This window comes from Amblyomma americanum, chromosome 1 (genome assembly GCF_052857255.1).
Source record: "Amblyomma americanum isolate KBUSLIRL-KWMA chromosome 1, ASM5285725v1, whole genome shotgun sequence".
Taxonomy (NCBI): domain Eukaryota; kingdom Metazoa; phylum Arthropoda; class Arachnida; order Ixodida; family Ixodidae; genus Amblyomma; species Amblyomma americanum.
The window spans coordinates 192704687-192848865 of record NC_135497.1 but is presented as its reverse complement, the minus strand read 5'-3'; the positions used below and the strand labels follow the sequence as shown (position 1 = coordinate 192848865).

Below are 144179 nucleotides of genomic sequence, written 5' to 3'. Positions count from 1 at the left end.
GCACTTGTTTGGGTGTTAACAAAATTCCGCCCGTATTTGTTTGGGCGGCCCTTCTGTGTCGTTACGGACCACCATGCCTTGCGTTGGCTCTCCTCTCTTAGCGGTGGGGGGGGGGGGGTAGTGTTACGGTGCGCAGTCACCAAGCGAAGACGTTGTGTCGCTTAGTAGCCGACGAAGACGCTGCCGCTAGTGCTTGTGTGTTTACTAAGGAGAAGAGGAAGAAGTGCTTGTGTGACCCGTTTCGTGGTGTCTTCTGTGTACGGCGTACTGTTTCTGCTGCTGAACTAACCTCGTAATATTATGAAGTCAATTATTCACAATATTTCTGAAAAAAGAACCTGTTTAAAGCAGGAGTAAAATTAGGGGCTTGTTTTATGTTTAGTGGCAAAGTATTCCAAATAAGAGTGCCGTTAAATTCTAAGAGCCTTTTGCCGTACAGGTTCTGACATGGAGGTAGATTAAAGTTTTGGTTTGTGGCAGCTCTTGTGTTTAGTAACGGAATTTTGAACAGTGATGGGAAGTGGATCATTAGTTGCTATAATTCTATGAATGATCTGAGCAATTTTGAATTCATACAGTGCATTTAGTGGCAGAACATGGAGAATTGTACAAGTACGTGCTACTTTGAGAGGTCCTTGAAAAGGATATAATTCTTAATGCGCGCTTTTGTAGAGAGAATACAGGTTCCAGGTAAGTAGTAAAGGTGTTTCCCCATGACTCAATGCAGTAACTGAGGTGACTTTGAATAAAGGAAAAGTAAAGAATGCATAGGATGGGGTACTGGAAACATTCACAAGCCTTAAGTAAAATAAAACATCCGTATGCCAGCTTCGAACAAAGATGTGTAATATGTGTTTTCCAATGCATAATGTAGTTTCTAAGGTTTTACGACAGTCTACGAACATGCCAGAGCACTTGAGTACGAATACCGAGATATTTTTTGCAAGCTATATAGTACTTTCAGAATCCAGATGAAGCGGCAATTTACGAACTTTTCGTGGGCACTAAATTTAGCAAGGTGGCAAGCCACTCCAAGCTCTCATCTTCCATGGGACAGTAGCACGTTTTTGCATGCATAGCACAAAAATACACATTACTGCAAAGCTGAAGTGCAGTGAATGCAAAGCTATACTTAGGAGCAAGCGTGATGAAGCCATGAGTTACATGTCTTACTGAAGCGTACCTGCAAACTGAGGCGTGAAATGATGCTTCATGGACTAGATACACTTTGGCAAGCATTGTGAAAGTAATGCCACTGTTTAAGCATGAATTCCAGTCTACAGTGCTCACTAGTGTCAAACACATAATCAAAACACGGAGAAGAAAGTGCTCTTCTTAGAAATTTTGTGTACAAAACAGTGTAAGCAGTTTGCCCAAATAATTTGCAAAAACAATTTTTAGAAATTTCGACGCGATTTGTGAAAATGAGATAATTGCAAAAATTAAGTTGTTTATATTACATTTAGGCAAGCTGCATTACTATAAAAGAATAAAATAAGCAACAATGATCGATACACATCTTATCCATAAATAGGTGCAGTACCAGCATGCAATTTTTGCTAAGGCTATTATGATCATAATGTATAAATGTGTCAGAAAAATTGCACTTTATTTTGAACAGGAGTGAACAAGAAGCAAAGAATAATGAACAGTGAGGTACGCTACTTTTGTGTTGCAAAGCAGGAAGAATGCCATTAAGAATGGTCTTTTAAAGATATCGTACTTTGTCACAATGTATAAAAACATTTCATCAATCAAAATAAAGCACCATGTTAGGACAGAAGCTACCTTATGCACTTGCAAAAGGAAAATAAATTTAGAAATCTATATTTGCAAAACCATGTTCATACAAAAAAGCAAATAAAAATACTTCTGGCACCTCATATAGAAAAAAAACGTGAAAATGAACTTTTGATATATATACGATCGCCTGTACACAGTTGTCCAAGTGAACATCAAGCACTGCACGAATATTCAAGTGAAATAAAATTTCACAATTCAGTGAACACAACTATCCATGACCGCAGTCCTTTTCTTAAATGACTTAGTTCCCAAGCAAAAAAATTCCAATTGTCTGCAAATGTGGGCCCCAAAATTTTACACTTCTTGAAAACATGGCAAAATGGAGCATGGAAAAGGCCTTGCTGAAATGACATCTACAAAAAAACAAGCCCAATGGAATATGAACAGGTAGCAAAGCTTGTCAATCTGTACAATGCATGATGACAGTCTACATATTGTGATCCCTGGACGCTTAAACAGAGGAGAGTTCAAAGGAAGAGGGCAATGCTTTACAGGACCTTCAATCAATCAATCAATCAATCAATTTATTTAGCATTTCTTTCAATACAGAAATAAATGCAAGGATAAGAACAAAAAGCTGCTTCTCGAGCAGCTTGACAACGGTTCTTACCCCTTGTTTTCTCTTGACAATGGATAACAGCAGAAATAATAAAGCTGCGATTAAAAATTGTACGAAGATAAGAGCATGCAGTATACATAGAAATTGTAAACACAAAATATATAGAAACACAAAATACATAATATACATAGTAATTCCAAACACAAAATGCCGCATATTAGTAAAAAGTAATAATACCGGTTCAATGTAACTGATAGACATGGATTCAATAAGACGAATGCTAATACTTAATCACCAATATTTTGCACACTGAAGAACATCTAACGGCGAAATTGACATATGGCTATACAGGACTACAAACATTTCCTGCTACATTTGCAGGCATAGAAGCGCAGACCACAGTTTTACGACACACAGCTGTAATGCAGCCACCATTGAAAATACGTGTACAGTTCTTGTTTACAAAGTACCCTAAAGTAAATGTTAAAGAAGGGAATTCTTTTTGTGGGTTTTCAGATGACTCTGTAGACTCTTCTTGCGTGCAAAGTCCAGCGGACATAGGTGGCAGTGGTATGGCCTCTCGCCCGTGTGGATGCAAAGGTGGCTTGACAGTAAATCCTTTCTTGTGAAGGCCTTGCTGCAGTGAGCACACTTGAATGGCCTGTTGCCTGTGTGGGTGCGAATGTGTCTCACTACAGAGGAACGCTGGGTGAAGGTCTTGAAGCAATGAGGGCACTTGTACGGCTTTTCGCCTGCATGTACATGAGGGTGGTCGTTCACGATTAACTCCACAGAAAAGGACTTGCTGCAAAGTGTGGACTGAAAAGGGCGCTCACCACTGTGTGTCCTGAAGTGGGCCTTGAAGTTGGTGCGAACCGCTGTAGAATAGTCGCACTCAGGGCATGCAAACCATTGCCTGCCCGCTTGAGATTTCTTTGGGCTGCATCCACTCCCAGTGCTGACTGAGCCTGCACAATGCATAAAACCATGTTTTCTAAACAGCGATATACTTTACTGATTTTGTTGGGAGCACTTTTGTTGGAGCTAGACACATGAATGATGCATGTCTTTAAGCAGGTGTTCTAATATTCGACAAAAATTATCCCACAGTCAGTGTATCAAAGCCAAACTATAAACAAAGCTTCTGATTTCAAGTCAGCATGCAGCTCACAGGAGCACTAATTGTAACAAACTATCATTGCAAAAATATAGTTGATTACATTGCAATATTCTGAATTTTTGATTACTGTTCACACACACTTATGCACACAAAACATGTATCGGGCAGAATAGTCCACACTGCCTCTAACATCCTTGTCTAGAAGTAACAATATGCATTAATAATCACATGAACCAGAAGGCAAAAAAATTGAAAGGTGGGGCTAAAAAAACAGGAAGCAAAACAGCAAGCACTGAAAGATAAAGAATAAAACAGTAAGCAAATAACACAGGGAAATGTTTCGATGAATGACCAGATTACAGATCATGTCTAGAAGACTAATTTGCCCATAATTCAAAAGCTGAACACTGCACAAAAGCACATATGTAATATCAAGAAACTCCAAAATTCACAGTTATAGACATGTCAAGTAAACATTGCATACATGTTGTAATCAACCTTCCAAAATGCTTTTTCAGGTACCGTCCCTGTAAAGTTACTAAAGAAGTGTGAGCACACAAAAAGAAATACTATACAAATCAATATGCTGTGCGGCACAGGTATTGAAATATGCGCTGAAAATCTGTCACGCTGTCTATCACTATGTTATGCACAAGCACTGAGGTTGCATGAAAATGATCTACGAAGAAAAATGCATCCCAAAATATAAGAGTAGCGCTGCAACTTCTGGAAACATAAAATGTGCATTTTCAATTTTTTTGTTTTTGAGCAAAAAAACTGAGAAAGGATGGGCCAGAAACAACAAGCTTCCTTTACCTCCCTGCAGCACCACAGTGAAAGAAAATGCCGCAATTAAATTTGCTGCCATCATGAAAGTATCGAATTGTGCTCATTTTTTGACCACTTGGCATGTCTACATCGCAGGGTTTACTAATTTAGCATTTATATTCAGCGCTGGTATTGTTGCAACTCAAAGAAAAAGGCTTGCATATAAAAAAAACGGGCAAAAACCAAAAAACTATTTTGCAACAAAAATTGTCGATTTTTTCACCCACATGTCCCCTTAACTACAACAGTTAATAGAGCAAGCTACTGAAACTTTGGAGGTCACTGGGGACAGATTTCATGCCCCTTAGTTGTCGTTGCTCTACCGCCACTACTAAGCTCCAGCCTCGCAACACCATCATTACATCTCAAAAGTACGATTGGAACCTCATGGTTGCGCTGCTCTGGTAACCGTGTGCGCACATGGTTCTAATAAACAGTGATAGAACCAATACACATCCAAAATAATCATCTGTTTTATCTGTAGACTTCAATGGAATTCAGTCACACAGTTCGAATTAACAAAGTCCTGAGCTTTTCCTGTATGAGGTTCCATAGATCAAAACACAGAAGGGACAAGTCACAATTTATAAGACCTTCTATTTGGGCTAGATGGTTCATTGTACTCGAGGAAGGAAAACTGTAGCACCGAAAAACATACACACAGCAGAACGACGTAGGACAAGCGCTTGTCCTAGGACAAGTCACGAGCACTACAAGACGTAACCATACATAAAATCGGAATGTTTGCAAATCGTCATGTAAAACCCCCAAGTCCAAAACAAGACGCTTAATTTTTTTACAGTGGTAAGCAAACATGCAAATACACATGACAACAAATAGACACACTCTCGAACACACTGCACTGCAGTGAAAAATCAGGCAAAGTAATAATTGCTTGGGCAAAGGTAATCCAAAGACTGGTAGTGACCTCCATTTCACCGTTTGTCACAAAGGCTTATAATGTGAAAAAAAAGAAAAAAGAATTTTTTTCACAGCCAAAATGTTCCGTGCATGACTATTTGTGCACTTTTCAGTTTTAGACTTTACCCACAAACACAGAGAGTAATGACAAGGTCATGATACAGACCTGTGCAAATGAAAAATGCATCAGCAAGGAACAAAGGAATTAATTCTGACATTTTCATGGGAATTAGGACACCAGTTATAAATTAGGATCATGAAAAAAACTGGATCATTGCAGTGCTTGTACAGTTCAGACGCCTGTGCTGTGTAGACCAACATGAAGGCACTGGATCTATCTGAAAACTGCCCTTACAAGCAAATATTCTTATGCTTGCAACTACATGCAAGTTGCATACAAACAAGTGCAAACTCAACACTCCTTTGACTCTTGTGACCATTAAGGTAAAGTTTGATCTGCCGCTCCCAAATTAAGGAGTGCAACAGCTGAAGTAGTAATTGGAGCAATTTTCAGAGCAGGAAAATTAAATTCCGGAGCAGGTCACTTGGAAAAGAAACCCCATTTTGGAGCACCAGTCCAAATTTGGAGCAGATGACGAGGAAAAAATCTTGAGCTTGGAGAGCACCAGCACTGTAACAGGTAAGGAAGCTTACTTTTAGAACAAAAAATGAATAGATGTGAATATTACAACAGTTATTTAAAATGAACTCCAGCAATGCAACGAAGCTGCAAACCATAACAAAAAGGAGGTTCAATTTTTTTTTTTTCAGGTTCATTGCATAAAACTAACTTCAGTGCAAATGTTTTAGCTTCAGTGGGCAAGGTCCTGCAAATCTGTGACCAGTGAATTCTGCAGAAACCCACACGGCATAGGTCAATTTGTGCAAACCTGCAAAACAGGTTGATCCAAAGCTTAGAATATTATAGAACCAGGCAAGAGAACACAAAAATATAAGGTTGGTATAAATGCTGCAAATTTATTTGTACCTGAATTCAAGTATGACCTGAAGGACCTGACTAGGCTAGACTAGAAGTGCATACACTGCGGCAGACTAGATTTGACCATGACAAGATATTTGACAAAGACCAAGCCACTTTTGCACAACTAAAACCTTACCAGCAGCGTGCATATATCTAGTACTTATGTCTAGTACTCATGTCATTAACGTGACATCAATGCTCTGCTTTCTTGGATATTAGCTTCTCCAGTTCCTTCAGTTCATTAAGTGCCTGCTCAAAGTTTGCATTCCCTGTTGTTAAAAGCATGCGGCCAATTTATGCCTTATTCATCTTTTTGCTTGAAGCCTGAGTTGATCATTTCCTCGGCATTAGTGAGCAATGCCTTGCTGCTTCAAAGTAGCATCTCCCGTTGCCTTCCGTTTGCCTCACCATCATAACACTAAAGAAAACTTTTAACATGGTGCATTCCATTAATGCTCAATGCTCGGAGTGCTCCGTCCATCTAGGATGTACTTGTTTTCGCTGAAGCCTCGTTCTAGGCCGGCACTGTCGTGGAGTGAAGAAAGAAGTGCTTTTATGGGTTTTGAAAGCAGAGGATATCTTTGTTCATCTGTTACTGTCTTCACCATTACACTTCAGCATGTGCCATTCATCGATGACAGACGATACCTCATCATCAGCTAAAACCCGAAGCAGCTGCCCCGCAACACAGTGGGAGAATCGCATCTCGTGCTCAGTATCTCATACTGCAAGAACCCTTGCATGCATGATCACTTTGTTAGTCAGAGGGAGCCTCTGAAGCACTGCCTTTGAACAAGCAAGGTAAATTGCTGGGCACCAAAGCAGAACATTTTTTTCTCTGCGGGGTCTCAGCCTTCCATTGATTTCTCTGCAAAAGCCAATTCCGGACCGTGCCTTCCACAGGGATGCATTGTCCAGGTTGAGTTTGGTCAGGTCTTCCGCACTCTTGTTAGTAAAACACAGCTCAAAACTCTGGGCATAATGCCAGGCTCTCATCATGAAGGACATGTAGGAGTGCCTGCTGCCCCTGAAAAAAGTTCAGGAACCCGCTAAGGAGCTCTGCAGCATCTTTTAGAAACAGCAGCAGGCTAGAGAGTCTTGTAATGTCAGCCAGTCTGAGAAAGACATGAAGCGCTATTCCCAGTATTTCTAGGAGAATGAGAACAGAAAACTGGGCGAGTTGGAATGTATTCATCTTTAAGCAGCGCGAAACACAGGACAAGAGGAAGAAACATGAGACGACACGAGCGCTTTTCTAACTGAACTTTTATTTTAGAAAGGTTAGATATATAGACACCAAAACAATAACTGAAAAACACAAAAAACCCAGAACATAAAATCACGATAGTCCGTAAACCGTACGTGCAGGCAGTGGGAGCTTTATCGGCTCATTTTAACAAAGCGCAACAGCAATCTTAACACATGACATGCACCCAGCTATCACCCTGTCGCCACACATTCCCCAAGAGCGTGAATCTCTTATTCCACCAGATTGATAGAAGGCGAAGCGAAACAAGATTCAGACTCCTGCCTTATCAGAAATGCTTCAACTAACTCCCTGCAGGTCCGGTCTGGGTGACTAAACAAGATATTTGTCCTGTCCAAATGGGGGAAACAGTCTTTACATTTTCGGCAGTGCACAGCAAGGTTCGACGAAACTGCCCCTTTTACTGACCTTCGATGTTCAAACAGCTGCTCGTTTATACAACGGCCTGTCTGGCCGATGTACATCTTGCCACAGGAAAGCGGGATAGAATAAACCACTCCAGTGTCGCAGTCGACGAGCGGTTTTTATGTGTAACTGTACATCTGATCCTCTGGCTCTGACTCAAATATCGGAAAGAATGTTGACTAGGGGCGATAGCCTCGCAAAAAAAAAAAGGAAAAGACGGCGCGCTAACAAGAATAGTCGGGATTCCGTACCTACATGGATTGTCACACCAGTTGAAGAAGGTAGGGGCAAGATACGGTGTAAAAGTAGTTTTCACAGCTAAGAATAAGCTGAGCAGAGTCTGCAGTGCAGTAAGAAAGAAGCTTGAGGGCTGGGATGACCGAGGGAGGATCAGATGCACAGTTACACATAAAAAACCGCTCGTTGACTGCGACACTAGAGTGGTTTATTCTATCCCGCTTTCCTGTGGCAAGATGTACATCGGCCAGACAGGCTGCTGTATAAACGAGCGGCTGTTTGAACATCGAAGGTCAGTAAAAGGGGCAGTTTCGTCGAACCTTGCTGTGCACTGCCGAAAATGTAGACCATTTCTCCCATTTGGACAGGACAAATATCTTGTTTAGTCACCCAGACCAGACCTGCAGGGAGTTTGTTGAAGCATTTCTGATAAGGCAGGAGTCTGAATCTTGTGTCGCTTCGCCTTCTATCAATCTGGTGGAAAAAGAGATTCACGCTCTTGAGGAATGTGTGGCGACAGGTTGATAGCTGGGGCATGTCATGTGTTAAGATGAGGCGATAAACCTCCCACTGCCTGCACGTACGGTTTACGGACTATCGCGATTTTATGTTCTGGGTTTTTTGTGTTTTTTCTGTTATTGTTTTGGTGTCTATATATCTAACCTTTCTAAAATAAAAGTTCAGTTGTTAGAAAAGCGCTCGTGTCGTCTCATGTTTCTTCCTCTTGTCCTGTGTTTCGTGCTGCTTAAAGATGAAAGATGATTTCTAGGAGTTCCTTCAGGCCCTCAGTACGCGCAGGATGATTAAAGTAATAGTAGACATCCCTCACAAGTTCCTCGACATCAGAGAGAAACGACATCAGAGAAAAGCCCTTTGAAAATGCATTGTGCACTTTGTGCAGACTGCATTCCTCAACATCGTCTAGATTTGGGTTAATCTTTTGTTTAAGTTTCGACTTCACACTCTTCATGGCGTTTTGGCCGTAGCCCTTCCTTTGGTAGCTCTGTTAGGGCATCCTATACGCAGTCTACAATTATATCTCCAATGTCACTGCCGAGGTTAAAAGAGTTCAAGTATTCAACTACAACCTGTTGCACACTCTCAGAGAAATATATGATCACCACATCTAAATGCTGCATACGCTCCTCTGGTTTTGGTGTTTTATTAATCAATAAAGAAAAAAACATTTGCACGACACAACTGTGTCATAATTTTCCGTCTGAAGTGAGGCCCCAGACCATCTGAGATGAGAGAGGAAAGCTTTTTCCCTTACACAGGTGAAATTCATTGCCACATTGCTGTCAGGAAACATCTTTCTATAAATGCATGCTGCTGTGTCGCCCCACGAGTAGGGAATGCCCTTTGAAACAACTGACATTGCAAATATGGCTTCAGCTTTGCACACTTGATCCTGCAATGAGGCACGTGGCTTTCCCTGTGCAAAAATCTATTGTAGTCTTGGGTGGTATAGGTACACCGTTTGAATCTCTCTCCTTTGCTGCTGCCTACAGATGTTTTTTTCATGTTTGCATGGCGCTTGACAGCAGCAGCACCATGCTGAGCACAGGAGATTGTAACGTTGCATAGGATGCAAAAAGCAAGTGCGTCCTTGGTGCCTGGCTTGCACCAAGGGCTGATCACATGCATCCCCGTTGCAGTCCACTTCATTCAGCACTGAGGTGCTGAATCTTGTGCACCGCCTTGCAAAGAATAAAATTACCAAGAAAAGGTCAAAAGCCAGTAATTTTGTTACTAATACAACCTAACTACAGTCAAGGATTGATTTTCTGGGGGCTCCAAAGGGACCACGAAAAGTGTGTTTGGCGGTCCTGGGCTCTGCTGCGGCAATATGAAATTGAAAATCCGAGACTGCTGCGCGTTTTCACACCGGTCGAGACCCGAAGCAAACTTTTAAGAAGTTCCCCCTCACGTTATATTGGCGCCAATGCGATAGCCATAACTGATGCACAATCTGACGATGCAAATGTGATTCTATCAATGAGACAACATAGGAACAACCTCTCGTAAAATGAATGGCGCAACAGAATACCGGCAACTCCGAGGAGCCACATTAAAAAGACATGCGACACGTGCATTAAAAGAACCATGTCTGGCACCTAAAACACAATTGTATCAGTAAAAAATATGACCCGCTAATTTATGCGAGTCTGTTCAGCCACTTCAACAAAAGCAGTGCAAACGACGACACCGTCGATTTTTCTAGCAGATATGCCCGCTCAGATGGACGGCGTCAGTGCTTGCAACACCTCTCAAATGCTCAACGTCTCCGTCCAACACACTGGTGGCACTGACGTTTTCTGAACAAAGCTTCTACTTTAAATGGACTCATCTTTGCTTATCTTGAATGCCTATGCACAGGAGGGGTTGCAACCTGCGGAGAAAATCTGACAAAAACAGCCTCTCGGCACGCACACCAACCACGCACGTTCCTCTTTTGTTGCTGCCTCCCTGCGACTGGATTGGATTAGACTGACATCCAATAAAAACTGCTGGTTGCCAATGCTGCTCTTATTTTTCACTAAATCTAGCCTGACTCCAATCTTTTACGGCTAGTCTGGGCATCTTGGCATAGGTTGGCGCAATTTTAGCAATTTTTGCCTTTTTGGCACACCTTGGCGCACAAACTCCCAGTTGTATCAAAATGGCCCAATTAGCACAGCTCTTGCACCCCTGCAAATCGTGAAATATACAAATTTCATTGATAAATGTTTGGTTCATATGCTCAAAATCATGGACAGTTCAATGGCCCCACTTTTTTTCTGCTGCTTAATACATTGCCAGATAAGAAACTTTTCGCTAATGCCATTCATAATTTTACCAAATTCTGATCACACGATATATGCTCACTGACCAAGCACAGGAGAACAGCAGCTTTTCTGCAGTGCACTGCTGCTAGGGCGGGGAGGCTGAGAAAACGATGGTGATTTCAGAGGCCTCGGCTACATTTGCACTTGCTGTTGTTGCACCGTATATGTTGCAAAGGCTTGCACTAAGGTTAATGCAAATGTGAATAAATCCACAAACAGTAATAAAAACTCTTCAGATGTTGCACTACCAAATGAAGGTTTGCCAAATGTGTCACCGAACTCCTCTAGATTCCTCGTCATTTTCCAAAATCTGCAGTTTTAGGCAATATTGTCCCAGATAATATATTTTTTGTTGAACTATTTAAAAACATATAATTGCAGTTGTACTGCTCTTGATGAATTTGTTTTGCATACATTTATCACCTAGAAAAAAATTTCAATACTGTGCAATGGTAAGAAACACAAATGTGGCACTGGAAGATAACAAGAAATTTGGAGAAGACCCAAATTAACTAGAATAATGCAGCTGCTTTGCATTTACTATACCCCCGACACAGTAGTAGTTTTCATGCCGCAATGCTTCAAGCAATTCAAACTATGTGGAAAAGAACACAGTTCACACCATGGGTGTAGCATTAGACAGGACATCAAAGAACCTTTCAAGAGCCATTAGCCTTTTAAAGCCAACATCAACCATGACAAAAATGTGCCTAAATCTTTGTTCTTTTCTCTTCTCAATGCCAACATGGAATATATACAGCTACTGTCACTGTCAAACAAAAGTTGCAGTGCGATTACAATTACACTCAGTAATGCGAAATTCAGTTCAGCTATGGAGAAATAGGCTCGCACTAGACATCAGACAAACAAATGCCATATATAGTTTACAGAACCGTTTTTTTTACACAGATCACTTATCTATACCCATCCTTGTGTATACCATTACTTTCTCGCCTCGCCCATAAGTGATAAATGACAGCTTGTGCTCCGCAAAGTGACACACTATTCTCATCAAATGATATGCCAAGAGTTCACATTGGCTGCTTCAAACTTCCAAATCCTCGCAGTGACAATGCATAGTAGCCTCCGCACTGGCCGTGTACACTTCTCGGTCGTCACAGCATCGATATCTAGCTTAGGCAGCACGCATCACTACCATTGAACACCAGCTCAGGTGGTGCGTTTAGCAGCTGCAGCCAGTTTACTGCAGAAACATGTACTGCCTCCCCTCTTCTCTCTCACTGCACCTTCTTCCAATCAGCACAATCAACACTGTTCCTGTCACTCTCACCTTACCCTTGTTTCACTTTCCCCCTCACACTTTAAAACTCCCACATCGCTACCAACTCCCAACCAAAGATTGGGTGCCTAAGAACTGCACTGTTAAAAAAACCACCACCTTCTCCATGTCAAGTCTTGAGATCCAACTAACACATATAGCTCTGCACACCGTGGCATTTACTGCTAAACCTTTACGAGGGAAACCACACTGCAGTGAGCAGGTAGCTGCTGATAACATTTAATCATATGACTACTTTTATTCCAGATAGGTCTGGTAGTCACAAAAGCTTTTCAGAGCGAATGAAGGCACGTTTGTGGCAATGCGTACAAACTGCACTTCACAAATACCTTGAAGTGTGTTGCAGCAACAAAAAAGTGTGAGATGCTGGCAGAGTAACTGTTGCTGTGAGCATAAAGTGAAAATACAGTACATGCTCAGCAATAAGCTTCAATAAAATACATTTGATATTCCAGTTGTCATTGAGTTCATTCCTTAATTCTTCATCCTTCATCTTTTTGACTGGTTTTCCTCTAATAAAAGCACATATCTAAGTCACAACATCTGCAATTTTACAATTTTAAACAACAGTGAAAGAAGTTCCGCCTATGACAGCTTTCTGTTTTATTTGAAGATGGCAGCTATAAAGGCTTTGGACAATGAAACTGAGACAAGAACCAATTATTAATATCAAAAAAATTGAAGGCGGTCTCTCGAGTTGCCATGTCATGCAGTTACACAGGGCACAGTAAATAAAAACTACCACATGCGTGTTAAAATTTTTGAACTAAAAGCACATATTTGGTGATAAATTTTTGTTTTCCAAATGATAGAGCAAAGATGCTCAATACAAGGGTACACGTTTGCACTTTTATGTCATGAGAAACTCTCCACTGTCTATGCAGTAAACCGTCAACTCGAACATCTGAACGAAGTGCTGAAAAAATCAGCACAAGACTGGCAGTCAAGTCAAATGTCATTTGGCAAGACGGCATTTAAAATTCTGGTGTAGGCTGGGTATAATATGCTGATTTTATGTGAGATTACAAGAAAGAGCTGCTCTAGGTATCAGAGCTTTTGCATTGCTGAGATAGTTTACTCATACCCCAATGTCTACACATTCACTTGCATCAACGTTCAGAGGACAGGTATAACGCCGAAAAAGAAACAAAGATTTCAATCAAGTTTAGAGTTCACTCAATACCAGGCTACACTGCAAAAAAGACTACTGGTGTTCCTTTAAAGTAATGCTTTCACGAGTATGTACGTGCTCAGCATAAATGTCATGTTAGGAAATATGTATGCATAAGAAATGAATACAGCGACAAAGGAATTGCAGGGTAGTACATTCACAGTGAACAAGCAAGGCAGAACACTTGAGAAAACAGAAGAAGTGCTAGAGCACAAGCTCTAGGAAGATCGAGGAAAACATACACAAAGCATACAATGAGGATTCATTCCTTCTCCAAGCACAGGTTGCAAGGAAGATGAGGGGAAAAGAAGTTCAAAGGGACCAGAAAGGGGCTCTCAATAAAGTTGCAATATGTCTGGGATGTTAAAAGACGCCCTGCTTGATAATTATCCTCTAGCAAGAATAATTTTATTGCGTTTTGTGAAAGCTGAGTTATATGCAGAGAAAATTTGATTTTCCGTGTCTTCGCGCCTTTCCCTCTCCTCTAGCACGCCAAAATGGTGGCACTCCTCTACCGGCTTACCCACTCGGCCCTTCCCCTTCCACCACTGGTTGCAAAGCACGGAGTAACCACGGCTGTGGTAGTGCGAGACGTCTGAAAGAATTTGGCGCTGTGGACATATGATAAACTCCGGCTGCTGACGTGACTTGCACGGTGTGACGTCGTGTGCCAGGTATTGCGCGAAAAAGCCCGGCACTGCGCGTCGTCGCGAGGTGCGAAAGTGGGATTTTTAGAAAATTTAAATTTCCCGCTTGCTTTTGAGGTCTCGTATGCGGCTTGGATGCTTGGTGGCCTGTACTCTACATAGTGAAAATATTTTAAAGCCAAGCTCAAACACAGCTTTGTGTGGTCCTTTAACTTGCACTGAGATTCAAAAAGTAACTGCAATGTTTTGAGTTTGCTATTTCCTGCAGGCTCACATGTACTGTGTGCACAGCAGTGGTGGAATCTGCCTCACATGCTGGGGGTGCAGGGTTTGGTCCCCAGTACTGCCAGGTACCAGCCGGTGATACAATGAATACAAGCTTCCCTCTTAGGAAATAGGTGTTTGACTCTCCCTCGCATAATCAATTATACCCTGTGTAATGGCACTCTTTGGCCTAAACTGCCCTTAGGCCATAAAAATTCATCATCATAAGCAGCAGCACATACTGAAATTTTCGAGGGGCAGCCCATGTACACAATGTGTGAAAATTATTTTTTTAAGTAAAAGCAACACTCTAATCCTTCCAGTTGAACTAGTTGCAGGATCACCAAACGCACTTCTCCTCCATGTCAAATTTCCTGCCTGTCGCATGCTTGTCATGTTCCAGAGCAAACTCTACGACTTTCAATTTGAAGACAGAAGTGTCGCTATTAGGATGCTTGCCGATTGTGCTAATTCCAATGCTTGGCAGCAGTTCATGCAAAAAAACACACAAAAGCCACAACATATGCGCACTTGACAGCCACAGAAAAAGCTGGTGCTGATAATACTGATGCTGACAAGAATAGCAGAAGTCTGCGAAGGACAAACAACTTGACAATGATGAAGACCCGCTGCCTAGCGTGCAATCTGTGTGTGGCATCTGGAAGTTTTTTTGCACGTGTGTTTTGAAGGCTATTCTTGCGTGGGTCATGATAAGGTTGGCTGCCGTCCTTACAAGAACCTTCTTTACTATTTTCTTTGGGACAACACGGTGCAGCCCTTGCATGCATTTATAACATATCTTTATCCAATCACCCATCACTGAAGGCCTCATGATGAGATGATACTCTTGACATGACAGGAAAGATTTTGATGAATCTGATTTCGCACAGACCTCAAACAATAAGATCACTGGATACACTGTTTTAAAGGATATGAGCATCAAGCTGTCCGTCTTCGTATGATGGCAACGGATGCATGAAAGGTTGTTCCTCCACGCATCTGCACCACTTGTCCTCTCAGTACTGGTCTTGATGCCTACAAAAGCAAACAAAGGAAAGCTACTTCTGTAGAATGAAAACTCCAAAGCCATAAATAGCACCGTTTACATGTTTTGCATATTCAACAGTAATAATATGGTGCCCGATTTAGCATGTGGAGCGAAGATTATTTAGTGCAACGGAAGGACATACTGAGGCTCTTTTTTGTGATACATGATGCTGCTGTAAACATGAAATAAATTTTGGCCCAGCCTGAAACCATGGCAGCAAAGTCTTCTTGCAAAAAAAACCAGGTAGTGTGCTGTTCTTGCAACTTTCCAGTGTGAGCCACCAGCTGGTGGTACCTCCTCCACAGACTTCTAAAAGCCACCAGAGCATATCATGCAGTTCCACATGTAACTCAGTCTCCTTGTTTATAGTTGCACATGGAATCAGAAGGTTTCCAAAGAAAACATAGCTCTAGTATAAGTGCACTCTGCAAAAATCAAGTGCTCCTTTTCTCTGCAATTGAGACAACAAGGAAACGTATATGCCTAGGAGAGAAGTAAAGGGTTCATTCTACGGTATCATGCTGACAGCATTCACGCCCGGTACAGCACAACATAGGTGTGGGTAAGTCTGTTTTGTTTATACCTGCCAGTGAGTGCACCCGTAGAACTACACTTTAGAACGAAGATGTGGACGCCTCTCACTGAAGGAGGCCTCCATACAAATGGCAAGTAGATGCAAGGCTATAATAGGGTAGAAGTTCGGTCTGTTGTAGGCCCGAGACATGTGACAGCTGCAGCGAGCCTCGCGCGAGCACGCAGCCAACCTAACCGGCCTAGCCACTGCATGTGACTACTGCCTACAACATGGTACAGATAATGGAGATACACTGCAAGGGTTACACAGCGCAGGAGGACCACAACACAAGACAGTCCGTGTCCGTCTTTTGTGTCCTGCTCCGCCTGCACAGAATAACCTGTACTACGTCAAGGTGACTCACCACAGCAGAACGACAATGGGCCTCATGCAATGGCCTTTTCAAGCCATACGTGCTATCCTATCTGGCAGATACCACAGCAAAAGGTGGCTGTAGTGATCTGACACCACATATACCACCAATGCATTCACTTTTGCACATAACACCGATTAAATATTTGTCCTGGTGCGGGGTTTGAACCCCGGACCATTATGAATTTTTCTTTAGCTGTGAAGTTAATGAGAAAACTGTATAGCTTTCGCAGCCATTGAATGCGCTGGGGTGGATGCCAATGAATTACTCCATAATTATAGTTCACGTGCTTCTGCTTTGATGTGCATTCTCTGGCCACCATTACTCATGCCAGTAGGCAGGAATTGACGATTTGGTAAAAGACATTATTGGAAACATTTGTGCATAATCATGGTAGTATACTGCATATGATTGTGCACAAATATGGGAAAAGAAAAAATGTATATATATCAGCAGACCAAAAAATACCCTCCTTATGATGGGGCTAGCAACAGGAAGATTCCACAGATCAGAAACCGTGGCCATACAGAGAAGCTCACTAACTTGCGAAGGAAGATCACGGCGAGATAAAATATTGTAAATTGCGAGGATTATAACTTCCCGAAGTGCCACATAGGCTATGCGGGAAGCCATAAAGGTGGGCGCCAATTAATTTAGACCACCTGGGGTTCCTTAACATACACTGACACTGCACACCATCATGACCGCCTTTTGAATTTCGCCTACACCGAAACGCGGCCGCTGTGACCACGAATGAACCCAGGGCCCTCGGCCTAGCCGACTGCCCTATCCACCGTGGTGGTTGCTTGATGAGATCATACAATTTTTAAACTACGGCCCCACAAGCGTCCTCAACAGCGATTTTGAATGCACTAATATGACATCAGCTCCCAAAAGCAAGAGCGCCAGCTTGATATCATTCATAAAACAGAGAAAATAGCTGACATGTATAGCTGACAGCACAATGGTCTTGAATGTTCCAACGCTGCCCTGTCACACTAAGGGATATTTTTAAGCAGGCATACGGTTCCAGAGACAATGCTAGTGCTGGAGCAAAGCAGCATACAATTTGCCATAGAAGTGCACTGGAGCTAATTAAGTGAATATTTCAGTTTGCTTGTTCCATAGCGCACCCCTCCAGTGCTCTATAGGCAGGCGTGCTGACGACTGTGCACATGCCTTATCAGCATGAAGACAAGCAAGTGCTATTACAGAATCATGAGGATAAAGCATGTGAAACGGCAATAGATGTCGTATACAGAAGCAGACAGTGCGTTGGCATACGCACACCAAAATGAGAGGATTAAGTGGGCACAATAATTAACAAACGCAACTGCATGCAAAATTGAAGGCGCATGTAAATAAAAAACTGCACTAGGACTTCAAGATTTCGTAACAGTCACGAGACGAGCCAATAAACGAACCACAGTGTAAAAATAGAGAGGTGTACCAACAGCGCCACTTGTCCTGTGCTCCGAACGTTGCGCGAAGTTTCGCAGTTTCACTGCCTGTTGACAGATCGTGGCACAACAGGGGGCCAACAGTTTTGGCTCATGACACCGTCGGAGGAGGATGCTTTTTTTCAAAGCTCCAGTGACTACGTCCAAAGCTAAGTGCTTTTTTGGTATTTGCGCTTGTACATGCTGTCGGGCGGTAGTTTTAAACCGAGTTAAGGGTAGGAAGGCTAGCTGAAGTCTGTGTGCCGAAGGTTTCTGTGTAGGAATTTTGGCAGGCTTTTACGTTGCATAGTCGGCCGGAAGATGGGTCGGCAAGCTAGGAAAGTCAAGGTGGATAGCGACGGGGAGTTAGTGCAGTGCCAGGAGTGCAACTGTTGGTGCTATTTAGACGAGATCAAATTCAGGAGCTTAGCCGAGGCAGATGGGGCTAGCTTCGCGTGCAAGATATGTAAGCGTTTTGAGAAGGCCGTTCAGACGTTGAAAGGGGAACGGGCAGCTAGGATTAAGGAACTCAAAGGGGACCTGAAGGTGGAATGAGGGGAGCGGATTAAGCTAGAAACTCAAGTCGCAGAGTCGCTTAAGAGGGAGGAGGCTAATGCTGACCTGTTGGAGCGAATTGTGGGTGAGTTGAAGGAGGAGCGGGAAAAGTGGGCCCAGCTACAAGAGCGGGTAGAAGCGCTCAGGTCGCGGCCGACAGGGCACCCCGGTTCGGAGCAGTGTCAAGTGGGGGACGAGGCTCGTCAATCCTACAGTGCTGTGGTGCAGCAGGCTCTGAGTGGGGAAGAGAGAGAGGTAAAAACTCGCAACAGTAGCACGGTGGTGGGAGAGGCAGGTAGTGCGATCCGGAGGGCAACAGTCGCAGTTAGGAAGCGAATGGTTAGAGCGCAGGAGGGTTCTGGTAGTCAGTGACTCGAACGTAGCGAGGGTTGAGGGAGGCGTTTTGACAGCAGTGAAGGCGGACAGGCAGGTGCAGGTGGAGGCCCAGTCAGGGAAGTGCATGGTAGATGCAATGGCCAAAGCCCAGGCCGTGGTGGGCGGCAGCATAGATGGCGAACACCTTTTCGTTATCAATGCTGGTCTCAACGATGTGCTGAAGGGGAGGAGCCAGAATCTCGAGAAACAGTTAGAAGTGAGGATGCATAGGCTTAGAGACCCCTCTGAGAGTGTGCATGTGACCATATGCACAATCCCAGAGGTCAGAGGCAGGCTAGTGAAACGGAAAGCAGGATCGTTGAGGCTAACCGTGTAATTAGGTTAATGAGTCGACGACTAAGATACAGGGTAATGGAAGTTAACAGGGAAGTGTACGAGGTCAGGCCCCACCCTTTTGCACAGGATGACATTCACTACGGTGGTGCCACTGGCAAGAGGGTGGGTAGTAGGATAGGTCGCCAGGCAACAGCTTTTTTGGGGGGACCCCAAGCTCTGAGGGAACCAGTGCAAAGAAGGAAGAACCAAGATCAAAGGGACGATGGAACCACAGGAGAAGAAATAGACACAAGCGCCAGGGCCAAGTTGATTCAGATATATGTTTCATTAACATGCAAGGTGGCAGGAATAGACTGAAATTGGAGGAAATAGAAGAACAGTTAAGGCAAGAGGAATTAATGGTATATGGTTTAGTGGAAACACATCTTAGAGACAGGGAGCAATCACCCTGTAGCCCAGACTACGCATGGGAATCGCAATAGAACAGAGGGCAGCAGAAAGGGGGGTGGAATTGGGGCATTCATTCATAAAAGTAAGAATTTTGAAAGGGTTAAACTGGGATGCAAGGAACATTTATGGCTAACAGGAAAAGTGGCAGGGGAGCAAACACTCCTTGGCTTTGTATACCTGTGGACAGGAGCTAATAATGCCAAAGAGGAAAACAGGAAAATGTTATAATGTATTGCAAGTGACATTGATGAGCTAGGAGGACAGGGCGAGACAATTATATTAGGTGACATGAACGCACATATAGAAGACCTGGATGGGTACACAGATTCGACAGGAAGCATGCTGCAGGACATGCGTGACAGGCATGATTTAGTTTTATGCAACAGTACCGAGAAGTGTGAAGGGCTCATAACATGAGAGGCAGGGAGTCTGCACTTGACAGATTATGCACTAATGTCACAGATGATGTATAATAGATTAGGGGTAATGAGCATAGATGAACATGGTTCCAGAAGTCTAGGTAGTGACCACAAGCGTATCAATTTGAGTTTCAGAAGAGAAACCAATGTAGGACTGAAGCGAGATGAACCATCAGAGGGGAATTTTTACTCAGAAAAGGAATTGGAGGCAGTAGCCAAACAAATTGAGAAAGTAATTTTTGAGGATAGTGAAACAGAATGGACTTATACCAAATTAACTCGATTACTGGAGCTAGAGCTAGCTCAGGTGCGAGGAAAGCTATAAGGGAAAAGACACAAACCCAAGAGTTGGTGGGATGAGGAGGTCAAGAGGGCGATAGAGGAACGTCAGGAAGCGTCCACGGAACACAGATATTCCAAGAAGAGGGGGGAACCAGAAGTTGAAGTAGACAGAAAATGGGATACCTTCATAAAGTGTAGAAGGGAAGCATCCTATTTGATTAATGAGAAAATTAGAAGAAAGGGTGCCCAATGGATGTCAAAAGTAAATAAAAAGGATAGAAAAGCAGCTCAAAAATTCTGGAAACATATAAATGCAATGAGTAATAAGACTAGGCTAGAACAAAGGTTTATCCTTACAGATCAGGATATTCGACTAGAAGGAGGTGAAGCGATAAAACACAGAGGAACAAGGATGACAGAAAAATTTAAAGAAAAAATTTGCACATAATTTATCGAAGGAGGATAGACCGGTCACTGCAACAGCTTCACTTGAGCAAAGAGAGTGGGAAATGGCAGAGAAGAAGGTTCCTAGTGGCACATCAACAGGACCAGATGGTATTCCGATTATGTTACTAAAGAAGCGAGGACCAAAATTCAAGCAAACATTAATACAGGTAGTGAATAAAATGATAGTGGATAGGAAAGTCCCCGATGAATGGCGATTAAGTAGAATGTACATGGTATATAAGGGAAAGGGGAACAAAGCTGACATAATTACTGTCCCATAACAGTGACATCTGTGGTTTACAGGGTGGTGATGCAGATTATAAAGGACAGATTGCAGTCTTGGGTGGAGAACGAGGGGGTGCTAGGGGAGCTACAAAGTGGGTTCCGGAAAAAAAGGAGGTTGGAGGACAATCTGTTTTCATTAACGCAGGGTATAGAGATTGCTCAGAAGGAACACAGGCCCCTACGGATAGCATTTCTGGGTTAAGGGAGCCTACGACGACGTTATTCAAGAGTATCTGTGGGACATACTGGGCACATTGGATGTGGAAGATGGAGTAATTAATCTTTTAAAAGATATATATATAAAGGTACCAGAGTGCTTATAAATTGGGAAAAAAATGTATCAGAGCCTGTAGAGATACAACAGGGGTTTAGGCAAGGATGTCCTCTGTCTCCTTTGTTGTTCATGTTGTACCTGCAAGGGTTGGAGATCAAGCTAGAGAGGAGCGGACTAGGCTTCAACCTTTCTTTTTTCAAGCTAGGAGAATGGATTAAACAGTCATTACTGGGGCTAATATACGCCGATGATATCGCGCGCAACCTGTGCACCTTTCGTATTGTGTAAATCGTTAATGTATATTACCTCTCCCTCTATCTCATCTTCCTGTCCCCTCACCTCTTTTATTTCATTTCTCCATTCTGCCTGCTATCCTTTATTTCCGCTTCCCAGCTCAGGTGCTTCTGTATCGGTGGCAGATGCCAGAGCTAGCAACAATCTTATCCTTCCTTTTTATTATTTTAATAAACCACTACAACAACATCTTTAACGGTGCTCTAGTTGACATCGCACAGCACACGGGCGCCTAAGTGTTTCGCCTCCGTCGAAACGCAGCCGCCGCGGTCGGGTTCGAACCCGGGTCCCGGACTCCGGATCAGTAGCCGAGCGCCCTAACCACTGATCTACCGCGGCGGGGTGGAAAGGAAATGGCGCAGTATCTGTCTCACATCTCGGCGGACACCTAGATATATGCGAGACAGACGTCATTTCCTTGTTTGACGTCTAGCTACATTTAAGACTAGCGGCCCCGCTTACTGCTCGAAAAGCTGGCGTAGCGAAGCTTTTCACTTCAAAAACACCAGTGGCAGCGCAATTTCAGTTAGGTCAAATGTTTATGGAAATACCTGAGAGATTCCTCTAAACGTTTCACCAACACGTGCACTGTTCCCTCTTCGAGGTGTTAATCAATTCGCTGCTTGCCGTCTCAGTTAGCTCAGCTGGTAGAGCGACTGCTCCGGTGAAGCGGTGGTACCGGGTTCGAACCCCGAAGCAGGACGCATTTTTCTTAAACTACGAAGTTTCTGAGGAAACCATATTGTTTTCCTTTGTAGCCGTATGGCTGCGCTTTGGTGGATGCCATAGCTATTACTCTCTTAGTGAATATTTCAGTTAAAACCCATACCCAACCAACTGAGCGCAAATTAGTACGGAAATTCACCACGCTACACCGCCGAACGGAACCTTTACAACACGAAACAAATGTCCTGCATGCATGAGCGTATGTACATACATCCCTATGCAAAATCAAACAAAAAAAGATGATCGCGGTGCATGGTATCAGAAACGCTAAAGAAAAATGACGCCGCGTCGAGAACCGAGTGTCCTTGATCTCGAACGAAGCTGGACGACGCAGAAATCTGGGGAAAAAAAGTGGCAAAGAAAATTAACCTCTTATGACGGTAAGCTAACCGCGGGACACCACGCGATACCACGCGCACCTGTGGATCTAACAAAATAAGTAAAGCCAAGGTATAAACTATAGCTTACAACACAACACGCAATTAAGAGGCCACAAATACGTTTTCAAAACAGAGGCGCATCGCAGCTAATTACGCTTTTAGTTAAGACCATGCACACTCAAGCCCCACACCATTTTTTTCTTTTTAATGGTGTTTCATAGATTCCGCCTAGCTACTCCGAATTCGCATCACACACAAAAAAAAGCAAAAACCAATTTAATTCAAGTGATGCCACAATGTCCTGCTTCAAGGCTGTTCGGCGTTAACATTCAAACCAAAGCAAGGGAGACCAACGCGGTGGTGCGGCTGAAAGCGCTTATAGCACCGTACGTGTTGAAAACCGAAACCATCGTTAACCGTCAGTCGAGTTGACGCCGGTATTATTTCCAGAAAATCGTAACAGATAGAGCCAAACCAACGAAGCAAGGAAACAACACAAAAAGAAACAAACAGTGCGAGCACACAGTTCGTTCCAAAGTGCACGCTCCTCCACCACAACGAAAACACACTGCCATCAAATCCACAAAAGCTGGTTGCGCTCAAACGGGTTTCAAAAACAAACGCTACATATTTAACGACAAAGACTTGTGCACTAGCAACATAAGAGCAATGTATGAAGTGTCAACCAGATTTTCCATTTTCCAGAACGCAGGGGTAGCGCCAGCCGTCACTACTTCCTATGCAGTGCCCCGGCTCCAATCGTAACAGCGGACTCTCGGAGCCAAACAATGGAGACAAAGCAACTCACCTTACACACCCAACGTCCAGCGCGGCCAGAGTAAAACAGAGTCCTAACAGTGCTACCTTGTCACGTCTCGAAAATTCCAAGTCTTCCTTGCGTTGTGAAGCGCGCCGTCCTCAACAGTTCCGACCGCTGTCATTGTTCTGCGCTCCACACCTCGCCATGGCAACGAACCCCGTTCGCTGCGCAGCCGACGCCATCTTTTCTTCCGAGCCCTCGCAGTACAATCCGCGTTCTGTTGCATTCGAACGCTGTACAGTGCTAACGGCAGCAACACGTCAGTAAATGGTTATAAGTCGTTATGTCGCCTTCTGCTCGTCGCGACGCATCAGAACTACGCAGTGATCTAACCAGACGCGTGTAACGCAGTAGCTGCTCGGTTCACGCCGTCGGTACAGTTCGTGCCGCCCGAACGCGGCGGCGCCATGCGCTCCAACAACCAGCCGGCGGCTACGAGCGCCATTAGTGGCCGTTTCGCACCAATGGTAGTGACTCCGTGTAGTGACGTCGCACATAGCAACGGTCCCTGGCAACGGTGCAGCGGAGAGAAAATAGTTGCGTCATCGTCCGACGGCTGTGTTCATGACCTTGGGAGTCCCGATAGCTCCAGCCAGCAACGTCGGCGAGTTCGCGGCGAGAAGCGCGAAGGGTCTTGCGCGTTGCGCAGGAGCGCGAAAATGAAAAAAAAAAATTGGCAGTGGCTTAGCTCCGCTATGCCAGGATATACGTAGCGGGAGGTATACGTTTCCCTGGCTGAGCTTGTTGTTCCGGTAATGCCAAACGCAAAGTGTCATACATTGGATTCCTCACTGGTGCCAACTTCGTCCTTTTGGTGCCAGAGTCTGTCGCACACACCAGACATGTGTCCAAACGGATTGTTCACAAAGTCTGCTTCAAATATGTCCGGGTCGCAGACGCACTTTCGGAAACTCGAATGGTGTGATCAGTCACACGACGTACGGGCCTTAACATCCGCTTCGGTTGGTTCCGGTTGACTGTCGCCTTCCATAGGCTCCATCTCAGTGGCTATGCGGCGTCTTTATGGCGCTCGGCTGCTCGCCCGAAAGACGCTGGTTCGATCCCGGGTTCGAATTTCGATGGAGGCGAAATTCTAAAGGGCCGTGTACTGTGCGACGTCAGTGCACGTTACTCTCGGCAGTCTGGCGTCTCCGTTTGGTAAGGCGTGCCTCTCTGTGTTCGGGCGTCTCCGCCGCTCTCTTCGCCTTCTGACGCTCATTCTCTGTTTGTAGAGAAATGTGTTTGTAGAGGAATGTGTCCAAACGGATTGCTCACAAAGTCTGCTTCAGATATGACCGGGTCGCTGATGCACTTTCGGAAACTCGAATGGTATGATCAGTCACACGACGTATAAGCCTTCACATCCTCTTCGGTTGGTTCCCGTTGACTGACGCCTTCCAAGGCTCCATCTCGGCGGCTATGCGGCGTCTATTACTCTCGGCAGTCTGGCGTCTCCGTTTGGCAAGGCGTTCCTCTCTCTGTTCGGGCGTCTCCGCTGCTCTCTTCGCCTTCTGACGCTCATTCTCTGTTTGTAGAGTAGCCAACTGCCATTCGACAACCTCGGGATCGGAAGAGTTTTATTGCTCTCTTGTCCATACCGCCGTTTAGCAGCGGCTGGACTCTCCTTCTGTGCATCCATATCAAGCGTTGCGATACAGCCGCCGATTACATCTCCGCCTTTTATACGCAATGCTGCGCATGCGACGCGACGACGCGCGGTTCGGGTGATAGAGCGCCGCACGAGGCGGTGGTGACGAACGCGGCGCAGCTGTGGGGTCTCTCTGGGTCCGGATTACATAACTGTCGCAAATTCTGTCAAAAGTTATTCACAGTGACGTCAACCTGTCGAAACAAAGAGACGTCACCGTTGACGCAAGGAGGAATCAGCCAATTACAGCAGGGCTGCGCCCCGAGAGCATTTATTTGCATGGCGAGGGCCCGTCTGCTAATTTTTGGTAAAAAGGAACAAGAAATAAGCAGCGATCAAAATAACTAATATTTTATTTTGCCAGAACATTGTGTTTTAAGTTCGAAAGTAGTGAGCAAAACAAAAAGCATTTGAAGTTGTGCTATTAAATTTGATGGTGGGTAACTTTAGATGCCGCGGGGATGCGCTGACGGCGGTAAAACGTCAAGCCGCTTTGCACAAAAGCAGGCGATTCCACGACGTGTTATTAATTGTTTGTTACGCGGCGTCTGAAATCACTTAGATGGTAGTCTGGGCACGTTGGTGATTCATGATGGAAATGTACAGCGCAAATAAAGACGAGGACACAAGGAAGACACATGGAACACACGAGCGCTGAACTCTCGTGTGTTCCATGTGTCTTCCCTGTGTCCTCATCTTTATTTGCGCTGTACATTTCCGTCTTAAATCAAGCTAAATATGCGGTTGACCTAAGTGCGCACAAAAATTTGAACGAATGCAGTGAAGGCTACGTGCCTGCCGAGCGAACTTGCAAGAAACACTTGCTACGAAATCGACGAAGACAACTTCTTGAAGTCTGTGTTGTTCGGCTCTTTCGATCGATGACAAAAATGCCAAAAGGTGAGGTGTTGCAGTGTGTGATGTGTGGTTGTCTGTTTCTTTTCCCTTGGGAAACAGGAGACGACCACGAAGTGCGATTTTCTTGGGAAAATAAAGTGCTTTGCCAGCATAAGCGTGTTTTATTTATATAGTTTAGTTTAGTTTATGGGCTTTTAACGTCCTAAAGCGATTCAGGCTACGGGAGACGCCGTAGTGAAGGGCTTCGGGAATTTCGACCACCTGGGGTTCTTTAACGTGCACTGACATCGCACAGTACACGGGCCTCTATAGAGTTTCGCCTCCACCGAAATTAGACCGCCGCGGCCGGGATCAAGCCCGCGTCTTTCGGGCCAGCAGCCGAGCGCCATAACCACTCAGCCACCACGGCGGCCCCTTTATTTATATAGAGCTGTGGCACAGAGGTGACAGGTGAGGTGACGGCGACGAAGCGCGCAGCGCACCCACTGCTCCTATGGTAACTGCGCCATGGTAACGGCGCATGCGCAAAACTGGCCTCTTCCATGTACCGGAATTCAGGATATTACTGCAAAACAGATATTCGAGTTTAACTGAGGAAGGCGATCTTGATGTTCATACAATGAAAGATAATCTGACAGCCATCATTACGGAGTGCGCAGTAGAAGTAGGTGGTAGGACAGTTCGACAGTATACCGGAAAGCTATCTCTGGTGAAGAAAGATCTGATTAAGAAACGCCAAAGCATAAGGGCGTCTAACCCTACCGACAGAATAGAACTAACAGAGCTATCGAAGTTAATAAATAAGCGCAAGGTAGCCGACATAAGGAAGTTTAATATGGAAAGAGTCGAGCATGCTCTAAAGAACGGATGTAGCCTAAAAGCGGTGAAGAGGCATAGGTAAAAACCAGATGTATGCGCTAGGAGACAAGCAGGGCAATGTCATTAGCAATATGGTTAAGGTAGCTAAAGTAGCCGAAGAGTTCTGCACAAATCTGTACAGTAGCCAATGTAACCATAGCGTTAATGAGAGAAACAGTAGCGCTGAGCAATGTTTCATCCCGCCAGTAACGAAAGATGAAGTAAAGAAAGCCTTAGGGGGGGGGGTAATGCAAAGGGGAAAAGCAGCTGGGGAGGATCAGGTAACAGCAGATATGTTGAAGGATGGAGGGGATCGAGATCATTCTAGAAAAACTAACCACCCTGTATACGCAACGCCTTCTGACCTCGACTGTACCAGAAGCTTGGAAGAATGCCAACATTATCTTAATTCATAAGAAGGGAGACGCCAAGGACTTGAAAAATGATAGACCGATGAGCTTTCTATCTGTTGCTTACAATGTATTTACTAATTAAGGTAATCGCTAATAGAGTTAGGGCAACCTTAGACTTTAATCAACCAAATGATCAGGCAGACTTTCGTAAAGGATATTCCATAATAGATCATATTCACACTATGAATCAGGTGATAGAAAAATGCGTAGAATATAACCAACCTCTATATATAGCCTTCATTGATTACGAGAAAGCATTCGACTCAGTGGAATCCTCAGCAGACATACAGACATTGCGTAAACAGGGTGTAGAAAAGTCTTATGTCAAAATACTAGAAAATATATATAGCAAGCTGCACAACTACCATAGTCCTCCAAAAAGTCAGCAATAAAATTCCAATAAGAAAGGGCATCAGGCAAGGAGACACGATCTCGCCAATGCTGTTCACCGCTTGTTTATAGGAGGTATTCCGAGGCCTGAATTGGGAACAGTTGGGAATAAGAGTAAATGGAGACTACCTAAATAATCTGCGATTCGCTGATGACATTGCCTTGATGAGTCACTCAGGAGGTGAACTGCAAATCATGATCAATGAGCTAGACAGGCAGAGAGAATGCTGGGTCTAAAAATTAGCATGCAGAAAATTAAAGTAATGTTCAACATTCTAGCAAGGGAACAGCAGTTAACAATTTGGCAGTGAGCGCCTGGAAGTGGTAAAGGAATACGTCTACTTAGGGCAGTTAGTGACAGCTGATCCGGATCATGAGAGGGAAATAACTAGAAGGATAAGAATGGGGTGGAGCGCATAAGGCAGGTTCTCTCAGATCATGAATGGCAGTTTACCAATTTCACTCAAGATAAAAGTGTACAACAGCTGCATCTTACCGGTACTCACCTACGGGGCAGAAACGTGGAGGCTAACGAAAAGAGTTCAGCTTAAATTAAGGACAACGCAGCAAGCCATGGAAAAAAAATATGCAACGTGTAACGTTAAGAGACCGGAAGCGGGCAGAGTGAGTGGGGGAACAAACGAGGGTTAATGACATCCTAGTCGAAGTCAAGAGGAAGAAATGGGCTTGGCCAGGGTGTGTAATGCGAAGGCAAGATAACCGCTGGTCCTTAAGGGTAGCAGAGTGGATTCCAAGCTAGAGAAAGAAAGCGTTGCAGGGGACGGCAGAAGGTTGGGTGGGCGGATGAGATTAAGAAGTTTACAGGGAAAGGGTGGATGACGCTGGCAAAAGACAGGGTTAATTGGAGAGACATGGGACAGGCCTTTGCCCTGCAGTGGGTGTAATAAGGCTGATGATGATGATATACCGGAAAGCAAGCGGCGCAGCCACTGCTCCTCTCCGGTTGCCATAGTAACAACGGCGCATGCGCACAACTTTCCTCTCGCAAGTACCGCGAAATGCTCGACTGGGAGCCTAGTATAGCTCCCGCTGCAAAATGGAAGTGAGGTCAACCTCCCATGGTGGCTCAGTGGGTTTCGATGGAGGCGAAACGCAAAAGACGTCCGTGTGCTGTGGAATATCAATGCACGCGTTCAAGATCCCCTGATAGTCGGCACTACGGCACCTCTTTATTCCTCTCTTCTTTCGCTCCCTCCTTTATGCATGCCTTACGGCGCGGTTCGGGTAAATGAAAATGAAAATTGGGTTTTGAGCAAAGGAATTGGCGGACACCTGAACCGCGCCGTAAGGGAAGGGATAAAGGAGGGACTGAAAGAAGAAAGGTGGCCGTAGTGGAGGGCTCCGGAATAATTTCGACCACCTGGGGACCCTTAACGCGCACTGACAGCACACGGGCGCCTTTGCGTTTCCCCTCCATCAAAACGCCGCGTTTTGATGGAGGGGAAACGCAAAGGCGCCATTAAAGATAACCCGCCGCGGGGGCTCAGTGGTTAAGGCGCTCGGCTACTGATCCGGAGTTCCCGGGTTCGAACCCGACCGTGGCGGCCGCGTTTAGATGGAGGCGAAGCGCAAAAGGCGCCCGTGTGCTGTGCGATATCATTGCACGTTAATCCCCAGGTGGTCGAAATTATTCCGGAGCCCTCCACTACGGCACCTCTTTCTTCTTTCACTCCCCCTTTATCCCTTCCCTTACGGCGTGGCTCAGGTGACCGCCGATAGGTGAGACAGATACTGCGCCATTTCCTTTCCCCAAAAACCAATTTTCAGTTTTCCGCTGAAGATCCTTAGGCGGTCGAAATTATTCTGGAGCCCTCCACTATGGCACCTCTTCCTCTCTTCTTTCGCTCCCTCTTTCATGCCTTACGGCGCGGTTCGGGTCCCCCCCCCCCCCACCACCACTCGATATATATGAGACAGTTACTGCGCCATTTCCTTTCCTCAGAACGAATTTTTCATGAACCTGATGAAGGCTGGCGAGAGGCGCATTTCCTTCGACTCTGTGCACGCGCACGTATCTGCCGTCGGGCTCATCATGCGCGTTTTCGAAACGGAGTCTGAATCATCATTGTCTCAATAATCCTGCCGGCTTTACCGTCTCGCCAGCCGCCAGGTGTCTCGTGTTACCGTTGAGCGAGACGCCGAAGCGACTGCTCGTCATGTACCCGGGTTCGAACCCGACCTCGGCGGCCGCGTTTCGGTGGAGGCGAATCGCAAAAAGCGCCCATGTGCTGTGCGATCTCAGTGCACAATAAAGATCCCCAGGTAGTCGAAATTACTCCGGAGACCTCCACTACAGCGCATCTTTCTTCCTTTCTCCTTCTACTGCTGTCTGATAGAAAGCAAAGTGAACGGGCCTGCCTACTGGCTCAAGCCGAGCCACGCTCGCTACCGCTGGCTGCAATAATAATAATAATAATAATAATTGGTTTTTGTGGGAAAGGAAATGGCGCAGTATCTAGCTGTATCATATGTCGTTGGACGCCTGAACCGCACCGTAAGGGAAAGGATAAAGGAGCGAGTGAAAGAAAGGAAGAAAGGGGTGCCATAGTGGAGGGCTCGGGAATAATTTCGACCACTTGGGGATCCTTAACGTGCACTGACATCGCACAGCACACGGGCGCCTTAGCGTTTTGAGGGAGCTGAAAGTAGGAGAGCTAATTAAAGGATAGGAGAGGAAAGATAAAGAAAAGGCGAGCGCTAATATGCCCCGGGCCGATCCCGTAGGCAGTGCAATACCGGGCTGACCCGTGCCAGAGTGCTTCAATCCAAACACTCCGATTTCATGTCTCCTTTCACTTCCTCCTTTATCCATTTCCTTACGGCCTAGCCAACCTCAACCCAGGCGAACGGGCGTACAATTATGTTAAAGCCTTCCTAGAAAATAGAACGGTGGAGATCACCGTTGGACCACTGAAATCCACCCCAATCAGGCTCGGAAACAGAGGGACACCACAAGGAGCAGTCTTGTCGCCCTTCCTCTTTATTCTGGCTTTAATCAAGCTTCCAGACAGGCTCAACGCAATTCCATACATCCATCACACTCTGTACGCAGACGACATAACTATCTGGACGAACCGCGGCTCCGATGGACAAATTGGAGAAGCTCTCCAAGCAGCGGCTGAAACGGTTGAGTTGGAGGCAAGGAGAGCCGGCCTCGAGTGTTCCCAACCAAAATCAGAACTCCTAATCGTACGGCGGAGCAAGAAACCTGAAGACCCCCATCAACATTACGATCCAAGGCAAAAACATAGATGAAGTGGAGAACATACGGGTCTTAGGACTCCACATCTCCAACACCTCCCGCAACACTGTAGCACTGGGGAGACTCGAAAGCTCAGTACACCGGGTGGCGCGCATGATCAGGCGCATCGCCAACAAGAGACGAGGCATGAAGGAGCACGACCTATACAAACTCCTTCAAGCATTCGTCATCAGCAAAATTACATATGCCTTCCCATATCTCCATCTCAAGAAAGGAGAAGAACAAAAGATCGATACCCTAATACGGCATGCATACAAAACGGCGCTGGGCCTTCCTAAATTCACAGCCAACGAGAAACTCCTCGCCGTGGGAGTACACAATACCTTTTCTGAACTTAAGGAAGCCCACCTAACAACACAGACGGCTCGACTCTCCAGCACTGCAGCGGGCAGAATCATCCTGGCCAGACTTGGAATCGAAGGGGAGCCTATGGCGGACCATCCAGGCCCCGTTCCTAGCTATATCCGAAAAAAGATAAAAATATTACCTCTACCCAAGAACATGAACCCGCAAACCCAACAGGGTCGGCGGGAAGCAAGAGCCAGAGCTCTGCATCGACGCCTGCAGAGTCTTCCAGACGTCATCTACGTCGATGCAGCCAACTACCAAGACAGCCCCCACAGATTCGCCATCTGTGGGGTATCTCATCCTCAGGACCCGGACCCGGCCACTCCACTCATGGCCGCTACAGTATTTACCAAGAACGCGGAAACCGCGGAAGAAGCTGCAATTGCAGCTGCTATCGCCTTTACGGACGCTACAACCATCGTTAGCGATTCCAAATATGCCATTGCGAACTTTGCCAAAGGCCGCATCTCACTCACGGCCAGAAATATCCTGGAAAATGTTAGACACATCCCCCCTCCGAGACATTGACCTGGTATGGCTCCCGGCGCACGCCGGAAACCCCGGAAACGAGGCCGCCAACGCACAAGCTCGAGTTAAAGCCGGCCGAGCAGTAGACGGTCCGAACCCGGAGGCAACCGGTGAAGCGCTAACCTCCTATCACGACCACACCACCCATTTTAGACTCGCACGTAGGCATTTCCCGCCGCCGCACCCCTCCCTGTCAAGGGAGCAGCAGGTGGCGTGGAGAAGACTACAAACCGACTCTTTCCCCAACCCAAATGTGTACTCGCACATATTTATTACAACCTCCAGCCCTAACTGCCGCTTCTGCGGTGCAAAAGCTACTTTAGACCACATAATCTGGGACTGTAAAGCACATCCCCCACCCCCAGATCTCATGGCTGCTCCCTCACCTGACACGTGGCTTTCAGTAAAGGTCAGCGACGACCGAGGCACTCAAGTCAAGGCGGTCGAATGGGCCTGTGCGGTACGAGACCTACATAGTCTGGACCTCACTTACTGACCACGAATATACACTTTCTTTCAATAAAGTTTTTACTCACTCACTCACTCCTTACGGCGCGGTTAGGGGGTCCACCTGAGATATGTGACACAGTTACTGCATCATTTCCTTTCCTCAAAAACTAATTTTCATGACAAGCTTGCGCGGGTAGGCTTTCTTTCCCGCGTGGCGCTCGAACGTTCAGTTCGTAAGTGGCAAATTTTCGTTTTTTGAGGAAAGTAAAATGACGAAGTAACTCTTTCACTTCTCCATGACCACCTCAACCGCGCCGTGTGGGAAGCGATGGAGGGAGCGAAAGAAGAACGAGAGGAATAGGTGCCATAGTGGGGGCGCTCCGGAATAATTTCGGCCGCCTGGGGATTATGAACCAGCACTGACAACGAACAACTTGCAACGCTGCAAGGAACAACGCTGCAACTTGCACCGTCGCGCTTGCTGACTGGCTCGCGCGGGCGCCGCAACCACCGTCGACATATCGAACTGCTGGAGCAATGGGGTTGTCGCGCCATACCAGCAGCTGATTTCATTCACTCAAGCCAGGATTGAGAGCAGCACAATAGTGGCGCGCGAATGCGCTAGTCACGCGATTTTTTTCGCGGTCTTTCTTTGGATCTCGGAAAAAAAGCGACACGCGAGGCTTTCTTATCGCAAATAAATGGAATGGGATTTATGAAGGTGCTCTCCAGCTTTGCTATTCATATTTGCTGTCTAAAGTCAATATTTATGCATTTAAGAAAAATTTCTTAATTGTTAAATAATTAATTGCAAAGCAAAAAATTGCCTATAATACGCAAGCCAGTTGATAGGTGTATGTAAGTGGATTCCCTAGCCTACCTCAAATATTTTATCTTTTAAGCCTTTGCTAAAGTTAGCCTGTACGCCCTGTATATACTTGGCCAGAAGCTCACACCGTACCCCCATAACTTTGTCAGCTTTCCGCCACCTGCTTCAGCCTTCTCGTAGATTTCAGCCTCCTGCTCACCGAGTGGCACGTCCATTTGGAACGGACCGCACATGCACCTAGTGTGGGCTTGGCATGTGTGGCTACAACGGGAATAACTCCTTGCCCACTCAGCAAATGTGTAATGCTAGGCTACAAGAATTAAGGAGGCCTAAAATACATATCTGCCATGCATACGTATCCTGGACAATCACTAAGGCCAAGTAAATCTGTCATTCTTCAGACATCTTGATGCAGTCAAAGAGAGATTTTATCTGTTCTGGTATGTCTCCCTCGAGATATATTACAACACAGTGTGCTACCTGGGTTACGGCTGTGGCCACGGCACTTGCTTTCTCCAGGTAGGCAAGTGCTGGCGCTGTCAGAGCTAGTTGTATGTCTCACTATTGATCTGGATCTTCCATGTTCATCTGCTGGTTCATAGAAGTCAGGGCCTATGTGAATATGTTATTCACGTGGGCCATGCGGTCAGCACTCTAACAGGATGGAAAGGGTGGCAGTACAGCTAAGATTTAAGCTTCTTCACTTTGAGAGGATGGTTCAGGAAAAATTAGGAGAACCGAAGACTGGTTGAGTTGTTATTGGTTAACCATAGTGAAACAACACAAAATAGATGACACAAGAACAGACAAGGCATATGATATAACAACTCGGCCCTTTCTCGGCTCCTTCTCGGCTTTTGGGTTGTGCTCCATTTCGCACTGTTTCTGTATATGTCCAGTGTGATATGTTATCAGTTCAAGCACGTGCCTATGACGTAGGACCGTCTCGGCACATGCTATAAAAGGAGAGGCGTCGTGGAATAAAACACATTCGTTCCTGCCCTCGCTCGTGCGTCGTGTCTTCTCTCGGCCACGACAGAACATCCAGGAAAAGTCTGGTGGCTCCACCTTTTGTACTAATTGATACCTTCTCTAAAAACACATCCACGAATTTGATTAACTGTTCTCAGTGCCTGCGCCCAGAATAAACTTACACACAATCAGTCACATCCTTTATTAAATAGTTTACTTCTGGCTGCTGGATGAAGTTTTGGATGATGAGGGATATCTGCATGAAAAATACAAGTGTTATTAGATTTTCACTGAAACCATGCAACATTTCATGCTTGCTGGCCAACACCCTACAGTGCAATAGTCTTCAGTACAGAAAAGGTGTCCAAAATATTCAGCTAAAAACCTAAACATAATCCCAAAAAATTATGCAGAAAGGATCAATTGCGGAACATATAGGTTCAATGATTTTTGTGGAAAGTAAGCATACAGGTGCATATCAGACCGAAGTTATCACTATTCTGTATAATCTGTGTTCTGTACACTTAGAAAGCTTCAAAGTTCGTTTATTGTGCTTCTGACATTGCATGAGCACTGCCTTGAAGCAAGGAAAAAGGTGATAACAAAGATCAAACTAGGTCTCTATAGTGGAGATCCAATTAACAAGGCTTTACTGTACTCGGACAAGAAACCTTTAAATATATTCTGCAACAATTTCCCCATGGAGGACTTGTTATATCAAATGTGTGGAGCCATTCTTGCTTCAGAAACCTTGCATTATTTTGGCAAGCAAGTGCGTACAGTTATTAAAGTTTCTAGGCCACTTGATGAATGGAATAGGCTTGGCCAGCTTGGCAATTCATTGTAACACAGTAAGCACAGCGTGGGAAGAACACAGAACGTCCTATCTCGTTTTCGTCTTGCATTCTTCCCGCACTATGCCTACTGTGTTACACTTGATGAATGACTGTACAGATCCTGAACCACACTATAATGCTCCTACAGAAAAGAGGCTTCAGCAAGGTCTTCTTTTTGTTGCCTAATTTCTTGATCCCCAAAAATCACTACGCGCTACATTATGGCTAAGATATTGCTCTGTGACAAATGCCAGAGGGCTCAAGAATTTGTGAAAAGTAGTCAGCATCTAGGAGCTAGCTAAAACTGCTCCTCGGTGTGGATCCTTCAATGAGAAAAATTCCCAACAGTTGGAACAGCTTACCAGACACAAATTTGAAGAGTAAGTGTTAAATAAATGCTGATAATGTGGGCCATCACATCTTGAAAGACTGCTCTTGCTATAGACCATTACCATGCAGATGTGGGCAGCATGCACAGGTGGGAGGTACATGACGCTAATTAAGCCAAAAGGCTAATGTAATACTATGCTCACTTCCAGTCATGTTAACTACATACTCAGCAGTTCACTTTCAATAATGTGCATTTAATGCAACATACACGCCCCCTCATGAACTCTTAACTGCATGTGATTTAAAGCAATCTCCTATCCACGTCCCTTTTGATTATCTTGCCAACATTTAGACCGCATTACTTTCTTTTTCACCCGAGAAATGCAACATGCAGGTGTATGAAGTATCATGACCGCCTATATGCCACGATGAGAATGAAGCACAACAGTGCACATGCTTCATAATCCCATATGTCCATGTCACCACGTGCTAATGGCTGACAACAAGGAAGATTTACAGAAGTTGATAGGCATAAGTGGTACAGAGGGAGATAGATTAGGTTTCAAGTTTAGTAAGGAAAAATCTGCAGTCATGATATTTAATGATGAGGTCGGTGAGCGTAGAATACAGGAGTTCACGCTAGAAGTAGTGGATGAGTACAAGTATCTTGGGGTGTGGATAAATAACTGTGCTGAGTATCTGACAGAGCATGACAAATATGTAATGAATAAAGCTAGTAGGAATGCAGCTGTCATGAAAAATAGGGCACTGTGGAATTACAATAGGTATGAATTAAGTGATAAGAGGGATCTGGAAAGGGGTGATGGTTCCTAGCCTGACTTTCGGTAATGCAGTCCTGTGCAAGAGACCAGATGTTCAAGCAAGGTTACAAATTAAACAATGTGGCGTAGGGAGGCTAGCGTTGGGAGCACATGGCAATACACAAAATCAGGGGGTACAGGGTGATATGGGATGGGCGTCGTTCGAGAGCAGAGAAGCTAGCAGTAAGATAGCACTTGAGGAGCGATTGAGAAAAATGGGGGAAAAGCAGTGGGCTAGGAAAGTTTTCAGATACCTGTTCATAAGGAATGTTGACACGAAATGGAGAAAGCGAAGTAGAAAATTGACAAGCAAATATCTGGACAGCAGTAGAGGGTCAAATCAGCAATTATCGGTTAAGAAAAGGCTAAAGAAACAGAGAGAGCTCTGTGGAAAACCGGGATGCTGACGAAATCAGCACCGGGAACATACAGGATTTTTAAGCAGGAAATTGCCAAATAAAATATCTATGATAATTGTAGGGGAAGCTCTTTGTTGTTTGAGGCCAGGACGGCAGTTTTGCGGACTTAACAGACATATAGAGTTGGGTACCATGAGCTAGACACGTTGTGCGTTGCGAGCGGAGAGGAGGAGGAAACGGCTGAACACTTGATGCTTTTTTGTAAAGGGCTTCCCCCTACAGTGGATCGAAAGCAGCGGGGCTGATTCATCTAAGGCATTGGGGATTAAGGACAGTGAAGGGAAAGTAGATTTTAAGCGGGTAGAAGTAACCAAGCGAAGGTTATCTGATTGGTGGCTAAAATCAAGACGACACTAAAATTTCACAAGTGTTGGCTAGGTGGCTTGAGCCACCGCCCGATTTAAAGGGTTCAGCCATATATCCATCCATCCATCCATCCACCCATCCTACCCGCCGTTCGTGTCGTAGTCGTCTGCTTGCAGTAAACGCGCCGTTGAACGTAAGGTTTCTTCGGCACGGACTTCCAATTCGGTCTGTATTGTTCTTTGACTGAAGCATGACAGTATTAATTGTGATTCTGGTGGTGTATGGTGCTGTCGCCGGTGCCTCGGTGCTTCGACAATGGGATGAAATTGTGCTTTACTTCGCGATGCACGACAGGCTACAAGTCCTGCAAAGGAAAGTTATGTCCCTAGCTGTTTTCGGCATCAAAGGAAGAAGAACGTTTGAAGGTGTGGAGAAATGCCATCCCACGTAAGGACAGTTTGCTGCAGTCTTCAGACTATTTATGTGAGAAGCATTTCGAGCATCGATCATATCTTGTCGAAAACGTGGGGCCGTATATATTGTACTCGTACGTACACCGCGGCGAGCGTGTCTTGCGAAAGACGCGGTGCCACCAAGGTTTCCTGACTGTCCTGCACACCTGTCGAAAGTCAGGAAGGAACGGAAAAGGCCTGCTCAGAGGCACGATATTCCGCTGCCAATTGTAATTAAGCGCTAGCTGTGTTCTTCACGAGCCGCTCGAGGGCCCTCAAGAGGATGCGGCGCAAGACACGTCTACAGAGGGGGGCCCGCAGGAATCATCCTCCTCGGACACCACATCGCGCGGCTTCAACTACTTAATTGTTTGAAGTGTCGCCGAACATTTTATTTTCTAGCTCTTGGGATTTGCCATCGACTCGAACTAGGTGCACGGTGTCAGAAGCGTATATATACTTTCCGAAAGCTGAGCGTATCAAAGTTGACCACTTGACAGCACCACCAATCCCGTCTCCTTCAGTCGTGTCGACAAGAATCGTGAACGTCACTCAGCAGAGCTATTTATTTTGTTTTGTGCGGGTGGGTTGCTACAGCGTATTCCGCAGGAGCGCTGCGCGGCGAAGCACAGTTGCCGTGCGGTCGGTGTCATTTTTTTATCCTTATTCTTTCTTTACGCATATTTTCTGCTTTCTCTTTTTTTTAAATCTCTTTTTGACGCCTGACTAGCGAGGTACATTCCTTCGGAGGAGATACATCGTCGTGCGCTGACGAAAGCTACAGTTTTTGCTTCCCTTAATTGCCATGATCGATCACAAGGAGGCAATTATATATGGCTCAGCTTTTAATGGGCAAGAGGACGCAAACACTGAGGGAACTGTGAAAGCTTTCCTAATATATATTCTTGATTGCAGTGGAAAGGCTGGGATTTTAGCGAGAAAACCGAGGTCTAATTTCCGTGCTCGCTAGTCGTGTAGGTCGTACATGTGCTCTTTCGCTCATGAGTGACACCGGTTTTAGACTGCCTTACTTTCTTTGACAATAAAGCTAGTCATCTAAATGCCGAATGAGCTCGGTTACGAGTGCAAATTATTATGCATATTATAATTAATAGTATAGCAATATATGCGGTATTATTCGTCACACCTGAGCTCTTTGGCATGCGTGTGATATTTTCACACTATGGCAAGAATTTCAAGTTTCATTTATTTAATGCCTGTAGTACAGAAAATAGCAGCTGTCAGGTTAATTTGCTCGGAGCACAGTCCGCATGCTAGCACCACTGCTCATTCTGCACGCCGTGTGTTGGACTAAATCCCCTGAATGTTTTTCGATTTGGCGGGTTGATGAATTACGGATTACCGATCAATACAGGCACCCACTTTTTATCGGACTGGTGGCAAGCAAACTGTTGGAAGTCCCAATGTTTCGCACACGATAAATAACCTGTAAGCCACGAGAACGACTAGTAAACACTGTGAATTATCGGAAAATATGCGTCTTATTTTCTGGTTATTTACTTATTTTGGTTAAGCTTTGTATTTAAACTAGTTGTGCTCATTGCCTCTCAATGTATATATTTCCACTATATTCCAATATTTCCTTGCTAACGTCTATTCCTGCCCCATTTACTTCGCTGTTTCTATAAGGGGCCGTAGTCGTGTGGCGCCATCTGGCCGAGAGCAGACAACTGCGAGGGGTTCTGCGCCACCTGCCGAGCGCTCGTTGAGATCTATTCTTACGCCGTGTAAACGAACACACATCACCCACCCAGCAAATATCCTTCACTGTTGACAGTCGCCGTAGTTTAGCGATTATCTGTAATGCTGCAGTAATGGTTAAGGTGACACACACACACACACACACACACACACACACACACACACACACACACACACACACACACACACACACACACTATATATATATATATATATATATATATATATATATATATATATATATTGGGCAGGATAAACCACAGTATACCTCTAACATCTTTATCTAGGGAAAATTTTAAAATGTTGCATGGGAAACGTACATTTAGTTATAAGTTTTTAAAACATTTGTGAATAAACCTCTTCTGTCAGTATGTTTACATTTGTGACGATATATACCATTTGTGTCAGTATGTCGTTAAAATGTTTGTGGATAAACCTCCATTGCTCAGATGTTTTTTAAATGTTTTAATCTAGAGTTAGATGTTGCTAGATGTTTAATTGGAGTTGTTTGAAGACGTTTTATAGAAGCTATGTGTATAGTAAATAACTTCAAAACATTAGGAATTAGTAACTATCACATGGACCAGAAAGAAAAAAAAATGAAAGGTGGGACCAACAAATGAGGAAGCAAAACAGATCGGGTAAAGGTGGGCCTAGAATTCGGCTTGCTCCGCGGTGCAACATGGTAACACACTTCAATTAGTAATTGCATGTATACAATGTTTACCTGTCATTTAATTGTGGTTTTATTTCTATACCAACACCCATAGGGTTTTATTTGCCTACCAAAGGGTGCCCCTTGTTGGAGTATATATAGCAGAACGAATTGTCCAGTGATAATTATCCAGTGACTCTGGATAATTATCACTGACTCTAAGGGTGATAGCAGACCCCACGAAATCTCGAAACGTGATAAGTAGTTACTGCCACAGATGGCGGTGTGATCTCATGGTGGTAGCAGACCCCACGAAATCTCGAAACGTGGTCAGAGCTCACGCTCTTAAAAGCATGAGCACTAAACCTAAACCTAATTGTTTTTAGAGGGTTCTAAATATATTGCATACTGATCTTGAGTCTGTAGGCTTAATATATAAGCAGCCATTTCCAAAAAATAAAAATGTCTAAATATGTTCTTAGTGAGTTCTTGCGAAGAAGTTTTCTATATCTTTTTGGCGGAGCATTAGCGGGCAATGATGACACCTCTTTTTGCCTCATTGTCTACAGAACACCTGAAAATAGATTTCTTCTAGACAATACCTTATACTTTTGTAGACGTTTGTTACACGTTGCGTAGCCCTTGTCGTGTTTCATGGGTACAGCATTGTTCTAATTGTGTCTTTTGATCGAAAAATTACAGCCTTTGTTTTCTTAGTATTAATATAGTTAATCTATTACTAAATGACCAATCAGTTACCTTAGATAAATCTTGACTGTCATGTGTTGGCCGACGTAGAAAACTCGTCTGGCAACTGATGTAGGGGCACAGGGGGGGGGAAGAAAACAACATGGCGTTCCAGTAAAACGTGTTCGTATCTTGCTCTCCGGAGTCGGACTTATTACTGCTTGTGGTGGCTCCGGCACGCCAGCAAGTGGACAACAAGTGGCGACGAGGATGGGATGAAGACGGAATGAACGTACGACACCCACCAAAACAAGCCGACGACTCTACGTGAGACGCAAGAACCGGCGCGAGATGTAGGTGGCATGGCGCAAGCACTTGGCGCTCAGCCATTGTTCGCGTCACCTCCGCAGTTCGATTCGAATGCGGAAACATGGACAAACTACTCCGAGCGGCTAGAGTCTTACTTCGATGCTAACGAAATCACCGACGACGCTCGGAAGCGCGCGATTCTCATAACATGTCTCAACCCGGAGGTATATGGTCGTCTCCGAAGCCTACTGGCGCCGAAAAAGCCGCGGGACGAACCTTATGAAGCCATCATTGCACTTCTCAAGCAGCACCTGAACCCGGCACCGTCGGAAATTTACGAAGCGTACCGGTTTCAAACCCGCGTACAGAAAACCGGCGAGAACTAAGGAAGATCGCGGACAACTGGCTTCGGGAGCGCGTTGGAACGAAACCTGCGTGACAGATTTGTCATCGGGTTGCGAGAAAAGATGGTCCAACGAGTACTTCTGGCTAAGCCAAAGTCTCTTACTCTCCAAGAAGCAGTAGATATCGCCACGTCGGCGGAATTGGCGATACAAAATGTTGAGCGCCTACCCCACGCGAGCACCGCGGAATCGGCGAACGAAGTCAACGCCACAGCGTTTAAGAAGAAAACGAATCCGCAATACCGACACACCAAGGCAAAGACGCCGCGCCCGTGCATTCGTTTTGGCGACTGCTCACACGATGCTCCCAACTGTCCGCATAAGACGTCGACTTGCTATAAGTGCCACAAGCAGGGGCACTTAGCTACAAGGTGTTTCGGTGGGGTAAAAGCGAAAAGGCCGACGAAATTTCAGGCCAACGCGGTAAGTGCCGAAGCTGGCGACAGTAGCTGCACTCCAGTCCTTGATATTTACACGGTTACCAGCGAAAGTACTGCGGTCGAGCCGGTCTACAAGACGGTGAAGTGGGGACCAGTGAATCTCGACATGCAGGTGGATACGGGTTCGCCAGTCTGCATAATTCCTGAAGAAATATACCATTGCCATGCCAAGCAGTGGCCAGCCCTGAAGCCCACAAACAAAGAGCTCCATTGTTACTTGGGGAAGCTACCTATCAGTGGGGTGCTTCATATGAAAGCGCAGCACCAGAACTGCAATGCAACTGCTGAACTGTATGTGGTGCAATGTCCAGGACCTTCACTGTGTGGTAGAGATGTGATCCAAAAACTTCATCTGCTGCCTGACCAAGAGGTAGGCACAATCCTGACTCCAGACTGTGAAATCTCAAGTGTCACAGAACAACTGAAAGAAAAGTTCAAAGAACTCTTCGAGCTGGGCACAGGACTGATGAAGGGACCTCCTGCCAGCATTGCCATGAAAAAAGATGCAACTCCAAGATTCCTGAAAGCCCGTTCACTACCTTATGCATTGCGCGAAAAAGTAGGAATGGAACTGGACAGAATGTGTCAGCAAGGGATTTTGTCTCCAGTCAGCCACAGCTGCTGGGCAACGCCAATCGTTCCAGTGGTAAAAGCAGATGGAACCTTGAGAATTTGTGGGGATTTCAAGGTCACTGTCAACCCAGAGTGTGATGTCGACCAGTACCCACTCCCAAAAATGGGAGACATTTTCGCCTCTCTCAAGGGTGGCTTTTGGTTTTCAAAATTGGACCTACGTGAAGCCTACTGCCACATACCACTGGACGATCAAGCAAAGCAAGTTGCTGTACTGAACACTCACAAAGGTCTATTTGCTTACAATAGGCTACCATATGGCATTGCATCAGCCCCTGCCATATTCCAAAGGAAGATGGAAGAACTTCTGAAAAATGTGCCGGGCACGCAAGTCTTTTTAGATGATGTTCTGATTGCAGAGGATAAGAATAGCTATGGGAAGACTGTGAACAAGGTACTGGAAATCTTTCGAGAAAATGGTATCCGTTTGCGGAAAGACAAGTGTGTGTTCGGAGCACAGGAAGTGACCTACCTGGGACACAAAATTGACCGACACGGCTTGCATTCAGCGGAAAAGATACTGGACACTATCGTGAGAGCACCAGCACCCAGAAATGTCCAAGAACTCAGATCCTTCCTGGGCCTGATCACCTATTACCGCAGTTTTCTGCCCAACATGTCAAGTCTCCTTGCACCTCTGTACCGGTTGCTACAGAAAGAGAGCAAATGGAAGTGGGCATCTGAAGAGAAGAGAGCATTTGAAGCTGTGAAGAACTCTCTGATTAACTCTAATATGCTCGTGCACTTTGACCCCACGAAGGAACTAGTGCTAGAATGTGATGCCTCACCAGAGGGAATTGGTGCAGTGCTATCTCATGTGATCGATGGCATTGAAAGGCCAATAGCGTTCAGGTCCCGCACCCTCACAAAGACAGAGAAGAACTATTCTCAGTTGGAAAGGGAAGCCCTGGCTCTGGTGTTTGCAGTGGTAAAGTTCCGTGACTACTTGTTGTGTAGGGAGTTCACGTTGAAGACTGATCACGAACCACTGGTTGGACTCTTCAAGGAAAATAGACCAATTCCTACTACTGCAGCATCACGCATTCAAAGGTGGGCAATTACCCTTGGTGCCTACAAATACGCCATAAAGTATAAGCCCGGATCCCGCAACCAAAATGCAGATGCACTGAGTCGACTACCTGTGCCAGCCAGTGAGACTGAACTGCAGATGCAAGACCCTGACCAACAAGACAGTGCACTAGTAGCCAGCATCTTGGACATGGAACCGGTCTCAAGGAAGCAACTCGAAGACGTTGCTGGGAAGGACCAACTCATGCAATGCCTTCATGAATACATACTGGGAGGATGGCCTAAGAAACTCCCACAGTCTAACCATGACCAAGTACTGCCATTCTGGAGACGTAGGAATTTCCTCCTCATCTTCATGGGAGACCGACTAGTGATCCCTGAGGCAGCTAGAAGAGCATTCCTGTTGGAACTGCACGAAGCACATTCCGGACTCAGTACCACAAAAGCTTTGGCAAGGAAACTTGTGTGGTGGCCAGGAATTGATCAAGACATAGAACAGCTCCTGCGGAATTGCCCTATCTGCCAACAGACGGCATCAATGCCACCCTCCGAGAAGGCAGCGGCATGGCCCGCAACAACCCAGCCGTGGACACGTGTTCACATAGACTATGCTGGTCCAATTGAAAACAAGATGGTGTTGGTTGTTGTGGACAGCTATTCAGGCTGGATCGAAGCAGTCGCAACAAATAGTGAAACGACTACAGCAACCATTGAGATCTTAAGGAGCATATTTGCACGATTTGGTCTGCCCAATTGTCTGGTGTCTGATAATGGCAGTGCCTTCGTCAGTGCCGAATTCCAAGAATTCATCACGAAGAATGCCATACGGCACATCCGTACAGCGCCCTTCCACCCTCAATCTAATGGGCTTGCAGAAAGAGCGGTGAGGGCAGTCAAAGACGGTCTCAAGAGACTCACACGTGGAACACTCTCAGCTCGCTTAAACCGGTGGCTGCATGACCACAGACGCACACCATCCGGAAGTAGGGACAAATCCCCAGCTGAAATGCTCCTGAGCTATCGACCCTAAGGACGCCTGGACCTGCTTCTGCAGAAACCACAAGAGCCGAACGTTGAAAGGCACACGCTAACAAAAGGGAAATGGGTCCGTGGCCAGACTGTCTTGTTCCTCAACTTCGGTCTTGGCCAGCGTTGGATGAAGGGTACGGTTCAACATGTCTTGGGAAACAGGATGCTCAAGCTCAACACAGCCGGAGGACCCGTTACCCGACATTTCGACCAGGTTCGTCGTTGTGATAACGGTAGCCCTACTGAGCAGAGTGAATGGTGGGACCTACATGAACAACAGTCAAGTTCAGCACCAACCCCTGCAGCCGAAGGTCAACCCGGACGACCCACTCGTATCCGGCGACCGCCAAACCGACTGAACTTGTAATGTGAGTGTCAGTGGTGTGATTCTCAAACCAAGTGTGGGGGAGTGTTGGCCGACGTAGAAAACTCGTCTGGCAACTGATGTAGGGGCACAGGGGGGGAAGAAAACAACATGGCGTTCCAGTAAAACATGTTCGTATCTTGCTCTCTGGAGTCGGACTTATTACTGCTTGTGGTGGCTCCGGCACGCCAACAAGTGGACAACACATGGCAAAAAAAGCTTTATTATCCCTACCTGCAATAAACAAGCTAGCGTCATCAGTGCAGATTATGTATCTTATGGCCTGATGATTTTGTTTTATATAAAATGTTAAAAGGCTCTAAAATGCCTTGTGGTACACCAAATGACATTGTTTTAGTCAATGAAGACCAACTGTTTAAAGATACATACTGTTCATGGTTGTCAAAGTGACTTCATCATATATATTAAGCGCAGGGCCCCATATATCATATAATTCTGACTTTTTCAGCAGTAAGTTGCGATTTAAGGAATCAAAGGCCTTACTAAAATCAACGAATATTCATAAGACTTATTTTGTTCAAAGTTCTGTAGAACATATTCTTTTTGGTTTAGCGGAACAAGTTCAGTGGAGTGATTTTTTCGAAATCCAAATTTTGAGTCATGTATTGTACTGTGCTGATCTGTAACTGACACCAAGCGAGAAAAAATAACACTGATAGGCAATATTGACATAAGCCAGTAATTTTCTAGGCTGTTCCTGTCTCCCTTCTTATAAATTATGTTCATTTTAGAAATCTGCAACTCAGAAGAAAAGATGCCAGCATTGAAACAAAGATTGAAGATGCAAGTTAAGGACTGGCAGTGATTACCGTTACAAATTTCACTGGGTGAAGCTTGAATATAAAAGAAGTAACAAGAAGTGCTGTTTATTTATTTCATAATTATTACATGAATTTACAGGGCTCAGGAAAACCAACTTTGCGCACATAATTTTTTATTGCAGAAATCGGAGTGAAAGCAAGCTCAGAAGAAACCGTGCCTGTATGCTTAATTTTCACTTGAGTTTGAAATCCAGGCTGTTCTGCATTTATTAAAGGGCAGAAAGGCATATGCACTGAATAATGTTCGGTAAGGTTTCGAGGTTCGATGTTGATAGAAAACCAGATGATTTTCTTTTTTTTAGTACCAAGTGTTCTTAAGGCATAAAATTGCAACTCTGAAATTTCATGTTCTCATTTCGTCAGCTTCAGAATAAGCGCACTTGGCATATCCTCCATTTGTAATTTTACAACTTTCATGCAATATCTCCAGTGATAAAAAAATTTAGGATGGAAACAAACCAACACACTGCATGTGAAGATGAAGGCACGCACAGAAGAAAGCACTGACAATTGCCACAGCTGAATTTAACGTGGGACAAGTGGATGGTTAAGCACTGAAGCTAAAACACAAATTCCTGTATTAAATTCAGTTGCAAATGTCAAAGCTGGTGTGTTTCTGTTACTTGCTCTAATTGTCTTCAGTGTACTCTTTTGTTTGTACTGAGTAACCACCAACAGCTCAATCAGCAATTTTTTAGCTTAAAAATTTTTGTTCATAATGCTGGTTGACAATAACAATATAAAAGCAGCAACAAAAGTTCTGCTTTCTTCTTGCTGGGCATGACCACACATGTACAAATCAATTTAACAAAAACAGGCTGGTAGAGCTGTGGCTAAAGATAGTATCAACAAAAGTGACCACCTCCTACTGTGTATACATAGCCCAGTAGGTGTATCCCAGAGGACAATATGTGGCACTACAAGTGATACGCAGGCTTTCAATTCACAGCATGTCATACTGCATAGAGCAAGCATACAGCATGGTGACTTCACATTATAATTTTTTCCTTTCACCAAAGTGACAGTTCATAGGCCAGCTGAGGAAGGCTTAACAGCAGCTGCTCAGTTATCAAGCATGCAGGCTTCCACTACAACTCATCTTTTGATGCCACACATCCTGCCACCTGGCAGCCAGAACTAAATTTCTAGGTTCTCACCTAAGGATCACACACTAACATAAAAAAATGAGTCATTTATCATTCTAGCCCACAAATGGCTTACTGCTTCAGGGGAGCCACTTGCAGCAAATTCAGTTCCACAGCAGCACACAATGTACACAGTCTATTGACTTATCACGGGCTACAATATATAGCTGCACTAGATATGCCCCTGTACATATCTCGACAGCCACCCAATGCAGTAATAAAAGATGACCATCTCCCACTGAGAAAGGCAAACCATTCTCGAATCTTTCCCTTGTGAGCCAAAGTAAAATTAATATTTTAGCTCGGAAGTAAGAAGCCACATATAAGCTATGAGGGGTGCTGTAGTGGAGGAGTCTGGGTTAATTTAGACCACCTGGGGTTCTTTAACATGCTCCAACATTGCACAGCACACAGTTGTTTCTGCATTTCTCCTCCATCGAAATGCAGCCGCCACAAACGGGATACATTATATCTGCGCAGTTAAGCTATATGATGGCATATATAAAATACAGTGACTAGAAGAAAATTGTTAACAATAAAATTTCAGAAAAACTAGAAAAAATATGAAGGACAGAAAAGTAGAGGCAAAGTAATCATCCCTTCAATAACTGCCACACTTATTTCAAAATATTTTACAGCTACAAAGAAAAACTTAAAATTGTCCCCATAATTCTAGTTGACTATGGCTGCACAGGACTTCTGTTACCATTGATGAGAAATGTGGCAAAAAAAAAGTTGACCAAGTTTATTCAAAAATTGGACTATAGTAGTTTTGCCCGATCACCAACAGCTAATCATTAGAGTAGTAATGGAGCATTGCAGAAAAGAGCCAGAATGCACGCAAAGTTCACTGGTACAAGAAACAAAAAAAAAATCAGTGGCACGGCTGTTCCGAGGCTTCATGCTTTGAGCAGCAACTTAATTGTACGTGTCATTCAACTGTGCCACTCAGCCCTCCACTGTCATAGAATGAGAAATATTAAATTGCCCTACCTCTTGCAAATTGGTCTCTTGACATTAAGAAGCAACACAAAGCTGCTGAATTTTGCTTGGCTGCACAGTTTTGGCTTAATTTTGCAGAAACAGATATTGTGTCAAACATGTAGAGTGAAGTTTCTTCCCTTTCTCATCATGGCTGTTGAGGGCACAAGAATACAGATTTAATAGAGAATATAAATTTGCCAACACTCAAAACTTAAAATTACTGTTCTCGTTAATAAAAGTGGGATGGACTTTTATTAAAACACTAATATTCAGAACTTGAAAATTAAAAACAGACACCTTAGAACTAACCTTTGCTTTGATATTACAATCACACTCCACGTACATAAAAATTCAAATGTAAATTTCTTGCAGAAATAACCAATATAGTGTTCACTGCCACATTCCCTTAAGTGCCATGAAACTCATTTCCTCATGTGCTATAAGTTCAGTGCTTTCCAATTGGAAAGCTTTTGAAGTTTAAAGTTATTTTTGCAAGGCGGCATCTCCCTCCATACTTCACAGTCACTGCCATCTGAGAAGAGCCTGCTTCAGGATAAAAGCACCATTCAAGTACCTCCAATTATACGCATCTTGCTTCAGCTGCAGTCGTGTTATTCCAGCAAACCTCCCAAGGTCAAAATTTGTTTTCCTTTCATTGGTGTCCACTTCATCACTCTGCTAAACTGCCGGCAGTCACTTAAAGTAAGCAACTGCACCCTTTCATGGCACAGTTTTTTTTTTCAGATTGCAACATGCATGAACTGCTAGGACATACAGCTTCGAGAAGACTTGCATATTCTTATAAGCTGGAAGCATTCGTATACTTTTGCAGCAGTGCAAATTGTTGGTTTTGCTTCTGTTATATGCTTGAGCTACAAGAAAGAGAAGGAACTCATGTAGATTATTTGAATCTACAGACGTATTTGCCACCAGCCATGCAAGACTTCAGATGGCACAATCTGTTCCATGGTATACTTGTTTGACAGCAATGTCCTTTTCGAAAAGGGGAATTTCTTGTGTTTGGGTTATCCGATGTATTTTGTTCGAATCCAGCTTCCAGCAGCAATAAGATCACAGCACACATGTATTGGTGGAAGACTTTATTAAAAAGCATGTAAAGAGATTCTCCACAGTTTCAATATAAATGACATGCCACACGTCCCCTTAATCACTGGCTAAAACAAATGCAGAACTTTTGAAATACGCATTTATACAAAAGCAAAAGAAGAGAGTCTAGGCTATATAAGCTCGCATGGGTGTAGATATACTAAAAATGAAAATTTTTATTGCCGCCGGAATAAAAATGGCAAGATAAAGCTACACAGAACTTGAAAGATGAACCAAGAGAAATTATTTCTTGACCAACATTCCTTTACACAAATGGTAAACTTGCAGAAACAAATTGCTCTTCACAGTATCGCTTCATGGAGTTTGATTTAAAAATATATATTTGCTGCTGCTACTTTCATGGCAATTAAATTCATATTAAGCACACAGCCTTGAAGATATCTGAACATAAAAGTATGTCATATCCTGTTGGCAGTAGATGTGTGCATGTAGCATATTATATATTCATAGATATAACTTTTTTTTTTTATCACCATAGATATAACTTTTTTTTGGGGGGGCAAGTATCAATTTTTGCATGAACCTATTCCACAGTGACTGACTTTGCCAGGTTTCGAGGGCAGTCCACCTGCAAGGCAGAAAGTTTCATAATTTATTCAATTGCATGGACATAGAAAGAGGCTAGCAAAAAGGCAACTGTGTGTACTACTAGTGACAACATCAAAACAAATCATGAAATTTACATCAGTAAAGCATGAAATCATGTCACTGAATGCTAGGGCAGTGGCCATATTTTGGAGGCTTGGTCATTTCCGTGACTGGATACACACTGCCTGTAGCACCAATAGGATGGCACAAATATGCATACTACGGGTGTGAATGCCATAAGCTAAACTTCAGGGATTCCCCTGCAAATAAGTGCTAAAACAACTTTATTTTTGTATTACCTGGTGCATGCTTTCAGGAGCACATAAGGCTGTTAGTAAACCAGGAAGCTTTGTTCGAAAGACACCAGTCGGAGTGTCTGATCATATAAGAATCATTTAGTGCTCTTAACTCTATGCATTAAATATGTACAATCACTGCACTTTATTCTGATGTTAAAATCATCAGTTCCATCTGAATTCCTGCCTCAGTGAAAAATTATGAAAGACAATGCCTGCTCCCGTGTCACAAGTACACTCTTAGCACATACAAAAATACCAATCATCGAATAGATACGTCCTTTACTGCGAAGCATCACTGACTGAAAAAGCTCACAAAGCCCCCAATAGTCAATAGCCAGTAGTCATAACCCTCGTTTTCTCATGCTCTATGCACACAGTGCAGAAACGTGCAGTTGCATACAGATGCAACAGAAGTACAAACTATGCGTTCTATCTCCATGCTGGTCTAGGCTGTGAGGAAATTAGATGACATTAGATTAGAGTGTTCATTAGAGAGTACACTTGGTGCCAAAAGTTTACAGGGCATGCCACTGTGAAAAACTTCAATTCTATGGAAGCTACTAGATATACCCTGAAATAAAAACCTGAAACTTGTGCATCAGGGTGAGAACTCTGCACAGCCCATGCCATTTTCAGGCAATCTGCACAGGTTACATGGAAATAGTGTTATTCTGAGACATGTGTGCCCCAAGAACTTCTGAGATTGGACGCACATGCAAGGAGATGAAGGGCAGTAACTATTTCTTATATTTGCTCTTTTTCTGTCTGTCAATAAAGAGTAACTTCTTGATTCTTCTAAATATGTTCCAATTACATACATTTCAACAAAATATTAACTCCCCAGGGATACTTTTGATATGCATGTCAAGTGGCTGATGACTAGGAACGCAGTTTTTTTACAATGCTAAGAAATATACATGAGGGCATCTCCATGATGTGGTGCAGCTGCCATCGGGTCGCCTAGTTTTACCACTGCTAGAACCACGAGTCTAATAGCGATAGCATTTCCTCACAATTAGTGCTTCATTTTTCAGCAAAGGTGCATTTTGAGGCTCAAAGTCATATTATGAAACTATGAAGATGTTTTCCATTTGTAAATGTGTGCAACCAACAAAAGTATACTAGAATGGCTGCAAATTAAAGACTGCAAGTAGAGTTAACAATCCAAATGATAATATGGCAAGTCCTGATGCAGCCAGAACACGTAAAATGTTACAGATGTGCTAAGATAAGGAACGTTCAGGTGCTGTAAGCCTGGAGGATGGAACACGTTTAGTATGTGCCAATGATTAATTAGGATACCCTCAAGGTGATGTCACCACACCCTCACCTTGAAAATATAATGCTGGCTAGCATTTAGGTTGCTCGTGTGCTAGTTTCATCACTGCATGAATATTCTGTTTGTTTCAGTGCAATGCTAGCACAAGCCAGCTGAATATATGTTTCATATATATTGAGCATTAAGAATGAAGACACACTGCCAGTCTCGCAGTGGCACATATTCAAACAAATTAAACAATCAATGCTCATTGAATTTGCATTAGTTGTATGTGGCAAATAAGCTGATTACAGTAGATTTAATGCACAGTAGGTGTCATGCACGGAACAGTACAGGAGGACGATGACAAAAATAAGAAATAAGCTAGATGCTATTGTAAGCATCAGACATCTCACAAAAAATAGAGAGATAGAACAAAGAGGCACATGATGATGTTAACCATGCAAGACAGGTAGTTGACCTCATGTGAATAATAACATTGTAACAACAAAGGAACAAGAGCAAAAAAAAAAACAGCTCTTGGGCCTGAATGTTTTAAGAGTAGGAGTGAATTAAAATGGCAAGCCAGTACTTATATGGCAGTTTTAATGCCTCATGTTGGGCAAAGTCAACTTGCACATCATATCTACAGTCCCACTGTTAGAACCAACACTTATACAGCATAATAAGATAAATTAAATTCTAAATTATTCCCTAGGCACAGCCAAACTCCAAGTCATGATCCATGAGTATTAATGTCTTATGCAATATTGCAATGACGAAACCATACAACCAAAAATTTGGTGTCTATATGAGACAGATACTGCGCCATTTCCTTTCCCCCCCAAAACCAATTATTATTATTATTATTCCTTTAACAGAAATGAAGGCTATGAAAGAAACAGTGGGAGTACCTCATCTGTTTACTGGAACTAGCAGCAAAGTATCAAAGTGGATGAAAAAAAACTCACATTGCAACCCTTAAGCACAGCAATGTGGTAAGACATGAGCTGAAGTGGAATAACAGTCAGCACGCCTTGCAGGCAGTCTACTGTATGTGGAACCTCGAGGTACTTGAAGGCCAGCTTCTTAGTCTCCTCGTCGCCCTTCTCACAGATAATGATGGGACGTCCATCGCGTGCAATGACCTGCAGCGAGAGCACAAGGGACAGTGCAAATAAAATGGTGAGACCAGGTGTAAGACGTGTTTGACCAACTTGCTTCATTAAACTTGTGAGAAGCACTTATTCTAGCACTTTTGCATGGCACTGCAGCCAGCAATGTTCACTGTTACTCCCAGCTGTCTTTTTCAGTGCTAAGAGCAATCACACCCACATCACACATGATCGCTTTCAGTTGCTCCATTTCAACACAATGCACAAATCAAACACCTTCAATTTTGCTGGTTACACGAGTTGATATTTGAAATCCACAGGCTACTTCATTACTAGCACGGGTCCGGCCAAAATAATATGAAGCAATGCTTGGTGTTTGAACTTTTCTCATGTATTCCACAGAAATAGTATCAAGGTTTGTTGGGGTTATATGTCAGCACACCAGTGACCTTTGCTAGCATTTTTATTAAGTACCTCCCAATTTTTCATAGTTAGCAGTAAAAGCAGTTTGATCAACAAAGCGCGCTTCGTATTATTATATATGACTGCAACTGCACATGGCAACGTACAATTATGGTTTATGGGGGTTTAACATCCCAAAGCGACTCAGGCTATGAGGGACGCCGTAGTGAAGGGCTCCGGAAATTTCGACCACCTGGGGTTCTTTCACGTGCACTGACATCGCACAGCACACGGGCCTCTAGAATTTCGCCTCCATCGAAATTCGACCGCCGCGGCCAGGATCGAACCCGCGTCTTTCGGGCTGGCAGCCGAGCGCCATAACAACACAGCCACCGCGGCGGCGCAACATACAATTAACCACAATGCTGAGAGCACCTATTTTTAACCTTTACTGTGGATGTGTGTAGTGATACCTAAATCCCTTAAAAAGCACCAAAACACCTGTTTGTAAATAACCAGAAAAGATTTGGAATTGGTAGCTTGTGCTAAATATAATGTAATCCCAAAAATATTTCTCTGGTGTCAATGACAATGAAATTGAAGGTGCAGAAGGTAATATTTATTCTGGTTTTGTGACTTCCCTTAGCATGAGTCCCCTGCCCCTTATTTTTCCCCGACGTTCTACTACCTTAATCAAGGGAGCAGAGATGAACCAGTGTATGTGTGTAGTACATGTCTGTTACACAGTATGCGTATATGATATGGTTCCTCGTGGACCCGTTGGAAACATGTGGCAGTTTGGGTTTCGTTATTGCGGCGTGGCTATGGCTTGGCTTCGCTACTCTCGACAAACGACGTCACGATGTCGTTTCTTTGTTGGTGATCCGTTGGGTGTGCCGGGGTGTCGTGGTGTGCCGTGTGCATGTTGACAACGCACGTGCTCGCATGTAAGCCACGCTTCGTGGAGTGGATGTTTTTTTGGGAGCAAGATGTCAGAGTCTTGAAAACAGTATATCGGCTGCTTTCAAGCAGAAAGTGATTTCAGCTGCGGAGAACATCGGCAACAGCGCGGCCAGGAGGCAGTCTGGGGTCGTCGAGGGAAGCATTCATGGATGGCGACAACAGGAAGAAGCCCTTTCGCGTGCAGCGGAACGCGACGAAGCTTTTGCGGCCCGAAGAATGGCGCATTTCCAAAAATTCAATTTGGCCTGATGGAGTTCGTATGGCAACAGCGAGCCGCAAATCTAGCTGCGAGCGTGGAGCTTATGCAGGCAAAAGCTAGAGAGCTTGCAAAAGAAAAAGGGATACTGCGCTTTCCTTCAAAGCAAGCAAGCATTGGATCCATCGCTACATGTGCCGTGCAGGCTTTTCACTATGCCAGCGGACCTCGATTTCACAGAAGCTGCCCGAAGTGTTCGAAGAGCTGCTTGCGAGTTTCCAGCGCCATGTTATTTTTTTGCACAAGTCAAAGAACTTTCTGTTGGACCAAATAGGCAATGCCGATCAGACACCGGTTTACCTGGACATGCCATCGCCCCTCATTGTGCACGAGAAGGGGTCTAAACAAGTTAGCGTCCGGTCCACTGGCAACGAGAAGACGCGAGTTACAGTCATCGTGCACGGCAGATGGCCGCAAGTTCCCCCGTTACGCGATCTTCAAGAAGAAAACATTGCCGAAAGGTGAAGAGCTGCAGAAAAATGTCATCCTGAGATGTCAAGAGAAAGGGTGGATGAATGAGGATCTAGTCTTGGACTGGGTAAAGTCCGTGCGGTGTAGGCGACGTGGTGCACTGTTGTCTCTGGCGTCCATCCTTGTGCTAAATGCGTTTCATTGCCATTTGGCCGACTCGCTGAAGAGGCTGCTACGCGACTGCGGCACTGAACTCGTTGCGATTCCGGGTGGGATGTGTTGTGTGTTGTGTTGTGTTTTATGGCACATAGGCAACTGAGGCCATCATGTGCCAAGAACAAGGTATAGGAAAAGTCTTTTGTTGAATATTATAGAAATGCAAGAATCATCCTTGCTCTAGCGGCCCTCAAACATTAATATTACCCAGTGAAAACATGCACAAATTTTATAAATGGCTACAAGTAAAAGCTTTAAAGAGGGCCGGGTAACCTCAGTAGCCTTCCTTGGCTGCGGAAGGACATGGAGGCTCCCAACCAATCAAAATAAAAGCCTCAGCTTTCTTCTCAGGCATGAGAAATTGGCTGAGGTGTACTAAAATTCAAACAAACCAGTGGGTAAAAAAATTTAGAGTCTCTTGAGAAATCTCGTTTCGTTAAGAAAGCTAAAAACATGATATATTAACAATTGCATCATCTCCTAAAAGCAGTGCGGGATGAAAAGGAATGCATTTATTATAAAATCCAATAAAATACGTTTTTCTTAGTTCTTCCAGTTACACACAAGAGAATAAAATGTGGTTAACCATGAGTTCATCTCCACATTCTTGGCAAACAGGTTTCTCTTGTTTTGTTAGTAGGAAGTTGTGCGTAAGGTGCGTGTGGCCTGTTCGGAGATGGCATAAGATCACTTCCTTGAAACGTTCTTGGTGCACACACGACTTAAATTCACCTAAAACTGGTTTTACCAAGTGTAGTTTATTTTTGACCTCATTGTTCCAAGCAGACTGCCAATTTTTTCTTAGTTTCCTTTCTACTAATTTCATGCAATCATTAAACAGCATATTTACTTTCATTATTTCCTTGCCACGAGCTTTACCAGCACACACATCTGCTCTCTCATTACCTTTTATTCCCATATGACTCGGGACCCAGCACAGTTTTATATTTTGTCCTTGAGCTGTGGCAGTTACTATGTTGTGTATGATGTCACCAAGCAGAGGGGAGCTTGCATTTTTAGAATGGAGAGCTCTAAGTACACTTAAGGAGTCTGTGTAAATAACAGCATTTTTGAGGTTCTCACTTAGTATTTTTTCTATGGTCATCTATACTGCGTAGCACTCTGCGGTGAAGATGGAGGAACACTGTGGTAGTCTTACTATTTGCTCCGAATTTCCTCGCACCACTGCGCTTCCTATGCAATTATCTGTTTTTGATCCATCAGTATAAAATTCTGCAAAACTACTGTATTTTTCTTCAAGGGCACGGAATTCTTGTAATATATGTTGCTGTGGAGTTCGCTTTTTACGGAAATGTGCAAGAGTGAGGTCACAGATTACAGGAAAATTGAACCATGGAGGCAGTGGACCACGTCTTCGAGCAACGCCAGGTAATGCATCCATTACGCCGAGATTTTTGCACATATCTTCAAAACGCAGGAGAAGTGGCCTTATAGCTAATGGTTTGTTGTGAAATAGTGTTCTAGATGGGCACTCTGTGACTATTTGGTGACATATGTTTAGGTAGTGATCGGATTTTTAAAACGTACGAGCAAGTGAGCATGGTTCTTCTCTCTATATGCGATGGCTCGTTGGCTTCCACATAACGACTGTTTATCGGTGACGTCCTGTATGCACCAGTGGGAAGATGCAAGCCTAAATTGTGTACTGGGTCTAGCCGTTTAAGGTACGATTGCCTCGCTGATCCATAACCTATGCATCCGTAATCTAATGTAGAACGTACTACAGAGCAATGAATCCGCAAAAGGCAAGTCCTACCGGAACCACAATGTTTTCGTGAAATTACTTTTAGTATATTCAGAGATTTAGAAGCTTTCTTTTTGAGTATGTTTATGTGTGGTAGGAATGTGAGTTTGTGTTTGTGTTGGGTTTTATGGCACATAGGCAGCTAAGGCCATCATGCGCCAAACTCAAGGTGTAGAATTAGCTTTCTGTAGAATGTTTACGAATATCAAAAAATGCCGATGGCGTAGATGACCTAAAAACATTGTGCTGCCTAGTAAAAGAAGAGAAGAAATTTGGAAATCGCTAATGGTAAAAGCCTTAAAGAAGGTCAGGCAGCCTTAGCGGCTATCCTTGGCTAGGCAAGGATCCTGAGGCTCCCAACCAATCAAAAAAGCCTCAGCCTACTTCTCAGGAATGAGAAAGTGGCTGAGGTGTATCATGTAATAAAGGGAACCAGTGGTTCAAAAATTACAGTTTTTCGAGGACGCCCGCTGCTTTTAAAAAGCTAAAAACGGAGGGTATGTTAACAATGGCATTATCAGCTAAGAGCAATGTTGGGTGGAAAGGAATGTATTCATGATAAAAGTGAGTGAAGTACTTTTTTCTTAGTTTTTCTAGTTTCACACATGAGAATAGAATGTGGTTAACAGTAAGTTCTTCTCCGCATTCCTCGCAACCGGGTTTATCTTGTTTTGTTAGCAGGAAGTTGTGCGTGAGGTGCGTGTGGCCTATTCGCAGACGGCATAAAACCACTTCTTTAAAACGTTCCTGGTGCACACATGACTTAAACTGCACTTTGTAAAACCAGTTTTGGGTGAATTTATTATTCACTTCGCTGTTCCAACGCGACTGCCATTTTTGTCTTAATTTCTGTTGAACTAATTTCATGCAGTCATTAAAGGGTATATCTACTTTTTTTATTTCCTTGCCCCGAGCTTGAGCGGCACACAAATCTGCTCTCTCATTTCCTTTTATTCCGACGTGGCTCGGGACCCAGCAGAGTTTAATGTTTTGTCCTCGAGCTGTTGCTGTTACAATGTTGTGTAGGATGTCCCCAAGTATGGGAGTGGCTGCGTTTCTAGAGTGGAGGGCTGTAAGTACACTTAAAGAGTCTGTGTAAATAATAGTGTTTTTGAGGTTCCCATTTAATATTTTTTTTGTTGCCACACATACTGCGTAACATTCTGCGCTGAAGATGGATGCGCACTGTGGAAGTCGCATTGCTGTCTCCGAATTTCCTCGCACCACTGCGCTTCCTACGTAAACATTCGTTTTTGAACCGTCAGTGAAAAAGTCCGTAAAACTACTGTATTTTTCTTCGAGTGCAAGGAATTCCTGTACTATATGTTGTTTTGGAGTTTGTTTTTTTTGGAACTGCGCAAGGGTAAAATCACAGATTGCCGGAAAATTGTGCCATGGAGGCAGTGGAGCTCGTCTTCGAGCAATGGCAGGTAAAGTGTCCAGTACTCCGAGGTTTTGACACATCTCTTCAAAACGCAGGAGGAGTGGCCTGATAGCTTGTGGTTTGTTGTTCAAAAGTGTTCTTGATGGGCACTTTGTGACTATGGGGTAACATAGGTGTTTGGGAAGCGAACGGATTTTTAAAACGTACGAGCACGTGAGCATGGTTCTTCGGTCCTCGAGTGACGGTTCGTTGGTTTCTACATAAAGACTGTTAATGGGTGATGTCCTGTAAGCACCAGTGGAGAGACGCAAACCCAAGTTATGCACTGTATCTAGTCGTTTAAGGTATGATGGTCTCGCTGACCCATACACTATACATCCATAATCAAGGGTAGAGCGTACTACAGAGCGGTAAATTTTTAGAAGGCATGTCCTGTCGGCACCCCAATGTTTTCGTGACAGTACTTTGAGTATGTTGAGGGATCGGGAGGCTTTCTTTTTCAGTGCATTTATATGAGGCAGGAAAGTGAGCTTTTTGTCAAAGGTTACGCCTAGGAATTTGTGCTCATTTTTCACCGGTAGCTGTGTTTTGTTCAGGTGTATAAATGGGTCAGCCTGTAAGCCTCGCTTAATAGAGAAAAGAATGGCCACGGTTTTCTGTGTGGAAAACCAGAAACCGTTCTCGTCTGCCCAGGTCACCAGTTTATCCATTGTCAGCTGTATTTGTCTCTCGCATGTTACCAGGTTTGAGGATGTGCAGGCTATTTGCAGATCGTCAACATAGACGGAATACATAATGGCCTTCGGTATTACTTTGGCTATGGAATTTACTTTAATAACAAACAATGTCGTGCTCAAAATACACCCCTGAGGAACCCCGTTCTCTTGAACGAAGCCCCTGGACACGGTTGATCCTAGGCGCACTTGAAATGAGCGGTCGGAAAGGAAGTCCTTCAGGCAGTTCAACATCCTGCCACGGATGCCAAGATCTGCTAAGTCACGAAGGATGCCGAACCTCCAGGTGGTGTCGTATGCTTTCTCGAGGTCAAAAAAGACGGCAAGACAGTGCTGTCTGTGTATAAAAGCCTCTCGGACAGTATTTTCCAGGCGAGTTAAGTGGTCTGTTGTTGAGCATGCTTTCTTAAAACCGCACTGATGGATGTCAATAAGCTCAAGAGATTCAATCAGAAAAGTTAGTCTTTTATTCAGCACACTTTCGAATGATTTGGCAAGGCAGCTGGTAAGGGCTATCGGCCTGTAACTAGTAGGGGATGTTGGTTGTTTTCCAGATTTCAGGAATGGTACAATAACTGCTTTCTTCCAGGCTTTCGGCAATCTTCCGAGCACCCACACTTGGTTAAAAAACTTCAAGAGCGCCTCCACAGATGGCTGGGAAAGATGTGCTAGCATTTCGTAATGTATATTGTCAGGGCCAGGTGCTGTCTTTTTTCCGGCCGAGAGAACTTCGTTTATTTCTTGGAGTGTTATTAAACCATTGTACGGTTCTTTTGTGCAGCCCGTTGTTGGAAGTCTATGTTTCTCCACTGCATGTTTATGCTTTAAAAATGTTTCTGTGTAGTGTGAAGAACTAGAAATGTTTGAGAAATGTTCTCCCAAGATGTTTGCCTGTTCCTCTATATTTGTCTGTGTACCTGGAGCTGTTAAGAAAGGAATTGTGTAAGGAGAAAAGCTTCTGTTAAACTTGTGGACTTGTTCCCACATTTTTTTGGACGTAACTGAACTATTTATGCATGATACGTAGCTTCTCCATGATGTTCTTTCGGCATTTCGGCGGATGTACCGAGCTTTTGCTCTCGTCTTTTTAAAGTTGATGAGGTTATCTTGAGTTGGGTATCTTCGAAAAACTCCCCAAGCTTTATTTTGCTTCTTTTTTGCTTCCCGGCATTCCTGCGTGTACCATACCTTGTTGTTTTGTCGTACTATTCCTGACGATTGCGGAATAGCTTGGCACGCAGCATGAATAATGCAGCTTGTAAAAATTTCATTCAGTTCGTCAACGTTAAGACTGTTTGAAAATAATTTCTCCAGGCTAGCCTTTTCTCTAAATAGTTGCCAGTCGGCTAGGTGTAGTTTCCAACGGCGTGGTTTACTAGGGATGACTGATGGTGGCGATGAAAAGTTAATCACTACCGGAACATGATCGCTTCCGTACGGGTTATCGAGAACATCCCACTTAAAATCGGCAAAAACTGAAGAAGAGCTAAAAGATAAATCTATGCAACTCATTTTTCCTGAGGCTGGAGAGCAATATGTGGGTTTGCCTGTATTGAGTAGGCAAACATTATTGCACAGAATAAAATCTTCTAATATACGGCCCCTAGTGTCTGTCTGTTCACTCCCCCAGAAAGGGGAGTGTGCATTAAAATCCCCAACTACCAGATATGGCTCTGGTAGCTGATTAAAAAGTGATTCTAGGTCATGAAGTGTTACTGTGAGGTGTGGCTGAAGGTATACTGAACATATGGTAATTGTTTTAAAGCTAATGACGGTGACTGCAATGGCTTCATAATTCGTCTGCAGCTGGATTTCACGTGTTGCAACACCGCTCTTAACAACGACAGCAACACCTCCAGAGAGCCTATCTGCCTGCTCACGGTCACGGCGAAAGACTTTATAATTCTTAAAAATATTTTTTTGTAAAGGTCCCAAATTGGTCTCCTGAAGGCACAGTGCTACAGGAGACAAAGAGCGTAGGAGATCTGTTGCATCGCTGTAGTTATTTAAAATTCCACGGCAGTTCCAGTGGATAAGGAACGCCATGATTATTTTAAGGAGGAGTGTTTTGAGACCTCAGGTCCCTCCTTGTTGAGGGCCTGTTATCGTGGTTTTTTCTTTTTTCCGGTCAAGAGAGCCCCGTCGCCGTTGCGACCGAGGCGAGCTTTGACTTGTATCCATCGTCTCCATGGAGGCGCTGGAGTTCCGCGGGGAACCCGCGGGCAGGGGGGTGGTAGACTTCTCCCGAACGGGGGAAGCCTTGCGGGCTGCCGACTTGGAGGACGGCCGGCCCGTTGTTGGGGGTGGCATAGCAGCTCTCGCTGCATCTGCCAGGGGCGCGGATGGCCCTGCCTCAGCCTCACTAGGTGTGAACTGAACAGGTGCCTGAGACCGGTGTGATGCGCCGCGCCCGCGCACCACATCGGCGAAGTTTGTGTGGGGTGTTAAGGAGAAAGTGCCTTGCGACATTGCATAACGCTTTCTTGCCTCTTTAAAAGTGATATTATCTTTTGTCTTTATTGTAATGATTTCCTTTTCTTTTTTCCAGGCAGGACAAGACCTTGAGTAAGCAGCGTGCTCGCCTTCGCAGTTTGCACAGCGTGGCACGGCATCGCAGCCGTCTGATTGGTGGTCATTGGAGGCACATTTAGCACAGGTGTTGCGGCCGCGGCAGCTCTGGGAGCCGTGACCGAACTTCTGGCATTTGAAACAGCGTCTAGGGTTGGGGATATAAGGGCGAACGGAGATTTTTGCATAGCCTACCTCGATTGACTCGGGTAGGGTGCATGAGGCAAACGTCAGGACCAGGTGTTTTGTCGGAATCTCTTTGTTGTCTTTGCGGATTGTAATTCTGTGGACGTTGGTAACATTCTGAGGGTTCAGTCCTTCAAGCATCTCTTCCTCTGTTAGGTGCAGGAAATCATTATCTGAGATGACACCACGTACTGTGTTCAATGATCTGTGCGGTGTAACAGAGACAGGAATATCGCCAAAAGTTTCAATGTTTGCAAGCTTTGAAATCTGAGTTATGTCGAGCAGTTCGAGGAGGAGGTCACCACAAGCCAACTTTGTGACTTTGTACTGAGGGCCCAGGGATTCTGTAAGAACTCTTGAAACAAGGAACGGGGATATTTGTCTGGCTGGCTTTTCTGTTTCTTTACTGTGAACGATGTGGTACTTTGCAAAAGTTGTCTTCTTTTTGCTGAAAAACTGTGTTGTGACATCGGTCCGTCCTCTTTTCAGAGGGCGATCATTATTAAGCAGGGAGGAAGCCATAAAAAATTTTGTTCTTCGGCCTTGGTGCCAGCCGCCCACCATGGAGCCCAACTAGGGGACAGGACAGGAACTTGAAAACAAGTCCTGCCCACGCCAGCTGTACACCATTGCTATAACCGAATATGACGAAACCCAGGATAGTTCGCCACACAGGGTTAACCCTAGCCGCCAGGAAAAAGGAAAAAACCAAGGAAGGAGGAGGAGACAGGAGAGTTGTAAGAAAGATGATAGGAAAGTAAAAGATGGAGGGGAGGATAAGGAAAAGACGACTGCCGATTTCCCCCGGTCGGGTCAGGCCGGAGGTGCCGTCTACAGGAAGCTGGGGCCAAAGTGGTGTGTTGCCTCCGCCGAGGGGCCTTAAGGGTCCAAACGCTCGGCATCGGCTCAACCACCAGGATCCCCTTTTCGCCGGACACGGCGATGCCACGCACGGCGAGGCGCGGGTGCTCGGGTCCGTGGTGATGGACAGTTCACCATCATCCCCTTGCGGGGATGTCCTTGCGGATGCTCGGGAACCCGCGGTGTCGCCACTCACCGTCGCGACGCCTGCAAGCTGCAGGCGCCCCCCTGCGGGGGTAGGAATGTGAGCTTTTTGTCATAAGTCATTCCTAGAAATTTGTGCTCATCTTTAATTGGTAGTGCGACTTCATTTAAATACAGGGAGGGATCAGTGTGCAGTCCTCTTCCAAGCGAAAAAAGAAAGCTACTGACTTTTGAGTAGAAAACTTGAAACCGTTTTTGTATGCCCATGTTGTTAGTTTATTTACTGTCATCTGTATTTTCCTCTCACACGATGTAACGCTAGAGGATGTGCAAGCAATCTGGAGATCGTCGACGTAGACAGAATACATGATAGACTTTGGGATTATTTTTGCTAGGGAATTCATTTTTACTAAAAAAAGCGTGGTGCTTAAAGTGCACACCTGAGGCACGCCGTTCTCTTGAATGAAATTCTTAGAAAGAGTGGCACCCAGGCGTACTTGAAATGAACGGTTGGTCAAAAAGTCACTCAAGCATTTTAGCATTCTACCACGGATTCCGAGGTCTCCAAGGACCAGCAGTATGCCAAACCTCCATGTGGTGTCATAGGCTTTCTCTAAATCGAAAAAGACCGCAAGGCAGTGTTGCTTGTGTATAAATGCTTCTCGGACTGTGTTCTCTAGGCGGACTAGATGGTCGGTTGTAGAGCACGCCTTTTTAAACAGACACTGATGGATGTCAAGAAGATCACGGGATTGTAATATAAACATTAATCTAATGTTAAGGACGCTTTCGAAGGATTTGGCAAGTACGCTTGTTAGGGTTATAGGTCTGTAATTGCCAGGGGAGGTGGGTACTTTTCCCGGCTTCAACAACGGTACAATAGTGGCTTTTTTCCATGCCTCTGGAATCTCTCCTGATAACCATATTTTGTCAAAAAAATTTCAGAAGCGAGTCTACAGCATGTTCGGACAAGTGGGCAAGCATTTCGTAATGGACTTCATCTGGTCCTGGTGCAGTCTGTTTACCCGAAGAAAGTACACTTAATTTCGTGTAGTGTAAATGGGCTATTATATGCTTCGTGAGCACTGCCCTTTATCGGCAGTCTTTCTTTTTCGGCTGTGTTTTTATATTTTAAAAATGATTCTGTATAGTTAGAGGAACTAGATACCGTGGAAAAATGTTCGCCTAATATGTCTGCTTGTTCTTTTATATTTGTCTGTACACCAGGGGCGGTCAGAAGAGGAACTGTGAATGGAAAGTAGCGACCATCCATTTTGTGTACTACCTCCCACATTTTTTTTGAAGAGACTTGGCTGTTTATTGAGGAAATGAAACGCTGCCAGGATGATTTCTCAGCATTTCGACGTATGTACCGCGCTTTTGCTCTTGCTTTTTCAAAGTTTATAAGGTTCTCCTGTGTGGGGTATCGGCAAAATATACCCCAAGCTTTATTTTGTTGTTTTTTTCCTTCTTTGCAATCTCGTGTCCACCACATTTTATGGTTGCGTTGTACTATTCCTGAAGATTGGGGGATAGCCAAGCGTGCGGCAGAAAGAATGCAATTTGTGAACTTTTCATTTATTTCATTTACATTAAGATTTTCTAACGTAATATTTTCTAACGTGGCTGGTGTTCTAAACAGCTGCCAATCTGCTAAACTGAGCTTCCAACACAGTGGTTTTGTCTGGGTGACTGATGGTGGGGATGACAGGCAGATTTTAACAGGGAGATGATTGCTTCCGTACAGGTTGTCTAAGACATCCCATTTAAAATCGTTAAAAACTGAAGGAGAGCTAAAACACAAATCTAAAACACTCATTTTTCCTGAACTAGGGGAGCAATAAGTAGGTTTACCGGTGCTCAATAAACAAATATTGTTGGATAGTATAAAATCCTCAATAACCTGACCTCTGCTATCGGTTTTCTCACTGCCCCAGAAACAAGAGTGTGCATTAAAATCGCCAACTATCAAGTATGGCTCCGGTAACTGTTGTAAAAGGCTCTCTAATTCGAGGTGTGGTTGAAGATATACGCTACAAATTGTAATGGTTTTGTAACCAACAACGGTGGCTGCTACGGCTTCGAACCTAGTTTTGAGTTTGATCTCACTAGCTGCTACGCCAGGTTGCACAATGATTCCTACGCCTCCTGAGAGTCTGCTCGCCCCCTCTCGGTCACGGCGGAAGACAGTATACTTCTTTAGCACCTTTGTGTGCTGAGGGCCTAGATTGATTTCTGTACACATAAAGCAATAGGAGAAATTGTGTTTAAAATGTCTTTTATGTTGTTATAGTTATTTACGGGACCTCTGCAGTTCCAGTGTATTATGAAAGCCATCTTAATGTTGTGTGCGTGTGTGCAGATAAAATTATATTAACTTCGATTTGGCCCCTTGACTCGGAGCCTCACATTTTTTTGATCGATCCAAAGACCTCCGCCGTCCGTCCGATGTAGACGGCACGGGGCTGCCCTGGGTCGTGTCCATCGCCTCAACAGAGGCGCTGGATGACCGTGCAGGATGCATGCTGACTTTTGAGTTAGGCCTCGACCTGTGGGAAGAGGTCTTGAGGCCCGCTGACCCAGGAGTCTGCGCAGCCTGCTTTGGGGTTGGCGGAGTAGTATCAGCTACTCCACCAGGGGGCGCGGATGGCCCTGCCATAGGCCCACTGCGTGCGGCCTGGACAGGTGCCAAAGCCTGGTGTGATGCACCGCGCCCACGCACCACATCGGCGAAGGTTGTTTTTGCAATGAAGGAGAACCGGTTTGTTTCGGCGTATCGCCTTCTTGCTTCCTTAAAAGAAATGTTTTCAGTGGTTTTCAGAGTAATTATTTCTTTTCCTTTTTTCCAGGACGGACAAGCCCTGGAGTATGCAGCATGGTCTCCCTCACAATTTGTGCACCGCGGGGCAGCAACACATTCATCTGACTGGTGGTCCTTCGAGGAGCATTTCGCGCAAGTTTTGCGGCCGCGACAACTCTGTGAGCTGTGGCCGAACCTCTGGGAATTGAAACATCTGCGTGGGTTGGGTATATGTGGCCTGACATTTATTTTCAGGCACCCGACTTCAATGCTTTCAGGTAGTGTGCTGGTGTTGAAAGTGAGGATCATGTGTTTCATATCTATTTCCTTGTTATCCTTCCGGATCTTTATCCGCTGAACATTTATGACATCTTGGTCGGCAAGGCCTTCAAGCATTTCTTTTTCAGAGAGGTGAACAAAATCAATTTCTGATATGACGCCTCGGACTGTGTTCAAAGACCGGTGTGACGTGATGGAGACAGGAATCTCCCCTATCGATACAATGTTTGCAAGCTTCGAGTGCTGGACGGTGTCACGTATTTCGAGCAGTAAGTCGCCACCAGCCATTTTTGATACCTTGTACCCAAACCCCAAGGTATCTCTCAGGCACTTTGCTACCAAGAATGGGGAAATCAGTCTTGCTTGTTGTTCTTCAGCTTTGCTGTGAATGACATGAAATTTTGGGAATGACACTTTTCTTTTTTGAAAAAAGAATCTTCATCGTTCCGCCCTCTTTTTAGAGAGCGATCAGGTTAGGAATGGAGGGGAGCCATAAAAAAAATTTAGTTTTTCAGCCACGGTGCCAGCCACCCAGCAAAGGGACGGGACAGCAACTTGCACGCATGTCCTGCCCACGCCAGCTGTACACCTCAACTATAACCAAATATGACAAAACCCAGGGTAGTTCGCCACACAAGGGTAACCCTAGCCGCCCATGAAGAAATGAAAAAACCAAGAAACGATGTGGAGACAGGACAGTAGTCAGAAAGAAGATAGGAAAGTAAAAGATCTAGAGGAGGACAGGAAAAGGCGACTGCCGATTTCCCCCGGTCGGGTCAGGCCGGAGGTGCCGTCTATAGGAAGCTGGGGCCAAAGTGGTGTGTTGCCTCCGCCGAGGGGCCTTAAAGGTCCAAACGCTCGGCATCAGCTCAACCACCAGGATCCCCTTTTCCCCGGACATGGCGATGCCACGCACGGCGAGGCGCGGGTGCTCGGGTCTGTGGTGATGCACTGTTCACCATCATCCCCCTGCGGGGATGTCCCTGCGGATGCTCGGGAACCCGTGGTGTCGCCACTCACCAACGCCTGCAAGTTGCAGACGCCCCCCTGCGAGGACCGGGTAGGATGATGTCACAACTACAGCCCCTTGATGTTTGTGTAAACAAACGCTTCAAGGACGCAGTCAAGCATCGCTACGCAGAGTGGATGCGCTCAGGTGAGCCTGCAGTGACGCCAACCGGTATCCTGAAGCGGGCTTCGCCAGCCACGCTGTGCAAATGGATCACGGACGCGTGGGTGGCTATCCCAGAAGATCTTGTGCGTAGTTTTTAAGAAGCGCGGCATCTCGAACGCCCTCGATGGCACGGAAGATAAGTACATTTGGGATGATTTGGCGGACAAAAAAATATCCGAAGAAAGCACTGCTGAAGATGAAAGTGATTAAAGTGAAGTGCAGGATGTGATTTGAATAAATGTCTTCTCTGAGCTTTCGTCACTCGTATTATACGTGGGCAAATTTTTTTTTCCATTTCGAGTTTCTAAAACTTCATCTCATATTATATTCGGGTTCATATTATACGCGGGTTTTTATGGTAGCTCTCATTAGCACATGCAAGCTGTCACACTACTGGTAACCTCCAATATTATGTGCATACTTCATTTAAGCTGTGGAAAAATAAAAATGTTCACAACAGAGCCATATTTTCAGTAAACAGGCTATATTGTTTCTCTTTGATGCTCTATACAGCTTTATAATTTAAGCTTTATGCATATTTACAGCTGCTGAAAGGTTTAATAATTCTTGACTTAACAATCAGCCCATTAGAAAATTAAATGGCTTTCTGGTTTTATGAGGCTTAATGTCTCAAAGCAATTCAGGCTATGAGGGACCACCTGGGATTCTTTAATGTGCACTGACATTGCACAGTTAGCCTCTACTGAAATGTAATTGCCACAGCCAGGATCAAACTCATCTTTTGGTACAGTAGCTGAGCATCATAACCACAGAGCCACCAAAGTAGCGGAAAATATACTGCTGTATGCACTGGGTGGTAAACTATAGGAAACCAGTCAGTTTCATTCGCAAGTGTATTTTTACTGTTCAGTGAAACAATGTTCAGTACAAAGAGTAAGGTAAACAGTTTGAAATGATATGTGTAGCTTAACTTTCAGTGCAGTGCACCTCAAATTAAGCTAACTAGCAGTAATGAAAAAATTCTACAATACTGAAAATGTGTGACACCCGTTACCAAACTGAAAACTTGTTAAAAACTTCTCATGAACCAAGGGCAGCGAGCTTGCCAAAACAGCAAATGAGACACCATTTCAAACATGCCAGCAGACATTACAGACTGCCTAATGAAGCAGTACCACAACAGTACGCACAGGAAGGGTTGCCAAGTAGCATTATTCTTAAGATGCACACAAGTATTTCTTCACATTACTTACATATACATAGGGCCTTATATTTCTGTGCAAAGCCCAAATTTCACTGCTTTCCTCCCCTGGAGGAAGTTTTGTACCAATTGGGTCAAACCAGATTCCTCTTGAAACTCTATTGAAATTATTTTGCCACTGCAAGCATCCATAGCAAGGCAACGTATGAAAACAAGCAACAGAACTAGACTATTTTCATTAAGACCTCTACGATTATTCATTGAGACAGTAAAACCCCAATACAATGAAATTCATGGGACATACAGAAAGTTTTAAGAAAGCGATAACTTAAAAGTATTGGTCCAAAACCGTGATTGATTGGACTAGATGACTCATTCTGCAGAGGTTTGGGAGCCTTCACAGTTTCAATATCAGTGCCGTGTTGAAATTTTTTCACTGAGTTAGCAGCCGCACTGGGACCTTAGTTTTGTGTTTTCCAGTAGTATTTCTACCACTTGAAGCTTCAAAGACATTGCCAACTGATTTTTAAACAACGGGAATTGTTCAAGCATCTCAATTAAAACTGGCAGTAAAAAAAAACAATTTCAGCCTCTCCTCCTTCCCCATGGCTACAAAACAAAATAAATTTCAATTACTAAACACTAAAAACCAACCACAAGTCGTTCTGAAAGTTTTACCTTCGGGACCTCTGCACGTGGTACAACAATCCACACACTATTGTTAAGTATCACTTTTGATGAAAGCCTCAAATAAAGGAATTATTAATACTAATAAAGCCACATCAGAAAACATGGAAGAGTTTTACTTTTGAAACCATGACAAAGTTGTCAATTTAGCTCACCTGCTGTAGAGCATTCATGCATTTGGGGAAAACTGGGTCTCGTGTGAGCACCATCATGACCGGCATAGCCTTGTCCACAAGGGCCAATGGGCCATGCTTCAGCTCTCCTGCGAGGATGCCCTCAGAGTGCATGTACGTCAGCTCCTTAATTTTCTGAAATCGCAAGCAGAGACATATGTACTATCGCGCTCAATATGAGCTGCAACGTGCGAGCTGTGGCAGGAACTCAGTTCACGAAGCATTGCAAGCCCAGTGGTGCTGAAAATTTATACATTTAGCTGTGGATGCAAAGCACAAGGTACACTGAATGGTTGTGCAAGCTTGATGCTATGTAAAGGAGCACTGATTTACTATAAAGAAAAAACCTCAGTTGGCTGACTTTGGTGCTGCAAGTCATATTGAGCGCGATAGCACATGCCATAGACAGGGGTTTGTGCACATGTTAGATCAAGCAAACTGATTTAGTCAGGGGCAGAAAAGGCTCTCACTCACTGACGGTATGAAAAAGGCTGTACAGCTGCACACAGTGCAGAGACTTAACTCAAAGATACAATGGCCAGAACACGTAACCAGTTCTGATCACTACTGGGCCATTAATGTTGTTTTGTCATTCCGCATAAGCAGCAAAAGCTACGAACGTTAGTAATTTTTACTGCCACCTCTGACATGCTTCAAGTGAAAAATGCAAAGCGTATCCAACAAGCAAAAACCTTCTGCTCCCAATTATGTTGCGATACTCTTGGCCCCAAATCAAACAAACACTTATTAAATCCCATTCACTTCCTTCTCCAGCTTGGCTTGCCAAAGTTTCACAATTATCCCGGATAAGTCCCACAGGTATGTTGGGAGACAAACTGTCTCTTGGAATGACTCAAATTTTAACACAGATAATGGGCAATAGGCATTCCATGCAAAGTGGTATATTGCCCTTTCTTCTGCGTGTACAGCTTACAGCAAGGAATACTACTATACTAACAAATACTTTCCTTGAAATATACTGTAAAACTCACGTATAATACAAAGCTTTTGTCCAGATTTTAGCATGTCAAATTTCCACCTTGCATTATATGCTGTTATGAACGGGATCCACACCGGCGATTAAATCGAAGATTCATCGACTGGCAGCGATTAAAGCGAAGATTCAATGACCGGGATGACCACGTGGAAGTGGCAATTTCGACAGATCGTTGAGCCACGAGGACCCCTACAAAAAAAAAAAAGATGCCTCCCGGGGAAGTGGCCGCTGGGATGTTTCCCAAGCACACGAAAAGGGGGAGATGACCTTCCCTTTGTCTGCAGTTCCTCGCAAGACATGACCGACGGTGTACAGTTGAAGGGGGAAGTGGGCTGTGATTGACAGCTTCGGACGAAGTAGCAGCGGACCTCCGAATCCTCCTTGCCCATTCCCACGGGGCTCTGCGGACTATATGCGGCAACTCTTCCAACCTGTGTCTCGTGTGGTGAAAGAGGCAGAGCCTCAGTGTATTTAATGAGCGTCCTGAGTACGAACGATAGCTCTGGGCCTTAGTGAAAAGGCTCATCCAGTGGCTCTGGGCCTTAGCGAGAAGGCTCATCCCGTCTCTCGACGCTATGAACTCTTAGTTCTTGACTGTTAGTTCTTTCCTTCGTAAAGTATGTAAGTAAGTTTTCCTAAATGCAAGTAAATCTGTCTTCATTGTCCCAAATGTCAAGCTTCCATCCTTCCTAGTCCCTTCTCTGGCCAAACAACGCTACCCTGCATCAAAGCAACCGGCCATGCTACCCGGCCCATGACAACTGGTGGCACCGGTGGGATCCGATCCCTGGAAGCCCCAACAATGCGGATCCAAACAATTTTCAGCCAGAATTCGCAGTTATGGTTTCGTTATTATCTAGCGCCGTTACCACCACCCTATGCCACCATGCTTCGAGCGACAGGAGGCGCTCTCTAGCGGTGGCACAGGTCGCTAGTTGTTTTGATTTCAACACCCAGGACGATCACACCTCCAATGGTATCAAGAACGCAAAAGCAGTAATTTGCTGCTTTTAAAAGGAAAGTAATCGTAGCTGCCAAAAGCATTCGTACCGCATCAAGCACTGCTACATGGTGTGGATGAGGTAGGGAGAGCCTGCAGTTACTGTCGTCGGACACTGGCCTCTCCAGCTATGCTTCGCAGTTTGATAGGCACACTTGGGCCAGCAGTCCTGAGAATTTCACCGGTTGTAATTTCAAGAAATGCGGGATATCAAACGTGCTCGACGGTACGGAAGAAGTGTTTCTGTGAAAAGACATCTCTGACAAGGACCTTTCGGAAGACAGTACACATGATGACGACGATCACTAAAGCACTAACTATGGACACTTCCGAAGCGTGCGCGCCTCAGTGTCCGCACGCTCGCGCATATGCCAGACCCGGTCTGTGCATGCTCACGGCACAGGACATGAGTAGGTGCGAGCGCAGCGCCCAGATCTGTATCTGCCAGATATTTGGCGCGCGCACTACATGTGTTGTATCCGGCGTCCGGCATACACAAATAATTGGGGGATGTTCAGGTTTTGAGACTTCCAGAATGTCTGAGGCGACTACCTTACTCGCATTATATGCGGATGTAAACTTTTTTTTTTCCATTTTTGCTATCTACAAATTACACCCCGTATTATATGCAGGTTTTTATGGTACCAGCAATATTATACTTACATCCATAAATCCCTAACCTTGGGAGATGCAGTACATTTATGAACACAGCACGGATTCTATTCAAGGGTCCCAGTGTTCCATCATGGAAACATCCCTATGCCAAATCTAACACACTCTAGAATGCTTGGTCAATTAAATTCAGCATGTTCCAAGATTAATGTATGCCCTGAGCATCTCCCAGTCCTTGTCCTTAAAGGTGATGGTGTACACCTAGGAAGCATGTGCTATGCTCACTGAAGCCACAAAATTCAGTCTGAATTTCTGAGATGGTGACACTGGCTCAGATTGAGCTTTTTGACAAATGTTTCTGTACGTATCACACTACAGACTCTTCATGACACATGAAGGAGGAGAACTTAAGGGCGACAAATGCACATGCATGTGAACCTGAATTCTTTAAACTGAGGTTTTCTCAACATATGGCAGAGAGTTTTCACGTAATTCCATGTTCTGAAATCTGTCATGCATACCCACTTATTCTTTAGCACCATAGTGGCTGTAATGCCAAAGAGGTTTTCTTTTTTCATGTGCACATGTGAGTGATTGATAAGCCTTATACTAGTCAGATAAGCATGAAATGAAATGCAACTAGGACAACTGAACTTAGGGAATAAACACCGCTAAAAAAATCCACTAAAAACAATGTAAGAATATTTTATGTTAGGATGTACTACAGTAGGATGCAACTTAAAAAACAGTAGTATGTATAACAATGGGCCATGGCCCAGGGTGTCCTAGCTGCATCACTCTGCTGACAAATTGGAACAACAAATGAAATTAGCTTTTTAACATGACTACAATCAAATAAGCCATAGGCATCAAAATTCTTATGCTTGCAATGCCTTGTCATTAGCTTCTTGTTTAGATAACAAACAAGAAAATTTTAGCAACTGACTACTTTTTCGTTGCGGAGCAATTCTTTGCGAGGGTCCTGAATGTGGGTGCAGATTCACTGTAAACTTAAGTTATTTTATTCGACTGCAGCACAGTTAATTTTCTGTTTGAAGGTTCAGTGACCATTATTTGCTGTGAAAAAAAAAGCATGCCTATATTTTGTCTCCTCCAATAAATACCTCTTTGTTTTTGATTTCACATCCGGACTGTCGTGTTTGCATTTCATTTGGCATTAAGTGCACCTCGTCAAACTACGCAGGCAACTTTGGAAAAGTTTCAGCAGTTCTGCTCAGGTTCCTGCGACTAGTGGCCAATGGTGCTTTGAGGCAGTAGAAAGAGAGGTATGCTTTTCACCACCCTGTGCCAAGAACGCCTGCAGGTCCTAAAGCGTGGCCTGAAAGCGCCTGTGGACATTCGTGATGTGGCCTGCATGCTTGCAATAAAGTGTACACCTAACACTTTATAAGCCATGCCAAAGTACAATGTTCAAAATTTTAAACTCAAACTTCGCAGACTTGCTCAAAATCAATAAAAACAATGTACAGTTGTTATCATCATCATCAGCCTATGTCCAGACCAGGACAAAGGCCTGTTCCCATTGACCTCCAACCAACTCTGTGCAGTGGAAGCTGCAGTCACCTCATTATTATTCGCAATGTCCGTAGACTGTATCACCACCTGGCGGTGAGAGCGAGAAGTGCCAGGAAGAGGGTACTGCGAGCGACTGGACGGCAGCATAAGCACGTTTCTTGCTTGGTCAGCGGCGCGTACACTCATCCTTCTTTCTTCTCAAAGACATGGAGACGAATGCAATGGTGCCTCAGTATGCTGACCGAGCCGGCTACAGCCGAAAATTCTCCCATTATTATTAGAGTCCCATTATTGTTACAGTGCGTGGTGAAGCTGCGGTTAGGTGTACATATGCATGTCGCAACCTGTGAAAGTCTGCAATGCACATTTCACTCCTATGGATTCGTTCTCTAGTACTACGACTGACAAAAATGAGTGTGCTTAGCCAGCTCATAAAAAATGTGAGTCGTTTTGCTATGAGATGTTTGCACTGCTGGAAACTGTCTGCCTCGCTAAAGCAACTGACATTATAGAATTACAAAAGCTAGGTGAATCATAAAAGACTGACGATTCTTTGCAACACCACTACTTTGAAGCCTGGCAGTTTTAAAGGTAATGAGTGCCACATTGGCTGTATTATAAGAGTCATAATTAATACCAGCTTGTGCGGTGTGATATTTACCTCGCCCTCTGTGATGCTTGCATGAGCTGGGGTGAGAAATTGCAAGAGTAACCCCATTTAGCTGCTAAATGCTGCCAGCATCACACTGGTGAAAATCCGCTTTCTAACTCAGCCAATCATCGTGCGATCAAACTCGCCCTCTCTATTTCGATTTATTCACTGGACGCTGTTGCGTTGGGTGAGAGAATAAACCAGAATGCAACCCGCACGAAATATGTATGCTCTCGTAAAAGTTTTCAAAACACAGAAGTGAAGAAGTTTTTTTTTTTCTGCTGCCTGAAGGCACAGACTGTACCGAGAAAGGCACTGTGCAGGTCAAGCTGGGAACAGCAGAAACCACCATCCACTTAAGAGGTACATGTTTAGACTGCCAAGAGAAGCTTTTTCGCTGTTTCCATGTTCAAAAAACATCTGCACGCACCTGTGAATTAAGTGCATTTTCCTATCTATACTTAATTCTATTGTCAAGCACCACACTCCGCACCGACGGATGCCGAGGAAGTTCTTTGGACATGCTCCTCATGCCACAAGTTTGGCACGCGTGCTCAATTTTGCGACTGCTGTGTTGTACATGGACCAAATCGGGCTATGTGCATTACAGCAAATAAAGGAAAACACAAATACCTTAACATATAAAGTATGTGCAGCTCCGATGCCTACACGCAACCAATCTAGCATTATGAAAGCTTTCACACCGAAGCAAATGATCTGAAGTATGCTTGATGGGCACTTATCCACCTGCAATAAAACATTGAATCCCAGCCTGGCCTGATCCAATGAGCCTTAGCATATCTGCCAAGTGGAGTAGGTTAGTGAATGACAGTGCCATATTGTTGCTTACTAAGCTCAGCGCACCGGCCGTCTCGACTCTAACAATGGCGATGAGGAAACCACGAACCTGCCAGCCCTGACTCAAGCATCAAAGCGCAGCAGCCATCATGAACGCCGCCCAAGAATCAGCACCGTCCACTGGTCACCAGCCGTTCATCGGGTGCCTGTCAGAATTCTGTACCACGACAGGTAACATGGCTATCTACCTTGAGCGGTTCGAGGCTTTCGCGAGAGTGAATAAGCTGGACGAGCAAAGCAAAACGACGTGCTTATCGCTATACTGGGGGACGGCGCATATACCGCTTTGTGGAACTTGATAAATCTTTTCAGGAACCTGCGCAAACATCAAGAGATAAAACAGGCACTTTTGAACCATTACGCGCCAAAGTGGTCGGTAGTCACAGAGCGTTATATCTTTCATAAGTGCACACAGAGACCCCGGGAGACAGCCGACGACTTCATCGTGGAATTGAAGCGATTGGCGACGAACTGCTCGTTTGGAATGTTTTTGTCTGAGGAACTCAGAGGCCAGCTTTTCGCGGGCGTGCACAGTGAGGCTATTCGGTGCAACCTGCTGGCCACTGAAGACGACAAGGGCCTAACGTGGGATAAAGCGTGCGTCGTCACCAAGTCCAAGGAAGCCGCTGAGAGCCATGCAAGAGCTGCTACCAGGACCCAGTGTGACACGAGAACCGGAGGAGGATGTCAGGTGGCAAAGTGGTGACTGTGCAGGGACTAGACGGTCAACCAGCCACAATCGGCGACGGGGGACGGCGGGCGCAAGGAAAGTGTCCGCTGACAAGGACAGGATACCGTCGTGGTTTCGTTGTGGGGGTCACCATCACCAGCATAACTGTCGGTACATCAAGGCAAGGTGCTACAGTTGTTATCAGACAGGACATTTAGCTAGCATGTGTGCCACAAGGCAAAGCAATTTCGCCGGGGAAGAAGTGTCTAGTTTAGAATTGTACGTGCTAGGAGAAAGAATTTATCCGTACAAAGTTGACATGAACGTAAAAAGGTGAACCATTGCTATGGAAATAGACACAGGCTCAACGGTATCTATTATTCCTGAAGATGAATTTGTGAAACATTTTGGACATCTGCCATATCAGCGTGTGCCATTTCGCCTACGGACATACAATGGCTCAAGTGTGCCACTAAAGGGCAGTGTCTTTGTAACTGTAACTCATGGAGGCACTTCTTTTACACTGCCGCTAGTGGTAGCTGCAAATGAACAAGGGCACACGGTACCAGCATTGCTTGCCCGAGACTGGTTGAAGCACATTTGGCTAAACTGGTTGCAGGTCTTCAGAGTGAATGCTATCACTAAACAGGATGGGCTGCTAGATCAGTACAAGGACGTATTCACGGGCCCAATTGGAACTATAAAGAGGCTCCAGGGTTCTATTGTTTTAAAGCAGGGAGCACAACCTGAATTCTGTAAAGCCAGCCCAGTGCCGTACGCCCCGAAAGATAAGGTTGAAAAAGAGTTGAAGGAATTGGAAGCGGCAGGTGTGTTGTACCCGGTACGGGAAAGCCAATGGGCAACGCCTGTTGTAGCAGTTCTGAAGAGTGGCGGAGAAGCCGTCAGGCTATGTGGCGACTACCACGTGTCCCTAAACCTCTGTATAACGGTAGCTCATTACCCGCTGCCATTGCCGGAAGACGTGTTTGGGTCATTTGCAGGGGGGACTTGTTTCAGTGTACTTGATTTATCGAAGGCGTACTTGCAACTTGAAATGGATAGCCATTCGCATGAGTTGCTAACGATACACACACCTCGGCCTTTTTCACTTCACACATTTACCGTTCGGCATCGCGAGCGCTCCTGCCATTTTCCAATCGGTAATGGATCGGATATTGGTTGGCTCGGAGGGCACAGTGTGCTATCTCGATGATGTTCTCATCACAGAAAAGACCGAACACGAGTGCCTGAGATGTACTGAACAGGTGCTACAGAGACTATGGAAGCATGGCATACATGCCAACGCCGATAAATGTCAATTTCTGAAACACCGAGTCTTGTACCTCCTTCACGAAATTGACGCCGGTGGCATTTATCCCACGAGAGATAAAGTGGAAGCCATATTGAGGGCTCCAACCCTGACTAGCGTCTCCAAACTGAAGGTTTTCCTAGGACTGGTGAATTTTTACGCTAGGTTCCTTTCCCAAACAGCAATGACCCTAGAACCACTCTACAAGCTGCTCCGAAAAGATAGTCCGTGGGAGTGGACAAAAGAGTGTGAGAGCAGCTTTTTTCAGAAATGCAAGTTGCTTCTAAGTGAGGAGTCAGTGCTAGCTTTCTCCGACGGAAACAAACCGCTCCGCCTGATGTGTGACGCATCGGCATATGGCCTCTGAGCGGTGCTCGCACATACTGAGGGTCACGACGAGAGACCTATCGCTTTCGCATTCCGCACGCTTACAGCGGCCGAAAGAAGCTATGTCCAAATTGAGCGCGAAGCTCTAGCCATAATCTTTGGCATAAAAAAATTTCACAAGTACTTGCTCGGTAGGCAGTTCAAAATAGTGACTGATCATCAGCCGCTGACGCAGTTGTTGATCAGAAGAGACACGGCAGTCAAGTAGCGATTGCAAAAATGCAGAGATAGAAAAATTCAGATCCAGTGAATTTCAACAGTTCTTGGAGCAAAATGGTGTAAAGTCAATTTTCACGCCACCATATCTCCCTCAGTCCAACAGTGCAGTAGAAAGACTTGTGCAGAGCACAAAAAGTGGTATCTTGAAATTGCAGCTCAAAGATGAGAGAGCCGGTTGAAGGCAGTCCTTACAGCACCGCATCAATAATTTTCTGTTTTCATACAGGACGACGCCTCATTCATTCACAGAATCAGCGCCATGCGAACTGTTTCTCGGACGAAAAATTTGAATCAGACTGTCCATGCTGAAACCATGCAGAATGAGGGTGTGAAAAAACAGAACTGAGAAAAATAAGCTCACAGCAGATGCGAGAAGGGAAAACAGCCGCGAGTTTACGCCAGGCAAAGAGGTATATGTCCGCACCGTTCGCAATGAAAGGGTGAACTGGTGTCTTGGAAAAATTGTTCAGGTCTCAAAAGTGACGTTCCTGATACGTGTAGGCGGGGTTCTTCGGTTTTGTCATGCAGATCACACAAGATGTTATGTGGAATCGTTAAGGGTTCCCTGGTCCGAGATGCCGCTGTCGGAGAATGCAGAGAATGCCTCAAAAATGTCGGAGAATGCCTCAAAATTTCACCGAGTAAAGGGACATTAGATGTCGGCATGTCCGTGCAGGCGTCGGGGCTCTTGGGAGAGGGGTCAGTAAGCGAGCAGACTTTCACACAACAGCCAGTAGGACCAGTGCCCCCGCGGCGATCCACTAGGACCCAGCGTGTGCCCGCAAGGTATGGGTACGAATGATCGCTTGGTAGCGATCCAAAATAAGGAGGGGGGGGGGGGGGAGTGCTGCATATTATAACTAGCAGGGGGCCACGGTTGTCTGTACTTCAGTGCCACCACAATGGTACAAATAGCCTGCCCTGGTAGGGGGGCGTGCTCTTCATGTTCTGTGTGTGTACCGACAAGCCGTCGGCAATAAACCGGTTCCCACTGGCCGTCTCGACTCTAACACCGTGCACATTGCCAACACATACTTCACAACAAGAATACTTTCAGAAAAAAATTGTAAAATTAAATAAATGGTACGGTTTGTTCAAAATAAGTTCATCAGCCTAATATGAGACTCTCAGAAACATGATTAAGTAAAGAAAAGGGAACTAACCAGAGCACCTTCCAAGCATGTGGCATGGTTGTAGCCTCTGCCCATGACCAGGAGAGACTTCTGCTGGTAAAGATGCTGGGCAAGCTGCTTCACTTCGTTATCTAGCTTGAGCACTTCCTTTATTTGGTCTAGAAGCATTAGCATGAAAGCATTGAAAACAAATATATATTACCAATATTTATCAAGCAGGACTAATAATAACAGAAAAAATGAAAGCATGCATGTTGACACTGCTTCACAAAAGCCCGATTTCATACCTTTTTAGTAATGGTATGTACAAAAAAAGGGACAAATATAAGAAGGTACACAACACAGATTGTCTTGTTTTTGTCCTGGCTGCATCGTATTAATCTTTGAATTACAAAACTAGACCACAAATGCACACTACAAATGGCACATCTTTGTTAGCTTTTGCTTTAGGTTATCTTTTTTCGGTGGTACCTAGCCCTTCAACCAGACGAAGCTGAAAGAGCAAACCTAACTGCTGCACAGTGATAGCCGAAAGTTGTAACCTCAATATGATCCGCCATTAGACAGACCCTAAATTCAACTCCTGTTCATTTATTCGTTCAATGCTATCAAACAGTTGACGTCCTTGGAATTATACCTCTATATTTGCTCAGCACAAAATGCCTTTTCTTCACACAAGAAAACCAAATGTATTTCATGCAGAGGTCAAATTTGTGATGTCAAAGTATGACAATTATAACACTTGACACCATGAATGATACAATGAATGGTGCCTCTGCTGGTAGAGATGCGAAAAATGGCCAAAGAATGTCATGAGAAACTTGTGTGGTGGCAGCTAAAAACAAAGACAAGCAAAAAAAAATATTTGCAGTGCGGTCCTATCAGCAAGTTATGCTTCTAATGTGGCAGTGTTAAGGGCCCTGTCAGTATCCGGAGTTGTTTTGGCACGAAACTCAAGATTGGTCGAAAAGGTCTGATGTCCCCATGTGGAGAAGAGGTGGAATTGCAGAGTGATTAAAACATTACATAAACTATGGTTACAAGGTTGCAACATCACTCAAACGTCCTTACGACATGTAATTATATAAAGATAATAATCGCGCTCAGAAGAAAATTAGAGTAATTAGTGGAGAGTTGAACCCCTGACCCTTGGATTGTGAGTATAACATGCTACCCCTAGGCCAGGTAGGCACACTTGTACAGCTTGGTTAAAGCAGGGTTTTATATGAAGAGAGCATATTGTTGGGCAAGTCAGTCGTACCTGTAGGAAAGTTTACAATGGCCAAACAGGCCAACGTATCTATATGAACCACTAAGGGAACATCAGCTTATGATAAAGAACGAAAAAGCCTGGTCTATTCACCCTTGCATGCAGTGCATGCCCTTTGGCTACACGTGACAATCCATGCTGGATTTTGCTAGTAAGGACAAAAATTTTGAGGCAAAGTCATGACCAGATGGCACGTGCACTTGCCAACGCTTTTTTTATAAGGGACAAAAGGGATCACTGCGTCAGTGATACCCTGATCATATTGTATCAGAAAGAAAGCAGGTTTTTGGCATGTACTTAATGAATGATTTGGTAAACATGAAGATGTAAGTATGTGTTTTCTTCTGAATAAAATCAGCCACGATTCTGCACCTGTCCTTGAGCTTTTCACTCCATTGCGTTTCACACTCCCTTGATTAATGGGGTTTTCTATGCATGTTATGTGGTCTTTCACTTAATGTGGTAGCTTACAACTGTTTTGTAATGAGTATGTGTGTGATTAGAGAGGCACTAACTAGGGGAGAAGTGACTACAAGCGAGTAGCGAAGTGCATGCTGGTGAGGTGTATGCGGACTTTATGCTTGTGACACGTGCATGACATTGGTATGTTATGTGATCTGGTAATATTAGTACGGCAAGTGATTGGGTAACATATGCTAATGAGATCAAGTGCAGATGCTGATGAGACCCATTAACGTTATTGCATCATACCCTTAAAGGTGGAGCTTCAGTGTCCCCCCGCCAAAATTTTTTTATTTGTTATAAATCTTGACACTGTCTAATAATACGGTCCTTAACAGCAAATGTGTATTATGCTTTCCTTGTCACCCGTACCATACTGAATGCAAGCTGCTTTCACAAGGTCACACTGCCAGAGCAGCAGAATGTAAAAACTCAAATGAGTTTAGACAGTGAGCCCTCAAAGAGCTGTCAGGAAAAGCGTGAGAGCATAAGCTTTTTGTGCAGAAGAGCCTCAGGGGACAATAGGATACAGAGCTGGTTTTATGGGGTTAAACGTCACAAAGCGACTCAGGCTATCAGGGACGCCGCAGTGGAGGGCTCCAAATAATTTTGACCACCTGGAGTTCTTTAATGTGCACTGAAATCGCACAGTACACAGGCTCCTAGCATTTCGCATCCATTGAAATGCAACCACCCTGGTGGGGATTGAACTCGTGTCTTTCGACTCACCAGCCAAGCACCATAACCACTCGGCCACCATGAAGGCAGAATACAATACTGATCTGTAAGGACACTGAAACTTCTAGGCTGCACCTCAATGCTAGTTAGTGCAAACCTGAAGCAAACACAGTTAAACTCCAGTATGTTTTCTAAACAAGGGCCTGCCATTACATCATTGTGAGTTGTCTCGGGAGTAGTCACTAGTGAAGCATGGCAGCAGCAAAAGAAAACTGTGCTCAGTAACCTTGTGGGCACGGCTACAAACTGAAGCTCAAGAACATGTGGCACTTGCATCACTTAGAAGCTAAGCCATGTTTTTTCTTCTAGCACATTCATAACCTTTTAATTCCTGTCTGTAGTATACCATGCCTGCCAACCGTGGTGGCAGCATAGGGAGCTTGTTTTGCATTCCATTATTCGAACATCCGTCTGAAGAAACAACTATAAGGAGCAATGTACCTTGTTCTGCAAAATTCCGAGCGTAGAATATTTTCTGACAAACAACTTGCATGACTCAGAGAACAGAGCCTCATCACAAAATAATTGTTACCCACACATGCGCCATGTGTATGGTGAGTTAGCACAGGAACTTGACAGTCAAGCAATCTTTTTTTGTTTCTCTGAATTCTGCATATTTGATATGCTCGAAAGACAGCTTAAAGGCAGCGAAAGACAGCATTAGGCAGCGTGCCCAAGTGATGCGGGGGATGGGGCAAGGCGGGGTGCAGACTCAACCTGTTTTTTTAAATCCTTTTTATGACACATGTGGGTGTATATGATTAGAGGGGGAGAGGAGGAGTATCATTTTTAACTGTCAATATCTTCGGTATCAATGAAGCTAGCTTAAAAATGTCTAAGAGTGTTGAAAATGTGGTGATGAGTGATGGAATACGTATCACTCACGCGCTTTTCCTAACCGCAGTAAATATCGTTTCATAATCCCTTTCCGACCGACTTCCAAACAGACTTCACATTGAGATTTTTCCCCTTTAGAAAGCAACAAAGAACTGGTACTTAAGTTTTCACCTGTTTCTAAAGTTCTCATTTAGATAAAAGACAAATGCATGCAATTTCTGAGCAGATGCCTGCTATATGTAATTGGACATACTGCTTTGATGGAGTATACCTTTAAAAGGTAGCCAAGGAGGAGCCGCTCGATCAATTATTACCATGTATGCTCATCAATAAGACCCCCTTCATGCAAATACTCGTTGGTAGACATGAAACTCACAGGAGGCACTAAGGTACTGCATATGTTATAAGAGAGTTAGAGAGGTGCAATGTATGTACCTGGAAGTCTGTGAAGACCTTGAATGATTTCAGTGCGCCGGGGTTGCATGGAAATACGGTCCTCACACATCATCAAGGAAAACATTACAAGAGAGACAAACTGACTTGTATATGCCTGCGAGAAAAAAAAAAAGGCCATAATTAAAGTTAGAAACAAATGCAGGAAGTCACTTACTGCTGTACAAGCACACATACAAAAAAAATTAATGAAGCAGGCGTGGCTTTTGAGCTGGATTAATGATGAAAAAATAGACTGTACACAAGGAACCTGGCAACAAAGGCGCAATCTCCCACCAAGTAATGTTTGTTTCATAAAGTGCCATGCCCTCATGCTAGTACCATCTAAATATGGCCCCTTCTGTAATTTATAACTTGTGGCAAACTACTGCACAGGAAATAAAAAACATTTACACATTACTAAAGAAATACAATGCATAGTGCAACTGCACAAACAAATGAGGACACAGGCAAGGAGCAACAGACTTCAAGGTTTACTACTCAGGCATGTCAAATATTTATTTAGTGTACACCTCAAATGCCCTAATAGAGGTTTTACATGAGGAAAAATACAATACAATATACAAAAAGAATCAGATATGAATGACAAAAGGGGTTAAAACAAAACACGCATTTCTGTGGCGTTTTCGAAATAGACACTAATGGTGTGGGGTGCAGCATCGACAGGCAGGCCATTCCCGTCGACTGCTGTCTCAAAAAAGAAAGAATGCATGTGCACAGTGGTATTTGCGAGATTAAAATAAATAGCTTTAACATCACTGATGTGAAAGGAGACTTGGTAAGCTGGTTTTAAATCTGGGAGGGGAAGTAAAAAAATTTGTAAAAGAGGCTCAGTCTGTAAATTTTGTGTTGCATCTCAAGGACAGGCATGTTAGCTTCACATTTCATGCCAGTGACACTAGAATGATAAAAACATGAGTGGATTGAATCAGTACAAAATCGCATAGTTAGATTCAGTGTTTTAGTCAAGTAACAAATGAGAGGGTCCCATACTGCACATGCATATTCCAGCTTTGGATGAACTAATGTTGCGTAGGCAAGAGACTTAAGAGAAGTAGAAGCTAATGGTAAACTCTGTCGTAAATAGGACAGAACACAATTAGCTTTGTCAGTAATATAGCTGATGTGCTGTTTTAATGCCCCAAAGTGACTCAGGCTATGAGGGACGCTATAATAGAGGGCTCTGGACAGTTTCAATCACCTGGGGTTCTTTAATATGCACAGAACAGAAATCGCACAGTACACAGACCTCTAGCATTTCGCCGCCATAGAAATGCGACCACCTCGGCAGGGATCGAACCCGCGTCTTTCAGGCCAACAGTCAAGCATCATAACCACTCAGTCCCCGCGGTGGCCATTTACGCTGTTGTGTATGTATTTGACGTGGGAGTAGTAAACCTCAGCTGAAGTTCACGTCTGCAAGTGCAACCTGCAGTGTGGTCTAGCTAACCAGTTCAATTATTGTACAGGTGTTATTGAACAGGCTCCATTTGGAATTGTATGACACATAAAGCAACATGTGTTAGCAGAGCTCTTGTTCAGGAGTAATCAGCAATGTGGTAAAGTTTCACAAGAACGAAAGCAAAGAACTGATTTCATTGTACAACACTTTTTGACAGAAGAGTGATCAGTGAAGCCAAGTGCTATAGAGTGGCAAGTCTAATTCTAATCAAAAACAACTCTTGCGATTGTGCCACAAGAACCACATTAAATTAAGCTGCATACAGCAGGTGCAGCTACAAGAAAGTGCACTGACCTTGGTGCTGGCCACACCAATCTCTGGGCCTGCATTGATGTGAACACCACAGTGGCTTTCACGGCAGATGCTGGACCCAACAGTATTAGTAATACCGACAATCAGGGCACCACGCTGTTTGCAATAGCGTAGTGCCATGAGAGTGTCCGCAGTCTCACCTGCAGGGTGGAAAAAAAACCAAACGTTAGCACCAGGCATTCTTCAGTCACCAGCAAAACAAAAAGAACAAGCTTAAGCAAGGAAACTAGATTGGTGTGACCGGAACTACATTTTTAAGGATATCCTGCAATATATTTTTAAGCTTTAATACTGCGTGGTGTTTTACGAGGCACTGCATTTAGTAACAAACTAAAGTTTTAAAGTGAAGGCTTTTGTATATGGTGCACAGGCACCATATACACTTATGCGGCACGTACCATTTGACATTTTTGACACGAGTGTGGATGGAATAGTTCAAAATAAAACAAGCCTATTCTCACAGCATGCTGCATTTTCTTATCAGCTTTGCTCTGCTATCTATTCTGTGCAACAACACAAAACAGAATGACTTGTATTAATAAACAAATGATAAAAGACCTAAAACGATTTTGTTCAGTAACATTTATGGCTATGGTTTATGGGGGTTTAAACTTCCCAAGCAACTCAGGCTATGAGGGACGGCGTAGTGAAGGGCTCCGGAAATTTCGACCACCTGGGGTTCTTTAACATGAACCGACATTGCACAGTACCCGAGCCTCTCCATCGAAATTCGACTGCCTTGGCTGATTATATATTTTTATGCATGGGTGTAGCTAGGTGGCATTAGAAATTCTTGCATTTAAAGCTTGCAAGTAAAGCTTGTAATTTATAATACATTAATTATTTGCCTCCCACATACAGTATTGCCATTTGGTATGGGGCTCGACAACCGAATCCAATATACAATAGAACCCCGCTGTTACGTTCCTCACTGCTGCGTTTTCCCGGCTGTTACGTCGTTTTCGTCCGGTCCCGGCATAGCTACCATAGGATCCAATGTATTGGGTACTCCGCTGTTACGCTGTAGCTGTGAAAACGTTCCCGCATGATATGTCGCAACCTGGCACCCCGAACCCGGCCGGGCAACGCGCGCCAACCGCCATTTTGATGAGTCTTGGCCAGGCTTGGCTACGGAATTGGCTACAAGACCATGGCCTCCAAGATCACCCCCTTGCACGCACGTGGGTAATCTCGGAGGCCATAAAAAGCCGCACGCGAGTTGGAGAGATCGCCACTGGATGGCCACTGCCTCGTCAGCTGAAGCGAGTAAAACCCGCGGGCCCGCAGCAATCCAGTCTTTCTTGTTTGTGCGGTTCAACCCATCCGAGTCGTCCGTGTCCTTCCGTCAACAGCTACGCTTCCTATGCCTCGTCAGGCCTCGCTAATCCAGTCTTTCTTGTTTGTGCGGTTCAACCCATCCGAGTCGTCCGTGTCCTCCCGTCAACACCTACGCTGCCTATGCCTTGTCGGGCCTCGCTAACACCGCGAGCGATTTGTCGTCCTTTGATGGCGTCGCGCAAGCGCAAGACGCTTTCCCTCGAGGAAAAGCTGGATGTTCTCAACGCAGTCGACAGGCAGCCAGCATGGAAAGAGTCAATACTGGACGCTATGCACTACGTCGCTTCAGCGTGGACTGCAGTGAGCGCGTCAACTGCACGGCACTGCTTCGCGCGGTGTGGCTTTCGCATGTACGGCGGAGAGGAAACTGCCACGGAAGCTGAAGAGATGGAAGCAGCCTCTCATGATCAAGAGCTGAGTGAAGCTTTGAATGCGCTGGGTGCCACGGGAGTCACGTATGACGACTACGTCGCCGTGGATGCTGCTGTCGTGACGTCCGAGTGTCAGAGTATCGCCGAGACCGTTGCAGACTCTGTGGCGAGTGAAGCCACAGACTGTGATGACGACGAGGAGCACGAGCCGCATGATTCCGGGGAGTTGGCGGACCCGAGCTTTGGAGAAGCGGTCGCGGCTCTAGACCTCCTCCGCAGGTACGTCGCACCTCAAAGCGACGCTGAGAGCAATGCGGCTTTCCAGGCCATCGAGAAACGCGTGGTGTTTTCCAGCGAGTGGAAAAAATGGCAATCGACCATTCTCGATTTTTTTAAGACCTAAGCTTACTTGATGACGAAATAAATTGTTTCAAGGCAAAGCTGCACTGTTTTTATTAATTTTCGGACCTTTCCTCACTGTTGCGTTTTACCGGCTGTTACGTTTTTTTTTCGCAGCCCAGTGAAAAACGTATGAACGGGGTTCCACTGTATTAACAAACATCTATTTTTGCAAAAAAAATCTTTCGTGTTATTGAAAACCTACCCTATAGAAAGCACAGTGAACCCGTCTTTGATTATAGATTTGCTGAATTTTAAGGTTATATTTTTCAAAGACTTAACACATTTTTATCTTAGTTCCCGAAAACATTGCATGACATTCACTGATATAGCAAACTTGGAGCAGCCTGCACCAGCACGACTAACTCGTCATACAGGTGTGTGGAAAGTTCCCAGGTTCCATACTAATTATGGCGATCAAATGCTTCAGTGTCGCCTGCTTAAACTTCTAAATAGTTTGCACAATAGAGGCATAAAAATTCTCAACCAAACTGTCAGAATTCAAGTTGCTCATGAAATGTTACCTCTAATCAATATGCTCACCCCTTGCTATACATCTGACGCTACATTATTATATCTTTTTTTTTAAAGCAATCACTTTTTTTTTTTACCCTTGTGTTATATACATTTTTTTTTCATAGTATTATACCCATTATGATTTGTCACACTGTGAAAGTGCTCCATATACTGTGTGTATATCTTCCATTGCTGTTGTTTGTACGGGAGTTGAGGGTTCTTCAAGCTGCTTGCATGCAGCTTTTACCTCGGCTTCATCCATCCATGAGAATAGGAAATAATGAATGAATGAATATGTCAAGAAGCCACTGTAGAAGATCCGTCTAATGTACAGGACAGTAATATACCAGTTAAGTGTACAACATGCACGCTGAAATAATGGATTTTACACTTCACAGGAGAACGCTATTTCAGTATATTCAAGTAAGCTCCCACTTTTTAAATTGCCTAAAGATAGTGATGCTGACCAAATATAGAACCCTGCTAAAGGTAGCAGTCAGAAATAACAGGCCTTCCAGCTGCCATCCAAATTTAAGAAGCAGAAAAGCAAATACAAACATACAGGACTTTAAGAAACATTAACATGCACAGTGGATAATGAGCTATTTTCTGTGTACTGGTATGACAACCACATGGCCACGACTTCCTGCTATATCTTCATTTATAGAAGGCATTGTCTTCGATGAGCCACTTGTTTTCAAGTAACTAACTTAAATTTCTGCCCTTTGCACGAATGTACACCAAACACAAGGTAGATTCGACTTGCTTCATATCCCAGAACACTGATACGCAACTTTTCAAGTGCAGTACATAGGCCAGGAGCAAGCATGTCATCTTCTTGGATCAGGTTAGCCACTGCGCACAAAAACTGCGCCCGATGCAACCTGTCTTTATGCATGAAGAAATCTGCTGTTCATTGTTCCCCCTTGGCTGAATGCAGCAGACAACTGATTTGCTTCATTTAAAACATCAAAGCAGAGAAAGGCCCATTCAATAAAATGCTGTTGCCTGCATGTTATGCCAAGTGACAATCTCCACGCGACAATCTCAGCCACACCCGTACTGCAGTGCTCTCTGCCCCTCGCCACTTTGCTGCTCCAGTGCAGGCGGGGCAGAGAAGGTCACGTTGCATGTACATTATAGAGGATCGATATTTGATTGACATCACTTTGTGCCCTCCTGTACGCTTGTGGTTTTCGAATGGCATGAGAAATTACCCAAATTAGTCGAGCCACTCTGGCGAGGGTAATAAAATTTTCAAATCTCAAAAACTGATATGGCTATTACTAATGGCTAGCTACAAATCTAATTGCAATCAGGTGCCTATTGGTAATAGTTAAACAGTGAAGTACTTTGAATTTAGTTAATCACTTTACTAGTTAACATGATTCTCCTATTTTTGGACACCCACCAACACAGGTATTATTATTCCAAAGAAAGCTTCTCTACCTCTAAAACCTTTCTAATTATTCGTGACCGGCTTCCCTGGAACACCTGGTATATCTCAACACGTTAAATCTGCCTTCCTTTTTAAATCATCATCATAAATGTATGAGCAACACTTGAAATAAACAGTGCCCAGGATTTACGTTTTTCAGTTTCTCTACTGGTGAATACAAAAAAGCATCAGTACAGAAATGTGGGCAAACTGGTCCAAATTTACTAGTACTAATTCAGCAAAACAGACAATGAGAAGAAGAAAGAACAGGTGCTGACAACCAACTAAATTTTACCGTAAAAGGACGTTCAGAAAATACATGGGTGATTATAGAACATAGTAAACATATTACAAAGTTTTTAACAACTAGGAACAATTCGCAAGCAAGAGATTAAGCTGTTCAGCCAGCGTTTTTAGTTGTCAAATGCATGGGGATCTATTTATGTTTTTCCATGCACTGTGTGCTCATTTATAAATTTGTTCGTCTGCAGTAAATACAGCTGCTAACTAGTGCTTGTAACTTGTCCTCTCTCTCGTCTTAGATATTTGTTTAGACCACAACTGTGCAAAAAAAAAAAGGCTCTTGAGTAAGCACTTTTGACTGGTAAAATTTTACCATTGCTACAAAACACGAGAGTTAATTTGTAGATCAGGTATTTGCTGTGCGTACCAGACTGGGAAATGAAGAAGCAGACATCATCTCTGAACACAGGAGTGTTGCGGTCTAAGAAGTCGCTGGCTAACTCCACCATAACAGGCAACTCTGTGAGTTCTTCCAAGATTTGACGTGTCTGAAAAGGTAAACAAGGAAACAATAGAGAGCTCGTACGACAAAAGGAGAAAAGACACTGATTCTTGGCTCAGCTAGGCATAGAAATGTAAAGCCATCATTTTTTAGCACGTCGGAAAAAAAAATCAACAGCTCTGTCTTTACCAGGTACGGCTCATCACCAGGAGTGACCTGCATGAATGACGGCTTGTAGGGACCTGCCCTGCAGCCCCCTGAGTTTGCTTTCCCGCAAGGCACCGTGCAGCGGCAGTCTCACCTCGAGGCTGAGCGCATTCCCTTGTCAGTTACATTAACTGGCAAGAGAGGGCGCCAGCATCGCTGCGCGCGAGACTGCCAAAGCCCGCGCGCAGGAGAGGGGGCATGGGGGGCTTCGGCTGGGATCGTCGGTGCGGGCGGACCTGTCGCTCGCGGCTCCGCTCTTCGCCGGCGGGGCGAGGAAGCGACGAGGAGACAGGCTCCCGTACTCGTCCCGTCCGGCCTTCGGAGTATATATCCCTCGCCCTAGCGCGGGCGAACATTTGCTCGGAACCTTGCTGGTGAGTCGGACGACCTTGATTCATTAGCGTACCTTGTTGCTAGCTGGTGTTATCGTTTCTGTAGCAATAAATGGCTGTTTGTGTCAGCTGTGATAAAGATGAAGTGTGGCAAGTGCGCTGCACGCACTCGCGCGCATGGGGGGAGAGAAGACGACGAAGCAGGAGAATACAGATCGACTCGACCGTATGCTACGTGTACTGTTCCATTGCTAATTATCATTACTACGATACAACATATTTTGGCGACGAGGATGCTGTTTTGATTCGGGACCTTCACGTGGCCTGCTCACCATCCGTCATGAGCTTTTCTGGGCTTCAGCCACCACCACCCTTCCTGCCGACTCCTGGTCGTCCTGCCCTTCCATGGGAGCAATGGGAGCTGGCGTTCCGGAATTACGTGCTGGCCTCTGGTGCCTCTACTCTGGGCGCGGACAGGCGGAAGGCCATACTGCTGAATTGCCTCGGACTGGAAGGTCAGCGCATTTTTTATACATTGGCGCCGCCGTCGTCCACTCCAGCGCCTACAGCTGCGGCTTCGCACTCCGGTGACGAGGCGCCCCGCTTTGACGAATTTGATGCGGCGATATCCATCCTGTCGGAGCATTACAAATCGTCCGTGAATGTAATCGCCGCACGTCATCGCTTTCGCCGTCGAGTTCAGGCTCCAGGAGAGACAACCGATGAGTACGTCGCTGTCCTTCGCAGCCTTGTCGGCGACTGCGGGTTTGGGACCATGGCGGACGATATGATCAGGGACCAGCTGGTGGAGAAGACCTCGAGTTGCCATCTGCGTGAGCGCCTACTCATGGAAGGCTCCTCCTTGACTCTGTCGCGCGCCATGCTCCTTGCTCGACAGTGTGAGCAAGCTTCCCGGGAAGCCAGGGAATTGGCTGAGGAGGACGCTCCAGTACATCGTGCGAGATGCGAGCGCGGATCGAGACAAACACCACCTCAAGCCCATTGCTGCAAGTGCCAAAGTCAACCATCACAACCTGCTGCTGCAATACCAGAGCGCATGTGCTACCGCTGCGGTTCTACAACTCACCTAGCGAACAACCCTGCATGCCGAGCCCGCAACCGCAAGTGTCGTCGGTGCGACAAGGTGGGCCATTTCGACTCTCTCTGCAAGTCGTCCGACCGTCCTGTTCAAGTTCAGCAAGTTGCAGATACTGCTGACACATCGTCGATGCCGGATGGCTCCAGCAGTGCATCTATTCTCAATGTTGAAAGTCAAAAAAACAGAATTTTCGCCTCAGTCCTGATTGAAGGCAAGTTCATCCGCTTCCTGATTGACACCGGCTCATCTGTGTCAATTATTTCTGAAGATCTATACCACCGATTCTTCGCTAAATGTTTCCCGCTTAAATCAACTGCAGTTCAACTATTGGACTATACTAAGTCTCGGATTATAGTCCAAGGGTGTTTTGTTGCCACAGCAAAGTTCCACGACCGTACCGCCTGCATCCTGTTGTACGTTGTCTCGGGAGGCACAACGCTGCTGGGCCTGGATTCCATTGCCGCTCTACAAATGAAGATCAAAGGTGCATCATTGGAATGTCTTTCCATGACACCCGATACGCCTCTGTTACCTCCTGAGCTACGTCCACACTTCGAACATCTCTTCTCCAAGGAACTCGGAGTTGCTCGTGGCTACGTGCACACAGTCAGAGTGCAGGATTCCGTTTCTCCTGTTGCTTGCAAGCTCAGACGGCTGCCGTTTGCCATTCGTCAGCAGGTGTCCGAGGAACTCCAGAAGCTTGAAGCTCAAGACATCATTGAACGGGTCGACGCCAGTGACGACGACTTCGTCTGCCTGCTATCGCCAGCCGTGACTCTACAAGAGCTTCAAGAGGCAACCATCAGCGACGCGGCAGTTGCTCAAGCCATTCAGTTTACATCGGCGACATGGCCGGACAAGAAATCCCTACCGGAGAACCTTAGGCCATACTATCTCCTGCGCTCGGAGCTGTCCGTCGTGCAAGGCGTCTTGTACCGAGGTGACAGGCTCGTCGTTCCCGAAAGTTTGCGACGACGCCTCATGGACATCGCGCACGAGTCACACCCCGGGATCAGCCGCACGAAAAGTCGACTGCAAGAGCTCTACTGGTGGCCGCGAATGGACGAGCACGTCGAAGAAATGGTACGGACATGCGTCGTGTGCCAGTCCTGTGACAAATCGGCTCGTCCGGTGGCAGCTCCTCTGCAACCTGTCGCCTTCCCATAGAAACCTTCGGATAAGGTTGCCATTGATATCGTGGGGCCTTTCGACCAAGCTCCCAGTGGCTGCCGCTTCGCGATTACTCTCATGGATTATTACAGTAAGTGGCCAGAAGTTGTCTTCGCTGATGCCATCACAACTCAAACCGTTCAAGAATTCCTGCTTGGCCTCTTCGCTCGTGAGGGTTACCCTCAAGAGATTGTCTCTGACCACGGACCTCAATTTTCATCGATGGCCATGCAAACTTTTCTCCGAGAACGGGGAATACGCCATTGCTACTCTTCAGTGTACCATCCCCAAGCTAATGGACTCGTTGAACGATTCAATCGAGTGCTTAAGTCCTACATTCAGCTAGCTCTGTGCGAGCAACGCGACCTACGTACAGCGATTGTGGACTACCTCGGTGTCTACCGCTGTACGCCCCATGCCACGACAGGAATTGCACCAGCTGTCCTACTTCATGGCCGGTTGCCCCGCACAAGACTTAACGTCGTAGGACTGCCGGATCAGTCCTTCTCAATGGATCCGACAAAAGCGCTTAAGCTTTTGCGGCAGAGGCTTGACGAGAAACAAGCGCAATACAAGCTTTATGCGTACCAGCGGAGTGGCGCCCAGTGTCGTGACTTTCAGATTGGCCAGTACGTGCGTGTCCGCAAACCAAATGTGCGAGGCAAACTGTCAGCTCGGTTTTCGGAGCCTTGGAAGGTTGTGGAGCAGCGTGGACCTGCATCTTATCTGCTGGATGATGGGCGAGTGTGGGACTCGTCCAAGTTTTCTGCGGTTCGCCCAGAAGTAGTTCAGCAGCAACTGTCCTCCTCAGCTCCAGCGGCCCTTTTCGCTGATAATTCACCGCCTATCGACGGCAACCGAATGCCGCCGCCCAGTCCACAGTCCGGAACCGTGGTCCAGGGTCCTTCTTCGGACGCGCCTTCAATCCATATGATGCCAGCCGTTCCGCCCGCTCCGGAATCGGCAGCCGCTCCTCAACCCTCGTGTAGTAAATCCACAGCGGCAACTGCGGCTTCACCTCCTGCGCCGCCTCGCCGAAGTACTCGCAAAAAGAAGCGGCCCGCATGGTTCAAAGACTATGACATCCGCTAGACATTTTGTTTTTTTAAGTGCGGCGGAAATGTGATAAAGATGAAGTGTGGCAAGTGCGCTGCACGCACTCGCGTGCATGGGGGGAGAGAAGACGACGAAGGAGGAGAATACAGATCGGCTCGACCGTATGCTACGTGTACTGTTCCATTGCTAATTATCATTACTACGATACAACATCAGCCAGTGTGTCGTTCCTTTGTTCCCTCAGAGCAAGGCCCGCCGTGGTCGGCGAGCGCTCGGTAGCGTATGCGACCACGGGGTGGGGTCCGGGCGGCTTTGAACCGTGTCAGCCGCAATTGAGTGGGGAGAACGTACTTATCTCCCCAAATCAACCCCACAGGCTAAAAGATTTAACAGAATGCATGTACCATATTCTGCTCACTAAATAAGCTTCAGGTTAAGCATTATTTGTACAGTAGGACTTGTAGACAAAAGCACTGGTCCTTGAGGTGGACAAGGAACTTGGGAAATGCAAGCAATACTACAGTGGGCTGATGCCAACGTGTTCCTGACTCAGCCCAGATATGCCTTTGAAGAGTTTTTCAATGTGCAGGAAAGCCTCTGGCTAACATTCAGAGCTAAAGAAAGAAGACGACGGAGGAGGTGCAGCACAACTTACAGCTATGGCACTATGGTAGCTGGTGCCACAACCAATGAGCAGCAGTCGTCTGCAACGCTTGATCTCTGTGATGTAGTCTTTGATGCCCCCCAGAACAACAGTCTCTTTCTCAAAACTTAATCGTCCTCTCATGGTGTTGATCACAGACTCCGGCTGCTCAAAGATCTCCTTTTGCATGAAGGAGCTGAAGTTTCCTGAGCACAAATAGAAAAATCAGGTCACGTGTGATGACAAATACAAAAGCACGAGATAAATAAGTGCAGCCGTAGCTGCACAATGCATGCATCTGGCAAATAGGCCTTAAAAGAATCCAAAGTTTTTTGAATGTAGCAGGACATGTCTCAAACACTGTTTTAATCAATCTTGCTGCAGCCTTTATTATTGCCCATGGTAGTTCAAAAATACTCCTACATCTAACAATACACAATACGCAGTGCTCTAGCAGCTCTAGCCTTGAATAGATTCATGGTTGATGTATTATCGTGCCACTATACCTTTCATAATCTGCTGGATTTCCATCTTGAGTGTGATGATCTCACGGTTCACATTCTCATCAAGTGTCCGCTTCAATCTGTGAATCGTCAAATCTGAAATAATGGGAAGTGCTCAAACTGCATGACAGTCAACACAAAAGGCTATAACGACCAATGGCACAGTCTGAAAATGAATAGGTCATTAACAAATGTGAGCCAATAAGCTTTCGAAATGATATGCATCTTCCTGAAGCATGCATTATCATAGCAAATACAGCTGCCAACTGTCTCAAACTGACCATGAATGCCCAAAGTTTAAAAATTAAACAATTTGAGCAAACAAATTCATTAAAAAGAAAGCTTAATTTCAAGTGATAAGTGCCACAAGACTGCAAGAAGTGATGGAGTCATATGTGCCCTTTGATGCTCCTGAGAGATCACACCCCTGTGGGCTGCAGTGATTGTCGTGCACACAGACTATAGCATGCGTGGTGGCTGCATTCATGAGCTGAGCATCTCACACCTGTACTGCTGATAAGCACTGGTATAAGTCCAACTAGACTTCGTACAAAGTCCAATTGCAAAATCAAACATGCTGCAAACAAAATGGCACCGTACCCACTGTACAGAAAGATGCGTGCGGAGAAATTTTTATTTCTTTTTTATTGCCTATTCTACTTTTTGTATAGAAATATGATGACAAAAAGTAAGCAGGATTGATTGATTGATCGATCAATCAATCAATCAATCAATCAATCAATCAATCAATCAATCAATCAATCAATCAATCAATCAATCAATCAATCAATCAATCAATCAATCAATCAATCAATCAATCAATCAATCAATCCCAGTCTTTACTCTCCCAGCCCGCGGCACGCAGGCCTGGGAGACGAAGTTTCGCGTTTGCGGTTCGAGGCTGGCTGGCAGCCCTTGACTGGTAGCGGCCTCTTCCGCCAGATGGATGATGTTGCGCTGGAGCTCAGGGTCCGGGCTTATTAACAGGATCTCCTAGGCTTCTCTACTATCAATATTTTTGCCCGCCCCGGGAGAATTTGGGCACTCCCAAATCATATGGTCGAGGGTCCCTCTCGCACCACAGTGTGTGCACCGATCCTGCGACCTCAGCTCTGGGTACACGTGGTAAGCCCACACCGGGTTCATAAATCTATTGTTTTGTAGCCGCCTCCACGCGATAGCTTCTCTATTGTTTAATTTTGGGTCTGGTGGGGGTACCAGCCTACATCCCAATTTGTAATGGTTAACAATTTCCCCGTAATTTTGCAGGTGCTCCTCTTTCCCCCAGTGCTCAAGGGGCTCTAGTAAGCAGGAAAAACTGGAAAATTAAGGCTCCATAAAACTACAAAATGGCTGAGGCAAGCCATCAGTGTTTTCTTTCATAATTAGGTTATAAGGTGTACAGCTTGTACCAATGAGAGATGGAACGGCTGTCAGAGCAGTTATTCTGATGAATTCAGGATTATGAAGCCTTTTATTGCCATTAAAAGGATGCCAATGAGTTATCCTTCCTACAAAGAGGAGGATGGTTGAGTACCACAAAGACCAAACACTTAGAGAAGAAAGGACAAGGCCAAGCACTTACTACCAGCTTGGTTCTGTCCTTTCCTCTCTGTGCGTTTCAATATTCACGGTGCTCAGCAATCACGGATCTCAACCAACTTGCTCTTAGAAGAAGTTTGCAAACTTCGGAATCAGAACCTTTCTCCACTAGCATAGCTGTAGCCTTTTATGTGCTATACTAGTTTCTTTATTTTTGACAAATTGAGCCAGAAAAAAAAAAAGCTTTTGTTGGATTTCTGAAAGGACGTTCTTCTCTGCACCTTTTCAAGTATCGCGCTTTTTCTGTGCAGCACAGTTCCCTTTAAAGAATAGTTTTCAAAAAGAGGAGGCGAGTGGTGGCAATGTTTTACCTGCCTTTTGAAACCCAACTCCATGACCAAAACTGTATGCCTCTCAGTTCAGTTGTAATAAAAACACATATGGCAAGAATCACAAAGCTCCTAGCGTGCATGTTAGCCTCTTAGTCTGAGTCACATTATCTGGGAGCAAGCAAATATAGGTTTCAACACTAGATGCTGTGATAACATTCAACGATGGAAACATAGCATGAGACACGGCCTCAAGTTAGCCCAAATGCCCCAAGAACCTTAACGCTCTCCGGCATCTGAAAGAAGCTGACCAGCGTCGAGCTACTTTGCTGACCAAGCAGTGCAGCAAGGCTCAAAAAAGCCCAGGAAGCTTAACAACTGGTAAAGAAGCGCAATGAGTTGAATGATGACTATGGAGGTGGCGCCTAAGAAATAAATGGGTCAGGAATTTTTGGCACAGAAAAACTCTGTGGTGAATTTATTTTTTACTCTCATCTCATTTATCTCAAGCAAGATTTTTTGCTACAACAGTACCATTAGTTTCAAAATGAGATCAAGACAGAAAGCCAACTCTCAATATATTTCATACAATCATGTAGGAATATCCTGAGCCAAAAAGAGGCATGTGCTGTGAATTGTGCATTTTATAGAGAAAAAAAAAGACCAAGAGTGGCCTTCAATCTAGCCCTCAAGAGAAAAAAAAGAAGTAAAAAGTGTACTCCTTACCGCATGAAATAGCTGAAGTACAGCGGAAAGAGCACAAATCACTGAAGAAAATAATATAAACTTATAGCTGCTATCTCTTTTTTTCTGAAAATACTACCCTAGAACACGCCTAAATATATACAAGAAGGACAGGGCTTCCCCGGTCCCTCAAGTTCAAGTGCCATGTACGTGCCAGGAATACCAGCTCACTAGCGTGCACAGCAAGCTCCACTTATGCCAACCTTTGGAGGATGTCAGCCTTGCTGGGTAAAGTGGCCCTTCAGTTTGAACACTTTGTTCGAACCAATGTTAAATCCCCTCAAGGTCCCAAAGTACAAACCAAATTCAGTTGGTTTCCAACTGGGACCAGTTACTCCCAGTTGAATTTCCAGTTGAACGTTTTCACCTGGGGTGGCCTTCAGCATAGGCAGTTATTTTCTACTGAATACTAATGAGATCCAAAATCTTGACTTCGGTTGCGACATACCCAGTATTACAGTTGTAATTAAGGAGTGACTCGTACGACTGCTCTGAAAAAGGAGTAGGAGTTTGTGGGGTCTAATGTTTCAAATCAGCATGGTACTATAACAGATGCTGGAGGGCTCCAGATTAATTTAGACCACCTGGGATAAAAAAACAAACCAACAGGTCTAAGGTTTTGGCACCCAAAAAGTCAGCCAGACTGTGTGTACTTATAGCTAGAACCAACCATTAATTAGCACTTATATTTGAGAGGTTCAGTGCAGGTGGCTGCTTTAGTTTTTAATGCCTGTAGAAACCCAACACGTCTTTAGTATGTAACCCTTTCCTTGTACAGGTGTCATAATCATGTCATTGGCCATTAGAGCAAACTTGTTTATGATATCGAATTTATTTCCTGGTTCATGGCAGTTTTCAAAGAATGTCCCTCAGCAATCTTGATTAATTTACCCAGAAATCTTGAAAATTATATTGTTACGAGCAATTCGAAGGAGAACCTCCAGAGAAGACACGTAAAACTGCGGCGGTCCCCAAGTGGTCCGAGCGTGCGAGCGAGAGAGAACCGTCTTTTTCTACCGATGCAGGCGCTTCTACTTCTACAGTGGCACGTATCACTGCCCCCTCTTCTGCAGCATCGCCACGATGCAACTAGGAGGAAAATGTCCGCGAAAACAAAGCTGCAGTGAACCGCTGTTCAGTCAGGTAGTCTGTTGTGGTAAGGCTTCATGCGAACAATGTGCACGACTTCAGTAAGGTGCGACCAGTGTGATGAGCAAGCCGCTTGTGCGGGAGCAACTGCATACGTCACATCACTGATGCGGCGCACTACTTCGTAAGGGCTGAAGTATCTGTGCAGCAACTTTACAGAAAGGCCGCGGCGACGAACAGATGTCCAAACCCACACCAAGTCGCCAGGCGCGTAACTGACGAAGCGGTGTTTGAGGTTGTACCTAGCGGCGTCAGTCTCCTGTTGACGGTTAATTCGCAGGCGTGCCAATTGCCGCGCTTCCTCAGCACGCTGAACGAAGGCGTCTGTGTCAAGGTCGGCGTCAGAGTCGCAGTAGGGGTCAATGGACAACATAGCATCCAACAATTCAGCAAAGTGGTCGCTTGCCGACTGAAGACAAGCTGAAAGGGGGTCAGTCGGGTTGTCTCCTGCAGGGCGGTGTTGTATGCAAACGTTACGTATGGCAGAATGGTGTCCCAAGTTCGATGCTCGATGACAACATACATAGAAAGCATGACCGCTAGTGTACGGTTGAGTCGCTCTACCAACCCGTTTGTCAGTGGGCGACAGGCCGTAGCACGTCGATGGCTGGTGCGCGTCAGAGTCATCACGAACTGGGTTAAGCGGGCAGTGAAAGCAGTTCCCCGGTCAGTAACAACAACGGGGTGGGGCTCCATGACACAGGGCAATGTTGCGGATGAAGAACTGCGCCACTTCAGCAGCAGTGCCCTGACGTTGGCAGTCACGGCATGTTTTTACGTAGGCCCGCACCGATGGGAGTAACAAAAGTAATAATACTTTTGTTTAATCCGCGCGAGTGTACGACTTACTTCGAGATGGCCGGTGGCGAGTGCATCATGACAGGCACTTAAAATCTCTGGCTGCAACTGCAAAGGTACGACAAGCAGGAACGCTTCTTTGTCGCTGGCAAAGTTTTGCTTGTAGAGAACAGCAGATTGTAAAGTGAAGGTGTGGAGCCCACAACAAGAAACACGCGGGATGCGAGCGTAGACGCCTTAGAGGTAATCGATGAGAGGCGTGAACTCTGAGTCTGCCCACTGAAGCTGCGCCATTTGGGTGGTACTAAGAGCGCACAGGAAAGGAAAATCACCGGCGGGTTCTTTGGGACAGATTGTGATAAGCGCGCGACAAACAGTACGCATCCTGATGCTTACGGCCCGACTTGTAGACGACTGTTAAGTCGTATTCTTGCAAGCGTAAGCTCCATCTAGCCAAGCGTCCCGAGGGGTCTTTGAGGCTCGCCAGCCAGCATAACGAGTGGTGGTCGCTTACCACACAGAAGGGTTGCCTGTAGAGGTACGGTCGGAACTTGCTGATGGCCCGTATCACTGCAAGGCACTCTTTCTCTGTCGTAGAATAATTGGTCTCGGAGTGCGTAATTGGCTGGCATAACTGATGACCCGTTCGGCACCTTCTTGCCACTGGATCAGTACCACACCAAGGCCAACATTGCTGGCATCAGTGTGGATGACCGTGGCTGCGTGTTCATCGAAATGGGCGATTATCGGAGTACGTTGTAGACTGCTTCTAACCTCGACAAATGTAGCCTCTTGGTCGCTTCCCCACACGAAGGGCGTGTCGTCGCGAGTGAGTAACGGTAGGCGATTCGCGAGAAATCTTCAAAGCGCCGATAATACAAGCACAGACCCAAAAAGCGGCGAACGGCCTTCTTGTCAGGGAACGGGCGAACACCTTGTGTGTGCTGACAATGTGACCAAGAAAGCGAAGTTCCTCAAAGCCGAAATTGCATTTCTTGGCTTACATGGTAAGTTGTGAGGATTTGAGTGCTTGTAGCATAATGCACAACCACTCCAAGTGTAGCTCAAACGTGGTCGAAAATATAACGACATCGTCCATGTACACCAGGCAGGTCTGCCACTTCAAGCCGGAGAGAATGGTGTCCATCATGCGTTGGAACGTGGCCGGTGCTAAGCACAGACCAAATGGGAGCATCTTAAACTCGGAGGCCGTCGGGCGTCACGAAAGCCGTCTTCTCCCGGTCTCTCTCGTCCACTTCGATTTGCCAGTACCCGCTTTTAAGATCTAATGACGAGAAGTATCGGGTGTCCCGCAATCGTTCGAGCGCATCATCTACCCTGGGCAGTCGGTAAACGTCCTTTTTGGTCACGTTATTAAGTTTTCGATAGTCAACACAGAAACGCAGAGTGTTGTCCTTTTTTTTTTTGCAAGAACCACTGGCGATGCCCATGGGCTGGTGGACGGCTGAATGACATCGTCCGCAAGTATTTCGGCAGCCTGATTCTGAATGGCTTCTCGCTCCATCGGGGAAGCACGGCAGGGGCACTGGCAGACTGGTCGCGTAGCCTCATCAGTGATGATACGGCGCTTGGCGAGTGGAGTGCGGCCGACCTTTGAGCACGTAGTGAAACACTCCGCAAAGTCTGCCAAGAGGTCCGACAGAAGCTCCTTCTGAACCGATGGCAGGGCCGGATTTATTTTGACTGACTGAGGAACGTGGTGTGGGCCAGCATTGTCTGGAGTGGGTCCTCCCACGGTGCACAAACCTGGGACCTCAGCAACGTCGTGGAGGAAGGCAATAGCCGTGCCTTTGATGAGGTGCTGATATGCGTTGGAAAAGTTGGTCAGGAGGATGTGGGTATGGCAGTCACATAGTCAGACGAGACCTCGGGCAACGACAAGGCCCCGCTCAAGCAGCAGTGGAGTATGGCCGTCCACCATGCCCTCGTAGTCGTGAAATAGGTCGTTCCGCACGAGCACCAGAACACTGCACCGCGGCAGCACCGTGACGTCATTCTCGACAATGCGCAGAGGGTTGCTGCAAGGATCTCGGGAGCCAGAGCGGACCATGGCCTGTTTGGTCGAGAACGTGACACGTGCGTCCTTAAGGTCAATCACAGCGCCATTCGCCTGCAGGAAGTCGATAGCACGAAAGCACTTGGAGAGCACGATAGCACTCGGAGAGCACAATAGCACTCGGAGACCACGACAAACTCACCAACGCATGTGAAACCACGAATTCGAACTCTAGCCGTGCACTTGCCAACAAGGGAAATTAGGTGGCCACCAGCAGTGATCATGTGGGTCCCTGTCCACGGTGTCGGAACCTTTTTAAGGTCTCCAGCAAAAGCACGGCTCATAACAGAATCAGCACCGGTATCAAGCAGCATGGTAATCTCAATGTCATCAATTATCACCCGCAAACCAGATGGTTACGCAATACAGGATCTTGACACGTCTCGACATCAGCAGCCTTGCCTGCAGAGGTTGCTAGAGTTGGTTTTCCCGACGCGGACTGGGCGAGCAATGGCCAGCAGAGCTACTCTGGCGCCGGGGCTGGAAGCACGATAGTGAAGAGGTGAAGGCAAATGGGACTCGCACCTTCCAGAGCAAACACGGTTCTGGCACGCCCAGAGATGCTCCGCAATCTCTTGTGGTTGTTCACCGTTCTGAGGACAAGGTGCGTCGGGACAAAAACTGCGAAGACCAACTTGGCGGTACGGACAGGCTCGGTAGAGATGACCGGGCTCTTCACAGTGGTAGCACAGAGAACGACAGTCCGGTGTACGCCACAAATCTGACTTCTGAGGACATGGCTCAGCTGTAGCAGGTGCAGTTGCATAATATGGGGCGGTGCTACTGACGGGAGACGTCGAGGTGATACCGTAGCCAGGTGAAGATGCTGCTCATGGCAGGCGTCGGAGTAGCGGGACCGTAGCCAGCAGTGCGACGTAGAACGGATGCGTATGTGGGTCTGGCATCAAACTGGGGCGGCGCTTCGGGAATAGGAGGTGCCTGCGCAACCTGCCACACTTCGTCCCTGATGACTTCTGTCAGCGCTGCCAGCGGCACATGCACAACCTGGGGCAAACAGAACCGCTGGAGTTCCTCCCGGACAACAGACCGAATCAGTTCGCGCAAGGTGTCTGCACTGTCGCCGAGGCACGAAGAAAAGGTTTCAGGCACAATGCTGTTGATGTCCCGATTGTACTGGCGGGACCGTTGTTGTAGCATCGTCTCCATGTTGGTCGCCTCGGTGAGAAATTCCGCTACAGTGCGGGGTGGGCTGCGTACGAGGCCTGCGAAGAGCTCCTGCTTCACTCCTCGCATGAGACGGCGAAAGTTCTTCTCCTCTGTCATGTTGGGGTCGGCACGCTTGAATTGATGGGCCATGTCCTTGATGTACATGCACACACTTTCGTTCGTGCGCTGGTTTCGGGAGTGCAGCGCAGCTTCAGCCTTCTCGCGTCGGTCAGCGTTGGGGAATGCAGCCAGGAGATTCCGGCAGAACGTCTCCCAGGTGGGAAGGGTAGTCTTGTGGTTACCAAACCACGTCCGGGCAGACTCTTCCAGAGCAAAATATACATTGTGGAGCTTGCGCTCGTCTCTCCAGCCGTTGTAGCGGGCAACCCGCTCAAAGGTCTCCAGCCAATCCTCAGCGTCTTCGAACACTTCACCGTGAAATGATGGCGGTGTTCGCGGTAGGTGGCAAAGGATCGGCGCCAGGGGCCGGCTGTCAGTGGCCATGGTAGTTGGACTCAACGGGCTAGGCTGGGTCGGCGCCGGGGACCTGGTGTCAGTGGCCATATCGATTGGAACAGGTGGCCGAAGCTGTGTCGTTCTGGTGGGCGGGGAAGGGGCCCAAATTCAGGCGACTCTCCGCGGATACGGCGGCTGGGTCGCTGGTGAACAGGTGTGAGGTCCGTAGTGATGCAGTGCGGAGTGCAGTGGCCGGGAAGCGTACCCGGCACTGCTCCAAAAAAATGTTATGAGCAATTCGAAGGAGAACCACCAGAGAATACATGTAAAACTGCGGCAGTCCCCAAGTAATCCGAGCGCACCAGCGAGAGAGAACCATCTCTTTCTACCGATGCAGGCGCTTCTACTTCTTCTACAGTGGCACGTATCAATATAATGACATATATACAAGAAATGTATGACACATTCTAAGAGGATTCTGGTGTGGTCTAGTTGGTTCATACTTTCTACAACTCAGATTGACACAGCACAACGGAACGAGGACGAGAAGAAGAAACACTAAGCGCCTGTCCTCTGTTTAGTGTTTCTTCTTCTCGTCCTCATTCTTTTGCGCTGTGTCAATCTGTGTCGTAGAAAGCATGACACATATGTGCTGTTCAAGCAATGTTAAGCAAAGCAATTTACTTACGTCCCTCAGAGACAGCTGCAACATCGTCATCTTCAAGAAAGATCACCCTGTTGGTGTGTTCAATAATAGCACTAGAAGAGAACAAGCGAGAAAAAACATTCAGTTACAGTATTCATATATGCAACAGTACTGCATGTGGAAAACGTTTTGGTCGGCTATCAATTGCTACAAACTGACATGTTGCACAAAATGCAAATACTCTCCGATTCACATGAAGCTGTACGCGAGCTCCACAAACCATTCTCGACCCTCCCAATTGCACAGCAGATTACTTCTATAATCAGAACCCTCTCATCACGCAACGTGCGCATCCGCCTCGCATGGATCCCTGGACACACGGGCGATGACGACGGGAACCAGTCCGCTCGGAACGCGGCTCAGGAGAGTCTCGTTCCTTCCTCCGCTGGAATACCCCGCCATTACCAACAACCCTGCTGATATGTACAACAACTTGGCTTTCCTAATGTGCAGACTAGAGCGTGCCAAACAGAGGAGGCGTGCACGACTTAGGGCCGTTACACCACCGGGTTACCTTGATACCTCAGCTGCTCTCACATGGCATGAGCAGATCTTCATTAATAAGATCATAGCCGATGGCGCCTGCACGCCAAACATCATCCGTAAATGGCTTACCGGCCCTCGCTGGCATCAAGGGGACAATATTAACGTTATGGAGAGCCTCTACTGTGGCTGTAGGTGTCGTGCTAACCTGTACCACCTAGTTTGGCATTGTTCAGTGTTCCACAAGGGACGCGACGACCTTGTCGCCAAACAAGGTTTTCCCACCGATGGCGAGGAATTTCGTGCATTGGCCAGAGCCGGAGAGAACGGCTCATTCATTCATTCACATTCATTCATTCACATTCATTCATTCACTACTTTCAATTCCACTTAGTCATTGGAAATTTCATTTCGAAATGTGAGCTTCCATTAGCAATATGTGCTATTTTACAGTGTGCCCACACATTCTGTTGTAAACCATCTCTGAATTGCATTTCAACACAATTGTGTACATAGGCCAAAATGCAACAACATAACAGCGGTCCTTTTTCAAAATGAATTACTGCCTTCAGTGTCAGCAGCTGACAGCATGACTGGTGGCTTTCCAGACAATGCGGCTGACTAGATTCGCACTGCATTTTGCCGTGTGACTGCAACAGAGTTGAATCCGGCTGATGTCGCTTTAACCGTTCTTAGCAATAAGCGGCCATGCATGCTAGGCAGCATGGCCTTCAAGAACCTCAACTAATAACTTTAGCCAGTCAGTGGAATAACTTTTCATGTCCACACAGCCTCCAATGGCAAGCATCACATACTACAGGTCGTGCTGCCAGATCTCCAATATGGTTGATACCGTAAAGAATAAAAATACACTTGCCATAAAAAGCATTTCAATCAGCATCATCCTTCTGGTATAAACTTGTGTCAGTGCAAGTAGTGCTTGTGCTTTATGTATGTGTGCTATCAAATTTCCCTATTGCAAGCAGCTGGCGGCATTTCGTGAGGGTACATTAACTTGTGCTGTTCAAGCACATTATGAATATGTTAATGGGTGGACTACTGTAGGTGCACTGAAGACAAGTTAGATCTGAGCACTAGAGCACTTTTTGCTGTATTTTGTAGTTTTAAAGACCATAATTAGGAACAGCAACAGAAAAAGAAGATAAGCATCTGACCATGCAGCATTGTAGCTCCCATATGCCATCCACTGCACTGGACAGGCACAACAGGACAGGCCTGATGGCATGATTAAAACATCCTTTTATCACGAACATAACACATGCATGAAAGCAGTAATGAGAATGTGACTGAAAACCATACATGGTAACCCATGCACATTTACATGATGTCTTGCAGCTTATTCTGTTCACCCTGTTACTTGTATGGGTGCTTCCAAAAATATACAGGACCCAATATTTTTAAGTTTGCAACTGTAGCTAGCACTAATACAAGCAGCAAGCTGTTCAACGCTGTGGAAAAGAAGGTCCAAGAGCTAGGCTGGCTGAAGAGCAAGGAGGTACCAAGAGTGCTTACAGTGCTTTCCACCATCCCTTCATTTCTGGCACTCATGTGCCAATGAAGCCCAAGAAGAAGGTTCACTGCAGTCCTTCACTAGTATATATTTCAGGATTTCTTAGCAGTTATTATTTTTTAAAAATTTGACAGACTATTTTTTTAGGTCATTTCAGAACACAGTCCGTATTTTTTTTGGTGCATATTATTACCTGTGAAAGAAAGTTTTCTTTTTTTTGGTAACATATGAGGCCCCTCTGGGCATTCGAAATTCGCGTACAAGTAGAGTCCAGATATATCGAATTAGATATTTTGAATTACTGGCTATATCAAACACACAGATGGTCCCTTGAAAATCCTGTCTAAATAAAGTATAATAGGGAAGTTACGCAGTATATCAAACTGCAATTCTGCTGGTCGTTCAGTACAATGAACGACCTTACCCCTGCAAGTGGCATTTCTCCTAACGGCCTCTTGCGTCCTTTTTATTTTGCGGAGACTGGTCATGCTCAAGAGCCAGCTAGCTATGGTGTACATCTGAAAGATGCTGACTATTTTTGGTTAAAACTGAATTTCAAGAAATAAATTAGGCGTACGTTGTTGATAGCGAAAAGTCCAACCCCCATAAACAGTGGATGCCTAGCTCTTCACCAATCTCTTTCTTTCATGCTAAAATTCCATTCTGTAGCAGTCAGTAAGCAGGATGTATCACACCATTTTTCATTTTTGGCCCACGACAAAAATTTTAATTTCACTATAGAGAAGAATGGTGCGAGTTCAATTTATTTAGGGGTACCCCAAAGTAAATTAGACATTAAATGGCGAGTAATTACTCAATGGCATTCATCTGAGTGTCCAGCCATACAGCTACACAAAGGCTTAGCTTTCTATGCACATACCTAGCATCCGACGCAAAGAAATATTCTATTTCTTTGTCATCTCCGGGTGGGCCAAACTCAGTAGTCGATGCAGTACGTTGAAGGCCCCCAGTGTTAGAAGGAGGATGAGACTCTCTCGGTCTGTGGTCTAATCACAAACAATTGTAGAAAAAGGATTACTATCAGACACTGCTGGCATTGTGGAAATGTTATATGGTTAGACATAAGGAGATTACAAATCTATTACGGTATAGCTTATAACATCCTCATATTTCAGAGAATAAAGAACAGATTTAGGAGCTGCAGAGCTAATCACATATACACTTTGAATCTAATACCAACTATGCCACAAAAGTCTGCTGAGAAGCTGATGCTACAGGCCTAAACAAAAATGATGAAATTGAAGACTTCCAAGTTTGATTCTTTTTTAGACAGTGGACACACACAAAAAAAGCAGTGCCAACATAACTGATAACAGAAACACACAAAAAATTTGATAAAGCACAAGCAGCAAATTATATTTCTAATTAAATGCAAGGCTATAAGAATTACAGTGCACATACAAAGCATTCTCAATGCTATGCACTTAATTGCATGCAGATGCACAATCGAGACAAGATACGAGGTGATTATGAAAGATGGAAAACCTACTGGCCAAGCCCAGCAATAATGTTCAATAATTTCAGTTTTCTGCTAATAATTTTTAAAGAATAACTCCACAAGCTTTCTCTAATGTAGATAAGTGTGAGATTGCAAAAGAAAGGTTTTTATTAGGCTTTCTGCGAGAATGATCCATATATAGTAATCTCAACATGTTTATTCCTAACCAGTGTCAACATGTTTAAAAGGATTTGCAGACAATGTGAATTACTTGTGGATTCAAAAAAGTAAATTTGCAGCTTCCTCTTTTTCTTTACACATGCAAATAGGGATGATGCGAACAAAACAAAAGATCTTGGAACTATGGGGCCAGACCATGCAAGAAAAAGACTGACACCCACTGCAAGAGAACCTAAAAGGAGGTAAGAAAAAGTTGTCAAATTCTCTTAAACTTTGTAAGCAAAAAGATATTTGATTTGACATCGCAAAGAGAAACCAGGGACAAATCTTCAACAACAGTAATAAACGGAGACATACTATTACAACATTACAGATGTGTGGCTGCATTCAATTTTTAAGTAGTTTTCCTTTCAGCCATCCCCTTTTGCCATTCTATAAATAAAATAAAACATGGATATGCACTTTTGTGAAGAGTTATAAAGGCAGGGGCATGGTTCTTTAAAACAAAAAAAATGTTTAACTAACACTAACACAAATTACATCCTTAACAACTACACTTACTGCCGAATGCCTATTAGCTTCACATTCTCACTTCCATTACCACTGTTACTCCTGCCTTTTCACTAAAGTGCACGATCCCAAAAGTTTATTAATGTCTACCAGCAAATACTTTGCAAGGTGCTACCTAAGGACTGGCCAGGTAGGGTTGATAGGTGAGCCAATTGATACTCATTCATTGTAAAGGGAACTAAGCGATGTTTGTGGAGACAACAGACCTGCGTGCATCAATGCTAAAGGTGTGGACGGGAGAAGCATCACAGCACCCTGCCTCCTTTCCCAATGTTTGCTGTGCAATGAAGACTGTCAGTATGATACAAGTAATTTTTAATGCCACATCTGGAAACAGGATGTATGTGCGCATTTCACAGGTCCCTAGGGTCGGAAGAGCTGCTCTACAGGCAATGTATAATATTTTGAATACATCAGTATCGTCCATTAAAAAGTAAACAAAACACTGGAAGAGTGCAATACTTGTGGGAGTGCAAACATATGTCGTCAAAACAACAAACAGAACCGTTTTCATTGCCGTCTACTAAAACACACATTACTTCACATTAAATCCAAATTCAACTTTTAAAACAACTTTTTTTTGAAGATGTATCAGGCCTTGAGCCAGGTTACAGCTGAACTTTGAGTGTATTGTTGCACCTTGCAACATACAGAGCTCCAGAATAAAACAGCAGGGCATGAATGTATGACCAGTGATGCACTGCTTAGTATAAGGGAGCAAATTACTCATTGGTGTCCACCCAAGTACAGCCACACGGCTACAAAGGAAAGCTATACAGCTTCCACAGGAACTATGTAGTGTAGATAAAGAAAAATTTGTCCTGGTCTGGGGTTTGAACCCGGGACCACTGCTTCACTTGACCAATATGTTCCCACTTAGTTATTGATCAATTCGCTCGCACCCTACCATATGCTAGCCGTCCCGGTTAGCTCAGTTGGTACTAGAGCGAGTGCTCCGATGAAACAGTGGTCCCGGGTTCGAACTCTGGACCAGGACGAATTGTTAACTGTTAAGTTTCTGTGGAAGCTGTATAGCTTTCCTTTGGAACCACGTGGCTGTGCTTGGGTGGATGTCAATGAGTAATTTGCTCCCTTATTACAAATTTACTCCACCTTGGGCGATTCCCCTAAACATTCAACCAACACTGTTTAGTATACTTCTCCCAAGAAACTACAGCATTTCAAAAAAACATTACCGAGTCTTTGCTCAAGCTGTTATCGCCTTTCAGCAAAGCGTAGCATTTATGCACAGTACATTTTTTTTATTGCAACTGTTCATCACCTTAACATTATATTTAGGTTCATAAAACATTGAACTACCTTGATTTATTATGTGTCCCCACTTTTCTGTTCGTGGCCATTCACAGCTGCAGAAAGATGCTGTATACCATTCCTTTTCCACATCCATTTTTTTCAATGAGGATTAATTGTGCCTTAGCAGCATTTCGAACCCCCATGCATAAGTTCCCTTTACAATGAGTAGCCTCAAAGGACTATGAAGGAGAAGGTTGTTGACCAGAAGCAGAAGCTACTACCTGTCTGGGTGTCGTCTTTTTCTGCACCCAAGACCAGAGGAAGAGGAGGGCAGGAGAGAGTGAGGGTTGGTTGGGAGGCAGACGGGGCCAGGAGAGACAACAATATGGATCACATTCTACCCGACAGTGTAGGCATGCAGAAAACACAGCAGGCATGTATACATACATACAATCCATCGGGCAAGATACACATGTTAAAAATCCTCTAATATTCTGACAAAACTACTAACACAGCATGCTAGACACAAGTACAAAAGCAAAAATTTTTTCACAGTGCACAAAAAAGCATGCTTCAAAATATTATCTCACAAACTTATTTTTGTAAAAGTAAGACTGGTTCATCCTAAAGCTCCACCCATAGTATGTTGAAGATTCTTAACATGCAGTTGCCACAGAAAGTGCTAAATGAGTCTCTCCTGGCACGCCCTAACTGCTACAAAACACAGCCTTGTAGAATGTTGAGAGTGCGTGGGAATAAAGTGCAAATACAGGCAGTCTCCCTACAGGCTATGCAGTGAAGTCTTACAACTGGTACATAAAGCTAACCAACATTCTATCTATGGGGGTTTAACGTCCCAAAGCAACTCAGGCTATGAGGGACGCCGTAGTGAAGGGCTCTGGAAATTTCGACCACCTGGGGTTCTTTAACGTGCACTGACATCGCACAGTACACGGGCCTCTAGAATTTCGCCTCCATCGAAATTCGACCACCGCAGCCGGGATCGAACCCGCGCTAACCAACATTCATACAAATACATGCATACGCGTGCGTGCGTGTGCGTGCATGAGCGAGCGCGGGTGTGTCCATCTCGCAAAAAAATACAAAAAAGCCAGCACATATGCCTTTCAATGAAATTCTGTGCAGTGTTTCATCAAGTAAAATGTGAAGCTGTTAGCTTATTGCAGCTCTTTAGTGAACATAATTTTAAAATAATATGAGTTGAGTAAGAAATACAGCTACAGTTGGCATTAGTCTTATAAAAACCCGGCCAAAAAAAAAATGCAGGCATGTTGAAAGATTACAAGGCACTCTCAACTGCATATACCTACATGTGATTAAAAAGAAAAAGGAAAGGAAGAGAAAACAACCTCGCTACCTGCCGCTAGTAAAAGAGAAAATCTGAGTACCTAATGCCACTAAATGCACTAGCAGTGAACATTCTACCTCATGCAGGTTAACTGATGAACAGCTTGTACGCAATAATTTTTTTTTGCTAATGTACATCACCTCAACCAGGTCTAGTAATGCCCAGTCCCTGTGCTTATGTGCAATGTCAGCTTTATTGAAATCCAAAGTGCACCTGCGCTCTTTGCAGTGCTGTAACAACAAGTGCAAGTTTCCTGTTGCCGTCAGTGAGTATCCTGTAGTTTCTCTCATGGTATTCTTTTCTTTTCCAACTTATTGTTGTGATGAGCAGCTATATCCTGGCTTGTGGAATGGAAAAATTATTGCTGCAGTTTGAAATCAGCAACAGCATTTCAGTATCAGCTTAATGCCCTAATGGACAAATTTTTTTTTCCCAAATGATTTAGTACCCATGCTGCCATCTGTCAGCACACCAAAAAAAATGCTCTGGTTGACCCCCACTCACCTTAAACTAGACACAGAGTGCCAGCAAACACACAAGCTGAACTCGTCATAGGCTAGAAATGGCAGCTTACATGACTCGCCCAAATCCGCTAGGGGGTTAACAAGATGCATGACAGTTGCCCTGCATGTACTGACAAGCACAGTTTTATTGCAGTTTTACCCTTCAATTCTGAATGCCAATGAATGAAAGCACATATCTCACAGTGGACGAAGAAAAAAGCTGGATCCATTTACTAATGGGCAACCCCTCAAACTTTCAGGACTGCTAGACAGGTTATTCCTTTCATACTGAATAAAATACAAAATAAAAATAAAAAGAACAAATATGTTTTCTTTAAATATTAAGTACAGTAAATGCCAGCTCTGTATAATACAGCATTAACACTTTGCATTCGAATAGAGAAATCAGTTTTTGTAAATCACAAAATATAACAAAGCAAACTAGGAAGTCACAAAATGTAGCTTCAACATTTATGTGAAGCTGCATTGCCAGCTACAAAAGAAAAGATAGCATGGGAGCATTGACCAAATTCTTTTGTTATGCCACCTGGCAGCCAAGAGGCCGGCAGTCAAGCTTGTGTGCCCATTCTGTAGTTGTGAGAACGCTCACATGGCAGGCTCAACCCAACCCATTCCCTTTCCTTGAATTTAATGTCGTACAAGATGCTTCAATTCACCCCTCTTCACGGCACACTTTTTAAGTAAATGGTTGCAATGGGTCACAAAGTTTGTGTGTTTTGCGGCAACCGGCTGCTTCCCTAACGAAGTCCTGTGCAAGCTCACTGCAGCATGCAAGACAAAACGTTATCATGACAATGACGCATACTGCTATAAACAGACTTCATACCTCATCGCAACACTGTATACTAGCAGTGTACCCAATGATTTGGGGCCGCCGCGGTGGCCGAGTGGTTATGGTGCTCGGCCGCTGGCCCGAAAGACGCTGGTTCGATCCCGGCCGCGGCAGTCGAATTTCGGTGGAGGCGAAATTCTAAAGGCCCGTGTACTGTGCGATGTCAGTGCATGTTAAAGAACCTCAGGTGGTCGAAATTTCTGGAGCCCTTCACTACGGTGTCTCTCATAGCCTGAGTCATTTTGGGACGTTAAACCCTCATAAACCAAACCAAACCAATGATTGGGAGCGTCTTTCAGACCATTGAACCCAAGGAAAGTGCACGGTTTACCCGAAAGTTGTCATGCAGACGTCTCTGAAAGCATAAAATGGATATTCCAGGGTATCCAGGTGCAACCTCAACAGTAGGCCATTAGATTGCTATGTGAAGCAGCAATGGTATATGGTCAATGCTCTCGTGCCTCATTTACTTTTAAACCTGGCAGCACAATTTTCTGCAACGATTAGCTACATTAGCATCCATAAATGCATTGATATCTCTTAGACATCGGTTAGTTCACTGAGACATTGCCATGCCAGTCACCATGCCATGTGACTTGACTGTTCAATTTCAGAATTACTGTTCAAAAGCCGTTAAGAGGTGTGCATATAAACAACAAAATGTAGCCATGTAAGTGTAAGCTCGTGGAAAGTGAACAAAAAATACCTATAGGCGCATAGTAGAGTACCACTTGTGCCCATAATTAATGGCAGCCGGTCTGGATACAGTTTTGATCACACACAAACTGGACCAAGGCAGCACTTGCTTGCAGGCATCACAAGGGACACAAAATGCAGTATTAACCACAGACTCGGGCACATCATGCAGGTATGCTGATTGGTTGGTTACAGGGAGCGAAGATGAAAAGGTGTCTACCTTCATCATTTTGGCTGCCACATTCTGCATGCCGAAAAGGGGCTCAGTAAGCGAGCAGCAGGCAATGGAAATAGAAAACAAGAACACGAATCATGCAAAGGAGGGCAGGAATTAAAAGGTTGTCCACTGTAGCAAGTGGGGACGGGGGAGGAAAACATGACAACAAAACAATATACACACATACACGCACACAAAAATTGCATGCAAGAGCATAAAGAATTACTGTGAGGCAGTTGCAACACTGCACAAAGCATGCTGCAACACGACATATATTGCAGAAGTTATGCGGGAATGAGATGGCACCATGATATGCTCCCCCTCAGCAAAGAGGTTTTCCATCTTTACACAATGCTTGGCCAGCAATAGATTCTTCCTTGCAGTCTGTCCAGACCACAACGCATAAACACACTAGCGCAGAACTGCATATACGTATTTCAAAATGCACCTTTCTCACAGGCACTTTAACAATACTATGGCAAAGCATTCAGTAAAAATTATTGCCGTCATTACATTAATCAAACTGAGCCAGATATCTTACTCGGCAGCTTCAAAGGTGGTAATTATTTAGCAGTAGTGATTATGAATGCAATACCAGAACAGCATGTATACCCTACACCAAAAGCATCTTTCGGTGAACCAAAGGGAAAATTTACAGACCTCCAGGAGGACAGGTAACAACAAAAGTCACAAGCACTTTTTATGTAAAAATTTGTTGCATTTGAAAATATATTTTTTGTTTAATTTGAGTCACAATATGGCAGACAATGTTTTAATTCAACAATGTGAAAATGTGAACCAACAATGTAATACAACAGTGTGAAACAGAAGTGCATCAGTATCATTAATTTAAACCACAAAGACAAACTTTAGAGCACATGAATTCACTTTATAGCAAGTGTAGCCATAGAGGCAATATCCTGAAATTTTGGCACTTATATTTTCATTTTTCCTAGTTTTCCATTTACTGTTCTGACCACAAAAGATTCGACTAAAAAAAATCACAACACGGGTTTTTTCCATACTGTTCAGTACCGCCACAAATGGATGAACAGTTCAGCCTCAGCTTAGCCAAACTAAGGACACTAGTATTCTAATCTAAGTTTTTCCTAGTGCCTATATGGGTGACAACAGAAATGCAAGTAAAAGAAACCAATGAATGTAATGTAAATGCAGTCAAAAATGACTTCACAAGCAACAAAGAAAATTAATTTATGATGACAACTGTACATCATACAAGGTACAATTAGTACTCATGGCTACCAATGTGGTTTTAAAATTAATGCAATATACGAGCATGCATTAACAGTGTACCATTACCAAAACTTTCTGGGTGTTATGAAATGAGTCATTTTACAAAGAGAAAAGTTGTTTTTAAGAAGCTACTGAGACATAATGTGCTTGTGCTCCATTCTGCCATGTCAGGAAATGCCATGCATACTTCATAGCTGCGCTTGCATAAAAAAAAAGCACACAAGGAAGTAGAAATCAGCAGAGAATTCACATCCCAAACATCTCCGCAATACACAGCTTATATAGCCTTGCTCATGCATGTTAAAACATTTAGCATGCAACAGGAAGGTGTAAATGAAGAAACCTACACCCAAGAGGACAGGTCAAAGCACCAGTGCCAAAAGAGAAACCGCCACCTTGTGAGAGAGAGAAAGGAGGAGGATAACATGGCAATCATCAGTTGAACACATCTGAAGCTATTAAAGGGGCCATGGCATGGTAATGAAGTGTAGAGCTTTTTTAAATGTTCGCTATGAATCATAGCAGCTTGCAAATTATGCAGATGTAAAAACCGCCCACAAATATGACGCATAAAATGGTATGCTAAGGTTATCTATTTCTAGATAACACTCCAATGCAGGAAAATGCTATATTATAGTGCTAGCATACATGTCAGAAGCCATTCCATTTATGCTGCCAATGTCTCAATCTATTTCATGAAGTTCATAATTGATGCAATCACAAGGACTGTTTAGTTTAAGATTTTTTACCACATGCAAGATAATGAATTAATGCATCAATTAAATAAAGATTGACAATTCTATTGAAAATAAAAAGGATCAAAATAACTGGTATCAGAGGCCAGAGTATTGGTCATGACAAATAGTTAGGTAACAAATGTTTCGGGGTTAACAGATTGAATGCGTTTGTTGAAATCCCTGTTACATGCAGGTAAGGCCAGCAAGAACTATCACTTGCAGCTTGTAACATTGCGATAACAGGCTCACCAAATTGCAACTCTCATCTTAGGAGTGTACCACGGTAGGCTAGGCTATTGTCAGAGTAAAAAGAATTTTTAAAATACTTATCCTGCAACATGCGACTGTACAGTACAATGTTCCAATGTAGTAATGTGGTACAACGCGGTTGCTATCTGATGTATACAGAAACTGGACACAGGTTAAGAGGTTTGGTAGGAAAATATTCTGTCATGGCCCCTTCAATGCTCATGTGTCCTGTATGATGGAGAACCCATGAAAGGAAGTGATAAAAATAAGCACAAGAAAAAGAAGTCACACTGATTACCAAAAACTCACGTACTGTGATCCACTGTTAAGGCTGGTTGCAAAAATATAAAACAAATCACATATCTTTTAGTAAGTTCGTTAAGACATATTATGACACTACAAATAGTAAACTAGCAGATAAACTGGCAAGCAAATTTAAAGCTAACAAAAATAAAAATACCGTATTTACTTAGGTAATTTGCAAATGCATGTAATTTGCACACCCCTAATTCATTACCCAGATTTGGAAGGAAAAAAAAAATCTTATACTCGAATATTTTGCGTTCCCTGCTGCGCTAGCACACCAGCACACATGCGGCTACACGCAGGGCAGGCGTTGGAAGATCGACGCAGCCATTGTGTTGCCGCGTGTCGCCGCGTGCGGCTGCGAAAGGTGAGTGAGTGGTGTTTTGTGAATTGGTTCTGGTAAAGAAAAAACACCTGGCAGTTTAGCATTGCTAAGCATGAAATATTGTGCGAAAGTACGTGCAGTTCTTTGCAGGTGGATACCACCGCCACCACATGCATATACCTCAAAGCGCGACTAAGGTGTCCATTGCAATACCCATGGGAGCCAATTATGAGTCTTTCCTTTCCTCAAAATCAATGGAGTCTAAACCTTTTAACCTTTCGCTGGTTCTGAGAAAAGGAAAAGTGCATAACTGCCTCAATTTGCAGGTGGACACCACCGCCTACTCACAGCCCGATTGAGCTAAGTGTCCATTGCTGGGGTTCTTGGTCAGTTTCTGCAGCGCGTCTCACACTGCCGTTCTCTGTTTACTTGTTGGCGGTGCTAGCGTTCTTCCTCGATTTCACCCACAGACACATGCACACCGCTGTGACCCAGGGAGTGCGGCTAGAAGTGCTTTCGCACTAAATGACAATTGCGTGGCGCTTACCTGACTCGCTCGCGCTGGAGGTTGCTTTACTGTATGAAGCAGCTGCAAGAGCAAACTTCCGGTAACCTCCTGAGCATGCGCTGCGCCAGACACCGAAACTACCGAACCGTTGGCTGTTCAGTTCACCGCTCCTCAGCTGGGCCACATGCGAGGGCACAGTTTTATTGCCTTGCTGGGCTTTGTGACTATTGTTCCACGTTTACTGCTTTGAGTATGAGCACGTGCCGTCATGCCATCACGTGGGGAAACTACGTAATGTGGGTCTGGGGCGGGCATGTTTTGGGGTGCGGGGGAAGGGGGGGGGGGGGGGGGGGGGCAGAGAAGTCGATCTATATGGAGTCTACTTTCTTTGGCCATTGAGAGGAGAGAGTTCCAGGGTCGACTAATACGAGGCAATATATAGCATACATTGTGCGTTATGACCTTTGTAGAATCCTACAAGAGTGTTCGCGAAATCTGAGCGTAATTTGCACACCCTCCCTTATGAAGCCTCAATTAAAAAAAAAAAAAAAGTGCGCAAATTACGCTAGTAAATACGGCAAAAAATGTACTGCTTTCATAACTTGCCATACCAATCTATAACTTTCAATATCCTCGAAGCTTATTAATCACTGGCATCTGCCCTTCCTTCTTCAATGTACACCAAGATAATCCACCCTTTCTGCTTAGAAAACACCCAGCCTAACAAACAACTATAGGTGACATAGCTCCCTTTAGCTAACAGCTCTGCCACTGCCGCTGTCATCAGAATTGCAAATACACATTATACCGCATGAGCACGGCTATTTAAATATTAGTAGAACAAATTACCATTTTTTCAGCAGCAACCTAGGTAAAAATCTCAAACTGGTTCAAACTCATTTAAGTAAAAAATCCTAGATGATACCAGTTTGAATGAACTAGGAATTGTTCCTTAAACCAGTTTGACCAGTGAGGACAATTTCACACGTGTAGTCAGAGTATGCATCTGCAATTCAGAATGTGAAAAGAAAGGATAGGACAAGAAAATGGCCATACGCACTCACCTTTGCTGTACAATACTGGGATAAACTCTGTTGAAAGATAGGACTTAGTCTTTAGGCCAACCAGCAAAGGACTTCCCCTCCTACAGAAGATTGCAGCCCACACAGAAATAGTGAGAAATTGGCAAGTGATGACTGCACATGAGAATTCAGATGTGCCACTTTTGCTGTTTTTCTTACCTTGTGGCAACACACTGATGAGGGAACTTCTTACTCTTGAACACGAGTGCAAAAGCTCCCTCCTGAAGAGCAGAAAAAGTAATTTTAGAGGGCACATAAACACACATACAGTCTACAGTAAGCCTCCCTCATCTAACAAAAAAAGGCCTAGAAATGGCATCTTTGCTAAATCTTGCAGCTTCAACACATCAAGTTAGGTATAGGATTAGAAAATAGTATAAAACTTGAGCTTGCAACATAACTTTTAAACTTTTATTGCCTTTGCCTTATATGAAAGCAAAAAAACAGCACATTAAGAACACACACACATACAAATGCACATGCACACGCACATGTGCTACAATCAAGGCTCAAAACACTGGCTGATAATGCTAGAGCTAGGTTTGTGTCCGCAGACATTATAATAATGTTAGAGACCATTAAACAGGAAAAAATTTTCAGCATTTAGCCATCTAAGTAGTCTCGACAAGCATTCATGTGGGGTTCACAGCCAAGCATGACAAGCAAGATGGCGATGCCCCCAGTATCCTTTGAATTATTCACATTGGCTAGGGTCACTAATGTAGTATACAGAAAAATGCATATGCAATCAAGACAGCATTAATTTTTTCCTTTTTTATCTATGTCCCCAAGTAGATTTTATAAATTCTCAGAAAATAAGCCTCTGAAATCAAGCTGCCTCAATATTACATATGACACAATGATGCACTGCTTTACATTGTGGTTGTGATAAAATTATACCAGCAGTGAAATCATCGGCATAGAAGTGATTGTAGCACATGAAGGCTTACCAGCTGCTGGATAACTTGTTCCACTAATTCCCTGAAGGAGAGATCTGGGTGGGTGTTATGAATGTGCTTGATGAATTTTGCAATAACCTCCGTGTCCGTGTCAGACTCAAACCGACATCCCTTTTGAATCAGGAACTGCTTGATGTCCTTGTAGTTGGTAATTATGCCATTGTGAACAACCACAAATTCTGTACAGTACAAAGCAAAAAGATCACAAAATTTACAGGCAGCATTACTGAAGGTTTAAGGCCACATTTGTTGAAAGCACATAAAACTCCAGTCACAACAGCAACTCAATGAATGAAATGGCTAAAAATACAATGTAAACCTCCAGAAAATGTATTATGCTCCATGCTGCTTTTCATGCCAACATTCCTCGACCTACAATGCTACTTTAACCCCTCTGGTGCCCACTCAAGCCAGCATGCCAATATCAGATGCCATATCACAATGAACTCTTAGAAATTAAATTTTTTGTCTCAACCATTTGTGTCAACTAAAGGCTTCCTAAAGACCTTTTCACATAAATAAAACACTTAGATTTCCACACCAATTATCTAATAGATTTCACTGAAACAAGAGCCTACAGCGTCTATGTCTGCAGTATTCACAGCAATATTGTCATATTCTAATTCATACATTATGTTAGAGACCAAGGTATCAAAACAATGAAGTTAATATGTAGATGAGTAGCTGTTATCTAAAATATTTATTGCACACCTTGCCCTTGCACTATTTATTCTTTTCCACGTGTGTATTCATTTTCCACGTGCAATGACCTATAACACCACAGCTCGCAGGTTCATCAGTGGAATGTCATAAAAATGAGTACTGCCATGCTGTCCGTATAACTCGCACTGCAAGTAATGAATTAACTGTACTGAGCCTATTTCCCATGCACCATAATGCAAACTTGATTTTGTGCACTCGCTTCAAATAAGTCAACCTCAGCCAACAATATGTCTAACTACAGTTTTATAACAAGGGGCTACACATAACAGCATACACAGTGCTTCCCATATGCAGTACAGAAATTACTGCACGTAGCTTGGCACTACAACACTTGAACTTTATTCATAATGCTTCTTAAAAATATCAGATATTATACTATGCAGTTCCATGTTATTATTGTCTAATGGTATCATTGTTCTTGAAGGGAGAACTTTCAGGATGAACGGGTCTCAACTTTATGGCTATCTTTGCTTAATAGCCAACATTTCCAGTCAAAGGTCAGAATTCTTTAGAGTTGAGAGGACTGAACAGAAAAGACCATGCAGTCGCAGTGCTGAACGAAGAGGGACAGAGAGAACTTTCTTTAGAGGAATGGCACATATAGCCAAGAACACAAAAACACATTATGAAACAGGCAAATTAAGGGAAACAAGAAGGCTCTCATAGACAGAAGAACACATGCATAGCACCATGTTGATGTTATGGTGCATGGGAAGTAGGCTCAGCAGAGTTAATCCATTTCTCGCCGAGTTTTGTGGACAGTATTACAGCACTTACATACTTCATTCTTGGCACAGCCACTGCACAATAACATGTGCTAAATTGATGAATGCCTGCCAAATACGATTTCTATGCAGTTTGTCCATGTATGTTTGTCCATGTATGGAGGACAGTATGATTATGCTAATTATTGCACAGACCCCTGTTGCTTCATGTGATAGCACAGCACAGGTAATGAGACAGAGACAAGAGTCAGCTTGAAAATTAAATAGTCAATGCAATGCAACACATAGTCTTTGGCAGTAATTCTGAAGAACACAGCAGCTGGGAAGACATTGGGCATCATACAGTGCCCAGCAGAGCGTGCTGGGCAGACTGCCTGCTCAGTTAGCTGCGTTTGCTCCAGCCTCTAAAGCTATCACAGCAGTGCGTTCATTCACCGCTGTGGGCACGTGTACAGGAAACATGGTAGGCAATTCCCAAGATTTTGCAGGTGAGGCCATGAAACTTATGCCATCAGAAAGCTTTTTGCGCATATATCTTTCAAATGGCATGCAGATTCCTCATAATGCTTGCAGGTGCATAAATTCAAGGTGACATGTTTTCATGAATAGCCTTTGGACATTCTCGAGCAGAAGGGGAATATTAAATGCATGCATTCATTAAAAAAACAGATGCTACATCTGCGATCTGCCCAACGTAGTTCAAGCACATTGTTGAGCACATGCCTAGCTGCCACAGATGAATGTTCCACATAATCTCCAGCTAAGTGCAACTCTGTCACAGTCACACCAAGTGACTACAGACAAACTCACTCCATGCCTACCATTTTCAGGGTCCGAACGCTGTGGATGGCTGTTGAGGTCACTGGGAGCACCATGGGTTGCCCAGCGGGTGTGGGCAATGCCAATGTGTGTAAGGTGCTCATGGTCCATGTCCAAGTCATCCTTTCCTGCAAGCCAATGTGTATTCTTACCATTAGGCACATACAAAAATGAAAGCAAAAAGTAAAACATGGTTTCTGCAGCCAACTAAGGCAATGAACTCACGCCATATGGAATCCTCAAGGACCTTAACTTTCCCTATTTTACGGATGATGGAAATGTTATTCCCTTGAGCGTCTCCATCAAAAGCGACACCTGGATGGAGGAAAAAAAAAATGTAAGAGTGTTCACTCACATCACACTGAAGCAAGCACAGCCCTAGATGAGATTATGCAGCAGAATGAAAATAAGGAGCAAAAACAGTTACTGAAGCAAAGAAAGAATAACTGAACAGCATGGACAGAGGGTAGACCAAGCTTTATACAGAGGTGGTCTATTGCACGCTACTGAAACAGGATGGACTGAAAAATGCAGTAGACTTAATTGTGATAATTAAAACTGATAATTTGCACTTTCAGTTAATTCAAATAAACTGAAAACATAGCTGGCTAAGCAAAATCCTTTAAAAGCATTTTAAAGTTGCTTAAGGTGGGGCGAGACTTTGAAAATGGTTTTCAGAGACTGGCTGTGAGTATCTGTAATAAAAGCGATGGCTATGGATTTTGCTAGCAACCTTCTAAATGGATGCAGCTCGCATTAGAGTTCAAAACTAGATTAAAATTCTGACTAGTATTGTTCTTTTGTTAATTTTTTCTGCTTGTGTAGCTTTTGCTTAAAACCTACTCAATGCTGAGTCCTGAAATTTTGTGTAAGAGTATAAATGACAATGTCTCGCATGCGGGAGGTGCGGGGTTCGATCCCCAGCGCCACTGGGTACCCACAGGTGATGCAATGGGTACAAGCTTTCCAATGGTCTGGCTCTCTGCTTATTTAGGGTGATATGCTTGGGAAATGGGTCTCTGACCCCACCTTGAGTAGTATACAAAATACCTTGTGCCATGGCTCCTTGGCCACAGATGCCCTTGCACTATAAAAATCCATCCTCATCATCATCAGAAAAGATTGTCCCAAATGACCACCGGTGCCCAAAGAATGTACAAAGGACGTTTGCTGCTGGATATTTGGATGTCCGATGGACATCACACAGCCAAGGCTAAATTTATGTGCTTTAAGCAATAAATACATTTATGTTTTCCTTTCTCGGTGCTACAAAACTGCCTCCCATGAATGTATATATTTTTAGAATTAAAGAAAAAAAACAAACTGACTTAGCTAGACTTCCGATTCTAGTTTTAGTAATGAAAAGGAATTAACTGAAACCTAAAAATTATGTTTCCTTACACCTTAGGTGTTGAGAAAAAGGTATAAGCATCCAAAAATGCTGTTTTGAGCAAAATGCAGATAAAGCCTTTGAAAACTCCCACCTTTCCATTCAACATGAGCCCAAAAAAAGGATGAAAACAGCATCTTTGAAGTCGCGAATACCCATGTTTAATATGTTTTCTGAAACCTAAATAAATGCTCTAGCAAAAGTTCGCTAAAGAAAAGTTCTATCAGAAAGCTGCAATTAAAATTAAAACCAGATTTTTGTTGACAGAAAGTCTCACCCCACCTTAATTCGTAACCGGCCTCGCTCAATTCTAAATTTTTGTCTTGTTCCATCTTGATATGAATCACATGAATCACGTAGCACATTCTTGCCCATGCAAGTTCATAAGTGCGAGCATGTGCGAGCATGTGCGCACACAACCGTGCAACGGCAGGCGCGACAATGATCGGAGGTGGCCGCCATCGCCGCGTAGTTTCATTTTCTCAACTTCGCTGCTAGATCGCGACTGACTGGCCGCGGCCATGGTAGCCGAGTGACGTCTGAAAGAATCTAACCAACAGCCACCTCTTAACCGGCATATGGTTGGTCACGTGGTGTGGAGCAGCTGCCGGCGGCGCGGCGCCGTCGTTGATCATGTGGTTCGTCACGTGGTTGGTCACGTGACCAAGTTCCACTCGGCCAGCTGTAGCTATCGTGTCACTTCTGGTTTAGCTAAACCACCGCAATTTTTTTTCGCGGATCCCAGAGGCTACACTACACCGCCATTTACATCAAAACGGTGGCAACCCAACCTTTTCGGTAAGGACCATCGCGGGTCTGAATCAACTGGTGGGAAGATTTTAAAATACAGTTTTATCGGCGATAAACGAGGACTTTGTCACCGGACAAACGTCAATGTAGCCAAAGAGAGAGAGCTAGGGAATAAATTTTTACTGAGAAACATAATATAGATGGAGTTGTCCTCAGTGTCCCTTTTGAGAGGGGTGTCAGCGGGAAGTTCTGAAAAATAACAGCAATAAAAACAAACAAATTTACAAGACGATCAGACGTCTGATGCAACCATTTTGCGAAAGCAGTTAGCTTTACCCTTCACGATTACTTAGATGTTTTGTAGCGATAGTTACATTACAGTAGCATTTCGAGTATTCAGCGTGGGGGCGCGGCGGTGCCGCCATGCTGTCACGTGGTTGGTCACATGGTGCGGAGCAGCTGCCGGCGGCGCGGCGCCGTGGCTGATCACGTGATTTGTCACATGGTTGGTCACGTGATGAAGTTCCAATTGGCCAGCTGTAGCTATTGTGTCACTCCAGGTTTAACCAGAGCTAAACCACCGGCAATTTTTTTACCTTAATGACCGCCTTTACTCTGAGCCAAGGCTCCACACGTAAATGGCAGAATTTTTCGGGGGGGGGGGGGGGGGGGGGATGATAGTGGGCAGCCCCTTAGCTATGTACTTCACCTAACAAATTTTTTGCAGCACTGTGCAAGCTAGAGACCTCTCGTACACTCAGGGCCAAGGAAGACAACAAATAATAGTCCCCAAAATTTTGAGCAGTGTTCTGACTATTTTTCAAACAATTATTACAGTAACTGAAACGGTAGTTCAGGATGATGTTTTGAAAATGCAGCCAGAGTCATTCACTTGTTAAATCTGCAGAGAAAGTCTGCACGAACACAGCACTGCGGAGGCTTGCTGCGAAGGACTGCGTCGCCATTCGCAAACATGACGTACGCCGAGTCTGCCTAAAGTCCCTTGGGCTTTAAGTCGGCCCAGTCTTCACGCCACCTGCGCTGTACCTGCGCACAGCAGCTGGACACTGGTGCTCTTTCCTCCCTAGGGATGGAGCCACCAGTCGCGGGGGTGAGGGCCACGCAGGAACACGTTTTGCAGCGTACGTCATTCTGTTTGGCTCGCATCACCGCATCCTACACAGCACTGTAAAAGACCTATGAGATGAGAGTTTTGGGGTGTGCGGTGGGGGAGGCGGCTGCTGGGTGCTTCACTATCCGAGGCTACAGACAGATGTGGGAATTTCGCATTGTGACGCTGGTAATGCTTCAACAGTAAAAGGGAAGAGAACTACGTCAACGTATGTATTTGCTAAGTAATTATAACAGTCCATCACAATTTACCTGCAGAATCGTAGCCTCTGTATTCCAGTCGCTGAAGGCCCTTGATGAGGCATTCCAATATTTCCCGTCGTGTCTTCGGTTCAAGATAATTTAGGTAGGCGAAAATTCCTGCAAGAGTCAAGAATAAATCTGAACACGTGTGGTTGATGACATCTTTTCATTGCACTGACTCCTGATACATGCAAGCCATACTTGGCACGAAATCCCCCTCCCTAAAGTCCAGCTTTCCTGCTAGGTAGACATAGCTGAAAGATTTCAAATTATATGCACTAAGCTGAGACACAGAACAACATATCATACGATGATGAGAACAATTCTGCATTACCCGAACATTTAGTATGCCTCAAAACACTAAAATAAGCGATCAGCAACAACCAGGAAGTTTTTCTTGATCCCCGCGCAATTGCACCCAAGTACAAAACCGAAATTTTTGCCAAATATGTGTAGATTTTAACCGACACTTAGTATCCATTGCCTCGGCTGCTGACCCGAAAGACGCGAGTTCGATCCCGGCCGCGGCAGTTGCATTTCGATGGAGGCGAAATGCTAGAGACCTGTGTACTGTGCGATGTCAGTGCACGTTAAAGAACCCCAGGTGGTCAAAATTTCCGGAGCCATTCACTACGGCGTCCCTCATAGCCCGAGTCACTTTTGGACGTTAAACCGTCATAAACCTAAACCTAAGTATCCATTGCTAGAAAAATGACAGATTAGGAGCAAAATGAGCTTTCTAGAGAACGTGCTGTATATGAAGCAGGTTAGACGCACTCTACAAGGCTCAATTGCATTTTCGCCTTAATGTTCTCTCCGACGAAACGTGGCACCGACACGCACATGCGGAGGTATCATAAGCAAACCGTAAAGCACGTGTCCACTATACGCTCACTTTCAACAGCAAAGGTAGCGCAGAAAGCAACAAAAAACAGGACCTCCCAACGGAAGATGAAGGCGATCGTTACTGCAGCGCACGTTGTTCGGCGAAACGCTTACAGCGGGCTCAAGATAAAAGCCCGCGTGATAAGGTGAGCAGTTACCAGAGCAAATGTGCACGGGTGGCAGTGTCTCAGAGACAAAGAGTGCAGCGCGCCTTGCCTCCCGGCCAGCATCTGAAGGTGAGAGTGAAAGACGAAAGAGAAACAAAGGCCCACTACGATACCTTTTAGAGCAAAAGCTCTACTTCACGACAAAAGCTGCAAAAGCCGTTTCATCGCTGAAGCCTCACCTTGAATAAATAAATATTGCCGCGATTTGGTTTCGCACCCGCGGTGGTGCGAACCGATCAGCTTCGCTGGCCTGCGCATGAGAGGACTATGCTATCGGTGCAGCCCATCACGCCTCGCGTTAAACTGCAACACATTCTCACGTTGTGCGTTGCACGTCTCGTCTTCATCAACTAATATTACCATCGAACTAATGTCGCGAAACGTATTAATGACCCAGAAAAAAAAAAGGCAAAACCATGATCCAACCAGGCTAAACACACGCTTTCCCACGTCTACTCAGTTTAACAACGTTGAAACACTGCCACTTTTTTCTCTCTTCTTTTGCTCGCACCTTCCTTTTTTCCCTCATGACGCGAAAAACCAATCATCATCATCACTGGACACAGCATGGCTTTCATCTTTATTAGAGAGACCACGTGGTTTACGGTGACTGCAAGCTCACAAGTCACGACAGAAGGCGGCCGGTGCATGCAGCCTTTGTGTCGGCGAAGCCATTGCTACGCTAGAAACGAGCCAGTAAATTTGTTACCGCATTTGCAGAGAGAAAATGTGTTCGATAACATGTGCATATGTAATTAACTGCAACTATGTCTGCAGCTCGACTGTGCATGGGCAATTGAATGGGCATGGGCCTAGCTTGGCCCAATCGGAGAGGGTGGGTCGGGAAGCTGACGAAAGTTTATTCTTAAGGGGCGCTGCAAGGGCTCCACAACAGGCTCAAAAGCAAATCACGTGGCCAGAAGGCTTTTGACTAAGCTCACGGTGGGGCGAAATCCATCGCCGCGGCTCAGGTTCAAGCGGAAAATGAGGTGGAAAGTGTGATCAGTACAGAAACCATTTCTGTCCGTGGAAAAATTGGTCGTGTGTGTGTTGCGGTGATTATCAAATCTAAATCAGTCGCTTGCCGCAATAGCCAATAGGAATACAACGTGGAGGTTATGCTCGGCCCTCGCCTGTCAACATCTTGTACAACCCCGCGATCATTGGCAGCTGTTTTTAGATGAATGAACGGTCATTCAGCAATGATTACTGTAGGTGTTCTGCCTTAGATGTTCGTGAGGCATAGACAGTGTTTTGTGATCGTTCATGCCCTCTGTTCACAAATTTAAGCAGCAAAAAAAAGGTAGTCCACACAGTAATCGCACCAGTACACCAATTCGTGATAACGTATGGATCGTGCATAAAACGCACTGGCAATAGAACAGTGGCACATGAACCATGCGTACGGTGCAACTGACGTTTAGAACTACGAAACTAACAGGGCGCGAATCGGCCCTTAGTCCCTTGTCCCCTTTTTGTCCGTCGCTTAGTGCTTACGTTGAAAATGTACCAATGGACCCCTACCAACTCGCCCACATTTCTGGATACGGCTGTAGCCACAGAACTAATGCGACTAATTATATATAGATTAGATGCTAGTAAAAAAAAACAGTAGTCTATCTCATCGCCGCTAAGAGGTGCAAGTATTAAATGCATTACAAGAAGGACGCAGCACATTTTAGGATGGATATTCCTCAGGAAAGACTGTTTCTGCAGCGGCCCACATTACTCCGAGGAGCCGTGCGGTAGCGTTCGGTCGCACAGACAACGATGGCCACGGAGTGTTAAGCACTAGTACAGAAGCACCACGCCTGTTCGTTGTTTGGCACCAAGTCGGGGTGGGCATACAAAAACATAACATAGCCCTCTCACCCTTCCGTCGTCACGCACATCGTACCGGCGCCGCAACTTCCAAGATGTGCCGAGAGAACCGCAGCCGGTAACCCGGTTACCATTCGGACAAAGTTAGGAAAGTTCAGCGCCGTGTATGCTGGTAGTCTGTGTTCGGCGTGGTCCGCAGACGGTATATGTTCACCTGAATATGCCGAGAAAGTATTTCACGTTTTTCCGAAGTTCGACGCCAAACGTAGCCGAACTGTGGATGCCGGGCAGAGTGTCCGCAGAACACGGTCTCAAAATGCTATGTGCGGGGCTCAGCTCGCGGCACAAAGTGAAGCAGTTAGTGCTCAAATAAGAGCACCAGACAGAGCAGTAGCAATTGTCTTTTGTCTTTTCCAGGCGGGCGGGAGTTCGCGAAAATGCCGGCAATCAGACAATCTGCCTCCGCAACGCCCGCGTGCTCTGCCCGGGCACTGATGAGCCAAGCAAGGGAAGGTGTTAGGGAGGTTTGGTTGGCTTGGTTCTTAATCCCGTGTAGCGGCCATCAGTCCATGACAAGCTTCTGGCGACCTCCGCCCATTCCACCAGCCTCTTCTGTGAGGCCGGCTCTGAGCTATAGAGACCGTGATCTACCTACCTGCGAGGTTCCAGCGAGATGGTGGGTGGAGTTCTCGGCATACGAATAGTATATGTTCAAAGTTTGCTCTCGGAGCCCCAAAAATAGAGCATTCGGGTTTGTATTGACCCGGGTGTATTAGTGCCAGATAGAACGTCTTGTTGGGCTAGTTGGTAACTATTCATCTTTGGTTAAAGGTGCGAAACGCACACACACAAGAAAGGCAAATGGGACTGAGCGCCACTCCTTGCTGTATTCGGAGGTAAAATGCGCAAATATATAGCAGTCGTACACGCAAGGAACACCACCATGCTTCAGGTTTGCTATGATAGAGAGTGGGTGAAATAGTTATTCTCAGCCTTGTACAAAGATATGGACGTGTCGCCAACGCACATGCTTCCTTTCTTTACAAAAAAAAAAATGCTTCAATTAATTCCCCAGCTTTGGTATTGTTACTTGTTGGCAGAATCCGCGCACCGCCAAAACATGTCTCACAAGGGCGTAACGGGCAGGACCCTCCCCTTTGGCAGCCGATAATACGAAACAAAAAAAAATCCGCAAACAGAAGTTGCGTTTCTTGTATGCACGATTTTCCTCGCATGACATGCTCTGCGGGGAGCTACCGGACACACTGTACACCGTGCGTTCCACTGTTCCATTCACACTCCGCCTAGAATCCTTGTCACACGAAGGCTTCGTTATGCAGCAATGCCTTCCCGTCTGTCGTCGTATCATGCAGACTTTCAAAGCACCATCTTTATGAAGGGTTTTCCGGGCCCGCGCTAATTTTCCGTATAATACGAGTCATCACAGAAGTGGGGATGCATAATCTGGGTCCCACTGGAGTCGGAAAAACTAAGTGGAAAAGTGTTTTAGTGTAAGGGCCGCAGCCCGTGAAAACATGAAGAAAAAAAAAAGTGCCGCCCTTACACGAGTGTATACGGTAACGGACTTTTGATTACCTTGAGTGTCTAGAATGAAAACATATGTATTCAATGCCTTTAACTAGACCGAAAATTTCTGTCGGCAGTACTTCAATGTCAATGCAGTGCAGCTTTCAGGAAGAATTGAACAACGCACACTGTCAGGTAATGATCATGTGCGCCTACGGCAGTCCGTTTATAAATGCTATACGCAGACAAGCACAGCGCAACTTAATAAAGCACTAACGGTGGCTAATTACAGAACGTACTCCTAATACATTCCTTATGAATTCCATTAACTTGCAGCTGCATGCAAGTTACTTTTTCGACTGGTAAAACCTACTTATGTCCTCGTAACGCTAAGATTAAACGACAAATAATGTTTGCGCTGCAACACGCACCGCCGACACGCACACAAGAAATGTATGCATGAAAGAGACTTTTCAAAACTACTGGACGCGAAATACAAGCGCAAGTTCAGCGGTTAGAAAGCAGGGCCATGATCAGGCAAAGGAAAGGGGCACTATTTTGTCCGGTGGCACAAGGATATGCATTTGTGCAGGTGTGGCTCTCGTGACACCAGTACTACAGTGAATAAGAAACCTTCTCCGATAGCAGCAACAGTCCCGATTGTGCGACAGGCATCAGACCTCGCTGGTGCCACAGAAGAGCTTACATGCAGCCTACTATTATTACTAACACTTCCGGCGCAAATTTTCATCACTTCCTGAACTGAAGGAGCTCTAGGAGAACACGTGTACTGAACGAGCGCCCAGACTGCGCAATGTTTCCGAGCGCTAGACACCACGCCTATTCTCCACTCTTTTGTAGCTGTTTTCCAAGATCTGAATAGCAGTGTTTATTTTCACGACAGCCGAGTAAAACTCATTGGAAACTCGGTGCCAGACTACATCTGAGATGTCAATGTTCGGGATGAAATCAGTTGCTGATGATGATAATGCTGATGATCAGCTGAGATGTGTACACATCTTTCAGGAACCAGAGTTAGATTCTGCCGCACCTGAGTATGCCAGAATAAATGTGTGCTTTCAGACCTGAGCTTAGATCAGGGGATTACTTTCTGAAGTACAGAGGCCATAATGTTAAGCACATGAGCAAGAGTGCCGTTATTTTAATAGCAGACAAAATTCACACTCTTCCATTTCCAGGTGTTCATGGTACAAAGTATGCGGAGTTCATTTCGCAAGGTCATTCACATTCTTCCTTGAGAACTTCAAATGCAGAATCGCTTTATGCTGGTCAGTCATTTCTTCACTTAAAAGGTTTCAAAGCTTTAGCTGTGTTGCAGGACCGTTCCATTAACAGGAAGGCATAACGGAATTTACAGGCACGTTTTCGAACCAACCAAAGCTGAAGACTGTTCATGAACACCCAGATGGTACACAACGTGGGCTATGTTTTACATGCTGTGCCTCTGTTGAGATGTAGTAGAAGAGAGCGGTTAAAGCACGGGAATTCTGGAACTTCTATTTTCAAACGTTTCACCCCTGAGAACACTGTCTACCCTGATTGCCAAGGAACGCAAGCAGCTTCACACCTATAGAAACCTGCTTTTGAATTAGTTATCGGATGTCCTCCGAGACTTAAAAAGCAATTTAGAAAGGCAGAATGTGGAACTGGCCGCTCGGAGTTTCAAACTCCTTTGCGGCCGAAGCCCTGGACATTCATTACGACTTGCATGAACTTTCACGTTTTAAAGAGACTGCCCAATTTATCAGGATGATTATTTGTTAGTAGAAGACTATCAATTCAAAAAAAAAAACCTCCAGGGGTGCCACTATCGCGAACCGTACAAGCAGCAGATTTTATCCTTGAACGGCAGCCAAAACTGTGTAGCGTTTCTGTACGTCTTGGTGACCTGTTTTGACATGTCGGATTTCACAAGCGTCACAACGGCATAATCACGAAGGGAACTGAACGTTGTTTGTTCGGCGCTCACGTGAAATTTATGATTAGAGCTTTAAATTGTAAATTGTGAGGGGCAATGTTTCAAAGCGACACATGCATTATCTTTACGAGAGCTGCGCAGTTAAGACTGACAAGGACACAGTTACCGAAGACAAACAGGAATGGTTAAGCGCTCTCATAAAATGAAGTTCCAGCTAGCCCCAAACACAAGCACTTCTTAACATTACCTATGAACTCCGTAGTGGAGGCCTCCGGATTAATCAGACCACCTGGGGTTCTCTAACGTGCCTTGACATCCCACAGCACACAGGTGTTTTTATATTTTGCCTCCATCGAAATGCGGCAACCGCGGCCGGGATCAAACCCACGACCCTGGGATCAGCAGCTGAAAGCCAAATAATTAGAGCTGATCGCAGCTTGAACATAGCGGAGACAATAGCTGTCGGTACGGCCGGCCCGGTATAAGTCTATGCTTGTACGAACGTCTATGCTATGCTAAACGCTGCACAGCTAAAAATTCGCCGGCTGAGCGTTTTGCACATCATATTCGACTAGCAGGATGACGAGAGTGTCGTTACTTTTGCCATTTAATTTCAATTCTGGTAACATATGTAGGCCGCCACATGATGGTCGGAGCTTCCAATTAGACGCACCAGCTCTTCGAACGTGATTGATGCCAACTGCATCCGGCTGCTCGTTAGCTTTAAGTGAGCTGCTCATGAGCGCGAAAGTCGTACGCCAGCCAGCGTCGAGAAATATGCGCGCAGACATTCTCCACACGCGACAGTGAACTTGACCGGATAGAAAACCGGGTAGAACACCGGGTAGAAAACACGGTTACCGACTTGAACAGCCGCAAAGGAGGCCTCGCTTTAGGTGGCCTGAGTGAACTGGAGCGGAGCTGGTGGAATGTGCATGGCGCCCAGAAGGACATTAACAAAGCGACCATGCCGAGACTCTGAAGGAGAAGTGCATGGCAAGGCACACAGAGTCCACCGCGAATTCGAGGACACGAAAATGTTTAAGCTGCAGCACACGTAAATAGCACGAACGACGACGCGAGCCGTCTGGCCTCGCAGAAGAAGGGGCAGTCGACGGCAAACAACTGGGCCGTTCCTTGAAAACAAGCTACGCAAGCTGTTTAGTATGCACGCGGAACAGGAACTGAAAACAGAAGAAGAGAAGCAAAAGGGTTAACCCTCGTCAAAAACCCGACTGTTGGATAATGGGTCACACGCTTGCGGATAGAGAACAAGACGAATAACCTGCCGCCGAGAACGCGCCGAGAGGTCAGACGCGCCGGTTACGAAATAGACGCGTGCCTGGGAGGCAGCTATCTCCGGAGAACCTACGGCAAAACAAGTTTCGGCGTCACTGAACGGCCCAGCGTGGGACGCCGAGGCCTGAGAGGCACCCGTTCCGGGCGCTGCGGCCTCCTCCTCTTTCGGGCACCCGCAGGGGAAGTGACACCGGGAATGGAAAAAGCGGCAGAAGTGGGTAGCTGGGCCAGCCGTAGGCAACGCTAGGAGCCTATACCTGATCTCACAAGTTGTTCGCAGTGCAGTGGAAGCTACGAACGTAATGCGACAGCTTCTACAAATGCGCTCGCGGGCCGGCCTGACAAGTCTGGAAGTCGTCCCCTCGCACTCATGGGTGCCACATCCACGGCGGAAAACTAGTGACAATGCGGTCGGACGGGTACTGCACGAGCGACACACGGGGTACGCCTCGAGGTGCGTATGCCGCTACCAGCCGTCTGCACCTCGCTGCCTTCGACACGCTGGTTCCGCGCGTATCGCGAGCACTGGAAAATCCCGATAAGCAAGCGTTGCAGTGGCAAAAATAAAGTGAAATGTTAACTAGAAATGCGCGCATTCTTGTTTCTCGTCAGAAGCAACGTATTTGTAAACACCACAGCACATCGAAGACCATGCTGCGGTACAGCGGAAGTAATTCTAGAATGCACCGGCATACAGCGAGGGCGTTATATGCAAGCCATCCATTAGACAGAAGGGGAGCCAGGACACGAGTCGCTGCCTGCTGATGCAACAAAGATTCCTGAAACCCAACGCACAGTCTCCGAATATTACCTAAAGGAAAAACTGGCGCTACTGTCTGCGAGAGTTTATTAAAGAGCACTTCAACCACCGCGGGAGTGCCGGGAAGACGAGGTTTCTTATTTGGCTTGGCTAAAATTGACCCTAAAAGATCGATTCTACCTCGAAATTAGCAGCTTCGCCGCGAGACTCTCGTCTGCGCGCAGATGACATTTTATAACAGCGCTTTTCAAATCCTTAATAAATTTAACACAAGTGTTCGGCTGGTATGCAAACTTTTACAGCATTTTTCCGAGGTTTGCCGAGAGTCGTACAGTTATGGCTGAATTCGTTTTATACCGAACGATAGCCAAGCCAAATACGAAACCATCTCGGCATTTCTGCGCCTCTCCAAGGAGGATAAAATGCAGCAGAGCAAGTGCCCCTTCTCATGCATAGTCTCCACTGCATGGCAGAGAAAACAGTGGTGATAGCGTGCTTAACTGATACAGAAAACACAGAACAGGCACAGGACGGGAGACAGCCGAATACGCGCTTCGCCTGCCTGCCTTCTGTGCCCGCGACATCGCCAATATGAGGCACCGATCAGCCCTCGCTCTTGCCTTCTTAGCAGAGAAAAGCACGCCCGGCAAGAGAAACGCGCGCATTTGCTGAAAGTGGTCTATACAATTAAACTGAACAATCACATCTAAGGTTTCGTATTTTTCAGGTCTTAAGTGGAATCATGCGGGCTATTAATCTCACTTTTCGTGCATCAGTTAAGCATTTCGAAACAGCACAGACGCAGTCACCCACTAAATGCAATAGAGATGCGTTCCTTATAACTGTCAACAGCCAACACGTGAGACGCTCCCGCGCCCCGGGACTGCGTCAGGCGCGTGAACAGCCGTGCTGCTCAGAGAAGAAGAACAAACAAAAGAAGCCATGAACAGCGTTTCTTTTTTTTTTGTCCGCAAGCTCGCGAACAGCGTCCCTTAAACACCCTGCACGCATGTCGAGGTTTGCAACATGCCAGGGTGGCCGCGGACCTCCCTGCCGAGCGGGCGACTACCGGTTGGGCGAGATGCGCCTTTCACCTGCGCGTGCCACGGCGTTCGGGGGCTCTCCCTCCAGTACTTTCCCCGGCCCACCAGCGAGCGCAGCGCAGACGTGGCCTGGTTCCGGAGGCTCATAGACCTCCGCGCTCCCATTTCCCGCGGGCCTCCATCACATTATTCGTGAAGCCAGACGGCCCGACTGACGACGGCAGACAGGTCTCGCCTGCGCTGGTTCCGCAACGTACTATGCCGGAACTATACGACGGCCGGCTGCACCCTGCCGTCTCCGCGCGCACAGCTGTGCGGATGGCCGTGGCGAGGAAAGACCGGGCATCACTGGCATTAATGGAGGAGCTAACCGGGCGAAGCAGCGTCGAAACAAGTTCAGCCGGCAGCCAGTCGAAACCCGGTGACCGGTCTCAAAGGTGAACGGGAGCCGGACGCCCAAGGTCGACAAAAACTGAGGCGCGGCAGCCGAGCTCCTTGAGATAGAAAATTGATCGATGCACGCACGCTGCATCCTTGCAAGTCAGAATATGCAATTGCAGTTATCCATCACTACTACCAACAAACCTCGGATCAAGCAAGTGCACCCGCGTTGACAGAATACGCAAATTACCCAGCAACACGGTGAGAGAGGGTAGCGTGTACAGGAACAGAGGGTCGAAGCACCAATCTGGTTGAACTTTGACTTAGCCTGCAATGCTAGCAACAAAGCAACCGTAAATCAAGTTCGTCATGAAGTGGGCACAATTCACAGCAGGACAGCAGGCGAGTCCTTTCTCGGCGGTTGGAATTCTAAATGACCGCAGCGAGGCCCTGAAGCGGGTGACATGCTTTGCGATGCGCACAAAGTGAAGGCAGGATGAACGCAGTCCGCTCGCAAGGCTCTTGCTGTGGAAGTAATCCCCGCAAAAGCAGCCGCCGCGTACACGCGGGCAGCGAGCTTCTTCGCATGCAGAGGGTGCACGATAAAAGGGACCATGAATTGATATCTACTGAGGATATAGGAAAAGCGCACGAGCGATCAGTATTCCATCACACGGCACCGCACCGCAAAAAAAAAAATTAAGCTAGCTTCATTAACACCGAAGATATCGGCAATTAAAAATGATGCTCTTTCTCGCCCCCCTTAACCCATACGTACCGACGCGCAAAAAAAAAAAAAAAACAGGTCGGGACTGCACCCCTCCACGCCCCACCCTGCCAATGCCGCCTGAGCACGTCCAATGAGAAGGCTCGCCCAGATTACGTTATCGGGACAGGGGCGGCTAAGTAATGTGCAGTTAGCTGCTGCCCTAACCGGTTGCGAGGTCGAGCAGCAATTTTGAAAAATTATTTGTAAATTATAAGGTCCACTCAGAGCTTTTAGATTTGATTCGAATACTCTACAGATATGTTGCGCTAGAATATGACCAACATTATTTTAGGGTCCTCTTGGAAGGACCCCAATATGCCGAACAAAACATACCCGTAATTATTCTTTCACAACACTACTTTTTTTTTTTTTCCCGAGGAAAAATTTGCGTGGCTGCAGTCAACGGAGACCCCTAATCGTTTTGTCGCAGCGTGACGAGGCTTCACTCAACATGTCACTTCCAGTGCAATCCGGCACAGTGACCTCCACGAGCGTCACAATGCCGCATTCAGCGCAGTTATCCCCTGGCGTTTGCTTCCTGCAGACCTAGTAAGCGACGATTAAATTTACCAGCCAATGACCCACAGTCAGGTGAGCACATAAAGCCTTCGTGTTGCTTGCTCTGCCGCAATGCCAGTCGTAGAGGCGCAGTTATCGCAGTGTCGAGGCGACGGGCTGAGGCGCGCAGGTATGCACACGTCTAGACAGATCCAACGCCGCTGCTCTTTTACGGCTTCAGCGCAGAGGTATTAAAATAAAGGCAGGGATAACAAAATAAAACGGGTGTAACGTATGTACTGAGAACGCAGCGCACAGATACAGAGATCCGCCACTGCTGAACGCCGATCTTGCTCAAGCTACTGTGGCGTTTCGTAACTCGCACTTCTGCCAAAAGCACCCAACACTGCACCCAGCCCTTCCTATCTCGACTCTGCAGCCCAAAACATCACCAAGACAAGAGAAAGAATGCAGTACTCGGGGGGTTTCGAACAAGTATACATAAACGACCGCAACCGCCATAAAAGCGCCTCGCTAGCCTTGTGCCCGCAGCTTTTTCTGCCCCCTGTACCAGTGGCTCAAGCCCCAGCCAGACTTTCAAGGAGTCTAACGGTTGCGTTTGTCGTTTCGCAATTAGTTTTACCGTGACTTTTTTCCTTGCCTCCAAAAGACCGAACGGAGTTTTTTTTCTTTCTCAATCGCTGTCATCGCGACAGGCAGCCTAATGACAGGTGGCACGCTTTTCATTTTAGTGCACTTTACAAGGTGCCCGAAGCTGTCAAGCGCTACTGCCACCGTTGTGGTCGGTTATGGTAATTTTTGGCCCGGTTTAAAAACCCAAGCATTAGCACATGAACGTGTTCACTAATTGATTTTATTGGGAAAAGCTGACACTCTGGCCACGACAGCCGCATTCGACGGCTATAAAACACACGCCTACCAGCTTGCGAAGACAAGTGCTCGTCTTGACGAATTAAAGTGCAGTGTTCTACCAAATCATCGTTAAAAACTAGATTTGTGATGTCAACACTCTGTATTTATGCCAGCTGCAACATGTACTTTTTTTTCGCCGCTGTGTACATATTCCGAAAGGAAACCGAAATGTCAGTGCGATACGCCTGATCCCACGATCGGGAATGACGCCACTCCCGTCACTTGAAAGGGGGTGGGGGGGGGGGGGGGGGGGGGGTTGAAGCTGCAGCTTAGCAGTCTATGCCCAGCAGAACAGCACCCATTATCCGGCCTGGCTAAGAAGCTTCCTCTGTATAAACGATATAAATGAACACTCGGAGCCCCTTCAATGCCAAAAGGAAGGCTGGCCGGCGACAGCAACGCAGTAAAGCATGGACGTTAGCCATGTACCGGTTCTACAGGATAAGTTGATTGCCTTCCAAAGAGCTTCTCCACTCTTCAGGAGCAAATTGCAAAAAAAAAAAAAATGGAAAAGGGAGAGTCGCAAGGGAGGGAAGGGGGCGATAGAGTCGGTTGCGTGCAAAACCAGTAGTTCGATAGCACGAACCGATTCAGGTAGGGAATATATAGAAGCCGGACCTTTTTTTTTGTTGCTGTTGCTGACGTAGTGAGGGATACTTCTCCCCCTCTCACCAAACAACCTTCCCGGCAGCTTCAGTGGTGGTCAGGGCTTGACCACATTCCTGGCGTTTTCTCTATGCAGCAGGCGTACTGCAGCAGCTGCTGACCCGAGATTTCTAGCAAGTAGCAGAAAAGACGGAGCCGAACGAATTTCTCGGTCGGCCTTGGTGCTGCTAGCGGGGCGACGGCAGAGGATCACCTTGAGCACCGATAAGGCGAGGAACGCGCGCCGCGCAGAGCGGCAGCGTGGTAACCCGGTCTCGGCGCCAGCAGACACCGTCTACATCTTGCCCTTCCTCCCGAGAGCTCGCGTTTTGCGTCACGTTTCCGTAACGGTGCCGAGCGGCCATGCAACACGCCGCGCGCGCACGGAAGGCCGAAACATTTCGCCTCGGCCAGATACAGGCGCATTTCTCTGATACGTATGCTCGACAGAGTTGCGCCAACAAAAGGCGATCTCCCGCCGTGGCTACGCTATACTCTCACCAATCCGAGGAGCAGAACGACAGCGAAGGTGGCGTCTGAACAGAACTCTTTACTTCGGCTGACTTGCGCCCACGAAGAGCTGAATGACTCGGCGGCGGCGTAGCACCGAGCGTGCTCGGCGGTCGTCGAACCGAATGCCCGCCGCTCTCGGCCGTGCTCAATTTAAAGCTGATAGCGACCTTTCGAGATAAAGCGTGCACAGTCACTAGAACATTCTGGAACAACGCAGAATAAGCTCTGCCTCTCTGCAGATCAATCGAGATAAATCTAGACGAGTCTTGCGTCGCAGCTTTGAAGAATGAACGAACACTGCAAAGGCTCGCGTCAATATTGTGACCAGCTCGCGCCCTGATCAGAGTTCAAACTTTCTTTGGCTTAAAAGTTCTGGCTTTCATAAAGCAAGCCGGAAAAAGAAAACAGTTCCCGGGCCCTCGCTTATTTTGAGGGGCAGGGCCTCTGGCAAGGAAAAGTGCGATTCTTGTGGACCTTTAATTTCTCTTTTTTAGATAACCTCCGTACCATGTGATGGCAGACTTGGATCCTTCTAACTTTTCGGAATCACAAATATTCAACTGTCCGCAGGACATCGGTGCCGTGCGCAGATGAAGCGGTCTAGAATGGGAGAAACGTTCTAATGCGCGCACATCACAAACTTCCCAGTTGATAATTAAAATATTACGCGCCAAGCAGCGCATGTGTAAAGACTTTTTGCAGTTAAACACAGGCAAAACTGTACCGAGGTAGCACCAAAATGTAATAACAATGCTATTTTTGGTTTGGTCATACATTATTTGAATTTTCTTAACGGCCTTGTTTTCATAACGTTTTATAACGTTATAAATAAACGTTAAATAACCTTTGCCAACATTAAATATTTTAATCAACACAAATTTAACATCTCGAAAACGGTGAGGCAACATTGCATGTGCATGCAGGCCCGCCATTGCATAGCCTCCTCTGCCAGTGTGACGTACGGGAAAATTTAATAAACGCTTTGCAACAGCCAGCAACGAGGGCGGCACATCAGCTCCGCACTGCAGCACAACATGCAACTCGTATACACACTCACCTCCGAAAGGATTTAATGGGGTCAAACTGAGGGGTGTCCCATGAGTAACAGTGGCGAACGGGTAATAAGCAGAGTTTTCTGACAAAATAATGGGGCCGTGCACGCATTCTATGGCGGGCACAATCGAAAAGATTTAGTTGCAAAGTACCGCTGGTTGAAAAAATATGTTCACTCTAAGAAAAGCGGGAAAAGTTCTGGGACTCAGTGTTTGAAATATATTTTATTGTTTTACAGTTATGATTCAACCATTATAATAATGTTTAGAGGCTATATTAAAACAATGTTTAGGGCCGCCGCGGTGGCTCAGTGGTTATGGCGCTCGGCTGCTGACCCGAAAGACCCGGCCGCGGCGGGCGAATTTCGATGGAGGCGAAATTCTAGAGGCCCGTGTACTGTGCGATGTCAGTGCACGTTAAAGAACCCCCGGTGGTCGGAATTTCCGGAGCCCTTCACTACGGCGTCCCTCATAGCCTGATCCGCTTTGGGACGCTAAACTGCCATAAACCATAAAACAATGTTTATATCAAACGTTTAACAAACGTTTATGGTGCAACATTAATTTTTACATTATGATAACAGTAAAAGTCAGCATTTGAATAATGTTTACTTTCGATGTTAAACTTATGTTTTAGATATACATATAATGTTATATGTTGAAATATTTAACTTAGTTTCCTTCCAATGTAACATATCACGTTACTGCAACTTATGTAACACTGTTATAACATTCTAATGTTCGATGCTACTTGTGGTGCATGACCTCACCGCGTGTCATGTTCCGTTCTTTCATGCCAGCTATCCTACAAACTGGACTCGTAACGATAAACCGCGCACGATGTAATTTTCGACGTGGCTCAATGATTATTAAGCACGCGCAACTGCGGCAAGGCATGCAGGTATGTAGTACGTCTCTGCAGAACTGGGTCTCGGTAATACAGGCTTCGTCTTCAATGCCCACCATTCACTTTTTGTTTGTAGGAAGTAGGCGCCTTCCTCCAACCGGTCCTTTCAGTAGGCCACACCGCAGCTCCGATCATCAGCAGCTTCCCTCTTCCGTTTTTCTCTCGCGAAAGCAAAACCTAAACGAGTATTAAATGGGTCACGACGCCAGACTGGTCGCAGCAGGAGCACGGGCTCGCCCACAGTGCGCGAAGTCTGGCGAAATGACTATCACTTTCACGTAACAATCAGGAAGCGCAAAGAAAAAAAAAACATGTTAACGGCACTTTTGTGGGCGCGAGTCGGCTACTACAACGCTCCCCAGCGCAAGAGGGAAAGACGGTCAGCAGCACGTCGTTAGACGTCCGGCGCGATAGCGAATGCTTACTTGTCAAAACGAGATCAATGGTTCGGCGCGGTGCCAGCGCATTCGCGATATGATGGAAAAGGATTGGGAAACGCCTTCCTCGCGCTATGCGTGGCAGCAGTATGCACGACGAACGAAATCGAGTTAAATTGCAACATACATAACCGTTTAACGCGATTTCGTTTCCTCGCACAGTTACAATAATTACATGCAGTAAATTAAAATCGTGGCAGATAGCCGAAAGTTTTAAAAGAAGCTTGTTAGAAAACGTTTAGATGTACGAAAACGTTTTGCGTCAGCAGACCCAGGGGAAAACACTCATCACTTGACTAAACCATGCGTACGTTTCGAATGACACCAGCGAATAAATTTGTAAAATTCTCGAAATTTTAAGCAAGAACCCTGGCGTCACCCTCTTTCACAGGCCGCTAGGCAGACCGGCATTTGCAATACGAAGCAACCGGCTGGCTAGCATAACGGAATGCTACATGTATTAATAACTGGAGAAATTAAATCGGCGTAAATTGCGTGCGCAGCCAGCTCAAGCGAGAACCGTAAAGATAGAGCGCGCGTTATAAAACAGAAGATTGCGCATCACCACGGAGACAGAGTTCCGGAACGCCGCGTGCTACGTGACGGGTGCTCCAACGCTCGACACATGACACAACGTGGCAGTTAAACGAATATTACCACTCGTAATGTTAGGCAAACGAGTGAGCCGCGAAATATGGATAGTCGGGCTCACCGCACATCTTAAACGCTGCTCTGAAGGATCCTTCCGGCTGACCAGCAGATCTTTACGACAAGGGAATAATGTCGTGGACCACTTTCACAGTGCTTGAAGAGGGGTAGAAGGTGCTGGACAACCACGTCAGTCCTGTGCGAGCTGCATACTGAACGCAAACCGCGGTGCAGCGGTAGAAAAACACATGTATCGGCAGCGAGTACACGCGAGAAAGGGAAGTTGTCGCCGGAAGCCGGCCGCTAACGAAGGCGTGGCAGAAGCAGTGTTGCTAGACGACGCGAAGTGAAACCGAAACCGAAACTCTTCCGAGCTCTCGAATTCTCAGTGGCGCTTCAGAATACGCTGAATGATTCCGCATGATCTTGCTATTTGCAAGATCATGCATAGCAGTTATAAGAAAAACAGCAAAGATAGGACCGGGACTACATTAATGCGCAAAAGAAAATTTCAGCCTCACTACTGATTATTCTGCGGTAACAAAATTAAAATAAACATTGCGATTTTGTCGCCACTTCGAAAAGAAAAGTTTTAAAGACAATATGGACACAAACTACCAAATTTTAGTAATTTAGCGACATATAACGTGATTTGTAAGGATAGCGAGCTCAAACAGGGAGCAAGGCATCCACTGAAAATAGAGCAACGAAGTGGTTCGAAGGCTGCAACCAGCATTCAGCTCCACTTAAAAACAAATAACTATGCCATTAAGCCTCACTCAAATGCTTAAAATCGTTAAAACGTGGCGCACATTTCTGAGGAAGTTATAGAAAACATAACACAACAATGACTTCCTAAATATACGTCCCGAGTCCACGACAATATAATTCATACAGTTATTTTTTAGAGAAATAATCGTAAATACGGGATGTTCTCTGAGGGGAAACGCGTGGCCGTCTTGCATAGGCGTAGTAGGTCGTGTTTATTCGGTCCACGTGGACCACGGGAAGGACGCTGTAATTAGACAGGGAAGGAAGGGGAGAGGGGATGGGGGCGCAGTACAACTATGTTATTCCTGTCATTCATTCGCCCCAGAGGCGGAGGTTTTTTTTTTTTTTTTACGCAGGAGAGAATAGGAAACAGGTGCTCTTTTAAGGTATACTATGCGATAAACAGCTTTATGACGCTGACATGCACATGTACAGTAACGGCGCTTGATGAATATGCATGCCGCATGCAAGACCTCAAAAGCGAGTCGATAATTGACAAATATTTTTTTAAAAATCTTCATTAGCGCGCCTCGCGGTGATGTCCGGTGCCGGACTCTGGCGCGAATCCTGCAATTTGACGTCAAGCATCTCGCGTGATGACAGTCGTGCGGGGCTGTCATTATTCCGCAAAAACCGCAACGATGTTCGTAGACGAAGCAGGTGAAGGAGGCTGGCCAAAAAAAAAGTGAACAATCGAGCGGGGTGACGTATTTGTGGGCGGAGAGTAGTATTTTGCGAGACATATATAAAAAACTGTGAGTTTAAACCAGTGGAACTAAACCACTCAAGCTTGTATGCCATGTCTATGAGCAGATACGAACAAGGGTTTCCGAGCTCTGTCTACGCAGGGGCGGTTCTATAAGCGGAAGGTGTTTATGAAGGTATGAGTGGAAGGTATGAGCGATTTTATGAGCGCTTTGTGATGTCAGCGCATGGTGGAGAACCCCCTGTGGGTGAAACCAACCCGGACTGCTTAAATAGTGTCACGTCTCTCGAAGGCCATTTGGCTTGGGGCCTCTTATTTAAGCATAGAAAAAATAACAGATTCGAGATGATGTACCATGCGTGTTTTTATGAGCTGAAAATTAACAAGGATATTTATTGTTTGCCACCGCATCTTGCATCCAGACGGACTGATTATGGGTGGAAATGTGTGAGGTCGAACTTGGCACGAATATATTCACATTCTTTTTTTTTTTCATCAGCGAATGGAACTGAGAACAAACTGGAGTTGCGGAATGCAGCACTGAGACGCTGTTTCAGGCCTTCTTCTCTGACGCTTAACGGGGAGTGCAGTTGTTCTCTTCTCTTTTTAGTCCCCGATTTATTTTTTTAAGTTCGCCCTCGTTTTATTTTTTTTTGTTCATCTTCTTGTGCGGCACCAATTAGGTTGGCGAGCACCCTTGCAGTGAACCGGCCACGGCCCATACAGTGCCGCACGATGCGATTTTCGCGGCTCCAGTGACGTCACTGTGCTAATCTTTTTACTTGCGACTGTACCACTGATGAGATAAATTTTAAGCGACATAGTCCGTTCGGTTGAAAAGCCTCCGCCTTGACCTAGGGTTGACGGGAATGCCTCAGAAACGCGACGGAAATATTCCCAGAAGTTTCAGATGAAAAAAAGAAATTCGCCGGCTAGGGGTTCGATTCCATGACCTCTGCGTGCCAGGCGGGCACGCAACACATATGCCAAAAACGGTATTTTAACGCGACAGCGTTAAGGAGCTCGTGTCGCAGAAAAACCCGTGTCGGCGCCGGCGGCGTTGGCGCCTTGAGCGCCCGTGTGCTGTGCGATGTCAGTGCACGTTAAAGATCCCCAGGTGGTCGAAAGTATTCCGGAGCCCTCCACTACGGCACCTCTCTCTTCCTTTCTTCTTTCACTCCCTCCTTTATCTCTTCCCTTACGGCGCGGTTCAGGTGTTCAACGATATGAGACAGATACTGCGCCATTTCCTTTCCCCCAAAACCAATTATTATTATTATCTTTAACGTGCGCTGATATTGAGCTCTTCTTTCGGTGCAGTAGTTTTTTCGGGAACACTGTACGCAAGTAGGCAAGTCGAACAAAAGTATTTTTTTTTTGTGCACCACGTTTTTTGCTCACTCTACTCGTACCAACTATTATGACTGTTAACAACGCGCAACGATGAAACGCAAATACATTCTTCTTTCAAATGAGCTAAAACACGATTTTCTGTCATACACGGGAGGACAATAGCCATCGCCAAACATCGTGAAAAACGGCCACTGACCACGCAAATGCAAGACCCCCGCCTTAAGCCGAGCAAGAATAAAAGAAACAAAAAAACACGCCAGGCAGAAGCACTTCGCCGTATGTTTACCAATGCTTACTACATATCTCAACCGGATGCCTGTACCGAGCAAAAGTCAGCCCCCTAATTTTTTTTTCATAATTGAGCGCAACGAAGAAGTAATACTCACTACTACAGTTGCGGTATGCTGCCAAACACAAGGTGTAGCATGGCTGAGATCGAGTTCAGGTTTACAGCCATGCGTACTTTCTGGTTCGGTTCATGGTTGAGCATATAGAAGCGATAAAAAGAACACGCCGACCGCGTGTTCATACGCAGTGGCGTCACTAGGGTCAGCTGCACCCGGTGCAGTGGCTTGCGCCTCACTTCCCCCTACATTTCCTTCTCAATAATCAACTGATGCAAACACTATCCGAGCATGTGGGAACGTGTACTGATTGTACACGAATGACCTTGCGAGAACAACTAAAGAGAGAATGGCGCACGGACAACTCGAACTTTGCGAAAACAACAGAGCTTGTATGCTAAGGGGTGACCATGCACATATAAGCAAACAATCAAGACAGTTCGCACAGATTAAGAAGTGCTAAACCACACTTGGAAGGATGATAAGCTACAAATATTTTATAATACGAAGAAGCAAGCCCGCTCAGAACGACAGTTGATACATGCTGGTTTAGTTTGGTTTATTGGGGTTTAACGTCCCAAAGCAACTCAAGCTATTAGGGACGCCGTAGTGGAGGGCTCCGGAGATTTCGACCACCTGGGGTTCTTTAACGTGCACTGACATCGCACAGTACACGGGCCTCTAGAATTTCGCCTCCATCGAAATTTGACCTCCGCGGCCGGGATCGAACCCGCGTCTTTCGGGTCAGCAGCCGAGCGCCATAACCACTGAGCCACCGCGGCGGCTCAGTTGATACATGCATAAGGGGTGTTCAGTAAGCTGCCTACGCCAGCATGTTCTGCCAGTGTTAGAGACTTGAGCTTGTCTGTGCACATTGAGACAAGTCCGGACATGAACACACAGTAGCAGTTCACTCCAGTTAAACCAGGGGAAGTGACAGGATAGTAAGTGCAGTAAAGTGTTTGCTAGGAAGAAAGGAAGGAATTTCGAATTACTGTGAGGAGCAGGAAATTGAGATAGCCTAAACGTTTAGTTCAAGAGTTCCTATTTGCTTTTAGTGAACGTTTAACATAGCTCGGATAAATTATTTATATTTACGAAAATTATTTGTGGGTCAAATTTTTTTTTTTGTGTGTGAAGCTAATTTCTGCCCATCAGAAACGGTTCAAAAACAGCCCCGGCATTGTCACATCGCCTAACCAGAAACACGTGTCAGAAGTTTAAATACCAGTTATAGCACGAACATCTTAAGACACACTGCTTATCTATAGCAGTACAAATGTTACAATGTGCTGGGGACCCTTTGCAGAAGCCTGAATGTCAGCCTCTCTGCATTGCGCAAACTCCTTTTCCATGGCGGCCAAACTGGTTTGGGGGGCAGAATTGAAGGCATCTATTGCCAGATTAGATGGCTGAACAGAACTAGCGGACGTATAAGCATGAGAGCATGGGTGAGAACCTGATGTTGCGGATTTGTTTACACTTCGTTGTTTTTATTTTTGATAAAAGAGGGGGGAGTGTGTGGGTGAGTGTGCGCGCGCGCCAAGGTAGCGTCCAATTCATACAGTGGCGCAAAAACACGGAGCTCCAGCTAGGCTTTTCGCAAGTTTGGATAGGTTAGGAGGGGCAGAGCCGGCACAGGGAATGATGCTTTGCAAGTTCCATGGTTGATCGGCGGCCTGTCTAATGACGTAGGAAAGATGTAAACAGGAAATTCGAGAACGTAATATGCAACCAGATCCCCCGGATTTTTTTACGTCACACTACTCGGCATGAACATGCCCAGATATCCAGAATCACACGCTCCAGACAACAAAAGACTAAAACTTTGATGCGCGCTCGTTGGTAGCGGCTGAAGAAATGCGCCAACGGGCAAAGAAGACAGGCAAAACGTGTATGGTGCTGTCGATCAACTACCCTTATTTGCTCCACTTTCTTTTCTCCCAAGTTTTCCGCACATCCATGTCCAATTCTCCCCTCCCGTAGCGTCGTCCAATTTTTATCGTACAATATTGGGCAGTTTTAGCGTAGCTGGTTTGCCGTACGGGAAATACGGTAACGCGTTGCCGTTGTGACCACTGCCTTGCTTGCCTAGCAACATCTGCCGTACGGTAGCAGTTACCGTGTTTACCGCACGGCGGTGCTAAAACACCTTTCAGCCGCTCAAGCTGACCACGCTCGCGCTCTTTTGAGCCTTTTGAACATGTGCCACGCGGTCGAAAAGAATGATAAAACTGCACCTATTTCAAGACCACACTTATATCCTCGAGTTCTGTTCCTAAACCGGAAGCGCATGCTCGCAAACTCGGGACAATATGCGGGCAGTGAATATGCGGCTTCATGTACGAAAACTTTATAACAAACCAAACTAAAGCAGCCCGTGTCACGTGTTTCGTATCGTACTGCTTGTCAGTCGTTCTCTTTTGCACTTGTAAGCTTATCTTTTATACCCTGCAATGGCAAAAGCTATCAGAAAAATAAGAGCAAGGGGATAGTGGCATGCTCTCGGCGGCATCGATAACTTACAGGGGCAGAAAATACGATATAAATTTACAACCGGTACGCCACAGTTCCCCTCCCCATGCAGCGATGCGAAATCTCAGTTTTAGGTACAGTATTTATTTATTTATTTATTTATTTATTTATTTATTTATTTATTTATTTATGTGTTCGTCATGTAGCATAACGAGAGTGTTCCTTTATAAAGTGAAATAAAATTTCAACCGGTATGTTCGGTTCCTTTGCTTGCTTGAGTTTTCCACCTGCGTTTAGCCTTGGTTTAGTTTTCCACCAATATAGTTTGAACGAGTAAAATACATTCATTGTAAGAGCAGATGCCACTCCAAATATCTTTAAACCTTGATGG

At 45.3% G+C, this 144179-nt stretch overlaps 1 protein-coding gene across 8 annotated transcripts; it reads right to left on the bottom strand.

Annotated features, from left to right (window-relative positions):
- Positions 1 to 48979: 48979 nt before the first annotated feature.
- On the bottom strand, positions 48980 to 138428 carry LOC144114414 (glutamine--fructose-6-phosphate aminotransferase [isomerizing] 2-like). Of its 8 annotated transcripts, XM_077648139.1 has the most exons (21): positions 138204 to 138417; positions 121925 to 122032; positions 118627 to 118716; positions 118404 to 118529; positions 116126 to 116313; positions 115335 to 115396; positions 115158 to 115237; positions 113268 to 113285; positions 110718 to 110741; positions 107358 to 107378; positions 104494 to 104620; positions 101582 to 101652; positions 92635 to 92727; positions 92141 to 92334; positions 87547 to 87667; positions 82797 to 82954; positions 81023 to 81137; positions 77311 to 77438; positions 67890 to 68042; positions 51599 to 51775; positions 48980 to 49050 (listed from the first exon to the last, which is right to left on the bottom strand). In XM_077648139.1, the coding sequence occupies exons 1-21, from the start codon at positions 138208 to 138210 to the stop codon at positions 49006 to 49008; spliced, it is 2106 nt and encodes a 701-aa protein (XP_077504265.1). In that variant the 5' UTR covers positions 138211 to 138417; the 3' UTR covers positions 48980 to 49005. The 8 variants fall into 8 exon arrangements, with proteins under 8 accessions (XP_077504265.1, XP_077504268.1, XP_077504267.1 ...); XM_077648142.1 differs by lacking the exon at positions 107358 to 107378; XM_077648141.1 differs by lacking the exon at positions 113268 to 113285.
- Between the last annotated feature and the right edge of the window lie 5751 nt (positions 138429 to 144179).

What these genes read in the sequence shown, in the direction of transcription:
- LOC144114414 (XM_077648139.1), bottom strand. An exon ending in GCGTTCGGACCCTGAAAATG is followed by an intron (nt 116,314 to 118,403) that starts GTAGGCATGGAG and finishes TGTACTGTACAG; the next exon opens with AATTTGTGGTTGTTCACAAT. An exon ending in CTTCTTCATTTCCCAGTCTG is followed by an intron (nt 82,955 to 87,546) that starts GTACGCACAGCA and finishes TCCACCCTGCAG; the next exon opens with GTGAGACTGCGGACACTCTC.